We start from the raw sequence: 126,523 nt of genomic DNA, 5'->3' as shown, positions 1-126,523 counted from the left end.
CTTGTGTGAGAGTATGTGGTTTTTCTCCACTGGAAACAGACGTGAGAGAACAGGTGATGTTTGTCCACTACAAGAGGAACCCCACCTCTTACGCAGGGGGGCGGTTTGGTCAACTGATAAACACCCTAGTGCGGACTCTGAGGGGAGATATATACCGTATATATATATACCGTATATATATGAGCCCCAAACAAGAGGCTGGGCTTTTGAGGTCTTGGCATCATTTCCTTTTGTTTGGCTGTTTATCGTTCTCCTTTGAGACTCTCCTAGAGAGAACCATTCCATCAAATGCTGCATTTGTTCTGTTGAATTGATAGTTTGCTGTGTAATGGGTTTGCTGGAATCCTGCCTACTATGCCAGGGACTCCAGGGAACTGAGTCTAAAAAGGTCTACTTCTCCTGTTCCCATTAACCTGCTTTCTCTCCTATCCAGAGTAGGTGGGTTGGAAGGGAGGTGTAAGCGTTAAAGAACCCCAAATAGCCGGGTGGTGGTGGCGCACGCCTTTAATCCCAGCACTTGGGAGGCAGAGGCAGGCGGATCGCTGTGAGTTTGAGGCCAGCCTGGTCTACAAAGTGAGTCCAGGACAGCCAAGGCTACACAGAGAGATCCCGTCTAAGGATGGACATGAACTTCTAGTCCTTGTGCCTTAGCCTTCTAACTTCTAAGTGTTGGGATGATAAGTGTGTAACACAGTGTCTGGTGTGTGTGTGTGTGTGTATTTTTTTCTTGGTTTTTGGTTTTGTTTTTGAGACACCGTCTTATATAACCAGGCTTTCTGTAGCTCAGGGTGGCTGGTTTACCCTCCCAAGTGCTGCTGGCATCACAGGCTGCACCATATGCAGTGCAGATAATAGATTCCCTTCTAAAATCCAATGAATATTTAATGAGTAACCACTGTTTGCCAGGCACTGGCCTAGAAGATGATCACTTCGTGTGTGGAATAAAACACACCAAAGCACAGCCCAAAACACTTACAGAAGGGACGCGGGGACACGAGGTGAGAACCCAGCCCCTTTGACTGGGTACTGAAGTTGGAAGAATGAATCACAGATATAATCTGGACTCTCGAAGACAATTAGTAGCGTTTCTTGCATGTGCTCAGTCAACCGTATCCATTTACCAGCATCTGCTTCAATGTCGTCTGCTTCCAGCCTTCCAAGAGTGCTGTCCATATTCGCCTCTGAGGCCAGTTCCTTCACTCACACTGATGCGTTGTCTTTCTTTTGCCTTAAAAACAGACAAATGCATATAGTTGGACCCACCTGAGAGGCTGGGGTGAGAGATGGCTTTTTCCTACAGGTTTGATACTAGCCTGGGCAACACAGCAAGGCAGCTCCACCTCAGCATAACAGAGCAAAAACAAAACCACATATCTGGAGGCTGGAGGCTGTCATCTTAATACTCTGGAGGTTTATGTAGGAGGGTGCAATTCAAAGCTACTGGGTATAGAGCATAGATAGATGATACAGAGATAGATAGACAGACAGACAGACATGATAGACAGACAGACAGACAGATGATAGATAGACAGAAAAATAGATAGATAGGTAGATAGATGTTACATAGTAGATAGACAGATAGATAGATGAATATTTTAAAAACTACCCAGCACTTGAGAGGCAGAGGTGGATCGCTGTGAGTTCGAGTCCAGCCTGGTCTACAAAGTGAGCCCAGGACAGCCAAGGCTATGCAGAGAAACCCTGTCTCCAAAACCAAAAACAAACAAACAAACAAAAAAAAAAAACCCTCAAAAACAAAAAGACAAAAAAACAAAAAACAAAAATCCCAACTCTACCCTGAGATACAATCTAAGCTCTGCTGTCTGATTTTTGGGTTTTGTTTTGTTTTGGAGACAGGGTTTCTCTGTGTAGCCTCAGCTGTCCTGGAGTTGCCTCACAGAGACCTGCCTGCCTCTGCCTCCCAAGTGCTGGGATTAAAGGTGTATGCCACCACGACTCAATGTGATTCTGATTTTTATTTTCTCTCTTTCTTTTGGAGACAGGGACTTCCTGTGAAGGACCTATTGTCTCAAAGTTAGGGCAATCTCCGTGCTGCAGCTCCCACCCCAGTACTGGGACTGTGGGTATTTGCTGCTGCTACAATCCAATTTATTCTAAAAAATTTTTATGCTTTTTAGCAAACTTTTTCAACAAATGCAGAATATTATTTATGGATGTTTAGCATGAAGACCATACTATGTGCAAATTCACTCAAATAGAGAGCTTGTCTTTAAATCCAAAAATTGGTCCTGTTTCTTCAGAATGCTGCGTCACCAATGGTTAGAAAAACATCTGGGATGTTATTTGCACAAATGCTTTCAATTTCTCCAGTATAATGAATACCACACTTACTTTTTTCCCCCTTCTTTTTGAAAGAAGACATCAACCGTTAACATTTTCCAATATTTCTCTGGGCCTTTTTTCTTTCTGTCTTTTTTTGAGACAGGGTTTCTATGTGTAACCTTGGCTGTCCTGGACTTGTAGACCAGACTGACTTCGAACTCACAGAGATCGGCCTGCTTCTGCCTCCCTGAGTGATAGGGCTTAAGATGTGTGCGACCACACCATGCCCAGCTTCTCTTGGTCCTCTTATGGAAGCAAGGTTTTCATAATAAAACCTCTACTAAGAGCAGAGCCAGGCATGGTGGCGCACGCCTTTAATCCCAGCGCTTGGGAGGCAGAGGCAGGCAGATCGCTGTGAGTTCAAGGCCAGCCCGGTCTACAAAGCAAGTCCAGGACAGTCAAGGCTACACAGAGAAATCCTGTCTTAAAAAAAAACCAAAAAACAAAACAACAACAATAACAACAACCCCCCCCCCCCCCCCCCCCAAAAAAAAAGCCAGGCGTGGTGGTGGTGGCACACGCCTTTAATCCCAGCACTCGGGAGGCAGAGGCAGGTGGATCACTGTGAGTTCAAGGCCAGCTTGGTCTACAAAGCAAGTTTAGGACAGCCAAGGCTACACTGAGAAACCCTGTCCAAAAAAAAAAAAAAAAAAAAAGCAGCACATGTGTTCAGAATATCACAAATACATTTGAGTCAATTAAATTAATTGGCTTGTCAAAGAAGTAGGCTGTTAATTTCATGTGCGTGTGTGAGGGGTTACTTATGTTCTCATACCAAAGCACGGCTGTGGAGGTCACAGGACAATTTTGGGGAGTCAGATCTTGCTGCCCACCTCGCTGACACTGACTCCCTTATTTCTATTGTTGCTGCTGCACCGTCCAGGGGAGCCGGACTTCATTCTCCATGTCCGATTTCTCCACAGGAGTAACGGAACTACGGATGCTTGCCGCCAAATCCAGATGTTTGCATGGGTTCAGGGAGCTTCTGTATGGGAGTATTTTACCTACTGTCAGGGTTTCTATTGCTGTGAAGAGAAGAGATGCCATGGCCGCAGCAACTCTTACAAAGGCAAACATTTAACTGGGGCTGGCTTACAGTTTCAGAGCTTTAGTCCATTATCATCATGGCGAGAAGCACAGTGGCCTGCAGGCAGACATGGTGCGGGAGAGGTACCTGAGAGGGTTCTGCATCTCCATCTGCAGGTAGCAGGATGAGAGAGTGAGTCAGTGGGTCTGGCTTGAGCATCTGAAACTTCAAAGCTCAACCCCCATTACACACTTCTTCCAACAAGGCCACACCTCCCTATGAGGGTATAGGGCCATGTTCTTTTCTTTCTTTCTTTCTTTTTTTAAATTTAATTTACTTTTATTTTTAAAGATTTATTTACAGTGCCCTACCTGCATGTACACCTACAGGCCAGAAGAGGGCATCAGATCACATTATAGATGGTTGTGAGCCACCATGTGGTTGCTGGGAATCCAACTGAGGACCTCTGGAAGAGTAGCCAGTGCTCTTCACCTCTGAGCCATCCTTCCAGCCCCCTTTCTTTCTTTCTTTCTTTCTTTCTTTCTTTCTTTCTTTCTTTCTTTCTTTCTTTCTTCCTTTCTTTCTTCCTTTCTATCTATCCCCCACCCCAGACAGGGTTTCTCTGTGTAACAGCCCTGGCTGTCCTGAACTCTCTTTGTAGACCAGGCTGTCCTCAAACTCACAGAGATCCACCTGCCTCTGTCTCTAGAGTGCTGGGATTAAAGGTGTGTGCCACTCCACTCCCACTCCCACACCCTGTGGTGCCATTTTCATTCAAAACACTCTACTCAAGAGCCATCTCACTGACCCTGATGATGTCTTTGTTTTGTTTTGTTTGACCTTTGAGGCAGGGTCTCATCTGGCCTCCACCTACTGTGTAGCTGAGGCTGACCTTGAATTCCTGATCCTCCTGCCTGCTTCCCCACCCTCTCCCCAGTTCTGAGAACAAAGGTAAGAGGAACCATGCTTCCATAAAGAAGTGGTTTTTTTCCTTTTCTGGGATGTGATGTTCATGTGGGCGTGCACCCACACATGTGTCCAGAGCCTGATGTCGTCCTTTGATAGCTCTACACTTTTGTTTTTGCTTTTTTTTTTTTTTTTTTTTCAAGACAGGGTTTCTCTGCATCGCCTTGGCTGTCTTGTACTTGCTTTTGTAGACCAGGCTGGCCTTGAACTCACATTGATCCACCTGCCTCTGCCTCTGCCTCCTGAGTGCTGGGATTAAAGGTGGACTCCAGCACTTTTATAGACCAAGGGATAGACCAAGGTAGCCTGAAACAAGATCTATAGACCAGCCTGGCCTGGAAGTCTCTGAAATCCTCCTGCCTCTGCCTCCCTAGCGCTTGGATTAAAAAGGTGTGTCCCTCCAGCAGACACTGTTTCTAATTTGTTGTTGTTTCTGTTGTGGGTTTTGTTTTTGTTTTTTGAGATAGGGTTTCTCTGTATAATAATAGGCCTGGCTGTCCTGGAACTGTCTTTGTAGACAGTTTTTGAAACAGGATCTCGTAATTCATCAAACTGTCTAGCCAATGCGCTATCATGTATCCACCTGCGTTGCCCCTCCTCCTACTGCTGCCCCACCCCTTAGTGTCCTTCCCTAGTGCTGCTCACAGACAGGATCTGCTCTGCCTTCCCTTTACAGGGGTGCTGGGCACCGAACTCAGGTCCTCAGGCTTGTGCAGCTGGCACTTTACTGACTCATCCCCGTGCCCTCCCCGCCAAGTGGTCCTTTCAAAACAAAAGCAACCCAACACGTGGGAAGCAGAGGCAGGTGGAGGAGGTCTGAGTTCAAGGCTAAGCCTTGCCTGTATAGCAAGATCCAGGACAGCCAGGGCTACATAATGGGACCCTGTCTCCAAACAAACAACAACATTTGAACAAAAACCAAACTAAAGAAAGTGTGCACCCTAGTTGAAGAGGTGCCAGAGCACACCCTGAGGACTGAGCGTTCCTCCCAGCCTGGCTTCTGTGCCGGTCCAGGTGCTTTTCTGAAGCTGAAGGTACTGCCTATATCACAGGCTCTGCCATCTTCTGTTCCAAGCTCCTCTGTAGGACTTTTGTAAAGAATATACATACAAACATATATACAAACATACATATCTTTTTTGGTTGGTGCAAGGGGAGCTGGGTATTGTTAGAATTCTGCTCCAGTCTGCCTACCCATAATGTCATTGTCTACCTGCCGGGGGTCGTGGCCCTGCCCAGGACTATATAAAAGGACAGTCTTACCTCACCCCTCTCTCTTACTCCCTTACCTATGTTCTCTCTTCCTCTGTCTTTGTCTCTCTCTCTCTTGGGGTACCCCTCCCCCCTTCCTTCTCTCCCCATGCTCATTTAATAAATCTCATATCTTCAAATATCTGGCATCTGGTATCTTCTTATCATTTTCTTATATATATTAAACATAAAAGGTATGGTGGGGGGTTGGAGAGATGGCTCAGTGGTTAAGAGCACTGACTGCTTCTCCAGAGGTCCAGGCTTCCATTCCCAGCAATCACATGGTGGCTCACACCCATCTATAATGTTATCTGACACCCTCTTCCAGCCCGCAGGTGTGTATGTAGGCAGAGCACTGTATACATAATAAACAAATAAATAAATAAATATTTCCCTCCCCGCCCCCTGAGACAGGGTTTCTCTGTGTAGCCCTGGCTGTCCTGGACTTGCTTTATAGACCAGGCTGGCCTCGAACTCACAGAGATCCACCTGCCTCTGCCTAGCAAGTGCTGGGATTGAAAGTGTGGGCCACCATGCCCAGCAAATAAATAAATCTTAAATAAATAAATAAAGGATGGTGGTATGTGCCTTTAATCCCAATGATCTGGAAGTAGAGGCAGACAGATATGCGTGAGTTCAAGGCCACCATTTTCTAAAAAGGGAGTTGAAGGCCAGGCCTAAATAGTGGAAACCCTATTTCAAACAAACCAAGCCAAATGTCACCAGATTTCTTTTACATATGTTTCTGTGTGTATGTTTTGGCACATACACGCAGGTGTCCTTGGGAGCCTGAAGAGGGTAGGGGATTCCCTAAAGCTGGAGTTACAGAGAGTTTTAAGCAGCCTCACCATGGTGCCAGGTCCTCGGACTTCCCCAATGGACTGATCAAATGACTTTTCCTCTTCAGTTCGTCCCAGTGAAGTCTCCACCTCACCAAATGTCATGCCTGGCAAAGCCTTCACCTTCCCTTTGCTAAACACCTTGCTTGTTTCCAGATAGCAATCTCTCTGTGCCATTCCACCGCTGATGCATCTCCATGCTCTCCTTCATCTTACTCGCTGGACCCTTCTCTCACTGATTGCTCTCCCCTCCTACCTCCCCGAGCCAGCTGTGCTAATCCCCATCCTCCATACTTTCCAGAAGGAGCTGCCCTAGGCTGCCTTGACTCTTCTTCCTTCTCTCTGTGCCTGTGTTGAGCAGCTCATGCAGCTCCCAGGCTTAAGCAATACCTCTTCACGGAGAACTCATCCACCCAGACACACACACTCACAAAATACACCCAAGCCTAAGGATGTTAGCTGTGGAGGCGAGGGTGGGAGTGTGTGGCTGTGACTACCACAGCCAGCAGAGTAACAATCCCTGGGAGGCAAGAAGGTTGTTTGCTTCAACTCAAGGAAGTAGCCGGTGTTGGGTCAAACCTCAGGAGTCTGACCCTGAGTAGTTTATTTTAGGCATTGCACAATTTGGTGGAAATTTTTCTGATAAATTAACTCAATAAAACTTAAGACCAGACTATATCGAAAGTCTTTGTAAAGTACACGTGACATCTTCATCTTCCATAAAGATGGGTTCTATAGGGCTGGGGAGATGGCTCAGTGATTAAGAGCACCGCCAGCTCTTTCCAGAGGTCCTGAGTTCAATTCCCAGCAACCACATGGTGGCTCACAACCATCTATAATATGATCTGATGCCCTCTTCTGCAGATAAAGCACCCATATGCAAAAATAAATCTTTTTTTTTTTTTTTTTTTTTTTAAGAGATGGGTTCTATAGATTTACTACAGGTGACACCTTCCATAAAGATGGGTTCACTAGATTGACAAGCTTGAGATCAGGGTCTGAGGAAGAGCCTGTGTAGTCTCGGCCACAGCAATAGTGCAAAGGTCACCAGCTATTAACTATATCCGCTCCTGGCCTTCTGGACAGATTATATGCGTCCCTCCCCCTTGAAGGAACAACCCTGTGAGTTTTAACATTTCTGGTTCCCCTAGTGTTTGTTTGTGAGCACAAGAACCTCCATGCCTTCCAGTTAGAGTTGGCAAAGGATAACTATGAAAGTAGTCCTAGAGCCGGGCGTGGTGGCGCACACCTTTAATCACAGCACTCAGGAGGCAGAGGTAGGTGGATCGCTGTGAGTTCGAGGCTGGCCTGGTCTACAAAGTGAGTCCAGGATGGCCAAGGCTACACAGAGAAACCCTGTCTCGAAAAACAAAACAAAACGAAAGAAAGAAAGAAAGTAGTCCTAAAGAAGGGTGTGATCAGGGCCAGGTGTGGTGGTGCAGGCAAATCTCTGTGAGTAGCTACATAGAGACACCTGCAGGCTTTGAGCTTTTTCAAACCTACTTTATTTGGGGTTCTTTATTGCTTATATCTCCCTTCCAACCCATTTACCCTAGATAGGAGAGGAAAGAGGTTAATGGAAAGAGGAGAAGCAGACATTTTTAGACTTAGTTCCTTGGAGGAATTCCACTGGCGTAGTAGGCAGGATTTCAGCTGACCAGTTAAACAGCAAATCAGCAATTCAGCAAAGGTGACTGCAGCTGCAGCCACTGGAACCCAGGGCAGACCCTCACACAAGTGTGTTTCATATCCCGCAGTTATTATCAAAACAAAAACATGTTTACATCCACTACAGAAACCCTGTCCTGAAAAAAAACAAAAAACAAAAAAGGGAGGGGGAGGGCTCTGGAGAGATGGCTCAGCGGTCAAGAGCGCCGCCAGCTCTTCCAGAGGACCTGAGATCAATTCCCAGCACCCATACGGCAGCTCACAACTGTCTGTAAATCCAGCTCCAAGTGTTCTGGCACCCTCATACAGGCATGCAGACAGGCAAAACACTAATGCATATTAAATATTAAAAAGGGGTGGGGCGTGATCCAAGCCATGCCCTGAGACCCTGAACTTTGTATTCAGGAATTCAGGATGATCTCTGTGGGTTGGAGGACAACCTAGTCTACTTAGTGAGTTCCAGGACAGTCCAGGGTATGTAGAGAGACCCTGTCTCATAAAGCCAGGCAAAAAAGGTGGTCTCAAAAGATAGCACATGGGGGCAGCCATGGCATTTCAGTTTGAGAGTTGCTTCAGGAAAGACGAAATTAACACCCCTCAGAATGTGTCCCTACCATTCAGTGGAGCACGATTTTGTGCATAAATGACAAACTTAAACAACATATCTGATACATATGTAAAAGGGACAGAAATACATGTGTGGAACTTGCTTCAAAGCTTGGTGTGGCTGTGCATACTGTAATCCTGACCCTTGGGAGGTAAAGCCAGGAGGCTCAGTTCAAGGTCATCCTTCACCACAGGACACATTTGAGGCTCCCAGGTGGTAGGATCCAACAGCTTCACGTCAGAAATTAAAAAAAAAAAAAAAATCCATCATAACCTGCATGCTCTTCCTTGCTTGCTTATTGGAGGATGGATTTGTGCACTGTTGCAGTCAGGACGTGGGCACTGTCATTTCTATGAAGAATCTCTTTTTTTTTTTTTTTTTTTTTTTTGGTTTTTCGAGACAGGGTTTCTCTGTGTAGCCTTGGCCATCCTGGACTCACTTTGTAGACCAGGCTGGCCTCGAACTCACAGCGACCCGCCTGCCTCTGCCTCCCGAGTGCTGGGATTAAAGGCGTGCGCCACCACGCCCGGCTTGAAGAATCTCTTATAGCAGCGTTGTACAAAGAACACTCCCCAATTATCTCTGATTGGTCAATAAGCTGAACAGCCAATGACTGGGCAGAGGAGACAGTAGGCAGGACTTCCGTTCCCAGTGTAGGGGGAGCCCCAGGTAGGGATCAAACAGGGAGAAGGAGCTCACCACTACGAGGACAGAGAGTTACAGCAGAAGGCCAAGACAAGACTGAGGTGGCAAGGAAAAGGGCTTGTGGCGGGTCGGAAGCCACACTAGCAGAGGTGGGATAGAATAGATGAGCATCTGTCCACTTACAGAGCCTAAAGCTTGTTGAATAAATCTAACAGGTCTCTGTGTTGTTATTTGGGGGCTAGGGCGGGTAGCAGGAAAAGCCCTTACTAAAACAATTCAACGCTTGCTTTTTTTCAGTCACATTATTTCTGTGGCTGGGCGGATGCCTTTAATCCCAGCACTCAGGAGGCAGAGGCAGGTGGATCGCTGTGAGTTCGAGGCCAGCCTGGTCTACAAAGTGAGTCCAGGACAGCCAAGGCTACACAGAGAAACCCTGTCTCAAAAAACAAAACCAAAACCAAACCAAACCAAAACAAACAAAAACACTATTTCTGTGTGCTGCTTGTGTTCCTACTTGAAGGTTCTGTCTTTGGAAATGCTTCGGTAGAGATCTCATGACTGCTCCCTTGGCTCCTGCATAAACATCTCCTTATTAATAAGGTTTACCTTATTACAGGGTACACTTTGCCTCTTTTTTAAAAAAAGATTTATTTATCTTATTTATTGCATATGAGTGCTTTATCTGCGGAAGAGGGTATTAGATTACATTATAGATGGTTGTGAGCCACCATGTGGTTGCTGGAAATTGAACTCAGGACCTCTGGAAGAGCAGGCGGTGCTCTTAACTACTGAGCCATCTCTCCAACCCTAAACTTTGCCTCTTATCTCTCTGTGTTCTTCACTCAAGCACTTACTTTTGTTTAAAGACTGTTTACTTATTTATTTATTTACTATGTATACAGTGCTCTGCCTGCACGCCAGAGGAGGGCACCGGATTTCCTTATAGATGCTTGTGAGCCACCATATGATTGTTGGGAATTGAACTCAGGACCTAGGGAAGAGCAGACAGTGCTCTTAACCTCTGAGCCATTTCTCCAGCCTCAGCACTTTTTTTTCCCCCTTAGGGAAAGATACAGGGAGTTGGACCCAGAGCAGTGAGCGCTGCACTCTTCCACTGAGCTACTCCCCCTAGCCCACCTCTGGTGTTTCATTTCCTTGTTCTGTTGGTTTGTGGTCTCCGCCCACTCCCTACTAGTAAGAAAGAGATCCTTGTTGTAGTTTTATGCAGTGGTGTATGTATTCAAAGCACCAAAATGGCCAGGCATGATGGATGCATAAAAACTATAAACAATTCCTTGGTTTTTAGAGGAATGGGAGAAGGCTTGGGGTTTAAGAACATGGGTTGCCACTCGGGAGGCAGAGGCAGGTGGATCGCTGTGAGTTCGAGGCCAGCCTGTTCAACAAAGGGAGTCCAGGACAGCCATGGCTACACAGAAGAATCCTGTCCCGAAAAACCAACAAACAACCAACCAAACGAGCATGGGTTCTTTTCCAGAGGACTTAGGCTTGAGCCCCATGGTGGCTAACAGGAACCTTCTACCTCTAGTTCCAGGGCATCTGATACCAATCTTCTGTTCTCCATGAGCACGAGGCACACAAGCAGTACACACACATACATGCAGACAAAACCCAGGGCACACATAAAATAACATTTAGCAATGTGGAAGCTAAGGAATTTGGCTCTGGGGATGACCATTTGCACTCAGACAGGACAAACCAATGTTGATTCTCCTGAATTATCTTTTATTTATAGATGTATTCCTATTATACTGCTGACTATTAAAGATTTATTCCTTAACTTTAGGACTTCTGAAGTCCAGGAAAACATTTCACAACTAACTTGGTTTTGCCTCAAAGGGGAAAAGCTATTACAGCAGGTAGTAGTGCCTACTGCTGCCAGAAATCCTCGGAAGGACTCCTTTATAACCAAATCTCTAAAGAGTCATTGATCTTGATTAGGAAAAGGTTATGACTGGTATAGTTTTAAATTCCCACTTCTGGCTGATTTGGCCTGAAAAGTTGTTTTTTCCTAAGAAAAATGAGAAACTTAAGTGTTTCTAAAGTTCAAAAGCACACAATATTTCACCAAATGGAACTAAGAATCCAAACGTATAAGCTAAAGGAAACAGCATTTCTGCTCGGTAGGGCTGTCTTAAGACCCTGGGCAGAAGCTGGGTGTGGTGGCGCACACCTATAATTTCAACACTTGGGAGGCAGAGGCAGCCTGATCGATGGAAGTTCGAGGCCAGCCTGGTCTACAGGACAGCTAAGGCTACACAGAGAAACCCTGTCTCGAAAAACCAACCAACCAACCAAACAAAAAAACCTTGGCAAAAGTGGGGGCCTGGTGGCTGGTGGCACCTGCCTGTAATCCCAGCACTCAAGGAGGCAGAGGTGGGTGGATCTTCTTGAGTTCTAGGCCAACCTGGTCTACAAAATTGTGTCCAGGGCAGCTACGGCTTTTCTCGGAAACAAAAACAACAACAGAAAAAAACACCTGGGTACAAGGGGTGCAGAGATGGCTCAGTGATTAAGAGCTCTTTCTACTCTTGCTCAAGACAGTGGTTTGAAACTGCCAACTCCATCCTGCAAGGACACTTGCACATCAATTTAAAAACCGATAGAACAACAAAACCTTGGGCATTTTCTAGAGACCTACGTTTTGAGTTCAAGTTTATCTTCAGCTACAAAGCTGAGTTGTGGGCCAGCCTGGGCTACATGAGTCTGGCTCAAAACAACAAAAAGTTAGATAGACTTCATAATACTCAGACCCTCTTCATCTGTACAAGGAAGTGCTGCGCCCTCATCCTCTGAATGTCAACCCATCAATTAGTATATTTTGTTTACCATAATATTCTAACTTCCCAGTACAAGATTTTAATGATTTCCCAGGGCTTGTTACACAGAGAAACACTGTCTCGAAAAACAAATATTTTAATGATTTTATTTGATTACAGGCAAAAAGAAAACAGTGACAAGTTTGTTTCAGATTTATCTAATCGTAAAGATACAGTATACAATTTTATAACTCTACCCAGTCCACCTACTCATAAAACAAAATTAGAACTCTAAAAGCCTCTCCTGTATTTCTCTCATCTGGAAGTCATCAAAATCCTCATGAGGCCCCTCAACAATGTTTTTGACCTTTTTATCCTGTCATCATAAGCTTTACCCGACTATTACAGAAAACATAGGCAATCGCCATAATTGTAGTGAGAAAAAAAAAAAAAAAAAGATGCCTACTGTAGCCTAGATGTAGCAAATAGATGAGTCAGAAAGGCTGGTTCCTTTACGGTACCAGGCTGTTGTGAAGAAAAAACCACGTAAACCATTAAAAGAAAAAGTTGCACAAAAAGCTGTGAGACAAATTTAGCAGCACGCGTATTTCAAACTTCCTGGCTTTATTAAACAGCGCCACACTGTACACACTAAGGTTCACATTTAAATATTCCCTAAGAATCCAGACAATTGCCTTTTCAGAACGTGAAAGGCTGATGCCAGGCACGTATTTTACTGTCCGTTTTAAAATAAACTCATAAGGCTTTTGAAAATAAGTTAAGTGGAAGTTGATGTTGACAGATAGAAGGAAGGCATCACAATATATTTATTGTTCAAGCTTCTGGGTCAGAGAGAATGGGCCCGGAAAGCCTTGTGCAGGAGGGCCAGCCAATGGAAGCCAAGCTCTCAAAGCTCCTCCACCGCGTGGGCTGCACGAACCCCGCCTCCCGGTGCCTGGTTACTTTGAGTTTCAGCACCTTTGTTAGTTTCCCTACTGTGCAGAAAGCACTCGCGGCTCGGGACCGCACTACACTGGGTTTGCATAGATTCAGGATGCCGAGCGAGGCCCGCCCATAGCCCCTTTCCCACAGCGGAGGCCCAAGGCTCCCCACGCAGGACGTCATCCTCGCACAGGCACACACCCCACTTCCAATGGGCTCTGGGATCCTGCACGCCTCGAAGCTGCTGCGTCTCACTGTTCACACGCCGCGTGAAGGCGGCGGTCGAGCTCTAGGGTCCTCGCGACTCCAGGCGAAGAACAAAGGGGGCCGGGGCCGCGCACGCCGCCAGCCACGCCCCGTCGCGAGCCGCGGGGCCGCGCACAGCGCCCCTCCCCCGCGGGGCCCGGGCCGCGTGAAATGGCGGCCGGGCTACAAAATGGCAGCCGGGTGGGCACCGGAGTGGAGGCCCGAGATACCGCGTCAGATCCGAACGCGGGGATTCCTTCCCACGGAGGGAAGGAACGGGCAGCCACCGTTCCTTCCCACGGCGTCCACGCGCATCGGAGCCGCAAGGGAAAGCACTCGCGCGCACATCACGTCCCCGTTAGCTTCGGGGCACTCGAGTGGAGACTGACATGTCAAAAGCCGTGATTTGTCCACGGGGTTCGGGGTGTCCACCGCCACGCTGAGCCCTATCGTACTGAGCCCCGCGCCCGGCGGCTCCGCCATTCCGCGTTCCCTAGCATTCCCCATGTCCCTTCCATCAGTCCTGCTGTCCCCATGCTTTCCTCCTTGGGTGGGCGTGTGCCGGCGACCTTGGGCTCTGCCTAGGCCGGTGGCTGTGTACTTTGGATTTGTCGCCGTCTTCTCCCAAGAAAGCTCGCTCTTCCCATCCCCCAGGTGCCCCTTGGTATCCGTCTCTCCAGAAACTTCTCAGGGTAACTCAGCCAAAAGCCACAAGCTTCGCGGCCTTCCCCATCCTGACACCCGCCCCCCAAAACCAACCCGCAGCGCATGCGCCCGGAGTCGGGCAGAGACCGTGGGGCGCGCCCGTGAGACTGTGAGAGTGACACGTGCGCGCGCGGGCCTTGCGTGGGCGGTTCTCTCTCACAATGGGCAGGTTCCTCCCCCCCCCACCAACGTTTCCCTCCGCGAGTCGCGCAAGCGCATTCGGGCAGCCTCGTGTTCCTTTGAGAGATGGGGTGCGGGGGGGTGGAGGGGGGAAAATGGGAGGCCTTTCCGCGCGCGTGCGCAGCTCGGCCGTGTGCGGTTTTCCAATGCGCTGCTGGCGGCCTCTTTGATGAGAAGAGCATTTGAGGACCTCCCTTGTCCTCCTTTTCTCAATTCCCAGTCTTGGGGACGGTCTCCTCCGAGGGGTTACCGATCGCCTACTGGAGGAAGGCTAAACAAAGCCGACCGACCCTCTTCCGCGCCATGTTTGATAGGTTTCCAACTGGACTCGGTGACCCTGGTGGCCGGTGGCTTGCGTGATCGGGCTTTGCCGGGCGCTGCTGGTTGTCGCCGCTCGCGAAGCCCAGGCGAAGGTGCCCTTGTCGGCCTTGTGTGTAGGCGGAGGTCGCTGGCCGCTCGGGTTCCGTCTGCAGTGGGTTCTCGCCGCGGTAACCATAGTGACCGCATTGGCACTTCTTTTTAAGCTGTCAGGGCTGTGGGTTCGTATGGGGGCGGGGGAAGATTAGGAAACCCAAAACCCCACTTGTCATGGAATCCACGTGCATCCAGCCCCGAGTTGGAAGAGCAGCTGGAGAAATTGCCCCTCCGGATTATTGGCCTGGGACGGAGTGTGAACAGGGGAGAGTTCGTGAAGAAAGCACTCAGGCTGTGACAGCTCCACATCGGGGAGTACCCAGCCTGCCTTTGGACATGGGGCTCCCCCGGGTGTAGGGTGGAGGTGGCGAAGCGGCCTGCAGGTGTGTGAGCGCTGTTGACCTCAGTGAGGTCAGTTGACTTGGTTCTGGGCGGAGCCGGATCTGCCTTCCCGGTGGGAACCATGAGCTGGTGACTTGTTCCTGCAAGAACCAGTGAGGAAAAAGCCAGGCTAGAGGAGGCAGAATTCTAGCAAAGCTGTAATACTCGAGTGGCAAAGAACTCCCGGTCATACGTTCTGTAAATTCGGAGAATTTTCTGTGAACAGAAATTATGTTAATTAATAGGGTCTTTCACACCACCCTTGCCCCAGTAGGGAAAATAAACCAAATACTGAATTTTTCTAAATGTTGTAAAACCTTATTTTGTCTTATTTTTTCGAGACAGAGTTTCACTGTGTAGCCTTGGCTGTCCTAGACTCACTCTGTAAACCAGGCTGGCCTCGAATTCACGAGAGCTCTACCTGTGTCTGCCTCCGGAGTGCTGGGACTAAAGGCATGTACCACCACGCCCTGCATGTTTTCTTTTTAAAAAGTATTTTGAAAACAAACAAAAAGCGTTTTGAAATTCATCTAGGCTCTTCAAAGAAAGTTGTCTTGAGGCATTCTCCTTTTTAAGTCAAAGTATTTTCCAAATGTAAGTTAGGTGGCTCCTAGAAATTTTGAGGCATGAAAAAAAAATCTGAATATTTTTTATCAAAATACAGAGGTTTGGCGGGGCAGTGGTGGCGCACTCCTTTAATCCCAGCACTCAGGAGCCAGAGGCAGGCGGATCTCTGTGAGTTCCAGGCCAGCCTGGTCTACACAGGGAGTCCAGGGCAGCCAGGGCTACACAGAAAAACTCTTATCTCGAAAAGCAAATAAAATGCAGATATTTGGATGCGGAGAGATACCTTAGTGGGTATGAGTGTCTTGCTTTGCAAGCAAGAGCACCCTGTTAAAAGAAGACACAAAGGGTTGTACATACTTGAATGCAACCGGAATACATTGCACATGCTTCCCACCCCGCCCCCTGAGATTGTGTTTTATAGAACCCTTGCTGGCCTTCAACTTGTTATGTACTGAGAGGCTGATGTTAAATAGTGTTAAATAGCAAATGTTGGATTCAAGTGGCAGCAGTTCAAAGTTTTTTTAAAAAATATATTTATTTTAAAATTATTTAATTGGTGTTTTGACTGTATGTATGTCTGTATGTGGGTGTCATGTCTGCTAGAACAGGAGTTACAGATACTTGTGAGCTGCCATGTGGGTGCTGGGAATTGAACCTGGGTCCTCTGGAAGAGCAACCCCCCCCTACCACTTCCTCACCCGTGCCCTCTCCCTTTTTCAAGGTAAATTCTTACTCTGTATGTAGCCCCAGTCTGGCCTGAAACTCCTGATCCCTTGCTTAGTGGTGGGGATTACAACATGAGCCACTATCCCCAGTTTAAAAACACACTTCGGTGGGGCAGTGGTGTTGCATACCTTCTAATCCAGCACTCTGGAGGGAGAGGTAGGCTTATCTCTGAATTTGAGGCCAACCTAGTCTACAGATCAAATGCCAGGATAGCCAGAGCAACATAGAGAAACCCTGTTTGGAAAAAACCAAAATACACATACTTAGAGTAAATATATGAATCCTTGTTTGCTTGCACCCTTCAAACAACTAGAACCAGTTTTTGTTTTTGTTTTTCCGAGATACGGTTTCTTTGTGTAGCCTTGGCTATGCTGGACTCGATTTGTAGACCAGGCCAGCCTCAAACTCACAGAGATCTGCCTTCCTCTGCCTCTACTAGCGCTGGGATCACAGGCATAGGCTACCATTCCTGGCTTTATAACCAGCTTTCTAAAAAAGGAACAATAAGGCTGAAAAACTTTAAAACTGGGGGCAAGTGCAGTGGTGCACAGCTGTAATCCCAGCACTTGGGCCAGAGGTGTTCTGTGAGTTCAAGGCCAGCCTGGCCTTCATAGCAAGCCCTAGACAGCCAAGGCTATACAGAGAAACCCTGTTTTGAAAGAAAAAAAAAAAAAAACAGAAAAAAAAAAACCCCAAAAACTGTGGGAACTTCAACATATATTGTATAAGCACCTAGCCATATTTTATTGGGTATTTGATTTCTAATATTCCATCAAGTACACTTGGTTAATCTCTGAATTAGTCATAAGGCTAGATCTGCATTACTTATATTCTGCTTGCTTCCTGACAGTTTAAAAAGTACAATTTCAAAAAAAATAAAAGTTAGAATGTCTCATATCTAGTGTACTTGGATACTGTGTATCATTTATGGCAAAGAGTTTCCTTATAGTTTGTTTTTGGTTTTTTTGTTTGTTTGTTTGTTTGTTTTGTTGGCTTTTCCAGACAGGGTTGCTTGGTATAGCCCTGGATGTCCTTGAACTCACTGTGTAGACCAAGCTGGCCTTAAACTCAGAGATCTGCCTGCCTTGGCCTCCTGAGTGCATGCCCCACCACTGTCTGGCTTCCTTAATGTGTTTTATTATGTTTATGTGTAGATGAAGACTACACTTGTTTTTTGTTTTATTAATGTTTTCCCCCGGGACAGGGTTTCTCTGTGTAGCCCTTGGCTGTCCTGGATTTGCTTTGTAGACCAGACTGGCCTGGAACTCACAGAAATCCACCTGCCTCTGCCTCCTGAGTGCTGGAATTAAAGGCGTGCGCCACCACACCTGGCTCTAACATTTTTTATACGATGGCTTTGAGAAGAAATGCATATATTGTAAGATCATGTCAAAAAAAAAAAAAAAAAAAAAAAAAGAAAAGAAATTGTCATCCTGAAAAAAGCTTAATCGTAATAGCTTGGGATTCAATTTGTAACTATATTTGGTGACTGTTCTGTCCTTCTGCATAATATGTTAATTTATCCATTCTAGTGATGAGGTTAATGTTCAAAGCCTGAGCTTGAGGCTCAGAAGCTTTCCCCAGCTCAGCTTCCACTACGCATGACTGAACGCTGTGAGCATGTCTAGCATGCTAAATACAGCAGCTTTTCACAGTGTGAAAACAGGAGTTGATTAAAAGCAAATCTATTTTAACTCCCCTTAGCAAATGGCTCTACTTTAATGTCACCTTTCTGAATTCTCTTTAATATTCAAATGAGATACACTTCATCTTTTTCCACAATTAAATCACAACCTACATTACTGTGGTTTGCAGTGATAGGGATGGGTCTGGTGTGTCATAGAGACAGGCTCTACCGTGAAGGTGGAGTCAGGACCTGGAAACCTTCTTTATTCTTCTACCACAAGCATCAAGTACTGAGATTCTTGTTTTTCTTTTGTTTTGGTTTATTTGGTTTTTTTGAGACAGGGCTTCTCTGTGTAGCCTTGGCTGTCCTGGACTCCTTTTGTAGACCAGGCTGGCCTCGAACTCACAACAATCCGCCTGCCTCTGCCTCCCAAGTGCTGAGATTAAAGGCGTGCACCACCACGCCCAGCGCTATTTCATTATTTTTTGAGACAGGGTTTTACTATCTTACCTTGGCTGTTGTTGAACTCTGTGTAGCCTGGCTTCCAGCTCACAGCAGTCTACCTGCCTCTGCCTCCCGAGTGCTTGATTAAAGGGGCATGCATACCACCATAATTGAACATTACTAAGAATTTTTTAAAGTTTTATTTTATAATTTTTAAAATATATTTTTTGAGACAGGGTCTCTCTATGTAGCCCTAGTTATTAGTGGAACTCATTATACAGACCAGGCTGCCCTTGAATTTACAGAGCTGCATCTGCCTCTGCCTCCTGAGTGCTCGGATTGAAGGTGTGCACCACCATGCCCATGTCTAGTTCTTCCTAATTATGTCTGCGTGTGTTTCTTGTGTGGATTTGTGCAGGAGAGTGCAGATGCCCTTAGAGGCAGAGGCCTGGGATACTTGGGGAGTCAGAGTCCCAGGTGCTGAGAATCCAACTCAGAGTTCTGAAAGAACAGTAATCACCCTTTACTGCTGAGTCATCTCTCTAGCCTTGACCTAGGATTATTTTTAAAACATCAGAAAATTAGAGTAGATTGTCTTCTCTTTGGTACCTCTTTGTTTTGTTCTTTCTGTCTATGGAAACTTACAAAGGTACAAGTTCATGAAGAAATACTGCTTAAGTATTTTGTAACAAAGATGGAAACAGCAAACAGTGTCACCAGTGTTTCCTGATGTGTTGCCAGCAAAAAGTGCAAAGAACTGAGAACAGAGAAGAAACAGTAAGCTTGGGCTACACAAAACTTACTTGCTTGTCCCTCCCATTGTTATCAACAGCTTTTACACTAGATAAGGCCAGGAATCAGGAAAAAAGCAAGCCAGGCATGACCGAATCCACATAGCTTCGTGTTTTGTTCCTCCATTTATTTTTGGAGGGTGTGTATGTGTCACTTGCAGTCATGTGGAGTCAGAGGACAAGGGGATTGGTTCTCTCCTTCCCCCATGTGAGGTTTGGGGCCTGGTGATAAGCCACCTCTACCTGCTGAGTTTTTTGGGTTTTTTTAGATTAATTTATTCAGATTACATCTCAATTGTTATCCCATCCCTTGTATCCTCCCGCTTTCACCCTATTCCCCTCCCCTCCTGCTGAATTATTTTAATGGATCCCTCTGCTCAAATTTTTTCCTGTTTTTTTTTTTTTTTGTTGTTGTTGTTGTAGTTTGTTTTTGTTAATTTTTTGTTTTTTTGGTTTTTTTTTTGAGACAGGGTGGTACTACATAGCTCTGATTGTCCTGGAATTCACAAAGATAGTCCTGGCTCTGCCTCTCGAGGGCTGGGATTAAAGGCCTGTGCCACCACTACTGGGGAAACAGTACCACTATAATAAACCCTCCAGCTAATCTAGGAGAAAGACATTTAGTAAATATCTAGTTTTAGGGGGGGGAGGCTGAGGCAAGAAGATTGCCTGGGCTATATAGTAAGATCCTGTTTCAAAAGAATAAGAATAAGAAAAAGAAAAGAGAGGTGGGCGTAGTGGTGCACCCTTTAATCCCAGCACTTGGAGGCAGAGGCAGCCGGATCTCTGTGAGTGTGGGGCCAGCCTGGTCTCAATGCTTGAGAACGTTGTCTGTCTTGCAAAGGATTATGGGTTTGGCTGCTATTACCCACACGGTGGCTCATAACCATCCCTAACTCCACTCCCGTTTCAGTGGTTTGGCTGCTATTACCCACACGGTGGCTCATAAACCATCCCTAACTCCACTCCCCGTTTCAGTGGTTCCCTCTTCTGAACTTCATAGGCACCAGACACATAGTCAAATAAACCTCCCCCCCCCACATATACACACACAAACACACACATACATATATGTATGTATGCATGTATATATTGACCTCTTTATATCTTTTTTGTTTGTTTTTTTTGAGACAGGGTTTCTTTGTAGCCCTGGCTGTCTTGGAACTTGCTCTGTTCATCAAGCTGTCCTTAAACATTATATATATATATATACATATATATATATATGTATGTATGTGTATATATATATATATATACATATATATATATATATACGCCTCCCTGAGTGCTGTTATTATAGGCATGCTCCACCACACCAGGTTCCTTTTTTTTTCCTTACTTTTCTTTTTTTTCCAAGATAGCGTTTCTCCGTTCAGCCAAGGCTGTCCTGGACTCATTTTGTAGACCCGGATGGCCTCAAACTCACAGAGATCTGCCTACCTTTGGTGTACACCACCAATCATGGGTGGGGGGGAGTTTTTATACTCTTGTTGAGACAGGCTCTCATGTATCTCGGGCTGGCCTGGAACTCCCCGTGTAGCAGAGGCTAACCTTCACTTCTGATTTTTCTGCCTCCTCTTCTTTAGTACTCCAGTGGAGACTGAGAGTGGACAAACACCATAGGTCTAGTTTATAGTGGGGATCAAATCCTACCAAGCACCCTAAGTACTCTAATCCACTGAGCTCTGTGTACCAGCCTTCTGTTTTAGTTTTAAGACAGGAACACTTTGCAGCTTAGGCTGGCTTTGAATTCATGATCTTGTCCTCACCTCTAAAGTGTCAGCATCACAGATGTGTACTTGCACACCTGGCTCACATCTGTACTTTAGGATGTTGGTATTTGTTTAAGCTTTGTGACTATCCTAAGATTATTTCAGGTGATCAAATCCGCTGATGTCAAGTATATTAAGTCGAGTATAGAATGCGTGTTAAACCAATACAGGGAAGGTTAATGTGTCTTGGATTCAGCCATCAAGAAACTTAGGCTATGTGGCCGACTAATAGAACAAATAGAAAGGAAAACAACCTAGCACATTATCCTTTATGGAACAAAAGATACAAATATGTGCAAGTGACCTCAGATATTATTGCTGTTTATGATTTTTCTAATTCAAAATACTGCCTGTTCAGTTGGTGCAGCAGTATGGTGACAAAGCTCTGTAGTCTCAATACTGGGAGGTGGCGCACAGAATTAAAAGTCCTAAGATTATTTCAGGTGAGCTATGTGAGACCTTTTTTTTCAAAACACAAACGACCGATCTAAAAGACTAAACAAACAAAAACAAAGCAAAACAACACTAAGAGGTGGGAACTCAGTGTTACAGAGCCCTTGTTAGATGTGGGCCAGGTCCTTGGTTAGAACCCTAGTCTGTATCCTGTGCACTTTGTAGTACTTACGAGCACTATGAGATAAAAATGTTTAGGCTGTACCTAAAGCAGAGTTTATTTTTGTGTATGAAAAATAAGTGTTAGTTGCTGACGGTTTTAATGATCTAGATTATTTTTTTTTCTGTGACTCTACACTTGCCTTTTGAGGTTTTAGCTTTCTGCAAGCCGGCTTTATACAAAAGGTCAATTGCAACTTTCAAAAGTCTGGAGGTGTAATCCTCCCTGCTTAAAAAACAAGCTATGCCAAACCCTGCGAGGGGAACAGTATGAAACGCCTGTATCATTTCAGCTGATTCTCGTGTACCGTAACGATGAGCAAAGACATCTTGCAAAAGGTTTCGCAAGCGCCTATATAAAAAGTTACTTAATGTTACAAGCCCATTAATGATTCTTGGGAGGGATGGGTTTCTGCAATGCTGGTCCCTTGCCTGGGCGGTGAAAAGGGCGGCCGGGATCTGACCACTTTCCCAAGCAGGCGGGGATCTAGGCGTCCGGAAACGGTCAGGGGCGGGCCGTAGGGCGGACAGGCATGGGGACTTTGGCCTTTAGAAACCGCTTGGCCTCGAAACTACCGGGTTCTCTTGTGTTTCCCCCTACAGCAACGCCTCACCACGGGGAGGGGAAGCAGCCCCAACCTCCCCGGACTCCTCGGGCGGCCAGCCTCCTGCTCCGCGTCGCCCATGCGCACTAAGCTGACTGCGCGGGCGCCGCTTCCCGGCTCCGCATTCCTCCCCCTTCGGGGCTCCGCGCGCCTGCGCGCCAGCTGGGAGGAACTCGGCGTCGGGGCGGGAGGACGCGCGCGCGCCCGCGGCCAGGGGGCGGCGGCCAGGAGGCGGGAGGCGGGCCGCGCGCGCCGGTGGGAAGCGCCCGGCAGCCACAGCGCCAGCTCCGTCGTAGTCGCGGCTGCCCGGGTCTCGCTCGCCCCTCCTCCCGCTCCCCCGCCCGCCGCCGCCCGCGCGCATGCGCCGCCGGAGCGCGAGGGTCGGCTTCGGGTGTGTGGTGGCGGCAGAGCGGAGCTGCGAGGCCCGAGAGTCAGAACCTGGGGGAGAGGGATGGTCTCTGCACCGGAGGGAGCCGGAGGAGCCGCCGCCGCTGCCGACGCCACCGCCGCAGCCGCCGCCGCCGCCGCCGCCGCCCCGTCGCCCGCCTCCCTGCGCTGACGGCCGCGTACGAAGCCGGCGAGGGGGAGCCAGCCACCGCGGTCGCCGGCACACCGCCCAGCATGGTCCGGGAAACCAGGCACCTCTGGGTGGGAAACTTACCGGAGAACGTGCGGGAAGAGAAGATCATCGAACATTTCAAACGGTGAGTGACACGAGGCCCGGGGCCGCGCTGGCACCCCGGCCGCCTCTCCGGCCCGTTGTTGCCCACCGGCGGAGCGGCGACGCGCGGCTGGCTCCGGTGCTCTGGGCGGGCGGCTGCTGTGCGGCCACCGAGGGACTCGGATGGGCGAGTGCCGCCGAGCTTCGTCTTTGCGTGCCGCCTCGCAGCCCAGTGCGGCCGGCCGGAGCCCCGAGCCGCCCGCAGAGCCTGGGTTGTGCGGACGCCGCAGCCGCGCCAGGCAACGTGCGGCACCGGGAGGTGGCAGGCGCCTGGAGCAGGGACTGCTCTCCGAAGATCCGTGCAGCCGCAGATGCTCCTGCTGTCTGCGCGCCTGGGTGGAGCGGGCTGCCTCAGGCTCGGCGGCGGCTACCTGGACTGCCGGTGTCCTAGGGCTTGCAGGGAAGCAACGCGGACGCCAAGGTGCCGCGGATGCATTCCCGCGCCGCGCCGGTGACAGAGCGGTTTGTTTTTTTTTTTTTTAAACAGTAGCTCCTCCACCCCCCGAATTCGTTAATGAAGTAGCCAAAAAGTGCAACTATTTTGCGATTATGTGTTACTTTTCGGTTCCTCTAAATACTTTTTGCTTGTGAAAGATAAAAATAAATGTTGCTTTTCATACGCGCTTGTAGCATTTAGCGCTTATTTGCTTCCAGAAACGCGTGTCCCGTAACTGGTAGAGGCCTCAGCATGCAATCCCACTTTTAGTGAAGATTTATTCATACTTTCACACATTGAGAAAGAACATAGCAAATCTGCGAGCGCCTATGGAAATTAGTTTCTCCTGATGTCCAGTACCCTGGAAGGTTCCAGTTTGGCCATACTTGAATTCCCACTATCCAGTGGGTGAGGGGAATGAAATTAGGGGAACGACCGCATTAGAGAGTCATCCTGGAAAAATGGGTTGTGTTGTCCGACTTGGTGCCTCCTTGGTGAGGTCTGGGTAGCGTGAGCACCTTTCTTTCTCTCTGATGGAGGGCCATTGATTCTGTTGGCCGTTGCTGTTACCGGGGTATTAAATCTTCGCCTCTGGGGCGCGCGTGTGCGCGTGCCCGCGTGTGAAAAGGAGCTGGGCATAGTGAAGCCATTCATAACCTGCCAGGATGTCCTCCGCGGGCCTGGGGGAGGTGCGCGCTGCCCGGGACTCCTCCGGGTGTTTACTACATACTAGGTTGTGCTTGAGACACGGGAGAGGGGGGAGGTCCGGAGACGCAGTTGGCCCCGGTGCCCCGGGATGAAGGGGGGACTGCAGCAGTTGGAGCACGAACAGATGGAAACTTTGTCTGCTGGTGCTGCTCCACCCCTCAGGGTCCCTAACCTCTAGGAGCATAACCTCAGTGTTGGGGAGGAAGCACTTAGCAGGTTTTTGGAGTGGGAACCCTCGGCGATGTATTATTCCCTTTTAATCACCTGGTGGATCTTCCGTGGGTCTCTTCATGGGAAATTGATAAGCACCGACGTGCAAACACGTGCATTGCCGCATTCGCTCTGCTTCTGTGTTAAGATGGTCCGACTTGACATTTCACATTCTGCAGATTTCAGAGACACTGATTCAGACCTGGAGTTTGACACCCCCCACCCCACCTCACCCCCGGTGCAAGATGAGGGAGGAGGAGAGCAGCGAGCAAGTGGGCCGGGGCAGTGCTGGGAGGCTTGGAAGCGTGGTGCCGCGGTCCGGCTGGTGTGAATGACTCTCTAAGATGGCGGCCAGGACCCACTTTATGTGGGAATCGGCGGAGCCGCTCAGAATGCAGGGGAGGGAGGGAGGAGGCGCGCTGGAGGGGTGTCTGGAGAGCCGGGGGAGCGCGGCGCTAGCAGAAGGCTCGCTGGCGCGTTGCTGACTGACCCTGCATTTACAGCAGGCTTTTACCTGTTGTAGAGCAAAAAAGCAGATGCTCTTGGTAAAAAGCAGGTTATTTGAAACCTCTGCAGACTCTTGTCCCCGCAACCCCTCTGTAGTAAAGGTGACAGTTCTCACTTCCAAACGAATGGATTTTATTTGGGCAGTACACCTTTAATGGGCGCAGAGCATGAGGAGGTAACAGAGTAATCTCCCCTTCAACCCTTGACCCTGGAATTCCCAGTTCTCATGCCCCCGCCCCCACCCCATCACCAAACAGGTACTCTCTGTTTCTGGTCCTATCTTTCTGCCTACAAGAAATGTTCTTGCCGACCCCAGCTGCGGAGCTAAGTTGACCACCCTTTATCCAGATAGTGGAATGTGTTTTGTTAAAATATGTGGTCACTACTGGGAAGGGAAACAGAATTTGAACCACGTAAAGGAAAAGGATGAAAAGGCACTACAATTGTAAGAAAACTTAGTGGCATTCAACCTCTGGGCCTTGTAGACCCCAGAATGAGAAAAACTGCGTGATGCCTGTATTAAACCGAACCTGAGTGCCTGTTTCTACCCTTTTCCCTAGTTGATTACAACATGAACTAATAACAGTTTTACAGGATTAAGAGGTGTACACTGGGAATACATTACATAAAACGCTTCAGAGATGAATGTTCTTTTAACAGTGGTTAGGCATTTGCGGTAGATATCTGGATTAAAAGGACAACAAAAACCATGGAGGCTAAATCAGACAGCGATTGAGGCAGAAATAAAGGTCTCCCCAGGTTGTATTTTGATCAGCGCTTTCAGTGTACAGTAGATGGAGGGAAGGCCCAACCCCTAGAACAGAATTGTTTTTAAAAATTGTCTTTCCCTTCTTGCATACAATAAATCTATTGTGCTCATTCCCTTTACAGCTTTCCATACGCTGAATTAGGAAAATTAAAAGACTTGTTTCTGAATAGGGCTTTAGTTAAGAAAGATTCATTACAGGGCCACAATGGAGGAAGCCCTTTCCTTTGTACATTAGCTGAGTTGAAGGGCTGGAGGGAGGACTCGCACAATTGGCTGCTGACTTGTACAGAGAGGTGTGTGTGTGTGCAAAGGCGGCTCCTTGAATTAGAATGAACAAATGAATAGAATCCCTTAAAGACCTAAACATTCTTTTTGCCTTATTTTCAGGTTTAAGTAAATCACATATTAGGTTTTTCCTGTCCACCCACCACTGTTATAGACAGAGTGGATATTATGTAGTAGTTGACTAGTGTGGTTCTTTAAAAATTTTGTCAAAGAAAAAAAATCTTTTGTCAAAGGATGAAACTGATTTAAAAAATTTTTTTCCCCTGAGACAGGGTTTCTTTGAAAAAAAAAATTTTTTTTAAATTTTGAAATATTTTAGCACAGTGGTTTTCCTGTTAAAAGCCATTACATATATCCAGATATCCATTTGGCCCCCAAATCAAATAATACCAGAGCTTCTTCATTCTTACTTTTAACCGAGGATATTTTTAGATGCTGTCATTGCTCTACCCTTTTTTACAGGATCCTGGATGGTTTCTATGACGTTACCTCTAGTTTTGAATATTGTGATTTTGAGTCTCTTCACGATAGACTTTTTTTTGTGTGTATTTTTAAATGTCAGGAAAATTCCATTATCTTGAAATAGCACTAAAATTAATATAGAATACTTAAAATGTATTTTATTTTTTGAAAAATGTGTGTGGCGGTTGGAGGATGACACAGGGCTCCTTTCAAGCAGGACCACTGGCGTTTGTCTTGGAGAGGGAACCTTTCCCAGCCGCCTTTGTTTCAGCAGGCTCCTGGTTGCTCCGAGATTCTGTTTAGTATGCTTATGAAGAGGGTTCAGGCTTGGTTTAGGAGATATTTTTAGCTCTGTTAACACTGAAGCTTTGGAAATTTTTATGTAGAATGCTATAAAGATAGTGGTGATAGCAACAAAGCTTTTCTAAGTTGCTTCCAACTCTCACTTTCCCTTTGGTTTGAAGTGTTACATTCTACTAATTTCTGGTTTAGTTTTTAATTTTTTAATTTTAAGGTTTTGAGTCTTATACCAGGCTGTTGGAATAGTCACTATTTGACTGTATATTCCAGGTGGGTTTTCTCTCTCAGACCCATTACACTTTAGAAAGTATTTCATTTATATCATGAAAACTCGAATATCCAGTTGGAGATAAAAAGTTTCTTTTCAGCCGGGCGTGGTGGCGCACACCTTTAATCCCAGCACTCGGGAGGCAGAGGCAGGCGGATCGCTGTGAGTTCGAGGCCAGCCTGGTCTACAAAGTGAGTCCAGGAAAAAAAAAAAGTGAGTCCAGGACAGCCAAGGCTACACAGAGGAACCCTGTCTCGAAAAAAGTTTCTTTTCTATTGTTTCTACTCACCCTTTTATTTCAGCTGAGGATGGAACCCAGAGTCTCATATATGGCAACTTCCTGCTGTTGGATCTTTGGGTTTAACCTCTAGCCCCCAGCAAGGACCGTGGCAAAGCTCACTAGCATTGATGGTTTGAGCTGAGGCTAGCCATTCCAGAGTTCAGAATAAACTATGAAACTGGTATAGTAATGGAACTTGAACAACTTGACTTGGCTATTGAATGGTTTTTATTTGACTTCTTTTTTTTTTTTTTTTTTTTTTTTTGGTGCAGGGGTGTTTTGGCTTGCTGTATGTCTGCATCATGTGTGTGTCTGGTGTTTGTGGAGGCCAGGATTGGGTGTGGCTCCCCTGGGGCTGGAGCTCCACACTCTGCCACCGCAGCAAGGGCCGCTTGCCAGCTTGTCCCCCTAGCTTGCTGGCTCTCTCCACCCCCAGCCTATCATTTTTTTTTTTTTTTTTTTTTGAGTGATACATAGCTGGCTTTCAGTGTGTGGAAATAGGCTTTGCATATTTCAGATTGTTCTCCCACATGTGTCCCTGTCCACTAAGTTAAAAATGAGACTGTCAGGGCTGGGTGTGGTGCTGAGTTCCTTTAGTCCCAGATACCTGCAGAGGCAGGCAGATCTCTGTAAGTTCCCGGCTGGCTAGCACCACATAGGACACTCTGCCTTTAAAAAAAGAGGCTGTACGTGGTATCTTAATGTACAGTAAAATGACTAATTCACTTAAGTGCATTTTTTTTCTTTTCTCTTTTTCCTCCACACCGCCCCCCCCCCCACCCCCCAGGGTTTCTCTGTGTAATAGCTCTGGCTGCCTGGACTCAACTTTGTAGACCTCATGAAGATCTGCCTGTCTCTGCCTCCCTAGTTCTGCACCTGTGCACCACCAGGCCTGGCAGATCTCTTCAGACCCTCACCCCCCACTCCCCACCCCCCACATAAAGACTGGATTTTTTTGTGTAGCCCTGGCTGTCCTGGAACTATAGACCAGGCTGGCTTCCAACTTAGAGAGATCTACCACCGCCTGGCTTGATTTTTTTTTTTTTTTTGAGACATGGTCTCCAAGGGTACATTCCTTGCCTGGCCCTGGGTAGACCTTGAAGGCTGAGAGCTTCTCCTCTTGCCTCTGCCTCACAAGTGCTGGGATTAAGCTACCATGCTGGGTTGCTTTTTGTTTTGAAGACAGGCTCTCCCTAATCTCAATCTAGCCTTGGATTTGCTAGTTTGAGGATGGCCTCCTTGAATTTTGATCTTTCAGCTCCTAGCTTCTAAGTGCTGGGATTGTAGCATGACCTATGAGGCTTGTTCTCTGTGGTGCCGGTAGGCAAGTATTTGGATTCAGTTATTTGATTTTAAGTATAGAGACTTTAAGCATATTTGTTTCTGAGACAGTCTGAGGATGCAGAACCCTCTTTCCCACCTCCATCCTGAGTGTCAGGATCACAGGTTTATGCTTCTATACTGAGCTTGTGTGTTTTCATATTTCAGGAAGTTCAAGCATCCTGAGAGGCCTGCCTGCCTCACTGTAGTCTTGTTGGCTTTGGTTCTGCCAGAACTAGGGAGGCAGAGACAGGTGGATCTCTGTGAGTTTGAGGCCAGTATAGTCTACACAGTGAGTTCCAGGAACTTTATGTAGTTCCAGGTCTATGTAGAGAGACCCTGACACAAAGCAAAACAGAAAGTTTGCCTAGCTAGGTTGGTGTATGTGGTGTGGTCTCCCTCTGGCATCTGACCAGTATTTTGTGAGAGAGACTCTGGTATTGGCCTGGGAGTCTCTTTATCAGTCTCCACTCAGCAGCCTTGCCTTCTATGCCACTGTGATTGCCTTCCTTACAAGGCTGAGGCAGGAGGATAAATTTGATCCCAGAGTGAACTCTAAAGAGAACCACCCCCTCTTCTGGGGGGTGATGAGCTGCTGTACCTCTATTATTCTAATATGTGTTTCAGGCATGGCAAAGGCCTGTTTTTATAGTACTTTCTACCGCTCAGTCCTGGAAGAAGTGTTTCTTGCTATTGGTGTAGTTCTGTAGAAGTCAAAAACTTTCAGCCTTTTTTTTTTTTTTTTTTTTTTTTTCTTCAAGACAGGGTTTCTCTGTGCAGCCTTGGCTGTCCAGCACTCACTTTGTAGACTAGGCTGGCTTTGAACTCAAAGAGATCCTCCTGCCTCTGCCTCCTGAGTGCTGGGATTAAAGGCATACACCTGGCTCAGTTTCATTTTTAATTATTTATTATGTGTGTCTCTGTGGGTATGTGCTAGTGACTGATGGTACCTGTGGAGGCCAAAGGCATCAGATTCTCTGGAGAGAGTTATGCCATGGGGAGCTGGGAATTGAACTTGGGTCTTCTAGAATTATATATGCTGTTATTTATTTATTTTTTCTTTTTCTTTAAGGCAGGGTTTCTTTGTGTAACAGCCCTGGCTGTGCTGGACTCACTTTGTAGACCAGGCTGGCCTCAAACTCACTGTTAATTGTTGAATAGTCTTTTTAGCTCCAGAAATGAAAAGCTTACATGCTGAGATCTGTGGTTTTTGTTTTTGTTTTGTTTTGTTTTCAGGGCCGAGCAGTGTGTCATTTGTACATACATGTATAATCCTGAACATCCTGCTGTGTATTTGTGCATATGTGTATGCACAACAGATGTGTGAAGGTCAGAGGACAGCTTGCAGGTTTTTTCCTTTTACCATAGGAATTGAACTCTGGTTGTCAGGCTTGGTAGCAGACACCTTTACTCAATGACTCGCACAACTGTGTGTGTGCCATATAATTTAAAACTTAGTTCACATATGTTCCGTTAATCAGAATTTTCACTTTTTATTAATTATTACTATTATGATTTTGTGGGTGTATGGTGTGTCTGAGTGCAGGCCTGAGCATGTTTGGTGTGTGTGTGTGTGTGTGTGTGTGTGTGTGTGTGTGTGTGTGTGGTATTTAGGTCAGAGAGCAACATTTGGGGGTTGGTTTTCTTGTTCTACTGTGAGATCCACGGATCAAATTCAAATCACCAGGCCCCCGCAGCAAGCCCTTTTACCCACTAATCTGTCTCAAGGAATGATGATTTTTTTAAAAAAGATATATTTATTTCTTTTTTATACTGTGTTCTGCCTGCATGTACATCTGCAAGCCAGAAGAGGGCACCAGATCTCATTATAGATGGTTGTGAGCCACCATGTGGGTGCTGGAAATTGAACTCAGGGCCTTTGGAAGAGCGTCCAGTGCTCTTAACCTATAAGCCATCTCTCCAGGCCCAAGAGAAGTTTTTTAGCCTCCCCCTTTCTATTTATAAATGTCTTCTGAAACTATGAGAAACCTGACTCCCTTATAAGTTTGCTCAGGAGTTGCTGTCCTTTGTAACTAATCTCCCAGTTACTCTGCTTCCCGCTCCTGCCACTTCTGAGGATGTGACGACCCCTGGTGGCTTTTAGCAATTCCTTGGAATCCAGCTTCGTGAGGCTAGGAAGGAAATAAAGCCAGCATTGGAAGTGGCTTTGCTGGTTTTACCCTGTTCCTCTCTGTCAGAGATGTTGCCTCTGGTGCATTTACAGCAGACACACTGCCACCTCACAGTCACTGTCCTGGGTTGGAGCCTTAACAGTGCATCGGTCTGAGGTGGTTTTTTTCTCCTGTTGGTCAAATAATTCATTTCTCAACTTCCTTAAATCATGTTGAGAACAAGTTTTGAGGTCCGTTATGATGACTTAGCCTTACACTGAATAATGCAAGAGCAACCTGAGGTGTGGATTTGGGAAAGCAGCTTCCTGAACATTACCCTCCAGCCTATATACAGCCCTGAACTTCAGAGGGCCCCTAGTACAACCTGAGCCTGTCCTCCCTTGTCCCCCTTTTCAGTGGGTCTCATTCTGTAGCCAACAGTGGCTTAGAACTTGGTATGTAGTTGAACATGAACTTTCTTTTCTTTATAAGCCACCCTCCTACCCTCAACCCCCCCCCCCTTGGAGACAGGGTCTCACTGTGTAGACCAGCCTGACCTAGAACTCACAGAGATCCACGTGGCCTGCATCTTAGGATTAAAGGCCCAAACCACTTAACAAGAAAGCGATGCCATTTTTAAAAGAAGTTTCAAATTCTGTGTAAGTTTTGCCTGCATGTTTGTACATGTACTGTGTGCATGCCTGGTGCCCACAAAGGCCAGAAGAGGGCACTAGATCCCTGGAACTGGAGTTACAGGTGGTTGTGAACCACCATATGAGTGATGGGAACAGAAGTCAGGTCCTGTGGAAAGCATCAGGTCTTCTAATCACTGAGTTCCAATGGACTCATTCTTAACTTGGAGCAGTTTTTCTGTCTCAGCCTCCCTGAGTGCTGCTGTGATTACAGGTGCGAGCCACCATGCCTGGGTGGGGGCTGCTTCTCCCCTCCTCCCTTAATATTGGTACACCTGTTCCCTGGCTGTCACCACCATTGCTGCCACCACCATCACCACCACCATCAGTGTATATGTGTCAAAGAGGTCAGAAAGGGTGTCAGAACCCTAGAGTCGGAGTTACCGGCAGTTGTAAGCTGCCTGATGTCTGATGTGAGTGCTCTGCAAGTCTACTCTGCAAGAACAGTATGTGTGCTCTTGTGGGTTTTTTGTTTTGTTTTGTTTTTTAGATTTATGTATTTATTACTATGTATACAGTGCTCTGCCTGTATGTACACCTGCAGGCCAGAAGAGGGCATCCAATTACATTATAGATGGTTGTGAGCCACCATGTGGTTGCTGGGAATTGAACTCAGGACCCCTGGAAGAACAGTCAATGCTCTTAACCTTTGAGCCATCCCTCCAGCCCACTCTCTGGTTTCGATTTGCTTGTTGGTTTGTTTAGGTTCCTCCCCCCGCCCCAGGGTTTCTCTGTGTAGCCCTGGCTGTCCTGGACTCACTTTGTAGATCAGGTTGGCCTTGAACTTACAGAGACCCACCTGCCTCTGCTTCCCGAGTGCTGGAATAAAGGGGTGCGCCACTGTGCTCATCTTTGCTTTTGTTTTGAGGCAGGATGACAGTGCAGCTCTGGCTGGCCTGGAACCTGCTCTTAATGAAGAAGTCATCACTCCAGCCCTATGTAACTGCTGTTTTGAAACAGATCTCAGATGTCTCATTTTATTCATTAGTATTTCAGTATTTCAAAATGTAAGACTATTTAAAGACACCACAGTACTATTATCATTATAATTACACTGAAATGACTAATTCTTCCTTGTTTTCAAACACCAGTTCAAAAGCTATAATGCCTAAAGTATCTTTATTCTTGAAAAAAAGAAAGAAAGAAAGGAAGGAAGAAAGAGCGAGCCACTGTTAGTACAGGTGCCTGCAGAGGCCAGAAGAGGGCATCGGATCCACAGGATCTGGAGTGACAGGTAGCAGTTTTAAGTTCCCTGATGTGGGTGCTGAGAACTGAACAGTGTTTTTCCCTGAGAATTATCTCACCAGCCCCAAGTGAAGATTTTTTTCTTCTCATGTTGGTGATCCAACCCAGAGCTTCATATATAGGCAGGTGCTCCATCGCTGAGCTATATTCCCCAGCCTTTGTACATCTTATGTGGATTGATTTATTTAGTCTTTCCTGCATGTATGTATGTATGTATGTATGTATGTATGTATGTATGATGTTTGATGTATGTATTTGTTCTTTGGGCGTGGCCAGGTTGTCACTTTAACTGTAGATGTAAGCGTTTCGCATTACAATCAATCTTTCCTGCTTATCCCAAGGTTGTACTACAGCTCAGTGGTTTTTGTTTGCTTTGGCAGAGAGATAACATACACCGACAAGTAGTTGTGAATCCTGTTCCCTCCTTTCCTTTCCTATCGCTCCAAAGGACAGGCATAGCTCAGGCCTTTAGCTTTTTTCATAGTGAGTCCAGGAGCCGAGTGTGTAATCCCAGCACCCAGAGACAGCAGGAGGCAGGAAGGCATGCTCAAGATGAGCTTGATGTCCCTCCGACTCTGGGGAAGTATAGCCAGGTGTCTACCTCCCCAGCCCCAAGACGGAAGGAGGAGAGCTTTCTGGGGGACGGTTGTGCTGCATTTAGGGATTTTGGGTTTGAGATGGGGTTTTTCTGTGTAGCTCTGGCTGACCTGGAACTCTAGACCAGGTTGGCCTTGAATTTAGAGATCTGCCTGCCTCTGCCTCCTGAGTGTAGGGATTAAAAAGGCGTACACCACCACTTTCCAGCTGATTTTTGTTTTTAACCATCTTCTTTTTTTTTTTTTTTTTTTTTTTTTTTTTTTTTTTTCATGTCAGGGCTTCTCTGTGTAGCTTTGGCTGTCCTGGATTCTCTTTGTAGCATTTTAAACCATCTTTAGTAATTAAATTTATAAATCAATTTCATATATAAATTAATTGCACATTAGATTTCTTAACATCCCCACGAAACAAAGGTAGCAGGTTTGGGCCATTATCATAACAGATACCACCATAGTCAGGTATGCTAGAAACAGAAAATACCTTTCAAGTGTGCTCGGCTTCAGAAAGCATGGCAATTGACCTATACTGAGGCAATGTAGAAGCTTGCACCTTTCTTTTTTCTAATTTCTAGTGTTTTGTTTTTTAATGTGTATGAGTGTTCTGTCTGCATGTATGTATGTATGTAGCTGGTGCCTGTGGAGGTCGGGACAGGGCACCATGCTCCCTGAGACTGGAGTAACAGATGGGTGGGAAGCCACTGTGTGAGTGCTGGAAACCAAAGCCTGGTTTTCTGCAAGAGTAACAAGTGCTCTGAGCCATTGCGCCTCACAGTCTTGTTTGCAAAGGAGCAGTAAAGCCTACAGTGACTGGTGAGCTCACACTGGCACGCCAAGCACTCAGGACGCTGAGGTAGGAGGCCCCTAGTTTGAAGCCAGTTGGGCTACTTTGGAAGACCTTACCTCAAACAAACAACAACAATAGCAAACAATAGTAACTAAATAAAAAAAAACAAAACATTTCTGTGTTGACAGACAAGAGGATCCCTGCCTACCCCGTTTGAGGGGCTTAAGCTCTGTATAGCCAAGGACAGAATGGCTGGCCTCCTGCACATACCTTTTAGGCTGGGATCATAGGTATGCGTCATACTTGGCATTTTGTTTTAAGATATATCTTACTGTAGTATTGCTCAACCTCAAATGTTGACCCTGCTACCTTAGCTTCTGGAGTGCTAGGATTAGATGGTGAGCTACTGTGCCTGCCTGGGTTGTGTTTTTTAAACCTTGTATGTGTGTGTATGCTGAGATTTGAACCCAGGACCAGTGCATGCCGGGCGAGCACTCTGACACTGAGTTAATACTCCCAGCTCCTCAGATGAGATCTTCTAGCTGCAGGCAAAGCAGGATTAGACGGAAACCTTGATGGTGCTATTTTCATTAGTGGGGTGTAGTTCTGTTGTCTTGTTTCAGGAGTGACTCAGGAGGACTGTTGTGTGATGTGGGAGGACTATGCAAATGAAGTATGTGACAATTCATTGTTGTTGCCTATAAGGCCAGTTTCAAAACCTGGAGTTAAAATTACTTGTGTATTTCTGTTGGTAATCCAGCTATTGAGGGAAGTGTTGAGAGAAATCGTTATGTTTCAATGTACTGATGCTTCGTAACTTTGGGTACCAGGGACTGAACCCAGGGCCTCACACATCCCACCGCCGCCAGCTTTCCACCACTGAGGAGCTTCTCTGGCTGCCTTAGCTGACCATGGTTACTGTGGCGCTGGGGCAGACTCACCTTCAACTTTGCCTCTTGTTGCTCTAGAAATTGTGGAGTGAATTTCTTGTGGAATTGAGGATTGCTTTTAGCCTAACGTCTATTAGGAAAATGCAGTTGTAAATTCCACGAAATGTTTGTTCCCAACATGTATCAAATCCCTAGAACATTAACTTTTAAAAAATAATTTGAAAGCCAGGTGTTGTGGCGCACACCTTTAGTCTCAGCACTTGGGAGGCAGAGGCAGGTGGATTGCTGTGAGTTCGAGGCCAGCCTGGTCTAAAAAGTGAGTCCGGGACAGCCAAGGCTACTCAGAGAAACCCTGCCTCAAAAAAAACCAAAAAAAAAGAAAAAAATTTTTTTCTTTTCAAAAATTAATTATGTGTATGTGTAGGTATGCATACGTGAGTGAGCACAGGTGCCTGGGGAGGCCAGCAGTGTCAAGGTCAGATCCCTCTCAACTCGGGACTGTTGGGAGGAGCCAGAAGAAAATATCAGATGTCCTGGAACTGGATTACAGATGACTGAGAGGTGCTGTGTGGGCACTAGGAACCTAACCTAGGTCCTCCGTAAGAACAGCCTGTGTGCTCTCACCTGCTGAACCATCTCTCCACCCCCTAAAGATGTTATTTTAAGTTATGTGTATGCATTTGTGGGTATGCGTGGGTATGCAGTGCATGTGCAGGTACCCATGAAGGCCAGAAGAGGGCGTCAAAGTCCCTAAAACTGCAATTATAGGTAGGGTTGAGGCGTCTGGCACAGTGTCTGTCCTCTGCAAGAGCACTGCATGCATGATTCTGACCACTGAGCCATCTCTGCAGCCCCCAGAACATCACCTTTAAAGCCATGTAGCTAGCACTCCACATGGTCCCAGTCTCTTCTCATAGTCTCAGGCTTTTCTTCTACTGTGTTACTGAGTTCTCAAATATATAATCTGAGGCCATTCATATCTGAAATTACATTCTTCAGGGAATTTCTAAGAACTGTTAATGTTTACTATAGACAGTTAAGAATGTTGAAAGACTAACCTTAATGAAACCTGATAATATTTTTGGGTAGTTTTCATTCTGTCCTGGACACTTAGATGATTAGTTAGCCCTCTGGATCCAGCCAGCTATGGGTAGAAAGTGGTATGTGTTAAAAACAAACACAGGAACAGGGGCTGGAGAGATGGCTCAGCGGTTAAGAATGCTGGCTGCTCTTCCAGAGGTCCTGAGTTCAATTCCCAGCAACTACATGGTGGCTCACAAATATCTACAATGTGATCTGATGCCCTCTTCTGGCCTGCAGGTGTACATGCAGGCAGGGCACTGTATACATAATAAATAAATGTTTTAAAAAACACAAACAAACAAGTAAACAACAAAACAAAACCCTCTGGGAGCTGTAGAGAGGACTCAGCAGGTAAGAACACTTATTCTTTTGTTGTTGTTGTTGTTTTTTCGAGACAGGGCTTCTCTGTGTAGCCTTGGCTGTCCTGGACTTGCTTTGTAGACTAGGCTGGCCTTGAATTCACAGTGATCTGCCTGCCTCTGCCTCCCGAGTGCAAGAGCATTTATTCTTGATGATGCCCTGAGTTCAACTCCCAGCACCCACAACCATCAATAACTCCAGTTTTAGTGCCTCTTCTAACCTCTGAAGCACCAGGCATTCACACAGGGGGCACACACATATATGTAGGCAAAATATTTACATGGAAAATAACATAAGGAAATATAAAAGCCCAACATTGCTGACAGGTGGTGGCACACGCCTTTAATCCCAGAACTTGGGAGGAGAGGCAATCAGTCTCCAAGTTCCAGGCCAACCTGGTCTATAGAGTGAATTCCAGGACAACCAGGGCTACATAGAGAAATCCTGTCTGGAACCCCCCCCCCCCCCAAAAAAAAAAAAGAAAGAAAGAAAAATAAAATCTTTGGCTGGGTGAGGTGTCACCGGCCTTAAATTGAAGTATCCAAGATACAGAGGAGAGCTTGAGTCTTTAGAAAAGGCCCACAATATAATTCAGATTCCTCCCCTTTCCTCTCCTCCCCTCCCCTCCAACAGGCTCACCTGGAGCTTAGGCTGGCCTCAAACTTGGCTGTATAGCTAAGGGTAGTCTTGAACTCCTGGGCTTTCTGCCTTCATCTCCTTAGTGTTGAGATTATAGAGTCAAGACTATAGGTATGTGGCACCCCACAGGAAATATATTTTGTCAAAGCATTTTATCTATTTAATAAAGAGAATTTAGCCATGCATGAAGACATGTGCCTTTAGTTCCTGCACTTGGGAAGCAGAGGCAGGCAGATCTCTGAGTTCAAGGCTAAGCCTGGTCTACATAGCAAATTCCAGGCCAGCCAGGGCTACTTAGTGAGTACCTCCCCCCTTCCCTTTTTTTTTTTTTTTTTTTTTTTTTTTGGTTTTTTCGAGACAGGGTTTCTCTATGTAGCCTTGGCCATCCTGGACTCACTTTGTAGACCAGGCTGCCCTCGAACTCACAGCGATCCGCCTGCCTCTGCCTCCCGAGTGCTGGGATTAAAGGCGTGCGCCACCACACCCGGCTCCCCTTTTTTCTTTTTAAAAGACTTATTTATACAGTGTTTTGCCTGTGCATACACCTGCAGGCCAAAAGAGGACACCAGACCTCAGTATAGATGGTTATGAGCCACCATGTGGTTGCTGGGAATTGAACTCAGGACCTTTGGAAGAGCAGCCAGTGGTTTTAACCTCTGAGCCATCTCTCCAGCGACCCCTATCCCCTTTAAAGTTACATTTTATGGGTTTTGTTTGTTTGTTTCGTTTTTTGAGATAGGGTTTCTTTGTGTAGCTTTGGCTGTCCTGGACTCACTTTGTAGACCAGGCTGGCCTCAAACTCAAAATGATCCACCTGCCTCTCACATGCTGGGATTAAAGGAGTACGCCACTAAGCCTGGCTAGTGTTTGATTTTTGTTTGTTTGCTTCCTTTTTGGATTAATAGACTCAAGTCTCTTGTCATATATATTAAAAAAGTATTTTGTTTATATGGGAAGAACCATTTAAACTTCTCCCTAAGTCAAAGAAAAACCTTTCCATCAGCCAATTTACTGGTTTTCTTTTTCTTTTTCTTTTCTTTTCCTTCTTTCTTTCTTTCTTTCTTTCTTTTTTAAAGATAGAGTTTCTTTTTGTAACAGTCCTGGCTGCCCTAGACTTGCCTTGTGGACCAGGCTGGCCTTGAACTCACTGAGATCCACTTGCCTGTGCCTCCCAAGTGCAGGGACTAAAGGTGTGAGCCACCATGCCTGCCTTGTTTTTCTATTTCATGTGCATGCACGTCTGTCCGTCCGTTTGTCCATTTGTCTGTCTTTTGAGTGTGTGCTTGTGCAGCACGACAGAGGGTAGCCTTTTTGAGTTGGTTTTCTCACTCTGTCTCCTGGTTCTTGGGGTTAGATCATCAGACTCAGTCAGCTTTACCTGCTGAGCCATCTCACTGGCCTCATCAATCAGTTGTAACAAATGATTTGTTTATCTGTACAAGAGTTTTCTAATAAGGCACACTTGGGTACTGGGTTTCCTTTTTAAGCAGTAGCTTAAGTCATCCTAGGACTGGAAGAGATCTGCTTTCTGGTCATGTTAGCCTTTTCAGGAGAAGTGTGAAATTATGACTGCATTGTCAGCAGATTCAGCAGATTTTCTCTCTCTCTCTCTCTTTTTTTTTTTTTGGTTTTTTGAGACAGGGTTTCTCTGTGTAGCCTTGGCCATCCTGGACTCACTTTGTAGACCAGGCTGGCCTTGAACTCACAGCGATCCGCCTGCCTCTGCCTCCCGACCTCCCGAGTGCTGGGATTAAAGGCGTGCGCCACCATGCCCGGCTCTGTCAGCAGATTCTTACTGTGTTTGAAAGCGCTTGTACCTGCTTTTCTTCTTATTTATTTATTTATTGATTGATTGTTATTATGAGTGCTTTATCTACAGAAGAGGGCATCATTATAGATGGTTGTGAGCCACCATGTGGTTGCTGGGAATTGAACTCAGGACCTCTGGAAGAGCAAGTGGTGCTCTTTAACCACTGAGCCATCTCTCCAGCCTGTGCCTGCATTTCTAATATGCCCTGTTAAAAACACATGCAAGGCTGGGGAGGTAGCTCAGTTGGTAAAGTGTTTGCTTTAGCACATAAGGTCCTGGGTTCAATCCCTACCACTGCACAAACATTCGTGGTGGTGATGTTTGGCTGTGAGTCCAGCACTCAGGCACTGCAGAAGTAGGAGCACCAAATGCCCAAGGTCATTCGTTGTTTGGTGGGTTTGAGGCTAATCTAGAATTCATACCCCCCACTCCTCCCTGCAAAGCAAACAAAATAGAAAGCACATGAAATAGAGCTATTGGGCTGCTGAGATGGCAGAGTGGGTAAGTGCATTTCAAGCCTGACAGTCTGAGTTTGATCCTCAGAACCCGCATAGTGGAAGGAGGAAAACCAATTGAGAAAGTTGTCCTCTGACCATCACCTGCCCATTGTAGCATGTATATGCCTACACAAATACATAAAATAAATAAATAAAAATGCCTCAGGATGAAATATACAGACTACTGGGCTGGAGAGATGGCCCAGTGGTTAAGAGCACTGTCTATTCTTCCAAAGGTCCTGAGTTCAGTTCCCAGCACCCACATGGTAGGGCTCACAACCGACTATAATGAGATCTGGTGCCCTCTTCCGACGGGCAGGCACACATGCAGGCAAACACTGTATACATAATGAAATGAATCTTTAGAAAAAAAGAAAGAAAAAAATATACAGACTATCCATGAATTCTAGAACTTGCCATGTAGCCAGGCCTGGTCCCCAGTCTCAAATCTTCCCGCCCGTGTTTCCTGAGTGTTGAGACTATAATTATGTGCCACCACACCCCACTTTAGTATTTTAAAACCACTTTGATTTTATTTTAGGCTTAATAATCTTTCTTATGATGTAAAGATTACTGAAGTTTTAAGGTTGTTTTGGTTTTTGGTAAATATTTATTTATTTATTTAAGTATGAGCTCTCTATCTGCATGTCCATCTGCAGGCCAGAAGAGGGCATTAGATCCCATTATAGATGGTTGTGAGCCACCATGTGGTTTCTGGGAATTGAACCCAGGACCTCTGGAAGAGCAGACAATGAGTGCTCTTAACTGCTGAGCCATCTCTCTAGCCCCTTGAGGTTGTTTTAAACTGAATGCTCTTGCAAAGTTAAGGATAGTTTCAGTAGATACAAATGAGAGTAATAAAAACAATGATGTGCAAATATTTGTTTCAGAGTCTGTAAAATGTAAGTGCAATTGAACTATAAAAATTTGTGTGCTATTTTGTGTGTGCTTTAAATGAGAGCTCCTTATATAGCCATTTTGGGGACCAGGGAGATAACTCAGTTTATAAAGTTCAAATATGAAGACCTATGCTCAGTCTCCAGCATTTTCACAAAACCTAGTCACCCCTGTAACTTCATTGCTGGGGCCTCATCTAGCCTGATCAAGTTCAGGAGATAGATACTCAGCATCAGAATTTGAGGAGGTGGAGCACACACCTGACATGGACTGCTGTTTCTCCACACAGCGTATAGAAACAGGCACCCCCAACAAAAAGCCATATTGTAGGCCATGTCCTATACATATATAATGGAAATTATCTTAGAAGGAAACATTTTGGAAAATCATTGATAGGCATAAATAACTTTACTTCTTTTTTCTCCCCCCCCCCCCCCCCAGATATGGCCGCGTGGAAAGTGTCAAGATTCTCCCCAAGCGGGGGTCTGAAGGAGGAGTGGCTGCCTTTGTGGATTTTGTGGACATCAAAAGTGCACAGAAAGCTCACAACTCCGTTAACAAAATGGGAGACAGAGACCTACGCACGGATTATAATGAACCAGGCACTATTCCAAGTGCTGCTCGGGGATTGGATGATACAGTTTCCATAGCATCTCGTAGTAGAGAGGTTTCTGGGTTCAGAGGAAGTGGTGGAGGGCCTGCTTATGGCCCCCCGCCATCACTTCATGCACGAGAAGGACGCTATGAGCGGAGACTTGATGGGTAAGTTCCAAGGTTTCGGTAGGCAGGTATTTTGTATTTGATGTGGTGAGAAACAGAAACTCGTATTTAGGGGCCCCAGATGGATTTAAAATTTTGGGCATTCTCAATGTTTCCTATTTTGGGTTGGAAACGGAAGTGATTTCTGTCCCAGTGGCTGGTACCTCACGGAATCGTAGAGGATATTTCCTGTAGCAGATTGGATATCCCTCGAGATGACGTGGTGGAAGAGTTCCTGTAGAGCATCTGTTTGGAGTTACCTGGCTTCTAGAAGGAAATGTTCCTCCTTTTGGATATCATCAAGGCCTTCCTTGGATATATCCTTATTACCAGATGGAGCTATTTGGCTGCCGGCTTTGTCTTCGGGCTATTTGGAATACCTCTGGAGTATCAGAGCCTACAGGTCTTTTAGAAGCTCGGTGTTCAGTATGTAAAGCCTACAAACGAATTGGATTGTCACACAATGTCTGGCAGATCACTGATTCAACCCTTTGGATACTACAAACAATACTTGAGCGTGGAAATGTGTACATGGGTGAGGAAGAACAAAGGCCACGCGTGATGGTTCCATTTTGGATCTACTCAATTTCTGTGGAATTACACTTGATGGAATTGGGGAAGCTGAGGCGGTGAACACTCACAAATGCTGGAATATAGCTGCTTCCTTAAGTGCTGGGATGCGTGGGGTGCTGTGGTCTCAAGACTCCGATAGCGAGGGGAGAGGATCTCTGCCTTCTGTGCTAAGCAGGCCAGCTCCCTGCTGAAGGAGCTGTAGCCCTGACCACAGCACAGTCAGCGGATACAGCAGTCAGATGGACTGGGCTGGATGGCTACAAACGGGAACAGTTGTCAGCAGCTTTGTTCCTCATTTGTTGGAATTGTAGAGACATTTTCCTCGCTGCCAGTTGCCTGACTCCTATTTAGGGATGCAGATTTTTATGAATGTGGATCAATTTATAATTGTCTACTATCTCAAGAAAGAAGTCTGGGGGTTTGAGAGTTACAGTTTGTCTGGGACTTCTTGCTGCCTGTGGAATTATTTGTCTGGTCACTAAGATTTTTTTTCTTGTGGTTCATCTAAATATCATTTGACACCCTTGCCCACTAAGAAGGTGGATTACCCCTGTAAGAGGGGCCAAAATTGGGGAAGTTATGTTCTCAATTCTCTCCCTAGATTTAATTGGGATTATAGGTCGTGTTTCCACAGTTGGAAAAGGTTGGTATGTCCTGACCTGTGTATATTAGCCCCTCTGCTAACCCATCATACTTTTCTCTCCCCACTAACTCTAGACGCATTAGTACTAATAGATGACTCCAAGACTAGCAGTTAGATTCTGCCCTCTCGTGCCTGCCTCTGTGTCTCCCTAATGGATCAGAACTGCACACACTTATGAAACACCAGCGGTAGCAGTCTAGAGCTGTGCCTATTGCTTCTGTTGCACCATTAATCATTGCTTCACCAATTAACACTTGGTAGTGTGCAGAAATGACCTATTATGATGTTTTCTTTGTAAATCTCAAAGGAACCTTCTTGTTAGACATTATAATAGTCAAATTTTGGAATTGTAGTTAATGAAAAAGGAAAATAATGTCATCAAATACACTTAAGACAAATTCCCCCCCCCCCCCCCCCAATAATACACCCGTTACCAGCTTAGTTTAAGATGGCAGCAAAATAAGCAGAAGTTGTCTATTAGAGTCTGAGGAGATGGCTCAATTGATCAGATGCTTTCCGTGCAACCACAGGGTCCCAAGTTCAGATCCTAGCACTAGTGAGAATCTGGTGCAGTGATTTGCAGCTGCCACCCCCACTGGGGAGCTGGAGATGGTGCACCTCTGGAACTCATTGGCCAGTCTGTGGCTCAGTTGGTTAGTTGCCAAAAACAGGCTCCAAGTTAGGTGTGGTGACCTTTAATCCTAGCACTGGAGGCAAAGACAGGTGAATGTCTTAAGTTCGAGCCCAGCCTGGTCTACCCAAGTAAGTCCCAGATCAGCTAAGGAAGATGCCCAGCGTGTCCTCCAAGTGGTCTTGGATGTGTGCAAGCGCACATGCATGCACAGACATGTGCACTTGCACACACAGCCCAGGTTAGTAGGGTTGGTACTAAGGGAGATGGTGGGTGAAGATGAATACTGATGGAGATACTGGAAATTTAGGAACGTATTGAGAACATGGTGTCAGTTGTCACATAACTTTGACTCTAATCTTGTTGGAGAAATTATAATTCTTTATCTTTTGTGATTCTTTATTGCTTTTGTTAGAAGATTATTGGTGAAGGGTGAGGTTGCAGAGGGGCTCCCGTGGTCTATGCCCTGCAGAAGTAGAGAATATAGAATTTCTTAGAAGAGTAGAAAAGTTCCTTCTTTTCTTTTTGGTTTTTTGTTTTTGAGGCAAGGTCTTACTGGCCTCACACTCACAGAGACTCACTTGTCTTTGCCGCCATAAAACATGTGGGCTACCGTGCCTGGCGTCTGAAGCCACCATGTGACTGCACGTGTGCTGTCCTATATGAAGTACTTTATGTATTCTTGAGCTGGTGAAGATTCACATTCTAACTAAAGATGTTACGGGGACTGAGGGTGTGGCTCAGTGGTAGAACACTTGCCCCCACATGTGCAAGGTTCTGGATTGGATCTCGTACTGCAAATCAAAGCCAGTGATGCTGAGTTAGGTCATTGCTAATAGCTGCTCAGAGTAGTAGCTTGCGTTGCCAGCATTCCCACTTTCATCTCAGACACCATGGATGCAGGCAGTCAGAGCCAAGAGAACCTATTTCCTCCAGTCATGGAGCACACATATTAAGAAAATGAGTTATGGAATAGGTGTTTAAACATTATGTAGCAGTGGCTGGGAGCATGAGGAGATAAAACAACTTTCATTCTAAGGTAAAGTTGTGTAGTCTTTGTTAAGCAACAGTCCACTATTTTGATATTCTAATTTTTAAAAAGATTTATTATTTATACAGTAGTTTGCCCGCATGTGCATCTGCCCTCCACAAGAAGGCACTGGATCTCATTGCAGATGGTTGTGAGCCACCATGTGGTTGCTGGGAATTGAGCTTGGGACGTTTGGAAGACCAGACGGTGCTTTTAACCTCTGAGCCATCTCTCCAGCCCTCTTAATTCTTCTTAATATTCCACTTTCATTTTTAAATATAAATATTTACTATAAAGAGAAACCCTGTCTCTCAAAAAAAAAAACAAAAAAAAGAATATAAATATTTGGGCAATTTATATAACTTAGTGATTTATGTAGAGTTCCCAAGTCAAAAATTAATAAGAGGCCTGATAGTGGTGGCATATGCCTTATAGTCCCCTAGGGAGACTGAAGCAGGAGGATTGAATGCTACAAGTCTAGCCTGAGCTACATAAAAGGCCCTGTCTCCAAGGGAAGAAAAGGTCAGGAGTAAGAAAACCTTGCATTTGAATTGTTTTGATTTGTTTGGCAATCCTCCTGCTGAAGAACATGAGCCGTCCCAGGCTTCAGTGTCTTCTCAGTGCAGTATGCAGAAGTGTCCTAAAATAACTGTAAATAATCAAAAGTCTAATATATTTAACTCAGAGGAAACTGTTAAAAAAAAAAAACAACAACAAACTTTAACATCAAATTGGACTTAGTAGGAGCACGCCCTTAATCGCAGTGCTTGGAAGCAGAGGCAAGCAGATCTCTGAGTTTGAGGCCAACCTTGTCAGTCAGGGTTCCATACTGAGATCCTGTCTTAAAAACAAACCCAAGATAAACAAATACATCAACAAATTTTCACATTAAAACTGGGCTATCAACTGGGTACTGTGCATGTGGCTTATGCCTGTAATCCTGCCACTTAAGATCAGACATTTAAGGTCATCCTTATCTATATAGACATAGAGAGTTTGAGCTTAGCCTAAGCTATATGAGACTGTCTTTAAAACAAAAAACAGAAAAAAAGTGGGTGTTCACATACCACACACACCCTTTAATACAAGTTGGAAAATTCCCCAATAAAGACATATATCAGTAAACAGTAAAGATGCTTATTAGTGAGGTTTTGGAGTCCAGTAAAGAGTTGAGCATGTCAGTGTTGGCTTACTAAGGTTTGTGCTGTTTAGGAAGTGATGAGGCGCAGAGACAGCTCTGGAGTGAAAGTTTGCATGACTTGGATTCAGTGTTGCTGCTCCCTTCTGATTGACTGTTTTCCCCTCCTAAACGCAGGGCTTCAGATAACAGGGAGCGTGCTTACGAACACAGTGCCTATGGACACCATGACCGGGGGACAGGAGCGTTTGATCGGACAAGACATTACGATCAGGATTACTATAGAGACCCTCGAGAGCGGACTTTACAACATGGACTCTATTACACTTCTCGGAGTCGAAGTCCAAACCGCTTTGATGCTCATGACCCCCGATACGAAGCTAGGGCTCGGGAGCAGTTTACACTGCCCAGTGTGGTACACAGGGATATCTACAGGGACGACATCACCCGGGAGGTACGAGGCAGGAGGCCAGAGCGCAGTTACCAGCACAGCAGGAGCCGCTCACCACACTCGTCCCAGTCTAGAAACCAGTCTCCGCAGAGGCTGGCTAGCCAAGCGACCAGGCCCGCCCGGTCCCCCAGTGGCAGCGGCTCTAGGAGTAGATCCTCCAGTAGCGACTCCATCAGCAGCAGCACCAGCACCAGCACCGACAGGTAGGTTCACAGCCGACAGGTTCTCACATGCTCAGTGGGCAGCGGTGATGAGATGACCAGAGCACTTCATTTGTAAAGAAAGCGATCTTGGATTTTATGTTGAATGAGTAACACCCAGACATCAAATTAACCAGAATCTAACTGATGGTTTGCCTGTGCTGTTTAATGCTAAAATTAAGTTTTTAAAAAGGAAGAAATAATGATGGAAGTCGGGTGAGGCAGACTTTGTGTCGTCGAACACTGAAGTTTCATTTTAATTCCTTTCTTTTTTTGGGGGGGGGGGTTGGTTTTTGGTTTTTGCAGACCAGGCTGGCCTCAAACTCACATCGATCCGCCTGCCTCTGCCTCCCGAGTGCTGGGATTACAGGTGTGCACCAACACACCTGGCCTTTCATTGTAATTCCTTAAGCATGTGGAATCAACTTTTCCATGGACCGTAACATTTCTAAAAGCCATAAATAAACTTTAAGTCTATTTTAACACCACAGTGTGCTTTACCAATTCACTGAGCTTACGGTGTCGTTCTCTAAGGCTTTGATAACTCAGTTATAGTGTCTTTTTGGATGCTAAGGAGTTTATGTTAAAGATAGCAATGATAAATTGGAGATCGTTTTAAGAAGGAGACTTAGACCTTAGACTGTAGAGTGGGTTTGGAGAGTACAGACTTCAGGAGATGGCACATTCCTTAGTGGCACTGGACAGTTTGGTTGTGCCTCAGCTTTCTCATCGTTTATATGACCCTCCTCTAGAAGTAGGTATGGTGGCCCTTGCCTGTGACGCCTGCCACACGAGGCTAAGGCAAGAGAGTCCGTACCCGCCTCCAGACTAAGACCCTGCTCTAACCTGCCACTCCCCATAGCTAAAGAACCCCAGATTCCCAGAATACAAACAATACTCTTATTTATTGTGACTATTAAAATGAAATGGCTTATAATGTGCTTACTGCAACCTGAGACTCCAACCCCCTTTCCTGGCTGGCGGCTGCTCCTTCTTTGCTGTTGCTCGGACTGGTAAGCCGGGCGCCCTGTGTTTAAGTTCAGGTGTGTGTATTATGAATTTAGAGCACATAGCTTCTTTGACCTGATTAATAAGTCCAGATTTTTCTTTCAGTATTACATGCTTACATTTAAAAGAAGCAAATGGTCATGTGATTGCCTGTTTGTTTCTTTTTTGCTTTTGTTTTTGTGTTTTGGTTTTTTGGTTTGTTTTCAAGACAGGGTTTCTCTGTGTAACCATGGCTGTCCTGGACTTGAACTCACAGCAGTTCATCTGCCTCTGCCTCCGAGTGCTGGGATTAAAGGCGTGCACTACCACCGCCTGGCGTAAATTGCCTGTTTCAAAATAATAAAGTGGAAACGTTTAGCCTCATCTTCCTAATCTAGCTGTGATCTACTTATTTGGAAATTGCCACAATGAACTGCTTCTTACTTTAGGAAACCAGAGACTTCAGGTTGGCTTCTTGTCTGTATGAGGTCAGGCCCTGTGGGTGGCTTTACCCTGAGGGCCATGGCTACACCGTCTGGCTGAGGTGTGAAGCCGGCAGTGCACTCTGAATTGATGTGTATATGTTCATGGAGCTAACCTTGGTTCACAGCCTTTCAGATTTGTCTTCTGACGGGATGTACCTGGAAAGGACCGGAGGACTAAGTCTCAGGGAGGAAGGGGGTGACAGGAAGATTCTGGAGATGGTGACCCTGCTTAAGTTTACCTGGTGACATCGAGGACAGGAGCTGGAGGCTCGGAAGGCCACGTCCAGCAGCTGAGCAGTTTGATTCGCCTTGCATAGATGATGCTTTATATGTTTACAATTTAGAACTTTCAGGCTCATTTGTGCTCCTTGCAGCGTGCTTGGCTCTGGCTTGCACTGGTGAGGCACGCCTCAGCAAGAAGCAGGGGATTCGAGTCTGCTGTCTGAGGACAGCACCCCATGGGCTTGGGGAGGGTCTTGTCCTGTCCCCCAACCCAGTGTATGCCAGGCTGTCCTCAAACCTAGTATGTACTGGATGATGGCCTCCCTCCTGGTCCTACCTCTCGGTGTCGGGAGTGCACGGGTGTGATACCATGCCCTGTTTTACGGGGTGCTTTGGGTTGAACTTGGGCTCTCTGCTTGCAAGGCAAGCTGGCTATCAGCTGAGCTGTGTCTTCAGTCTCATTCTGCTTGTTAAAGTGTTTTGTTTTCCCCCTTTGAAGAGGTTCTAATACATTTTTTGGCTTATTGGTTTCCTTTTATGCTTAGTAATATATATAGAAACACATACGCGTGTGCGCACATGCGTGCACGCGCGCGCACACACACACACACCACCTTCTTTTTTCTGAGCAGAGAGAACTCAGATTGTGTTCACAATTCCTTATTTATTTATTTATTTATTTATTTGGTTTTCTTTTTTCTTTTCTTTTTGGGGGTGGGTTTCACGACATGGTTTCTCTGTGTAGCCTTAGCTGTTCTGATCTCCCTTTGTAGACCAAGCTGGCCTCAAACTCACAGTGATCCTCCTCAATGCTGGGGATTACACAGGTCTGTGTCACTGCTCCCAGCTCCCACAATTCCCGTGATTGAGGGAAAGCAAGAGTGTTCCAAACAAGGCACACCCAGCAGCAGCATTTCCTGGACGTGGCATATTTCAGCCCTCTATATGCTGCTTTCAGTTCTTTACCTGAGCCTCATGTGTTAGCTTATTGTTTCCTTCTACTGTTAGCAGAATGGCCACTGCTGTGTTATGGCAGCTTGGTGCTGTGTGTAGAACAGAAAGAAAATTACTTGACTCTTGAGATCTAAGAGGCAGCGTGGCTGGCTATGGAGGCAGCGTGGCTGGCTGTGGAGGGCATCAGAACTTAAGAAGAAAGTCCTTTACTTTAGAAGAGGGACAGAGAGGCAGAGGCATGTTTGGAGACCAGCAGATCTCTTTTTTTTCCCTTTTTGGGTTTTCAAGACAGGGTTTCTCTGTGTAACAGCCGTGACTGTCCTAGAACTTACTATGTAGACTGGGCTGGCTTTGAACTCGTAGAGATCCACCTGAGTGTTGGGATTAAAGATGTGCACCACCATGCCTGGCTAAGACAAGCAGATAATTTAAATATGGTTAAACACGTTAATAATTCAGGATTTTATTCCTTTAAAATTTTATTTATTTATTTTAAAGATTTATTTATTATTATGTATACAGTATGCATCAGATCACATTATAGATGGTTGTGAGCCACCATGTGGTTGCTGGGAATTGAACTCAGGACCTCTGGAAGCGCAGTCAGTGCTCTTAACCACTGAGCCATCTCTCCAGCCCAAAAATTTTATTTATTTATTTAGTAAGATTTACTTATTTTTGGTGTTCTAGTGCTTTGCCGCATGGCTGGCTATATGTATACCCCATGTGCTTGTTTTCCTCAGAGATCAGAAGATGGTGTTGGATATTCTGGAACTAGAGTTATAGACAGTATGAGCCACTGGGTTGGTGCTCAGAACTGAACTCAGGTGCTCGGAACTATAGAGCCGTCTCTCCAGCTCCCAGGATTTTGCTCTTTATGCAGAGATAAGTACTTAAAGAATTTAGAAACGAGGTAGCTAGTGAGATGTGTACTTTGGAAAGGTAGCTGCTGGATTCGCTTACTTAGAGTTCTTGCCTAGCGTGTACAAGAAGGCTTTGTACTGCAGCACACACAGCAAGGAACAAGAAAAGCCCCCAAGACCCCAAACCCATAGATCTTTACCACCCTGCTCTCCAGAAAAAAACAACCCGTCAGCCAACATATCAACCCAACCAAAACCTCGGAAAGGCACCTGCACGCTCAAACTAGAACAGCTGATGGTTGGGTCCTTGGGGAAGGGAAACAGGCCGAGAGAAAGTGCAGGTTAGGACTTAGGTGAACTTAGCTTGTGCGGCTCATGGAGAGGAGACCGGACCAGTGACCAGTGGTACACCCCCAGGCTCCCCACCAAGTCAGGACCAGGGGGCACTCACTTTTCAGGGAACTTCTCCAGAATCAGCTGGCAACTCAGGTGGATTCTTAGTTAACGGGAAGGGGAAAGCAGAAGCAGTGGAGGTGGATGGGGGCTTTGGTCGTGTGATCATGAGTGAATTAGGTGCTGTGCTACTGAGGGGTTTCTTAGTCTTTCCTCTATAATTAATAACACGGAAAGAGTCATATTTTGAAATGTTATACACATTTAGACTATTTAATTTCTTTTTGGGAAGAAGTAGCTCCTTTAAATAAGGCGTGGCACACGCATTTATCCTTTTTTGACAGTAGGGTCAGAAGTTCAAGGTCGTCCTCAACTACATAATGCATTTTGAGGCCAGTTTGGGATCCATGAAACCTGTCTGTAGAACAAACCAAAGACTCATGTGTTCCTTTAATCCAAGCAAAGGGGGAGGCAGGCAGATCTGTGTGAGTTCAAGGCCAGCCTGGTCTGCAGACTTGAGTTCCACGCCAGCAAGGCTACATAGGAGACTCTATCTCAAAAACACCTTCCAAAAAACGCAAAACCCAAACCACAGATGACAAAAACACTAAAACAATGAGATCCATCTGCCTCTATTGGAACTAAGGTGTGTGTCGCTCCTGCCCAGCCAGAATATGTTTGTTTGTTTTAGACTTGGTACGAAGTCTTTCTTGCTCATGGCTACTTCAGGGGGATGAAGCAAGAGGAGTGGGCGGCATTATTTCAAGACCAGCCCGGGCTTCATAGACTTGTAGCAGAACACTTTTAGGTGCATTACATTTCTTGGTGGTTGAAGCAGAACATTTATTGTGTGACTGATACTGGAAATTCTCACAATAAACTGGCTACACAGAGAAACCAAACCACACCAAACCAAAAAAGACACTTAAAATGCTAATAAGATGTAATCCCAGTACTTTGGAGGCTGAAGCAGCTTAAATTCAAGGCCAGCCTGGCCTATGTAGTCTCAAAAAAACAAAAGAAATGTCCCTGTTAGTGAGCTCTTGTTTACCTCTGAAGATCAAGCCTGCATGGCTTTGTGAGCATCTGCACGCTCTGTGCAGGTCGTGAGTAGCTTTTGCAGAAGACGTTTTAATCTTACAAGCTCTGGCAGTTCACTGAAGTTGTGAAAGACGTTTTCCCTCCAGTTCAAATAGAAACACTTGAAGTTGCTGCCACTTGCAGGGTTTGAAAGAGCGCGTGAGGGAACCCTGGGGTTGGTAACGTGGTCTGTGTCGGCTGACACCTTTGTTTTGCTTTTTTAAGTATACTTTTTAAAATGTTAATTAGGAGAATGAATGCTTTGTAAAATCTTACTGTGCGTGCATGCATGTGCCAGGTACATCCCTGCCTCAGTGAGCATGTTTGCCCTGCCCTCCATCTTGTTTTGAGGCAAGGTCTTTTGTTCCCTGTTGCTTCTGCCTAGCAGGCAGGCGAGCCTCATAGCTCGCTGGGTTTCTCCTGTCCCAGCTCACACTCTCTTGTGATGCAGGCCTAACTCTAAGATGGAAGCTACAGCTCGCAGGCTTGCTCAGCAAGCCCTTGACTGTCAGCACACCAACCCTTGTTCTGTTTTTTTGTTTTTTTGTTGTGAGAGGATTTTGCGGTGCCCCTACCTCCTGTGTGTGGTGAGTGAGGGTGCATGCCACCATACTGGGCTTGTTGAGATGTTTTTAAGTTAGAGTAATGTGTCATAGACTTTTCATAGGGCATGTACCATTATAGTTTATATGAATACTCATTTTAGTGCCTGCTTATGCAGTTTGCTATGATAATATGTAATTTAGTAGAAAGTACCACATGTGGGAACAGCTTTCATATAAAGTAAAAGTGTCTTGCTGCGCACTGGAGGCAGAGGCAGGCCAGCCTGGTCTACATGGTGAAACCTTGTATCCAAAACCAAAACAACAAAAATAAAAAATCAGATTAAGATGAATTGCTTAGATTGGAAGGTTATTTTTTAGTTTTATTTTTAATTTGAGTGGTATAGAGAAAGATGCCTGTGTTAAGAGACCATTAAAACAGACTCCTGTAAGTTTAAAAAGAAATATATAGATGTGAATTTGTGAAAGCCAGCAATTAGGTTTATATTGCTTTTTTGAGATAAAAAAGAAATATTCTTTGGGGGCATCCAGAAAGGTTTGGAGTAAAGGATTTGACTTAGAGCACCCAGTGTCCAAAATGAAAGCCATAGGGGGTTTTGAGATGGAGATGCTGGGTGTGGAACCCAGGCCCTGGCGCATGCTCTCCCAGTACGGCCCACCCTAACCAGTACAGCCTCTCAGGGACGATGGTTCCTGTTTTGTCTTGTGGCCCTTGTTTTCACCTAAAGTGCAACTGTTTTGCATTCTTGTGTAAGCCGAAGTAAGGTGCTGCATCGCCTTACCTGTGCTGCTTGAGCTTATCCAAGGATTCAAAAGATAGTGCAAGAGAAACATCTGCTAATGGCAAAACTGCAGTCTTTATTGTGGGCCAGTCCTGCTAGCTAGTAGATGAAGTCTCTAGTTTGTAATTTCCTACTGTTTGTGATGGAATCCAGTAAAAGCCAGCTGATGGTTAATGGCGTTTACCCACTAGTTACTCAGCCTCCTTGAAGTATGGTATCCAGATTTTTCTCAGCTATCCTCAGAAATGGTAGTCAGTGGCCAGACCTATAGCACAGCAATCCCTCGTGTCCTAAAACGCCTCCCAAACCATAAACATAATCTTCCCTGAGCACGTGTTTGCGCATTCTGCTTCATGTATTTAGGGCTGTTTAAGGTGGAATGTATTTTAGTAGCCGTTCTGGTGAGAAAGAGAACACTGCGGGATTTCTGCATTCCCCTTGGTGGCAGCCTGCAGAGGTCACTGCAGAGCCCTGTTTTGCAAGTGTTCCTTTTTTGGCTGCTGCTTGCTTTGCTTTGTCCAGTGTCACACAACCTTGCGTCTTAAGGCTGTGAGCACTGCTGGGCTGGAGGGGGTGGGGCGGGGCGGGGCAGGCTTTAAGTGTGGAATTGGAAAAGTGGCTGCTTACTGATGGTTCTGGTGGGCCTGCACAGGTCTGATTGTGGGGATGTGGGAGCAGGTCCGTTTCCTGGCTGGTTTCCCAGAAACACTGTCAAGCCTAGAATTTTAATAACGCTGAAAGCATGTACGCGCGTAGTGTGTGTGTGTGTGTGTATATGTGTGTGTGTGTGTGTGTGTGTAGTTTCTGGTAGTGTGTGTGTTTATGTTTGTGTGTGTGTGTAGTTTCTGGTGGTGCCAAGGCCAGAAGACTAGGTGTTCGGTTTGGGGATCAGGTGCTAGGCTAACCCAGGTTTCTTCAGCCATTGGCGAAAAGGACCCCCAGTTTGTGGCTGAATTTTGTTTGGGAAAGCTATGAACTGTGTGTTGTTTCTTTAAACCAGCCTGAACTGGAATTATCCGGTTTGAGTTGGCTGTTTGCCACCTCCTGGAGGCTTCCTTGTTTTGCCAGCGTTTGCCTTGTTTGTGGCCTGTTGCTGGGCGCAGGGGGCGGAGGCTGCTGCCTTAGGCTGACCTGGTGGTTGTGGCTGTGCTCTCCGGGCAGGGCCTGGGCAAGGCATGGCAGTGCTCAATCCTCTTGCCCCTTCACTCCAGCTACTGTCCTGAGCCCCAGTTACTGAGATGTGTCACTGTTGTCTGTCTGTCTCCACCTCACCTCCCCCTTCCCGTCCCCACCGAGCTGGTGACTGGCGCCCCTGGCTTTCTTCTATTTTCCTTGGATTGTGCTGGGGTTGGTTTTGGTTAGGTTGAAAGAGATTAAAACAAGTTAGGGTTTAACTTTGATGTAAATGTTTTTGTTGTTTGTATTTTTTGAGACAGGACTTACTGTGTACCCCTGGCTGTTCTGGTTTACTCTGTAGACCAGGCTGACCTTCGAACTCAGAGATCCACCTGCCTCTGCCTCTGAGTGCTGGCATGAAACTGTTCCATGCCCAGCTTGTTCTACCTTCTTCTTTTACTTTATTTAAAAAAAAAAAAAAAATATATATATATATATATATATATATATAATATATATATATATTTGTACAGTATTCTGCCCACATGTGTGCCTGCAGGCCAGAAGAGGGCACCAGATCTCATCGTAGATGGTTGTGAGCCACCATGTGGTTGCTGGGAATTGAACTCAGGACCTTTGGAAGAGCAGAAGCTGCTCTTAACCTGAGCCATCTCTCCAGCCCCTTGTTCTACTTTTGGGTTTTTTTGTGTTTTGTTTTTTTCAGGTTCAGCTTTTTATTGAGCAGGTTAACAAGAGGCTTAGTCAAAAAGACCAAAGCCCATGTCATCATCAGACTCCTCAGATTCTTCCTTCTTTGCTTCCACTTTCTTCTCCTCAGCTGGGGCAGCGGCGGCGGCAGGCGCAGGACCTCCTGCTGGTGCAGCTCCCGCGGCTGGAGCAGGCCCACCAGCCCCTACATTGCAGATGAGGCTCCCAGTGTTGACATTGGCCAAGGCCTTTGCGAACAGGCCAGGCCAGAAAGGTTCAACGCTGACACTGGCTGCTTTAATGAGGGCATTGATCTTATCCTCCGTGACCATCACCTCGTCGTCGTGAAGAACGAGGGCGGAGTAGATGCAGGCGAGCTCGGAGAGGGAGGCCATGTTGTGAACTGCCCGCACGGTGCTAGTCGCCGGATGAAGTGAGGGCCTCACCCCAACGCGGCCTTAGCTTCCTCGGAAGAACCGAGCACCTTGGCGGCAGCTGAGGAAAAAGCTCTACTTTTGATACAGGGTCTCAAGTAGCTCAAGCTGGCTTCCACTTTCTGGAAGATTTCCTAGAAATTCTGACCTCTGTCCCTATCCCGCCTCCTGTGTGCTGGACTATAGGTGTGAAAAGACTGGCTCTCACCTTTTTATTTATTCCTTGACATCTTTTTCTTTTTAAAAAATTATTTATTGCTGGGCATGGTGGCGCACGCCTTTAATCCCAGTACTTGGGAGGCAGAGGCAGGTGGATCACTGTGAGTTTGAAGCTAGCCTGGTCTACAAAGTGAGTCCAGGACAGCCAAGGCTACACAGAGAAACCCTGTCTCAGAACCTCCCCCACCCCCCAAAATTATTTATTTATTTTTATCTTATGTGCATTGGTGTTTTGCCTGCATGTATGTCCCCATGTGAGGGTGTCAGATCTTGGAGTTACAAATAGTTGTGAGCTGCCATGTGGCTGCTGGGGATTGAACCTGGGTCCTCTAGAAAAGGAGTCAGTGCTTTTTTTTTTAAAGATTTATTTATTTATTATTATGTAAACAGTGCTCTGCCTGCATGCATACCTGCACACCAGAAGAGGGCATCAGATCACATTATAGATGGTTGTGAGGCACCATGTGGTTGCTGGGAATTGAACTCAGGACCTCTGGAAGAGCAGTCAGTGTTCTTAACCTCTGAGCCACCTCTTCAGCTTCTATTTTGTTCTTTTTACTGATGGGGATGGAAACTAAGAATTAATACTTGCTGAACAGGATTCAACCACCAAACTGTATCCTTAGTCCCCCCACCCCCTTTTTTGTGACAGAATTTCACTCTCATCTTAGACCTGTCTGAGTGTGTGTGTGTGTGTGTGTGTGTGTATTTGTGTTTGTGTTCCTGTTTACTTGGAGGCTAGAAGAGGTCATCAGACTCCTTGGAGCAGGAGTTAGGTAGGGTTGTTTGCAGGATTCCTGGCTTACACTAGTCCGGAAGTCCTCAAGCAAGGGCTGCTTACCACTAAGGAGCTCTCCAGGCTCCTTCCTGGCTTCACCTCTGGGCCACACACCTGGCTAACCTCACTGTCAATATGGAAAAGAAGGTTAATGAAGGTTAATGTTAAAGCAGTGACTAATGTCTTCAGCAAAGGCTCTTACTATGTGCCTGCGCACATACAGTGGACTTGACTGTGCCGCTCCATAACATGATTCAGAGTATCAGAACTGAGAGGTCCATGGTGTGTCCTTATTTTCAGCAAGGATGCTGCTTTTGAATGTGCTGTGTCACAGTGCTTGCAGCCATTTTGCAGGATTGCTTTGTGTCTTTGGGTGAAAATTCTGAAGAAATGGTTTCTGAAGGCTGAAGTTTCTTACAATTTGTAGACACTTAAAAATAAACCAGTGCTCTCAAGTTGTAGAAAGCCAAGCTGTCTCTGGATAAAATGCTTTTCAAACCGCTTGGGCTTGAGACTGCCTCAAAAGACTGTTCAAAAGTAGGCACTAACAAGCTTCTCTCTTGTTCTGGATAGGAGGGAGAGTCAGCACCAAAGTCACATTGGAAAAGAAACAAACCCTCAAAGTATATTGACTTAGGCATTGGTATAGGTCGCATCAGTTATAGCCAGTTGAGATTTTATTTTGAATTAAAACCCACACATTTTGCTGGACACAGTGGTAGCCAGCCTCTGGGATCATTGCACTCAAGGGCCTAAGGGAGGAGATCTCATTCAAGGCCAGCCTAAGCTGCAGGATGAGATCCTGGATATTTAAAAAAAAAAAAAAAAATGGGTTGTGGCAACTAGCACCTAACAGGCAGGGGCAGGTGCATCTCTGTGAGTTGTATGAGGCCAGTCAGGATTACATAGTAAGGTTTGGTGATTTGAATGAGAATGGTCCCCACCGTGGTCCTCATGTGTTTAAAATGCTTAGTCTCCAGTTAGTGGAACTGTTTGGGGAGGAGAAGGAGGCGTGGCCTTGCTGGAGGAGGCATCCTACTGGGCGTGGGCTTTGCAGTTTCAAAATCCCACAGCGGGCCTCCTTCATCTCTCGGCTACTGCTTCACTGGCATACACGCGGGCTGCCACACTTCCCACCACGTTGTGGACTAACCTTCTGAAACTGTAAGCAAGCCCTAAGTCAGTGCTTCCTTTTATAAGTTGCCTTGGTTATGCTGTTTCATTGCAGCAATAGAACAAGAAATAAGACAGACCTTGTTGCAAAGCAAAGCAAAAAGACAAGCTCTCAAAACAACCCCTAAAACAAAGCCCTCCCCGTGTTCTCTCTGATCTGTGGGCTGTCTTGGTTCATGCCTTTCTAAGTATTTTAGTTGGTCTTACATATTTCACAGTTAAGTGAGCAAGCAAATCCCACAGTGACATTATTGACTTTCTCATCGCTCTCCTGGCTGCCAAGTCCAAAGGAAACTCCCAATTCCCCAAACTCCAAAAGGCAGTCTAAACTCCAAGAACGAGCTCAGCCTGGGCTACAGGAGGAGTTCTGGTCAGCATCCCTCGAGAGCCCGGGAAGCTGCCAAGAAGCACCAAAAAACAGTCTCTGGCCAAGAGACATAAGAGTCCCCCGTTAACATACACCTGTGTCACCTGTCAGCATCTCAGGGTCCAGGCTGGCCTCCAGGCTCCCACCGTCCCTGTTCACAAGTACGTCCTACATTTCACAGCTCCCATGGCCATCTCCCCCCAGCCATCCTCAGCCCCGCTAGTCTCTTTCTGTTCTCCACCTGCTGCTCTTCTCCCTTTTCTGACAGACGCTGTGATCAGTCTTCCCTTTTCTCATTCTGCTCTGGACTCTTCCAGATGCCCCTGGCTTCTCTCTCTTTCATCTCTACTATAAAAACCCTAAGCATGCCGTGGAGCAGTCCTGTCGGCAGTTTCTTTACTGCTCTCCTCGGGTGCACAGACTGCGGCACCCTTCGCATGCTGTAATGCTGTGCTGTGAGGAAGGCTTTCTTGGTTCTTCAGGCGGACTTGCTTTGACGATGGAGAGAGCAGTTGTGCTTGATGCGTTTGTAACATTTTTAAAAATCCTTTCTTGAGGCAGAGTCTTGCTGTGTAGCTCAGGCTGTTCTCAAACAGTGCTCTTGCCTTAGCCTTCTGAAAGCCTGAATCCATAGTGGACTTTATTTGGTTCTTTTGCTTTAAAGGTTACCTGAGATGGAGGTTTTCTGAAAAAGCATGTATGTGTGCACAGAAATGCACGAGCACTCGCGTACACACACGCGCACACATGCGCGCGCACAAGTGCCCACAGGGTATTGGGAGGGAACCTGAGGCCTCATGCAGGCCGGGCAGGTGCTGTGCCATGCTCTGTGCCTCTAACCTGCTTTCTGACTCTCAAAAGGGATTGCTAGCCTGTGGCAACTACTTGGGCTCATCCTCTTTGGAACTTAAACTGAAAGTATTCCAGGCCAAGGTTGTTTGTCTCCCAAAAGTAAGACTGCAAAAATAGTTTCTTACTTTACCCACTGCATTTTGTACTGTGAGGCACAATCTGATCATGTTAGGACAAAAAACAAACACCCCTTCTACCCCCACCCTTACCCCCCACTCCTCCCACCAAACAGTAGTAGTATTCGGTCGTAGAGGTTTTGATAGTTTAACCATTTGTAAAAAAAGCCCTGAAAGGTGGAGACTGAAGGATCCTTGGGCTTGTGGTCAGCCAGCTTAGTTGAGGTAAACTCTGGATCCAGTGAGAGACCCTGCCTTACAAAGTAGGTAGAGGGACTAGGGAGATGGCTCAGGGGTTAAGGGCATTGACTGCTCTTCTAGGGGACCTGGGCTCAGTTTCTAGCACCCATGTGGTGGCTTAAACCGTCTGTATCTTCAGCTCCAGTGGGTTCAACATCAACTCTGGCTTCCTTAGGCAGGCACCAGGCACAGGTGCAGGCAGAATATCTATACACATTAAATAAATAAATCAACTTTTAAAAAAGGGCAGAGAGTTGTAGAGGAATGTTAATTCAGAACATGGCTGCTCTGGCAAAAGATCACCTTCTAGGTCTGTGTGATCCGGCTGGAATACAAACATGCCTTTAATCCAGAAGACAGGCAATAAAATCTGAGTTCAAGGCCAGCCTCATATAGAACAAGTTTTAGGCAAAGAAAAAATTAGGGACAGGTGTGGTGGTACATGCCTTTAATCCCAAACAACAAAGGTAAAGTTAGTTTGTAGAAGGGGAAACACCCATGCTCACACAAATGAAACAAACCATCCACCCACCCGCCCACCCATCCATCTATCCATCCATCATTTTTTGAGACAGGGTTTTTCTATGTAGCCCTGGCTCTCTTGGAACTCAGTCTTTAGAGTAGGCTGGTATTGAATTTACAGAGATCCACCTGTCTGCTTTCTGAGTGCTGGGATTAAAGGTATGTGCCACCAATACTCCATTTGTGCTTTTTCATCCATCTTATTTCGTTTAGCATAATTTCAAGATTCACTTACCTTGTTTTCTCTCTCTCTCTCTCTCTCTCTCTCTCTCTCTCTCTCTCTCTCTCTCTCTCTCTCTCTCTCTCCTCTCTCTCCTCTCTCTCTCCTCTTCTCTCTCTCTCGCCTCCTCTCTTCTCTCTCTCTGCCTGATGGGGAGGGCTGATAGTTCTAGCAGTTTGGGAGGCTAAGACAGAATATCCAGTGTTCTGCCTATGTATATAGGAAGTTCAAGGCCAGCCTGGGCAGTTTAATTACACTCCAGCTCAAAAAGGTGCACGTGGGGGGCTGGGATGACGGCTTAGTGGTAGAATGTTGCCCTAGCGCGCAGCAGCCCTGAGCTCAGTGTCGGAGCTTGGACTTAGAGAACATCTCATCTCATCCTTTTGTCTTGTATTGACAGAGGTTAAAATTAGGTTCTTAACTAGTTCAGGCAAGTGCTCTGTTGCTGAGCTGCACTGAACTCAGCTTCTTGTGCTAAGATTATGCTTGGCTGCTTATTACCCAGCACTTGGTGATGAACCATTGCTATATTTTACGTAACTTCCAAAGATAATCATACGCTTTAAAAACCAGCTGCAACTGTCACTGTGTTCTGAAGAGTGAAGTCATGGGTAAACTCTGAGTGCTCAGTATAAACTCAGTTTTAAATAGCATTTTTTGCTAACGTCAGACACTTTATTATTAATATTATTTGAATCTATTTATTTTTGTTTTTTGGTTTTTCGAGACAGGGTTTCTCTGTATAGCCCTGGCTGTCCTGGTACTCACTTCGGAGACCAGGCTGGCCTCAAACTCACAGCAGTCTGATCCGCCTGCCTCTGCCTTCCTAGTGCTCGGGATTGGGTGTGGCGCGCACACCTATAATCATAATCAATCCCAGCACTCCTGAGGCAGAGGCAGGTGGATCACTGTGAGTTCGAGGACAGCCTGGTCTACAAATCCAGTTCCAGGACAGTCAGGGCCACACAGAGAAACCCTGTCCACAGTCTCTGAGCTGGGAGCTGGGGATGCAGTTCAGGGTCCAGTACTCCCCCCAAGCTGTGTGTCCCCCTGCAGCCCCCCCCCCCCGAGTTAAAAGCACAAAAGCCTTCACTCTAGGGTGAATTGTTAGTTACTGTTGTCTCTGTCAGCAGGAATTATTGCAGGGTAAGTGTTAGGTTTTTTTTTTTTTTTTTTTTTTTTTTTTTTTTTTGCTTGACAGACAGTTTTGCTCTTCTGATAGTTTTTCCTCCAGCTTAATCACTGTTCCTTTTCAGATAGCTGCTGTACCTGCTTCCTGATAAAAACGCAGTTCTTGTCTTCTGGTGTGTCCCTTTCTCCTCAGTAAGGTCTTCATTTTTCATTCCGGTCACGCAGGCCTCCTCGCTGCTCTGGTTTTCCTTGCTCTGCGGAGTCAGGTGACTCAGGGAACTGATCATTCTAAAGAAAGTTTAACCAGAAGACAGTTGTGAGGCCCCTTAAGACTATGGCTAAAAAGTAGTAGGAGCTACTTACATTCTTAAGAAACAAAAAGGCCTGGTGGTGGCGCACGCCTTTAATCCCAGCCCTTGGGAGGCAGAGGCAGGCGGATCGCCGTGAGTTCGAGGCCAGCCTGGTCTACAAAGCGAGTCCAGGACAGCCAAGGCTACACAGAGAAACCCTGTCTCAAAAAAACAAACCAAACCAAAAGAAACAAAGGGAACTCTTGCTGTATAGGTTGCCTGGGACGGTAAGAGAACACTCTCCATTTCAGACACCCAAAGTGCCCCGCCCCTTCTTTGGCAGTAGGTATTCCACGTTAACTCTGTAGCTGTCACGCTGCTGTTTCCAGAGTCTTCCTACCTTTCCAAACTGAAATACTTAAAGGTTTTTTGGATTCATTTATTTTATTTTACATGTATGGTTCTTTTGTCAGTGTGTGCCTGCACACCAGACGTGCCTAGTACTCAGGGAGGTCAGAAGTGGGCATCGGATCCTCTGGAACCGAACTTAGAGGTGATTGAACCCAGGTCCTCTTCAAGAACACTCTTAACTGCTGAGCCCCCTCTCCAGTGTCCAAACTGACACTTAAAGGTAGCATCTATTGAAAACAGCTTCTGGGCTGGGGCAGTGACTCAGTCAGCTTGATGCCAGCATGAGGCCCTCAGTTTTGATCCCCAGCACCCATGTAAAAGGCGGGCCAGGGTGCGTGTGGAAGCAGGATCCCTAGGGCTTGCTGGCCAGCCACTGTAGCAGAACCAGCAAGCTCCTGGCTGCAGCAAAAGCCCTGTCTCAAAAAATAAGGTGGGAAACAATTGAGGAAAGCAGATGTGGGTACATGTGAATGTGTGTGTTCACACACTGGATCCCCCACTTGTCCTTCCCCCAGCTGCTGGAACCAGCTATTCTGTTATCTGCCTACAACTTTGACTACTCTCAGTGTCTAAAATCATAAATGTGCTTTTGTGTCTGACTTCTTTCACTTAGCACAGTGTCTCCTAGGTTCTTCATATCATAGTGTGTGTCAGGCCTAATCCACTTCCTCATTTAGGCTGCACAGCAGTGGTAGGGCTGTGCATGCCCTACTACACACTACAGTTTGTGAACCCATTTATCTGTCTTGCACTTGCTTTTGAGCTCCCACTTCTTTATTGCAGATGTGTTGAGCGTGGGTGCACAGATGCCCAGGAGGAGTCTCTCTATTCCAGGTTTTTGGGGTACATGCACACAGTGGAAACATTGGATTATGCAATGTTGAGTTTGGGGGGAACTGCCATACACTTTGTCCCAGTGACTGCGCTGTTCCACCTGCCCAACACCTGCACAGAAGGCTCCAAATTCTTTATATTCTGATTGTTTGTGGATATAGAGTAATGTAACCCAAGCTGGCCTTGAGCTTTCCAATTTCTTGTCTCAGCCTTCCAAGTGGTACTAGTTCTCCACCCAGGTCCTCTGATCCTTCTCAAGTCTCCCAAGTGCCAGCAGGACAGCCCCCATCAACACACTCACTCATTACTGTGCCACCACATTCATTTATTCATTTATTTCTGAGACAGGGTTTCTCTGTGTAGTCCTGGCTGTCCTAGACTCCCTTTGTGGACCAGTCTGGCCTCAAACTCACAGAGATCTGCTTGCCATAGCCTTTGCCTCCCAGGGTGCTGGGATTACAGGTATGCAACACTGTGCCTAACTGGTACTACTGCTTTTGATTTGCGTCTTGATGGAATCAATGCTGTTGAGCAGTTTTTCCTGTACTTAGTTTTCATTAGTTCAAGTCCTTCCTACATTTAAGGATTCCTTCCTTTAGTTGTTTGAGTTGTATTTTTTTTTCTTCCTCCTCCTCCTCCTCCTCCTTTTTTGAGACAGGGCTCCTCTGTGTAGCCTAGGCTGTCCTGGATTTGCTTTGTAGAACAGGCTGGTTTCGGATTCACAGTGATCCTCCCTGAGTGCTGGGATTATAGGCATGCACAACTGTGCTGGCTCCCAAATTGAAATATCTCGTTCAGGGGCTGTATTAGTCAGCATTTTCTAGAGTGACAGAACACACAGAATGAATCTCTCTCTATAGAAAGAGGATTTATTAGAATGATTTTATAGGCTGCAGTTCAGCTAATCCAACAACAGCCAGTGGTGAAGTTCAAAAATCCAGAAGTTGCTCAGTCCTCGAGGCTAGATGTCTCAGCCGGTCTTCAGTAGATGCCGGAACCCTGAAGAAGCAGGCTCTAATGCCAGTGGAAGGAAGGGACTTGCTAGCGAGGCGAGAGCAAGCAGACAAAGGCAACAACTTCCTCCTTCCACGTCCATACGCCTAGATAGTAGGTCTCCAGCAGAATCTGTGGCCTGGGCTAAAGGCTTCTTGCTTCACTATCTGGATTAAACATGAGTCTTTCTACTGAGGACTAAGCAAAAATCCCTCACAGGTGTGCCCTCTGATTTTGGACTTTGGTTAAATGCAGATGTAGTCAAATGATAACCAGCAGCAGACGTCACTGGGCTGAGAAGAAGACGGTTGAGCAACAGGAGAATTGGCTGTTCCTGCAAAGGACTCAAATCCTGTTCCTAGCACACTCATCGCACAGTGCACAGTTCCCTGTAGCTTTGAGAGATCTGTCACTCTTTTCTGGCCCTCTCAGGCACCTGCACACATGTAGCATAGATGTGCTGGTGCAACATACACTAAATAGAAATAAGAATAATCTTCAAAATGTCCGTTATAGGTCTGGAGAGATAGCTCAGTGGTTAAAAGCACTGGCTGCTTGCTATTCCAGAGGACCTGGGTTCAGTTCCCAGCATCCAACTCCAGTTCCGGGGAGTTACACCCTCACACCCAATAGCCTCACACAGACATGCATTCTGGCAAAATACCAATGCACATAAAATAAATAAATCATAGTTTAAAAAAAAGAAAGAGCTGGAGAGATGGCTTAGAGGTTAAGAACACCATCTGCTCTTCCAAAGGTCCTGAGTTCAATTCCCAGCAACCACATGGTGGCTCACAACCATCTATAATGAGATCTGGTGCCTTCTTCTGGTGTGTAGGTGTACATGCAAACGGAACACTGTATAAAAAATAATAAAGAAATAAATCTTTAAAAAATAATTAAAAAATAAAAAAAGAAAGAAAGAAAAGGAAAAGAACTCTTACCTGGGCACACTGTTAGTCCCAGCGCTCGGGGAGGCAGAGGCAGAAGCATTGCTGTGAGTTTGAGGCCAGCCTGGTCTACAAAGTGAATCCAGGATAGAGAAACCCTGTCCCTGTCTTCAAAAACCAAAAAAGCCAAAACAAAAACAAAAACAAAAAAAACCCCAAAAACCACCTGTCACTTCCCACAGAGAAGCCAAGCTAACAAGACAAAAACAAGACAGTGTACTTCATTATTAGACACTCAAGATTCTAGAAACCAAAACGATCTGAAAGAGCACGTTAGACACTACACTTTGAAACGGTTAATGCATCCCTAATTTGAAATCCAAACTTGGAATGTCCAAAAACCTGAAACCAGATGACATCACATGTAGAAAACTTTTGTGTTATGAAGCGTTGTTTCATGCATGAAATTTGAGACAGGGTTTCTCTCTGTAGTTCTGCCTGTCCTGGAACTTGCTCTGTAGACCAGGCTGACCTGAATTCACAGAGTGCTGGGGTTAAAGGTGTGTGCCGCCACTGCTCGCTATGCGTGAAATACTGTACGCTGTTATCTTGAGGCTGTGTGGAGTGTGGCTTGAAAGATGACTGTTCTGTGTTTGACATCTCTATGAACTCAGCAAGAGGTTAAGTGGTCTGTCTAGGGAATACACAGAGTTTCTGTACTGACATTAAGACCCTTATTTGTGACTCCAGAACCAAATCTCACTGTTCTGTTACAATTATTACTGTTGGTATTCTAAAGGAATCACTTGCGGCAATGTGTTTCTTTTCTTTTCTTTTTTTTTTTTTTTTCCCTCTCTCTTTTTTTTTTTTTTTTTTTTCCTCCTTTTTTTTCGAGACAGGGTTTCTTTGTGTAGCCTTTTTGCCCTGGACTCACTTTGTAGATCAGGCTGGCCTTGAACTCACATCGATCTGCCTGCCTCCTACAGGCATGTACCACCATGCCTGGCTTGTTTGCTTTTCTGAAGTAAAGCCTTAGTGCCGCAGCCTCTAGGGTGTAGGGTTCTAGATGCAGTGCACCTGCCTGCCGCTCTCTCACGGGACTAGGGGGAAATTGAGGTCAGTTGTAAACATTGCAGTTGCCTTTGGTGCCCCGTGTTGGTGAAAGAATGCTACTTTTCTTTCCAGCCTCATACCAGTGTGAACTGCCTTCTCCTCTCTGAGGGCTGAGTGTGAAACACACACAGCGTGGACCCCAGAAACCTCAGCCTCAGAGCAGCCCTGTTAGCTGATCGTCGCTATTCTGTGTAGTATCTGTTTGTCTTTACACTAATGTCTGTTGGTCTTGTGTTTTGGTTGTTGTTTTTGCTGTTCTGCAGTACTGACTCCAGCAGCACCTCCAGTGACGACTCTCCAGCCCGCTCAGTTCAGTCTGCTGCAGTCCCCGCGCCCACTTCCCAGCTGCTTTCGTCTCTTGAAAAAGATGAGCCCCGGAAAAGTTTTGGGATCAAAGTTCAGAATCTTCCAGTCCGCTCTACAGGTAAAGTTTTCTGTGAATGCTGTCCACAGAGACTGTGGCTCCTTAGAACTTGATGCCATGCAGGTGACTGCTGTAACGGGGTGTGGCTTATTTCCTAACCCTTGAGGAAAGACAGGGAAGGCAAGGCCCTTCTCTGCAGAGGAGGAGGAAAGGAGCAGAGAAGTCAGGCCTTGAGGAAGTAGGCAGGTCAGCATGGCGTGGTTCATAAACAGCTGCACGGTTGGGACACGGTGAGGAAAGAGGCTCATGGAGAGCAAGCTTAGGATGCGTTCTAAAAAGATGGAGCTCAGAGAAGCAGGCGCGCCACCCATGGAAGCTGCAGAGCGGCAGGCTCTGCCGTCTAGTTTGCATCCCAGTGTGTCAAACAGCATCTTGCATATGGGCAATGTTTACACATTCACATGTCCATAAATCACAGATACAGACAAAACATGTTGGTTTTGCATAGGTATTTTCCTAGATTAAGTATTCTGGTTTGGGAGAATTAGTCTGGTGTGGGGTTGTAGATAACATGAGAAAAATTTGCTTGTTTTTGTTTGGCTATATAGATACAAGCCTTAAAGATGGCCTTTTCCATGAATTTAAGAAGTTTGGCAAGGTGACTTCAGTGCAGATCCATGGGGCCTCCGAGGAGAGGTACGGCCTGGTGTTCTTTCGGCAGCAAGAGGACCAAGAAAAAGCACTGACCGCATCAAAGGGAAAGCTTTTCTTTGGCATGCAGATCGAGGTGACTGCATGGATAGGGCCAGGTAAGACCAGGGATCGCGGGTCAGTTAGAAATCTCACCACTCGGTTCAGTCCAGCCTGTGAGGGGTAAGTCAGCGAGGGCACAGTTCTGGTTTCATTTGTTAAGGCGCAGTGTCTTAGCCGAGTTCTTCAGTCCCCTTAGTGAAGCACAGCGAGTTGGTTCGAGTGGGAGTGCTGGGTGCTCTGCTTCTGTAGTGGAGGTCCCGCACCTTGTAGAGCCTAGAGTGCAGCTTCAGGCCATCTGTGCAGTCAGCCTTCCTAAAGGATGGAATTGATTGAGGTCCAAGAATGGCAACTGAATTACTCCGCATTAGGAGCAAACTCCATGTTATTATCATTGGAGGGTCTCATTTGTATGTTGCTCAGCATAAATTACATCTGCTATGCTAGGTGACTGTTGCAGAACTTGGATTGTCTTGTTACTGGGTTTTAGGATCAGAGCTGGGCCCTGGCAGGCTTAAGTTAGGCTCAGCCACCCGCCCTCTGACGTTTACTTAGTGTGATAGAGAACACGCAGGCTCAGAGCTTCAGAGCACTCACTGCTCTTGCAGACGCCCCGGGTTTGGTTCTCAGTACCCACATTAGCCAGCTTACAACCGCCTGCAACTCCAGTTATAGGGGCTCCGACACCCTTTTGTGTCCTTGGGGTGCTCTCAGACATACGGCACGCATCCTCACACACACACAAATAGCAAAAACATTACAAAGAAACGAAAAGCAGAGAGGGGGCGGTATACGTACTCAGCAGCTGTATTGAGAAGAGGACATCTGCCACTGCAGCTCTCTCCAGGGCCACGTGAAGATCAGAGTTGAAATAGAGGGCCCCCTTCCCCCCCCCACCCCAACCCCCCCCAAAAAAAAACTAAAAGGAATCAACTTTGTTGGCTTGAGCCCTGCTACAAGACCCACTGGCTGTAAGGCTGGAGGTCAGTTGTATGTATGGCTTGGGTCAGTGTTGTCTCTTTCAGAAGTTGTGCAGTGCTTGTTTTAAAGTGATTCAGAATTTGAACATACACTTGGAAAGCCTCAGTTTAAATAGACTGTGTGCAATTTAATAGAAATAATCAACAGTGAGTTTATGAATCTGATTCTAAGACTTTGAATAGAATCTATAACTCATGTACATGGTAAATCCTAGACTATTCATCTGATTGGATTAAAAAGGAACATACACTGTCCCCATGAATATATAAATGGTGTGTGTGTGTATTAGATTAAAATAACATTAGCAAAGTGGGTATTGTCAGGTATACATGATTTTATAATGGAATTCAGGGCATACTGTTACTGTAAGCATCACTGATGGTGGTAACTTAAGTGGGAAAGGGTTTACTTTGGCTCACTTCTGGTGTCCAGTCCGTCTTGGGTAAGGAGGAGGCAGTTGGGAGCATGAGGTGGCTGGTCCTGTGCACCAGCACCTGAATGGATGGTACCACATAGGTTTAGGGCAACCTTCCCACCTCCATTAACCTGCTCCAGAAAGTCCTCACTGATATCCAAATTTGTTTCCAGCACGGCCCAGTTCTGTCGCATTGACAGTCAGGATTGTACATCATACCAGAATCCAGAGGAAGTCTTTTTCCAGTGAATGCTTTCTCTCTATCAGCCGGTTTGAAATGAGCTGCCCCAAATTATACTGAACTAAGAAAAGCTCCTGAGTTCTTTTTCTTTTGTTTAATTTATTTATTATGTATACAGTGCTGTGCCTGCCCGCCAGAAGAAGGCATTAGATCACATTATAGATGGTTGTGAGCCACCATGTGGTTGCTGGGAATTGAACTCAGGACCTCTGGAAGAATAGCCAGTGCTCTTAACCTCTGAGCCATCTCTCCAGCCCCTGATTTGTTTTCTCGAGACAGTCCCATTCTGCAGCACCGGCTAGTCTAGAACTCACTGTGTAGTTCAGGGTTACCTTGAACTCATGGCAGCTTTCATGCCTCAGTCCCTGCGGTGCTGGGTTAGGAGTGTGCATCACCACAGATGGCAGGGCTTCTTGTTGAGTTGCTTTGGGGTGAGTAAGGACCACCTGAGAAATAAGCAGTGTGTACCTAACCTATTGGGTCTTAAACATCAGTCAGTTGTTAAGTAGTGCAGATCTAATTCAGGGACATTCATAGGTGATAGCACTCTGATCTTTAAGCATGTAAGGATAGATCAAGATGTTTATTATATATGGCCTTTTAACCTTACTGTGTAGCACTCAGGAACAGTTGGGTTGTTATTCATTCTTTTAAGACCGAGTCTTCTTAGGTAAACGAGGCCAACCTTAAATTCAGCATCCATTGCCTACACATCCTAATGCGTGCCACCAGGCTCAGTTCTTTATTTGTTAATTTTGTGTAAGGGAGGGTTTCATAGAGCCCAGGCTAGCCTTGAACTTGCTAGGTAGCAAAGGCTAGCCTTAGACTCCTGTTCTTCTGCCTCCACCTGCTGGGGCTATAAGAATGCCTGCTGCCTCCCCAGCCCCCATGCCTGGCTTCATTGCGTGCGTGTGCCTGTCTGTCTCCTTGTGTTAGGATTGGGCCCAGGGCTTTGTGCGTGGTACACAGTGCTCTACTTCTGAGCTCAGCCCATCTACCTATCTTGTTGATGGGTTTGTTTTACATTTTTATAAGTAGAGAACATGCAGTGCTGAGCTATAATTACCATGAAAACCTTGACTGTCTGTGTCTCAGAATTAATAAGTGGAGCAAAGGGCTGTGATTAAATTAGAAGTTAAGCCAAGGCTTTCATTATAAAACATAGAAACCTTTCGAATGTCACTGGGAACTACAAAACACCAAGCAAGGAAAAGAGCTCACAAATGTCACTTTCCATACAATTATTTTTATACTTGAAAGTCTTTAAATTAATTATTTTAGTATTGTACCTGTATGCATGTTGTGTCTACATATGTGTGTGTGCACTGTGTGTGCCTGGGATCCATGGAAGGAAGCTAGAAGGTATTGCATCCCTTGTAACTGGATGGTTTGTGTGCTGCCATGGATGCTGGGAATTGAACCTGGGTCCTCTGCAAGAGCAGCCAGTGCTTAACTGCAGAGCCATCCCTCCATCCTCTAGAAGTCTTGAGTCAGACATTTAAATTGCTATATAATGTAGTAAACATGAAATGTTGAATCTTGAAAGCAAGTGAAACTAGTTAATGAAGTGGAGCTGCTTTCTGCTGAGCTGCACTTTCACTGTAGACTGTACAGCATGTGTGCTTTTTTGTTTTTGTTTTGAGATGGGGTTGTCTTGTGCGGCCCACCGTTGCCTGGTACTCCTTGTATGACACAGGCTGCCTTTGAACTCTCAACTCTCCTGCTTCTCCCTTCTAAGTGCTAGGATTACAGTTATGTGTCACCATGCCTAGCCAGATTATAGTTTCATACTCTGTGTTAAGGCCAGAGGGTAAGAGGCACTTGTGTAGAGATCCGAGTTTATTCCGGGAGCCCGTGTAGAGGTGAATGGAGAGAACCTACTCACAGAGCGTCCCTTGACCTCCGTTCATACATGCCCACACTATAAGTGCAGCACCAGTGCTGATGGGCCACAGCTTTAATCCAAGCACTCAGAAGGCAGAGGCAGGTTGACATCAGTGAGTTCAAGGCCAGCCTGGTCTACATACAACCCCAGAGTAGCTCTGAGTTGAAGGCCATTTAGGACTGCTGGTGAAAGCCTGTCTCAGACCAACCAACCAGCCCTCGCAAAAAAGATCTTGTTAAGTAAGTGTGTGTGTGTGTGTGTGTGTGTGTGTGTGTGTTTTCAGTTTTTGGTGTTCCCTTGTTTGTCTGAGACAGTGTCTATGGTGTCGCAAGGCTGGTCTTGAAACCACAGTCCTGCCATCACTGTTCCCTGAGTGCTGAGATTACAGACCTGTCCACCAAGCCTAGAAACCAGACAGTTTGTTAAGATTCCCAAATAAGTAAATTCTGTATTAGAGAATGTGTTAAAGTGCCCTGTCCTGCTCTGCTCCATCCACAGAAACAGAGAGTGAAAATGAGTTCCGGCCCTTGGATGAGAGGATAGATGAGTTCCATCCCAAAGCAACAAGGACTCTCTTTATTGGCAACCTCGAGAAAACAACTACTTACCACGACCTTCGAAACATCTTTCAGCGCTTTGGAGAAATTGTGGTATGTCGATTTAGTGATAAAATGCTGTGGATCTTTGTGGGATGTAGGCACAGGGCATAGAGGGCATGAGGATATGTGACATTGTGAAATCCCCCCTTTGCTCCATTCAGTTTCAAAGTTCAAGCTTACGTTGAGCTGATAGCCTTTCTCTGACCTCCTAAGTATTGGGATTCTAGGTGTGAAACCTGGTTTCCCCATCTTCCCATTAGAAGTTTTTTTGAGACTCTTAAAAAGAGAGAGGGAGTATGTATGTGCATGTTTTGCCGCATGTCTGTCTGCATCATGTGCATGCCAGGTGTCTGTGGAGGTCAGAGGAGAGCGCTAAGCTCCCTGGAGACTGGGAGCTGCTGTAAACACACTAGAAACTGATCTCAGGTTCTCTACAAGAGCAGCCAGATCTCAAATGCAAGTCCTCGCTCCAGCCCCCTTTTTAAAGAATTTAGGCCGGGTGTGGTGGCGCACTCCTTTAATCCCAGCACTTGGGAGGCAGAGGCTGGTGGATTACTGTGAGTTCGAGGCCAGCCTGGTCTACAAAGTGAGTCCAGGACAGCCAAGGCTACCCAGAGAGACCCTGTCTCGAAAAGCATAAACAAAAACAAAACAAAAAAAGAATTTGCAACAGTGTCTGGCTATGTAACGAGCCTGGTAGATCTCTGTAAGTTCTAGGCCAGCCTGGTCTACATAGTGAGCTCCAGGCCAGTTGGGCCAAATGGATTTTTGAGTTGTATGCTTTGCATTTTGCTGTGACGTATAGTTATGTGGATATCCATGCGGGTGCTGATGCCACTGAGGCCAGAGGTGTCAGGGATCCCTGGAGCTGGAGTTAAAGGCTGTCAGGAACTGCCAAGAGTGAGTGCTGGGAGCTGAGCTTGCAAGTGGAGCAAGTGCCTGCTGAGCCATCTGTTCACCTAAAGACTGGTTGGTGTTTTGTTTTGTTTTTTGAGACAGGGTTTCTCTGTGTAGCCTTGGCTGTCCTAGAGTCACTTTGTAGACCAGGCTGGCCTCGAACTCACAGCTATCCACCTACCTCTGCCTCTGGAGTGCTGGGATTAAAGGTGTGTGCCACCATGCCCAGCAAGAAATAAATACTTTTATAATTTCAGTGGGTTGTTTAAATTGCTGTGGTGTTTTTGTTTCTGTTTGTTGTATTCAAGAATGGAGGCTGGAGAGACAGATCAGTGCTCCAGAGCATTGGCTGCTCCTGCAGAAGACCCAGCTCTCATTTCCTGTACCTACCTGATAGCGCACAGACATCCATAATTACAGTTCCCAAGGATCCAGTGCCCTCTTTTGGCATCTGTAGGCACTGCACACATGTGCACAGACATGCATACAGGCCAAACACCCATAATACATAAAATAAAAATTAATAAACCCTAGAGAGAGTAAGAGGTGAGTCCTCTGTATCCTACTCTGCCATTGAATGTTGTATGTGGCCGAAGGTGACCTTGAACTTCCAATAGCTCCTGCTTCCAGAGTGCTGGGAATGACAGGCATGTGCTGCTAAACCTTGTCTTCTTTCTTTTGTTGTTGTTGTTGTTGTTGCTTTGAGACAGGGTTTCTCTGTGTAGCCCAGGCCATCCTGGAACATGCTCTGTAGACCAGGCTGGCCTCAAGCTCAGAGATCCACTCCTGCCTCCCGAGTGCTGAGATTAAAGGCTGTGCCACCGCTCCCTGGCATCCACTTTGGTTTCTTAGGCATTAAAGAACAAGCCTGGGTTTGACTCTACTTAAAAAGACTTGACAGTGCTGGCTGTCATTTCACTAAGTAGGCAACCTTCTCTTTGATTTCTCCTCACTGTGGATTTTAACTTTTGAGCGGCAACACAATTGCCCTTTTGTAGGCGCCACACATGGCATGGCTTCCATGGTGTGTGGTTGTTAGGCCAGCAGTTTACAGTGTGTTCAGATATACGATCCAACTAAGAAGTGACTGACAGGAACCCACCCGGCCTGTAGAAAAAAGCTCTGTATGTGGACTTGGCTTCTTCTGACTTATTTTCTTGTTGCCATACTGCTGAGTGACCCTGGTTGGCTTTTTTAGGACATTGATATTAAGAAAGTGAACGGAGTCCCTCAGTACGCGTTCCTGCAGTACTGTGACATTGCCAGTGTGTGTAAGGCCATCAAGAAGATGGACGGAGAGTACCTTGGAAATAACCGCCTTAAGGTAGGTGACTTGCACGAATCCTTATGCTGGTGCAGGGTGATTTGCTTTAGGATTTGGAGGCTTTATTATTTTAGGGCTACAAAAGGACAGTTACTTAATGCCAGAGGCAGGCTTCCTTGTGTCCTTGTCCACTCAGGGCCAGGCAGCACTGTCCTATTCTAATTTTTGATTGTTCGTTAAATATATGCTAACCACTTACACATTGATCCGAGCAGTCGAGAGTATAGCCCAGTAGCAGGTGACACACCTTTGCTTCAGTAACCTCCTGAGTTTGAGCACACATGCGCACACGCACACACACGTTGATTCAGCATTTCTATAGAAGGGTAGTTTTCGAAAATTTTGTAGTTGAATAGTAATCGTCATCTGTGGTGATAGAATTTTCCCTTTTAATTTCAGCTGGGTTTTGGGAAGAGCATGCCTACAAACTGTGTGTGGTTAGATGGGCTTTCTGCCAACGTGTCCGACCAGTATTTAACACGACACTTCTGCCGATACGGGCCCGTGGTAAAGGTAGGCCCTTGCTTTTGATTCCGCTTTCTTAGGATTCTGTGGTTCAGTCTCACTTTCTGTTTGCTGTCTTTTCCTTTTCTTTAATATTTTACATCTTTGAATGCTCTTCACTGGGTCTGCTGAGATGCCCACTGTTTAACAGTGCTTGCTTCTTTTTTTGGAGGATGCAAGTTCAGTTCCCGGCACTCACTCTGGGTGGCCCAAACCCTGCCTGAGTCTCTAGCTCCAGGGATCCAACACTCTTTTGGGCTCTGCAGGCACCAACACATATGTGCACATACATGTAGAGATACATGCATAAGGGTTTGGTTTTTTTATTGTTGTTGTTTTTGTTTGTTTGTTTGTTTGTTTGTTTTTAATTAAATTCAGATTTCTGGTCTGGTCACCAGCACTGCAAAGTCACCAACAGTAAAGCCGGTTTTTTCCCCCCAAATCAGACAAGATAGATTCTGGGGAAATTTGAAACTCCTTCTATATAGCTGAATGAAATAGGATTAAAAAATATTTTGCTTACTTATGACATATACTGATATTTGTTACACATTTTCAAAAAGTGAAAGTCTTATAAAAATAGTTGTCAGCTTGGCATGGTGACACACTTTAATCCCAGCACTTGGGGAGGCAAGCAGATCTGTGAGTTCAAGGCCAGCTTGATCTACAAAGAGAGTCCAGGGCAACCGAGGCTACACAGAGAAACCCTGTCTCAGAAAGCAAAACAAAAGAACAAAAAATGTTATTTGTCTTTATACTAGTAAGCTTTCGAATTAAATAGCTATATGTTGTTAACCAGTATATACTGAATAGAAATGGTCACATTAAATACTTTAATATTTAGAAAAAATTAAGAAAACAATATCTAAATGGCTTCCATACTTAATTTGTTAATTCAACTTTCATTTATACTTTTAAAACTTTATGTTCTGTTAGTATAAAATTTTTTATTTTTTTAAAAAGATTTATTTATTCTATTTACTGTATATGAGTGCTTTACCTAAGGAAGAGGGCATCAGATAACAGTATAGGTGGTTGTGAGCCACCACGTGGTTGCTGGGAATTGAACTCAGGACCTCTGGACGAACAAGCAGCGCCTTTAACTACTGAGTCATCTCTCCAGCCCTTATTTTGGGTTTTTGAAACAGGGTTTCTCTGTGTAGTTCTGGTTGTCCTGGAACTAGCTCTGTAGACTAGGCTGGCCTTGAATTCAGAGATCTGCCTCCTCTGCCTCCTGAGTGCTGGGTTTAAAGGTGTGTGCCACCAGTGTCCAGCTGGTATAAAAGTTTTTAAAAATACATTCCAGTTTAAATTTAAAGTCCCTCCTAAAGTTATTGTTTCAAATAGCTGTGAAAGCTGTTTGTGTGATGTTGTGATAACTGTCCCATAGATGTACTTAGCCAAAATAAGGTAATTAAAAAATTTGTAGTATACTGGCAAGATGATTTTTTTTTAATATTTATTTTATTAATATGTGTTTTTTTTCATACACATTTGTCTCTACCACATGTGTGCCTAGTGCCTAAGGAAGTGGTGAGCTTCCATGTCAAACTCGGGTCCTTTGCACAAACAAAAGTGCTCTTAACACTGAGCCAGCTCTCCAGCCCCACAAGATGGTTTCTTTAGAAACAATAAGTAGGGTTGTTTCTTAAAGATTTTTATAATTTCCACTCATGAAAATGAGATAGTCTTGGGCCAGCAAGATGGTTCAGCAGGTAAAGGAGTTTAGCAAACAGTCTAGTAACCTGAATTTGATTCACAAAACCCACATAAAGGTAGAATGAGAGCTAGAGAGATGATTCAGAGCTATAAGAGCACCGGCTACTCTTCAGAAGTCCTAAGTTCAATTCCCAGCAACCACATGGTGGCGCACAACCATCTACAATGAGATCTGGCCTACAGGTGTACATGCAGACAGAGCACTCAGGTGTGCGCGTGCGCGTACGTGTTAGAAGGAGAGAACCGACTCTATAAAGTTGTTCTTTAATGTATGCATGTGGTTTGTGCTGTTCCTGCCCACACACATACAATATGCATGTAATATACAGTATTAATAAAAGGAAAGTGGAGTCTGGAGTTAGAGAGTTGGCCGAGGGGATAACATTTCTTGCCATGCAAGTATGAATACCTGAGTTCAAACCTCTCGAATCCACATAAAAGCCAGAAATAGCATTAATATCGTAACCCCACACTCCTACAGGAAGACAGGAAGTGAAGGCAGGAGAGTCCTGAGAAACCCATAGGGCCTGGTTTGTACTTTGTGGCAGAAAAACAATAGTCCATCTCAAACCAGTTGGAAGGGAAGGGCTGGCCCCTGAATTTGTCCTTTGATCTCAACACACACTCTGGGGTACACACAGGCCAGTCTAGTTACCAGACATGGTGGCTCATGGCTGTAATCTCAGCAATAGGCAGGCTTAGGCAGGACGATGCCAAAAGCTCAAGTCTGCCCTGGGCTGCACCATAAGACTTCGTCTGAAATAGCAACAGCCCAGGCTGGGGTCAGGAGAGGGGAGAAGAATTTACATCCGAGCCAGATGTAATCTAGTTCCTGCGCTTACTCACTTGTTCTGCTGCTGGGGACTGAGCACTGGGTCTTGTGTGTACTAGGCAAATTCTCTGTCATTGAGTTGTAGCCATAGGTTTGATTTGTGCTTGAGTGTTATGAATTTAACATGTTCATACAGCAAAATTTCCATCTAATATTTGCTAAATAGCACGTCCACAAACTTCAGGAAAAGGAGCCCTGGCCCAACTCCATCATCCTATCATTATTTTGAGCCTATGGTCTCCTTACAGTAAAGTCAGTATGAAAAACAGTAAAATATAGAAAAATACAGGTGTAATGTACGTAAGCCTCAATACCATGATTTTAGTGTCTCTCCACATAGAACTTAGTGTGCTTATTAAGATATGCCTTGGTCGGGCATGGTGTCACATGCCTTTAATCCCAGGACTGGGGAGGCAGAGGCAGGCAGATTTCTGAGTTTGAGGCCAGCCTGGTCTACAAAGCAAGTCCAGGACAGCCAAGGCTACACAGAGAAACAACAACAAAGACATGCCTCTTCTGGAAAAGCCTGAATTTTTCTGGAATAATCCAAATACAAATACTTTTTCAGTAGCATCCTTGTGCCTTAGGATTTTGTTGGGACTGACACACACAGCAGTAGATAAAGCCCTTAATTGGTTGTTGTTTTATTTTTTTGCAGGTGGTGTTTGACCGCTTAAAAGGCATGGCTCTGGTTCTCTACAATGAGATTGAGTATGCACAAGCAGCTGTCAAGGAGACCAAGGGCAGGAAAATTGGTGGCAATAAAATTAAGGTGTGCACAGTGACTAACAAGAGCCAAGGGCTGCACGTGGCATGTACCTTTAATCCCAGACGGTTCACATAGTATTATGTTCCCTCAAGATCAAAGGCAACAAAACAAAAAACCAGAAGCCAAGCAAAAGTCTGATCAGATCTCTCTCCATAGCTACATATGTAGGTTGCCAGCACAGAAAGTGGTTTAGAGAGCATGATTGGATTTGACTGCAAGTTTTAGGGGAAATAATAGGATTTTTATGCTTGCTGTTTGTGGACACAGGTCTTAAATGCCCTTAGCCATAGATCCTTCCTTAACAGTTCTTTCCAGAGCACTTCTCCTTTTCCTGTGCTCCTGATGGATAGGCTCATACCTGTATCCTTGGTGCAGAGCCCTCCTTTCCTACATTACAGTGTCTATGTGCCAGTGGCACATTTAGTTAGTCAGCTTCCAATGGGAAGCTACCTGTCGTGGTGGTGGTGGTGTGTGGGCACGTCACATGCACGCATGTGTGTGTTTTCCTGGTATTGCTTGTTTAAAAACTGGATATTCATTGGTGTTTGGCATAATTATGTACTTAAGAACTGATGACTAGATTAAAGTATAATTATGTTTTGACAGTAGGACACAAACCAGGCAGCCCTGTCCTGTTGTAATGGCTGTCCCAACAAACTTATATGCACCATAGAGTGCCCATCTGTAAATGGCTTGTTGTTGACCCAACCATTTACAAACTCAGAACCCTGGTAGAAATTTGTTTCCATTTTATTTTATTTTTTTTCTCCCTTTTTTGGTTCTTTGTTCGGTTGTCAAGGGGAAAAGTGTTGTGTGCGTGCACGTGTGTGTATAGGGGCAGGGGGTCTTATTGTGTGGCTGATCCCAAGCCTGTGATTGTGACGGGTCCCTGTTCAGCCTATCCTCAGTTTGGGAACTGTACCTCACCAGCCCTCTCACTTCTGATTGGGTTCTGGGTCCTTAAATTGTATCTGTCAATACTTGTATAGAATTTAAGAGTTTTATGTTTAAAAAAATTCTTTTGTCTTAAACTTCAAAATTGGCCAGGCATTGAAGAGCACACATTTTATTTTTATTTTATTTCTTCTTTTCTTATGCGATGCATCCTGGCCACAGCTTCCTCTCTCTATACTCCTCCCAGTGTCCCTCCCCCAGACTCATTCCTTCCTTCCCTCCTTCTCCAGTGATTTCACCAAAAATAACATAAGCCGCCATAAGACCAGGTACAGACCCTCACATCAAGGCTGGGTGAGGCAACCCAGTAGGAGGAAAGGGGTCCCAGGAGCAGGCAAAAGAATCAGAGACACTTCCATTCCCACCATTAGGTGCCCCCCCCCCCCAAAAAAAACACTAAGCCAACAACCATAATGTTCCGAGTACCTAGTGCAGAACCATGCAGGCTGTGGGTCTCTGCGTCTGTTCCCGTCAGCTCTGGTGATGACTGACTAGGCATATATGAGCAGAGCAGACTATCATTAACAGTCATTTCATTGATGGGGGGAGAGCAGTCATGTTTGCTTATACCCTAGGTCTCTAGTCATCCAGGCAGTGTCAGGCCTGGGCTCCCTCTTGTGTAATGGGCCTCAAATTAGACCAGGTAGTAATTGGTCACTTGCTGTACACCTTTAATCCCCTAGCACTGGCACAGAGGCAGGTGGATCTCTGAGTTCGAGGCTAGCCTGGTATACAAAATAAGTTCAGGATAGCCAGGGCTACACAGAGAAGCCCTGTCTTGAAAAAACTTTACAAAATTGAAATCTGAACTTCTCTTTCTTTATAAAAACTACTTTTATAATACTATTTATGTTTGCTCTAAATATGTTCATCCTATAGTAATGGGTCTTATTCCGAAATTTTTATTTTTTTTAAGGTGGACTTCGCAAATCGGGAAAGCCAGCTTGCGTTTTATCACTGCATGGAGAAGTCTGGTCAAGACATCAGAGACTTCTATGAAATGCTAACAGAGAGAAGGTAGGTGTTTCTCTGTTTATGCTGCACCTACCAGTTTTGGAGAAGAACCTCAGGACTGTGTGCTTGGTAGGCCGAGGTATGGGCAGCAGATCTGCCAGTATAACTATAGTTCTATTTATATGGCCTTCCAGTTTATTTTTCTCTTTTGCACTTTTCTATTCGCCGCAAACACAGTGTTTAACCTGTCATATAGAAAACAGATTTGCTTTTACAAATCGAGTTTTCATGTAGTTGAAGGTGGGAGGTTCAGTTATCTTGTCTCAGTCTTCACTGAGCACTCTTATAGGGCAAAGAGCTGTAAAGTGTTTGACTCTTAGGTAGAGCAAGCCAGATAATTTATAAACCGGTCATTTTGGCAGTGCAGAAGGCCAGCCATTTTTTTATGACATTATGGTAATGTCATGTTCAATTTTTTTCTTCTCTTTGATTATACAACCTATTAAAATATTCTCACGTGATCACTAGGTTCCACACATAGTGGACTGTGTTTGAAAATGGATGAAGGAGGCTGGGTGTGGTGGCGCACACCTTTAATCCCAGCACTTGGGAAGCAGAGGCAGGTGGATCTCTTGTGAGTTCGAGGCCAGCCTGGTCTACAGAGTGAGTCCAGGACAGCCAAGGCTACACAGAGAAACCTTGTCTCGAAAAACTAAAAAAAAAAGAAAAAGAAAAAGAAAAGAAAGAAAATGGATCAAGTGTCTCCTGTCTCCTGCTGCAGCTCCCACAGGCCCCATTTTGTTGTGTTGAAGTAGTCAGCAGTACCTCTGGCAGGCATTTCCTAGTTGCTTATTCTGCTAAGTCACTGAACTCTTGCGCTTTTAAGTGAAACCTGACTCCACTGCTCCACTCCAAACGTCAGAAAGCTAAGGCTTTGATAGTTTCTCATCAATAGATTAGAATCCAAATTGCAAAACCCTGAAAATGTAGAACTCTTCAGCTAGAGAGCCAGTGTAAGGGGCCGTTCTCCACCATCAGAGAAAGAGCACGCATGGGTGAGTGTGTGTGTGCACATACGACATATGTGTGCAAGCATGTCACTTTGGACAGAATGTTCTCAGTCCCAGTTCCCAGAGTAGCAGTTTGAAACTGATCGGTTGTAGGTTTTTTTTTTTTAAGATTTATTTATTTTATTTATTGCATATGGGTGCTTTATCTGCAGAAGAAGGCATCAGATCTCATTATAGATGGTTGTGAGCCACCATGTGGTTGCTGGGAACTGAACTCAGGACCTCTGGAAGAGCAGCCAGTGCTCTTAACTGCTGAGCCATCTCTCCAGCCCCGATTGGTTGTAGTTTTATTGTCTGTTTGAGACAGGGACTTCATAGCCTAGGCTGGCCCAAGGCTTGTTTCATAGCTAAGAATGACCTTGAACTTGGTGGCGTTCTGTCTCCACCCGTGAGAGCTGGCGTTGCAGATGTATGCTGCTTCGCTTGACTTAGTGGTACTGGGAGTCGAATGCAGGCGTACGCTTGGGGGCAAGCACTGTGCCAGCTGAGCTCTCACCCGAGCTTGCTGTCATTATATTAGCTCTGAAAGAGACTGTACCCGAGAGCGAGGGGACGGTGTGTGTTGGAGGCTCCATCTTCTCTGCTTATATTCAATAGTTCTGAAAAGCAGTGTCTCATGAGGCTTGGGTGATGTGGTGTAGGAGTTACTTGAGTGGATTACCACTAAGATTCACTAATTTTAGCAATGATCTGTTTCTGGCTTTGTTCTTCAGTTCATTTCCATGGTTATTTATCTCCATCTAATAGTGTGTTCTCCTGTAGTAGGAAGCAGATGGGGGGAGCTTTCAGATGTTCTGTGTGTCTAATGCATTCCTCAGAGGGTGTCATCCCTCTGAGCAAGCGATTCCAGGTCAGAAAGATGCTTGACTGATGATTCATCTCAGGATCATCATCATCATCATCATCATCAACACACACACACACACACACACACACACACACACACACCAATTTCATAGAGCTTGTCCATGTACAAAGCTCTGTGCCATTTGGTCTTCACGTCCTCCCCTGGGTGGCAGCCCTCTGTTTCTTTTCATGGCGGTAACTGAAGGTTGGACAGTTTTTTGTGATCTGTTTGTTTCCCTGCTGCTGGGCACTGAACTCAAGATTGTACATTAGTAGGCAAGTGCACTACCACTGAGATAAATCTATATCCCTCTATCAGGTAACTTTGTTTCTGATGTCACGGGATTGCTTATGGTGGGGGGGAAAGCCAGGACTCCTCCCTGTCAGTGCATTTGCTTTACACTGCCCCAGAGTGATTTCAGGATGCATTTACAAGGTCAAATGGGTTTTCCTATTTAGCTTCAACAGAGTTTTCTCTAACCCCGACTGCTGACAGTTGTTGTTTGAGATGCAAGGCATCGCCTTTACAGTAGGATGAACTCCCTGCACTCTGTGGACAAGGCAAGCAGTCTTAAATTCTTCTGTGAGGGATGCATCTACTCTGCTGACTGCATTCCAGTGTTCTCTTGTTCTGTTCCCTGCCGAAACTAGTGCGCGTGTGCACGCGTGCGCCACACACGAGAACATGAGTATCAAGGTCAGCCACAGCTTTTGTTCTTTAGGAGCTGTCCACTGTGAGTCCTTTTTATTAAAAACAAAAACAAAAACAAAAACAAAAAAAACAAGGACTCACTGTTGTCTGGAGCGCTATCCCGTCTCCATGTTTCCATTCTGTTCTGTTGTGTTAGGCCAAGGATCACACACAGGGCATTGTGTAAGCCATGGGATTTTGCTATTGAGCTCTACCCTGGCCCCAGTTTACTTTAAAAAAAAAAAAAGTCTTGATACTGTGGGTTGTTTTTGTTTTTTTAAGGTTGCCATATGGTTTTTGTTTTTTTGTTTTTGTTTTTTTTTAACTTTATTTAGTTACTCACTTTACTTGTGGGTTTTTGTTATTGTTGTTTTTGTTTTGTTTTGTTTAATTATTTTTATGTAGATGAGTGCCCTATCTGCATGTACGACTGCAGGCCAGAAGAGGGCATCAGATCCCAGTATAGATGGTTGTGAGCCACCATGTGGTTGCTGGGAATTGAACTCAGGGCCTTTGGAAGAGCAGCCAGTGCTCTTAACCTCTGAGCCACCTGTGCAGCCCTAGAATGTATTCTTAACATGTGCAGGACCCTAGTTCTCTCTAGAACTGTGAAAAGCGTGAACTACAACAACTTTAAGCCCCTGTTAATCAGTACTAATCATTCCAGGTAGGCGTCTTACTGTCTTTATATTATACAGGACATGTTTACTTTCACAGAGAAAAATACTTCCTTGTCTTGTGTATTAAATCTCTCTCTCACACATATTTTTTTCGTGACAGGGTTTCTCTGTGTAATAGCCCTGGCTGGAACTCTCTTTAGAGACTAGACTGGCTTTGAACTCACAGAGAAGCCTTTGTGTCTCAAGTGCTGGGATTAAGGGTGTGCACTACCACACCCAGCTCCCTTTAGGAAGACAACACTCTTAGCCGCTGAGCCTTCCCTCCAGTCACTAATTCTTTTTTAAGAATTTGTCTTATTTTTATGTGTACTGTGCATGTCTGCTACCCACCGAGGTCACAGTAGAGGACTACACCCCTGGAGTGGGAATTAGAGGTGGCTGGGAGCCGCCCATGGGTACTAGGCACAGACCTGGCTGGGCTCTGCGGGACTGCCTGCTTTAGCTGCTGAGGCATCTCCCTGGCCCGCAGCTAGTGCTGTTCAGCTCACTGAGACTGTTTTTACAGGGCAGGGGACGTGGCCCAACGGTTAAAACACTGGCGGTGTAAGAGTGAGGCCTAGCATTTGTATAAGTGCCTGGTGGCTGGGGTAGCCTGCCTGGAATTCTAGTGTAGGAAGACAGATGGGAACGCCAGAGCTAGCCATATCAGCGAATTCTGGGTTTGACTGAGAGCTCTTGCCTACCTCAGTGACGATGTGGGCGACCTTAGAGGATGATTCCCAACAGCATCCTCAGGCCTCCACCACTTGCACACAACGTGCACACGCGCGCGCGCACACACACACACACACACACACACACACACACACACACACACACACGGAGAGGGAAAATTTTTAATGTGCGTGAGTTCAAGGCCAGCCTGGTCTACAGAGCAAGTTCCAGGATAGCCAGAGCTACACAGAGAACCCCTGTCTCGGGGGTGGGGGAATCACCAGCAGCAGCAGCAACAAAACATACATTTATTTTCTTTTTGTTTTTTGGAGACAGGATCTCCGCTGGCCTGCAGTTTGCTTTGTAGACCAGGCTCCAACACCAAGAGATCGGCCTGCCTCTGCCTCCCAAATGCTGGGATGAAAGGTGTACGCCACCACACCCAAATTAAACATTTTTAAAAGATTTCCTTATTTTCCTATTATGTGTGTGAGTGCTTTGCCTTCATGAATGTTCGTGTACTAAGTGCGTATGGTACCCGAGGAGGTCAAAAGAGGCTATCAATTCCTCTTGGAACTGGAGTTATAGAAGGTTGTGAGCTACCATGTGAGTTTTAGGAACTAAAACTGGCTCTTTTGCAAGAATAATAAGTATATTATCTTGTAAGCTACCTCTCCAGCCCTGAGACTAAAAATTGAAAATAAATTTTCTTTAATTGATACAATTGGGGCTGGATAGATGGCTCAGAGGTTAAGAGCACTGCCTGCTCTTCCAAAGGTCCTGAGTTCAATTCCCAGCAACCACATGGTGGCTCACAACCATCTATAATGAGATCTGGTGCCCTCTCCTGGCCTGCAGGTGTACATGTAGACAAAATACTGTATACATAATAATTAAATCTTTTTTAAAAATTGATACAATTACACATATTTACTGGGTACAGTGTGATGCTCTAACTGTACAGCACAGTGCAATCAAGGTCTCCTTCAATGTTGTTCTTTATTAGTGATTATTGAGTTTATGTTAGAACAGTGTGACATGGTTGCCTCGCCTTTAATCCTAGCACTCTAAGAAGCAGACGCAGGAGATTTCAGTGAGTTGGACGCAGGCCTGGTCTAAATAGTGAGTTCCAGGCCAGACGTCCAGAGAGAAACTCTGGCATTTAACGTTTGAGTTTTATTTAGGCTGCCAGCTTTTACATCGTAGCACTTCATTTGGCTTGAGTGCTGCTGCTAAACACCTGCAGCTGGACAAGTGACTAAAAGATTCAGACATGTTATGTAAGATGGTGTCACTGCACCACAGGCTGCAGAGCTTGTGTAGTTAGAGCAAGTCTTAAGTGTCTTCCTGCCTCTGCCCCTTGAGTTCTGGGGTTACGGAGGCGGGACTGCGAGGCATGGGAGGACAGAAGAGCTAACATAATCTTTCTGATGTTTGGCAGAGAGGAACGAAGAGGATCCTATGAGTACAGCCAGGATCGGACGTACTACGAGAGTGTTCGCACCCCAGGCACCTACCCTGAGGACTCCAGGAGGGACTATCCGGCTCGAGGGAGAGAGTTTTACTCCGAGTGGGAAACATACCAAGGAGAGTATTATGAGTCCCGGTACTATGACGACCCTCGGGAGTACAGAGAGTACAGGAGTGATCCTTACGACCAAGACATTCGGGAATACAGCTACAGGCAGAGAGAACGGGAGCGAGAACGGGAGCGATTTGAGTCAGACCGGGACCACGAGAGGAGGCCCATTGAGCGAAGTCAGAGTCCCCTGCACTTGCGTCGTCCACAGAGTCCTGGGGTGTCGCCTACACATCCGGAGAGATTGCCAAGTGACTCTGAGAGGAGGCTGTACCGCCGGTCCTCAGAGCGGAGTGGGAGCTGTAGCTCAGTGTCCCCGCCACGGTATGACAAACTGGAAAAAGCTCGGCTAGAACGCTATACAAAAAATGAAAAGACAGATAAAGAGCGAACTTTTGATCCTGAGAGGATAGAGAGGGAGAGACGAATAATTCGGAAGGAAAAGTTAGAAAAGGACAAGCCGGACAGGCAGAAACGAAAAGGCAAAGCTCATTCCCCCAGTTCTCAGTCTTCCGAGACGGAGCCTGAGAACGACCGAGAGCAGAGCCCTGAGAAGACCCGGCCTCCGGCCAGAGCGAGCAGAGACAGGGCCGACAGGGAAGGGCCAGCCAGGAACCGCCTGGAGCTCATGCCTTGTGTGGTTCTAACGCGAGTAAAAGAGAAGGAAGGGAAAGTCATTGACCACCCCGCCACGGACAAGCTCAAAGCCAGGCTCGATCACGACACCATTAAGTCTTCAGCCCCGGATCAGAAATCCCAGGCCGCTCAGGGGGAGCCTGCCAAGTCAGACTCGTCAAAGGTGGCGTGTGCTCGAGGGGAGGTGCTGAGGGACAAGGCCCTCGCAGGCCACGCACAGATGGCAGATAAGGAGGTCAGGCCTAAGCTCAGGAAGCACCTCAAGCCTGAGCAGACGCCCGAGCTCAGCGCGCTGGACCTGGAGAAGCTGGAAGCAAGGAAAAGGCGCTTTGCTGATTCCAACTTAAAAGCAGAAACGCAAAAACCAGAAGTCAAGAAAAGCAGCCCCGAAACGGAGGACACTCGAGTGCTTTTAAAGAAGCAGCCTGACATGGCGAGAGATGGTGTGTTGCTGAGGGAAGGAGAGTTGGAAAGAAAGCCTGTGCGAAAAGAAATCCTTAAAAGGGAATCAAAAAAAACAAAGCTGGACAGACTTAATTCAGCTCCTAGCCCCAAAGACTGCCAGGAGCCTGCTGCTGTCTCTGCAGGGCCTGGCTCTCGGCCCAGCTCAGATGGACACGCAGGCCTGGGAGAACCAACACACGGATCTGCGGAGAATCAAGAAACTCCACCCAAAAAAGCTGTCCCCTCCAAGCCTCAGCCCAGACAGCTTCAGCTCCTAGATAGTCAAGGGCCCGAGAAGGAGGACATCAGGAAAAACCACTGCCGTCTCCGTGATGAGCCAGCGGAGCATAAAGCAAGCCAGGAGAAGCCGCACGCAGGACATGCTGAGGAGAAGCTTGGCATTGACATCGATCACACACAGAGTTACCGGAAACAGATGGAGCAGAGTCGCAGAAAACAGCAGCTGGAGATGGAGATAGCGAAGTCTGAGAAGCTTGGCAGTCCTAAAAAAGATGCAGATGAGTACGAAAGACGAAGCCTTGTTCATGAGGTGGGCAAGCCCCCTCAGGATGTCACTGATGACTCGCCTCCCAGCAAAAAGAAAAGGCTGGATCACGTTGATTTTGATATCTGCACCAAGAGAGAGAGAAATTACAGAAGTTCACGCCAAATCAGTGAGGATTCTGAAAGGGCCAGCTGTTCCCCCAGTGTCCGCCACGGGTCCCTCCATGAAGATGATGACCCCCTGGGCTCCCCCAGGTTACTGTCAGTAAAGGGGTCTCCTAAAGTGGATGAAAAAGGTCTCCCCTATACTAATGTAACCGTGAGAGAAGACCCCTTAAAGTTTAACCCTTACGATTCTGGCAAGAGAGAACAGGTGGCTGACATGGCCAAAATAAAGCTGTCTGTCCTGAATTCTGAAGGTGAGCCAAGTCGTTGGGACCCTCAGATGAAACAGGACCCCAGCAGGTTTGATGTCAGTTTTCCTAACAGCATAATTAAGAGAGACAGTCTACGAAAGAGGTCGGTACGGGATCTGGAGCCTGGTGAGGTGCCCTCTGACTCTGACGAGGATGCTGAGCACAGATCCCAGTCACCCAGAGCCTCCGCCCTCTATGACAGCCCTCGCCTGTCTTTTTTATTAAGGGACAGAGATGACAAACTACGTGAGCGAGATGAAAGACTCTCCAGTTCTTTAGAAAGAAACAAGTTTTATTCTTTTGCGTTGGATAAGACAATCACACCAGACACAAAAGCTTTGCTTGAAAGAGCAAAATCTCTTTCTTCATCCCGTGAAGAAAATTGGTCTTTTCTTGACTGGGACTCCCGGTTTGCTAATTTTCGAAACAACAAAGATAAAGAAAAGGTCGACTCTGCCCCAAGACCCATTCCATCCTGGTACATGAAAAAGAAGAAAATCAGGACCGACTCCGAGGGGAAGACAGACGATAAGAAGGAAGACCCCAGGGAGGAAGAGCAGGAGAGGCCAGAGCTCTTCGCCTCTCGTTTTTTACACAGCTCCATCTTTGAACAGGACTCCAAGCGGCTGCAGCATCTTGAGAGGAAAGGCGAGGAGTCTGACCTCCCTCCAGGGAGGCTGTACAGCAGACAGCTGTCTGAGGGTGCAAGCAGCACAAGTGACTCGGTCCAGGAGCCAGTGGTCCTGTTCCACAGCAGATTCATGGAGCTCACTCGGATGCAGCAGAAGGAGAAGGAGAAGGACCAGAAGCCCAAAGAGGCTGAGAGACAGGAGGACCCAGAGCATCATCCCAAGACCCCAGAACCTGCCGCCGCTGAGACTAAAGAGCTGGAGCCCAAAGCCCCTGTCTCAGTTGGGCCTCCTGTCGTCAGTGCTGTGACACCAGAACCAGCATCAGCTGCACCAGAGAAGGCTGAGAAGACGGAGGCAGCTTCACTGGCAGGAGAGAAGCCCGTGGAGCCCGCCCCTGTCTTAGAAGAAACAAAGTTTGTGTCTGAGCCAGCTTCTGTCCCCGTGGAACAGCCCAAGCAGGTGGACATCCCCCCAGGAGAGGACACCAATGAAGGTGCCACGGTGGCACCTTTGGCTTCTCAAGAAAGCTCAGCTACTGACGCTGCTCCTTGTGTGGATGCCGAGCCTCTGACTCCAGGGGTTGCAGTTTCCCAGGTAGAAAGCCCTGTAGACCCAAAACCCAGCAGTCCCCAGCCACTCCTAAAACCAACTCAGACATCTGAGGAAACTGAAGAGACGAAAGTGGAGAAGCCAGAATCAGCTCCGAGCATTGAACCTGATGCCACTCAGAGAGCTGGAATCACGCCTGAAGTTCAGCCCCCGGCTTCTGAAGACGTAGAGGCCAATCCTCCAGTCACAGCAAGAGAGAAGAAGACAAACAAAAGCAAGCGCTCCAAGACACCAGTCCAGGCAGCTGCTGCAAGCGTCGTGGAGAAGCCTGTCACCAGGAAGAGCGAGAGGATAGACCGGGAGAAGCTGAAGCGGTCCGGCTCCCCTCGCGGGGAAGCACAGAAGCTGTTGGAACTGAAGATGGAGGCAGAGAAGATTACAAGGACTGCATCTAAAGGCTCGGCGGCAGAGCCTCAGCACCCTGAGCCTAGTCTGCCCCTCAGCCGAACCAGGCGCCGGAATGTCAGGAGTGTTTATGCCACCATGGGGGACCACGAAGGCCGCTCTCCAGCTAAAGAGCCTGCTGAGCAGCCCAGAGTGACCAGGAAGAGATTGGAACGGGAGCTGCAGGAGGCCGTGGTAGCTCCCCCCACCCCTCGGAGGGGAAGGCCTCCTAAAACACGCCGGCGTGCTGAGGAAGATGATGAGCAGGAGACGAAAGAGCCAGCTGAGGGGTGGAGGTCTCCAAGGTCTCAGAAACCAGCAACTGCCAGCGGGCCACAAGGGAAAAGGGGGAGAAACGAGCAGAAAGCTGAGGCTGCTGCTGAGGCCAGTGCCCAGGTGAACACAAGAGAAAGTAAGGCCAGGGGTGACAAAGAAGCAGGAGGTGAGCTCAAACGGGACAGAAAAGATGCCAACACAGACAAGAATGTGACTGACACCCTCCCAGCTGAAGTAGCAGAGAAAAAACCACCTCCTGAGAAAACCTGCAAATCAAAGAGAGGTCGTGCTCGCAGTACCAGGTCAGCAATGGACAGAGCTGCACATCTGAAAAGCCTGGAAATGGCCACCAGGGCAGCAGGGCAGGCAGTGGACAAGGAGGCTGGGCCTGTGGCAGTCTCTCCAGAGAAAAATGAGAGCCCCCAGAAGGAAAGTGGCTCCTCATCTCAGCTGAAAAGTGACCTAGTTGATCCTGACAAGGAAGCAGAGAAGGAAGGTCTGTCTGCTGCCACGGTGTCCCCACAAGCCACACAGCTAGCCAAGCAGACGGAGCTGGAGCAGGCTGTGGAGAACATCGGGAAGCTCGCCGAGCTCCCTGCTGGGGCAGCTAACAAGGGAGCAGCCCCAGGGGCATCTGAAGGCCCCGTCGCCGCTGCAGAGGACGGCCCCAAGCCTGCACACCAGGCGTGCGAAACGGAACTGGCTGCGGCTATTGGCTCCATCATCAGCGACAGTTCCGGAGAGCCTGAGAACTTCTCCGCTTTGCCCTCTTTCCCCCCAGGATCTCAGACACATCTGCAGGAAGCAGTGGAGCCGGGGCCCCATGAGGATGTGTCTGAAACCTTGGAGACAGGGCCTGCTGCAGAGTCTTCTGCCCCACAAGTCGGTGCCTCGGACCCATCAGCAGGCTCTGCAGATGCCAAGGAAGCCAAGGGGAACAGCAATGACTCTGTACAGGAAGCCAAGGGGTCTAAAGTGGAAGTCACTCCTCCCCGGAAAGACAAGGGGCGTCCAAAGACAACACGATCACGCCGGAAAAGGAATACAAACAAGAAAGTGGTCCCAGCCACAGAGACCCGTGCCTCTGAGGCTGAGCAGCCTCAAAGTGAGAGCCCTGCTGCCAACGAGGCGACAGCAGCACCCCCAGAAGCTCCCCCAGAAGAAAAGCTGAGTGAGAAGCCTTGTTCCCCTCCTTCTGGGGAGTGCACTTCTGATCCAAGCAAGAGTCCACCTGCTGAGAGTCTGCCCCAGGAAAGCAGTGTTGAAGAAAAGACTCCATGCAAAGCCCCTGCACCCCCTGACCTGCCCCCCCTTTCCCAGCCAGCGCTGCTGGATGAAGAACCCCAAGCTAGGTTCAAGGTGCATTCAATCATCGAAAGTGATCCAGTGACCCCACCCAGTGACTCAAGCATACCTCCACCCACAATTCCTTTAGTGACTATAGCAAAGCTCCCACCCCCTGTCATTCCTGGGGGAGTCCCACATCAGAGTCCCCCTCCTAAGGTGACAGAGTGGATTACAAGACAGGAGGAGCCTCGGGCTCAGTCCACCCCATCTCCAGCTCTTCCCCCAGACACAAAGGCCTCTGATGTGGATACCAGCTCCAGTACACTGAGGAAAATCCTCATGGACCCCAAATATGTATCGGCCACAGGTGTCACTTCCACAAGTGTCACTACAGCCATCGCAGAGCCCGTGAGTGCCGCTCCTTGTCTACATGAGGCGCCAGCCCCTCCATGTGAACCCAAACACCATCCTCCTTTAGAAGAAAAGTCAGTGGCTGCAGTGTCAAGTGCCTCTGACACTCAAGCCTCAGAGGTGCCAGGAGCTGCTGACAAAGAGAAGGTGGCTCCAGTTATTGCCCCTAAAATCACATCTGTTATTAACCGGATGCCCGTCAGCATTGACCTGGAGAACTCACAGAAGATAACGTTGGCGAAGCCAGCTCCTCAGACCCTGACTGGCCTGGTGAGTGCCCTGACTGGCCTGGTGAATGTCTCTCTGGTCCCAGTGAATGCCTTAAAGGGTCCTGTGAAGGGCTCAGTGGCCACCCTGAAAGGTCTAGTGAGCACCCCTGGTGGGCCTGTGAATCTCCTAAAGGGGCCCGTGAATGTCCTCACTGGGCCTGTCAACGTTCTGACCACTCCAGTGAGTGCCACAGTGGGCACAGTGAACGCTGCTCCGGGCGCCGTGAATGCTGCTGCTGGTGCAGTGACTGCTGTGTGTGGTGCGACTGCCACAACAGGCACGGCGGCCATGACAGGTGCGGTGACTGCGCCAGCAGCCAAAGGCAAGCACAGGTCGAGCAGCAATGAAAACAGTCGCTTCCACCCGGGGTCCATGTCAGTGATTGATGACCGCCCAGCAGACACGGGCTCTGGGGCGGGGCTGCGTGTGAACACTTCAGAAGGGGTCGTGCTTCTGAGCTACTCGGGCCAGAAGACGGAAGGCCCACAGCGGATCAGTGCCAAGATCAGCCAGATCCCTCCGGCCAGTGCTATGGACATTGAGTTTCAGCAGTCAGTGTCAAAGTCCCAGGTGAAAGCCGACTCTGTCACACCCTCCCAGTCTGCACCCAAAGGCCCTCAGACTCCTTCAGCCTTTGCAAATGTGGCCGCCCATTCTACCCTGGTCCTGACTGCCCAGACATACAATGCCTCTCCTGTCATCTCCTCGGTGAAGACAGACCGTCCATCCTTGGAGAAGCCCGAGCCCATTCACCTCTCAGTGTCCACGCCTGTCACCCAAGGTGGCACAGTGAAAGTTCTCACCCAGGGCATCAATACACCCCCCGTGCTGGTTCACAACCAGCTTGTCCTCACCCCAAGCATAGTGACCACTAACAAGAAACTTGCTGACCCAGTGACTCTGAAAATAGAGACCAAGGTCCTACAGCCAGCTAACCTGGGGCCCACCCTCACTCCCCACCACCCTCCCGCCCTGCCCAGCAAACTGCCTACGGAAGTGAACCATGTTCCTTCCGGACCCAGCACCCCGGCAGATCGAACCATCTCCCACTTGGCAGCCACAAAACCAGATACACATTCTCCTCGACCTAGTGGGCCTGCCACAGGCCCGTTCCCAAGGGCGTGCCATCCCAGCAGCACCACATCCACAGCGCTCTCCACCAATGCCACCGTCATGCTGGCTGCGGGCATTCCGGTGCCACAGTTCATCTCCAGCATACACCCAGAGCAGTCTGTCATCATGCCGCCGCACAGCATCACTCAGACCGTGTCCCTTGGCCACCTGTCACAAGGCGAGGTGAGAATGAATACGCCCACCTTGCCCAGCATCACCTACAGCATCCGGCCAGAGACGCTGCACTCTCCTCGGGCCCCTCTGCAGCCCCAGCAGATAGAGGCGAGGGCCCCCCAGCGTGTGAGCACCCCGCAGCCAGCCACAGCTGGAGTACCTGCTCTGGCCGCACAGCACCCTCCTGAGGAAGAAGTTCACTATCACCTCCCTGTGGCTCGAGCTGCAGCCCCCGTGCAGTCGGAAGTGCTGGTCATGCAGTCTGAGTACCGGCTGCACCCATACACTGTGCCCCGGGACGTGAGGATCATGGTGCATCCGCATGTGACTGCTGTCAGTGAACAGCCCAGGGCCACAGAAGGGGTAGTGAAGGTGCCGCCAGCCAACAAGGCTCCCCAGCCGTTGGTGAAAGAGGCTGTTAAGACTTCAGATGCCAAAGCAATCCCAGCCCCAGCCCCCGGCCCTGTCCCTACTCCCGCCTCGACCCCTCACGGTGAAGCCCGCATTCTCACAGTCACCCCTAGCAGCCAGCTTCAGGGTCTGCCTCTCTCTCCACCTGTGGTCGTAACCCACGGGGTGCAGATTGTGCACTCCAGCGGTGAGCTGTTCCAAGAATATAGGTATGGCGACATCCGCACCTACCATGCCCCAGCTCAGCTCACACATACTCAGTTTCCTGTCGCCTCCTCCATCAGCCTACCCTCCAGGACCAAGACTTCCGCCCAGGTGAGGAAGCCAGGTCTCTTCCCTACCTTCGGGGCACACACTTGGGGGCTGTGTGGTTACAAAGACAGGCTGCCTGTCAGATGGTTTGGTGGGTAAACACGTATGCTTCCGTTTGGGTCTAGCAACCCTCATCCAAGTGGGAGGGAAGGTCTCCAGCGTCTTCCTTTGACCTCTGACCTCCACATGGACACAACAAGAGTCATACCTGTGTGTGTCCTCCAGCACGTACACGAACATTCACATAGTAATAAGAAATATAAAAAACTGACCTACAGCAAGGATTGTGAGCAAGGTACAGACAGACTAGACAGGAGATGTAAAGGGGTTTGTAAACTCGCAGTGAGGAGTGGGTCAAATTGTACTACTGTTTGGGGAGATGCTTTAGTCAAAGGCTCCTGCCCTGCAGGGTGCCAAGGGTGATGCCAGGTAGCCTCTTCTCGGAGACAAGCTCTACTGCCTGACTCCATGAGACATGGTGCCTCCCTCTGGGGCCATTGAGCTCTTGTTTGGGAGCAGGGGCTTTTGTGTAACCAATTCTGACTGACCCTTTATCTTCCTTCCCAACTCCAGGGCCCCCCTGAAGGTGAGCCCTTGCAGACCACGCAGCCTGCACAGTCTGCCCCGTCTACGCAGTCCACACAGCCTGCACCACCTGCCCCACCCTGCCAGCCCTCCCAACTCAGCCAGCCTGCCCAGCCACCGAGTAGCAAGATTCCTCAGGTCTCCCAAGAGGCAAAGGGGACGCAGACAGGAGGGGTAGAGCAGACCCGTCTCTCAGCTGTCCCCACAAACAGGCCACCTGAGCCCCATGCTCAGGTTCAGAGGGCACCAGTGGAAACAGGCCAGTCGGCCCACCCTTCCCCTGTGTCAGTGTCCATGAAACCAGACCTCCCAACCCCTCTTCCCTCTCAGGCTGCCCCAAAGCAGCCACTGTTTGTCCCTGCAACCTCAGGCACAAGCTCCCCACCTGGACTGGCTCTGCCTCTTGCTGAAGCCCAGCCTGCCCCCAAACAAGACTCTTCTACACACGTCACTCCACAGAGGCCTGTGGATATGGTCCAGCTTCTGAAGGTGAGATGGGCGCAAGCTGTGCTCTAAGTGTGCTCAGATCTCCCTACTACAGAGCAGCAAGTCGCTGCCAGCGCCATGCTGGACAAACCATGACCCTGTTTTATTTCTTGGTAAGCAGAAGTATCCCATCGTGTGGCAGGGCTTGCTGGCCCTTAAGAACGACACGGCCGCTGTGCAGCTCCACTTTGTCTCCGGCAACAACGTCCTGGCCCATCGATCCCTGCCTCTCTCTGAAGGTGGTCCCCCACTGAGGATCGCCCAGAGGATGCGGCTAGAGGCGTCGCAGCTGGAAGGGGTTGCCAGAAGAATGACAGTAAGACTCGGGGGCCGGAGGGAAGAACAGGTGGCTGTACGCACATGTGCACACTTGTATGTGTATACACACACACACACACACACAGTTTAACACTGCCATCTTAGAGCATGTTGGGTAGTCAGGAGGTCTCTAACCACTCACCTTTGCTCCAGGTGGAAACAGACTACTGCCTTCTGCTGGCTCTGCCCTGTGGTCGTGACCAGGAGGACGTGGTGAGCCAGACCGAGTCCCTCAAGGCTGCCTTTATCACCTACCTGCAGGCCAAGCAAGCAGCAGGGATTATCAACGTTCCCAACCCTGGCTCCAATCAGGTTGGTCCATTATCCCATCCCTACCCCTTATTTGTACTCTCAGGTAGGACCAGTTTAGGGCAGGTCAGGAAAGCTGGCACGCTTGGTGGCAGGGATATATTTACTACCAACCGGAGTACCCCAGGAGTTCCCAGAGGAGGTGGGCACCCAGGCAACACGGGTGGCTGCCAGCAGGTACCCATCCTGGAAAGAGTGGTTAGAGAACAGCTTGACATAGAGGCTAATGGCATGGCACCATGCCCTGGTACCTTGGCCTGATTGGGCCTGCCAGGTATCGTGGCAGGGTCCTGGGAGACAGCGGGTTCCACTTTCTCTCTCACTCCTCCAGCCCGCCTATGTGCTGCAGATCTTCCCTCCCTGTGAGTTCTCTGAGAGTCACCTCTCCCGCCTCGCCCCGGACCTCCTTGCCAGCATCTCCAACATCTCTCCCCACCTCATGATTGTCATTGCCTCTGTGTGAGGCTCTGAATGGTCGCCACCTCAGGCCATGTTCCTGAGGCTCTGCTGCAAAAACAAAACAAAACAAACAAACAAACAAAAAAAACGAACACAGGACAGAACCGTGGACAACCCAGCCGGGCAGAGGGGAAGCTGCTGAGGAGCAGACTGCCAGGCGCCACCAACTGCCCTCGCCCCCGCGCCCACTCAACTCTACAGATGGACCTCCACTGGGGGTGGTGCTGCTTGTATGTTTACATGAAATTCTCGCCCAGGACAGACCACCGACCCATGGACTCAACAAAAACATTAGGGGCTGGGTTTCTCTCCTCATGGAGAAAAGGTACAGGGCCGTGGGATTCTTCTGTTTTTGTTAAACAGAATAAAACAGCCTTTGCACTAAATTAGTGACTCGCACAGTGGAACACAGGCTGTAATGCTCTGGACATGTGTGCGTGAGCATGCTGTGGACACTCACGCAGGACTTGGGACTTGTGCTGAAGCTTTGGGGTCAAGGAACATTTCATTGGGTTTTTTTGCCCCATCTCCTCCTGCTCATCAGACATGTCATCTTTAATTCTCCTGCCACCACCACCACCTTCGACTCATCGGATGTACAGTTTACAGTTGAGTAAAAGCAAATAGAAGGATTTCCTTTCTTGGTCGGATGTGCAGAACTTGGGATGTGTGTATATATAAATATATAATATATATAAATATATATAATACTGACTTAAATCAAATTTCCCTGACATACATTTTTTTTAATCTGTGCCAAAAATGTGTTTTCAAAGAAAATCTTATTTTCATACTCAGACTTTGTACCGTCACTCATTTGTATAAGTGCGCTTCGTTACAGCACGGGTCCTGTTCCCGCAACATGGAAGTGTCACATAGTGTACAAAAGACCTGGCCACTCCTCTTCCGTGACCTGGACCGCTCCCTGACTTCCTAACACTTATTAATTTATGAAACTGTTTTCGCAGCGCAGTTTTGTTCTGTGTGTCCATTGGATTACAAACTTTATTAAAAAATACAAAACACCTCAAGTGTGAGTGTGGTTGTCGCTCGAGTAAGAACCAGAGTTCTTGACTTGCTAGACAGTACGTCCCACCTCCCATCTGTGAACAGGGGCCTTTTTCACTGCCTCGTCTTCCCCAGAGCATTCTGGGGTGTTTTGATCTTAAGTGCTGGGCCTCTGTCCTGTGTTGTAGGTCACTGGGAAGGCACTTCACTTTGTTAACAACGAAACCCTTTCCACTCCCCACTTACAGGCTCCTGCTCTGGGCTCGTGCTGGGCACCCTTCCTTCTCCCCTCTCTCGGCATTGTTGTTCACGGCAGTGGCTAGCAGCCCAGTCTTCCTGGGGCTGTTAATTTTGTACCCACTTCAAGACAATTGAAAAGATCTGGGTGAAGGATGTGGGGCCTACAAAGGCCTGTTCAGCTCAATAGGGAAAGCTCTGGTGCCATCATCAAAGCTTCTGACTGGTCCCTTGTGTCTCTCCTTACCAGCCTGGTGGTAGACTGCAGCCAGTCAGTGTAGCCACAGCATGTACTAGTTGACTGTACCTGCATGGCTGCTCTGGCTGGAGGGCCTAGGCTGCCTAGGTCTCTGCAGCTTTGCACCCTGGTACAGGCCACCTGGATGGCCTGCATCTCAGCCATGGGGTGCTGCCTACACCCTAAGTAACTTGAAGACACAGTATGGAACGTCATTTTCCATAGGGACAGCAGGACATCCCATGGAGCCTGGTCCCTGAGTACTGTTAAACTTCCTGAAGAAGCAGCTATGACGGTGGCACAGGAACCACAGGCAACATTAGAAAATAATCAAATTTATTCTCTCTAGGGAATGGGGCAGGAGCACCTTGGGTCCTAGGGTGCCATCCATCCTTAAATAGACAGTCAGAGGGCCAGGGCCACCTGCTCACTCTGCAGATGGTAGGCAATCGGGGGCCGTGGGTGGAGTTTCAGCCAGTGTGGGCTGGCCCTCAGTCCCATCCCTAGGACGGAAGACCAGCTCGCCGGCTTGCAGCATCTGCCCAGCTGGCCACGTGCTGCCTGGCCCATACTGCTGGTAGAAGTCCGCATCCGTCTGGAACATGACCAGTGCCTGGGCTGTGTGGATCCGAACGTGCTGGGCCAGGCTGTTGGCATCCAGGAACTTGTCCCCACAGGAATCACAAGCGTAGAGGATGTGGGTGTTGGGGTCTGTGGAGGTGGAGGCTGTGGTCAGGATGGGAAGGACCTTGGGTCCACTGGCGCTCAGGCCCCAGGCTGCCCCTCTCACCTTCTTCCTGCACCTGCTTGACTGCTTTGCTGATCTCAGCCTTCAGGACTTCTGTCTCGTCAGCTGTCACTGCGGCCCCCACTGGTACCACTGTGGGCAGAGTCAGCAGGGCCTGAGGCAGAAGCCACAGGGACCTACCCCATTGTTAACACCGAGGCAAGCTGCCCACAGCTAACCCTCTGCTGCCCCCAGTCTGCACCTGTGAGCTGAGTGACAGCTGTTGCGGCCAGTGCCTCGGTGGCCAGTGTGACCATGTCGTCCACGGTGACCACGCTGACCTCGCCACCCTCCTCCGGCTCCAGGATCTTGATGCCCGCCTTGCCCTGATGCACGGTCTTTACGTGAGAACGCAGGTTGTCTACGCGGTTGAAACCACGACCACACTTGTCACACAGGTAAGGCTTCTCTCCTGGTGGGGAGGCGAGTTACCATCCTGCCACCTGCAGGCCTCCTGGTACCCAGCAGCCCCATCTTTCCTAGCAAGAAGTTCTCTGAGGCAGCTGCCAGTGCTGACAGGTGCCTCAGGTGCACCCTCCTTCTGGAAGCTCTAAGGCAGGCGGAGTCCACATTTGAACTTCAAGGCTACCTGTAAGCAAGCGTGGCTCTGGGCTCCCTACCTCCCCTCTACCCATGTCCTGCAAAGTGGGCTGGGAAGGGCCACACGGGTGGGCTGCACGTGCTCACCAGTGTGGATGATGATGTGCTTGGACAGGTCCCCCACATTCACGAAGGCCTTGCTACACACACTGCACTTGTGTGGTCGGATGTTGTCATGGTGACGAATGTGATTGGCCAACTGGCTGGACTGGACAAATCTACAGGGCCATAAATAAAGGACTCATGTTGGCCCATAGACGGGGGGGGGGGGGGGGGGGGGGGGGGGCCTGGGGTCCCCACCACTCTGGACACAGCTTGGGATGTGGCCTCATGCTCCCTGGGGTGGGGACAGGCCACTACCTCTTGCCACAGCGCTCACAGACGTAGGGCTTCTCCCCTGTGTGCTGGCGCACATGGGCGATGAGGGAGCTGGCTTGGGTGAAGGCCTTGCCGCATATCACACACTGGCACGGCTTCTCACCTGGGGCAGAGGCACATGGCACTAGCACCCACTCAGCTCCCTGTGCCCCTTCCACAGCCCACACAGGGCCTCCTCACCCACCCGTGTGGATCCGTACGTGCCGTTGCAGTGCGCCCGGGTCAGCAAACTGCCGTTGACAGTGGGTGCACACGTAGGGCTTCTCCCCACTGTGTATCCGCAGGTGTCGCTTGAGGTTCCCTTTGGAGAGGAAGGGCGAGACTGGTGTGCTGCACTGTAAGGGGCCGAGGGGCAAGGGTTGGGGAGCCAAGGGTGCTCTGGGCCTACCTGAGGTGGTGAATTGCTTCCCGCACTCCCGGCACTTGAGAGGGCCGTCGGCAATGTGGATCTTCAAGTGGGCCTTCAGGTTCCCCACCTGCACCCAGACAGGGGCTCAGGAGGGTCCCTTGGAGCCTGGCTTTTCCCCAACCACTTAAGCCAGGAAATAGCAGGGACTTTCTGGTTTCTTAAAGGGCCAGAGCTCCATTCCTGCTCGAGGCCCAGGGTCCTAACAGTAGAAGGAAAACCAACCACAGCCCATTCTAAGTCAGCCCTTCAGGTACCATCCTAGGAGAGTCCCTGTCCATAGACAGTGCTAACCCTGGGAGCTACCAGAAGGAGCCCCTACAGTGCTAGCTCAAGGAGGAGCACACCTGGTTGAACTTCTTGTCGCAGTGCGGGCACTTGTGCTCCTTGTCAGTGTCGTGAGTCTCCAGATGGCGCATCTTGGAGGTGGGGTCGGAGAAGGAGCGGCCACAGTAGTCGCACTGGTAGGGTTTCTGGCCACTGTGCACCAGCTGGTGGCGCTTGAGGTTGCCTGAAGTGGTGAAGAGCTTGCCACAATCCCCGCAGCGGTAGCGCGCCTCCCCAGAGTGCCTCTTCTTGTGCAGGTTCAGCAGGCTGATGAGCCTGTAGCTCTTGCCGCACTCCTCACACCCATATGGTTTCAACGGGCTGTGGGTCAGAAGGCACTAGGTAATAGGAAAGGGTGCTTGCAGGGTCCCAAAGAGGCGCCCAGTCTGGGGAGGCAGGGTGGGTACCTGTGTGTCTTCTCATGAGCCTTGCACGCTGCGGGGTCCGAAAAAGCCTTGCTGCACTCCCGGCATGAGAAAGGTTTCTCGCCAGTGTGGATGCGGATGTGCCGTTTGAAGTTCCCTGTGTGCGTGAACTCCTTCCCGCAGTCCTGCAGGCGCAGCAGGAAGGAGTGCGTAAGGGGCTGCAGAGACTCTGAAGGCACGGGGCTGGCACCGCCCACGGCCCCGCACCTCACACTTGTGGATGATGGAGCCATAAGCCTTGGACTCGGTGCGATCCCCATAGGTGCCTGAGCGCAGGTTCTGGCCTTCCATGCTAAGCTCCTGCCCTGAGTCTGTGCCTGCAGACTCTTCATTCTCCTCAGGCGGCTCCCCGTTCTCCAGATGCATCCCCTCTTCCTTGACTGTGGCAGGCCCTGGTCCCTCTTCCTCTGGTTCCTCTTCTCCTTTGCTGGCTGGTTCCACTTCCACTTCTGCACAGGAAAGAGCAGGTACTGAGGGACTTGGCTGCGATCAGAGAACTTCTGGGTGTGGCCCAATTCCCTCCCCGCTTCACAAACGCTTTTCTTTAGGTGCCAGTGACTCCAGGATCTGTAACCTAGGTGTATGCTACTTAGAAGGTGTGAAGCCTCAGGCAGATGCGTGGGCACTTTCAGCCGACAAGTTCTTGGAAGGTTATGGGCAGCACAGCACAGCTTGTCATGCCCTGGGCTGAGCCGAGGCACTAGGGTGTCAGGGGCTTCCAGACTAACTAAAACATGGAGGGGAGGTGCAGCCAAGACAGCTCAGGAATCAAGACACAAAAGATCAAGTGAGTGATGGGTCCAGGCAGGACAGGCTAGAGTTAGAAGCGGTGGTCCAAGAGGGTGGTGGGAGACGAGCCCAAAGAGGGTGCGTGGCAAGGCTGGCCCTGGTAGGGCGGAGGGGCACCTTGCTCTGAGCTCTCTGACAGGGCCTCAGCTTCTGCAGCAGCCATGCCGCTTGTGGGGTCCGGCTTGAGCTCCACAGGTGGAGGCTCCCGGGGAGCATCAGCCTTCTCCGTCTGCTCTGCACCTAAGGAGCGACAGGAGGCTGGATTGGGACTCTGTCCAGAGGCCAAACAGGTCTCTCCCGTGGCCAGAACAGATCCTTCAGAACCAACTAGTCGAGCCAGACAGGAGGCAGGAAAGTACAGGATCACATGCCGCTGACCTCCCGGTCACAACGCCTTTACTGCTACGGAGCTCGGGCTGCTGGCAGGTGATGGGCAGGACCAACTTCCTGCTGGCCATCGCCTCCCTCCAGGTAGGCAGCCCATGAGACCCAGTGAGCACTCACCACTGGATGCACTCTCTGCCTGGCCACCCCGCTCCTCTTTGAGCTCTCTGCCTGGGCCAGTGCGTGAACTGCTTCTTGCTTGGTCCAGCCTGCTCATCATGGTAGCTGCAGCCTTCTCTTTGGCTCTCTTGTCTCCTCCTGGAGACAGAACAGGACAGACTTGTCATTTTCCATCAAGTGTCAACTGCCCGGAGGGATGAGGTGGGTCCTCTGAGTCCCGCTGGGGCCTCCTAGGTACTTCACTAGTTTGCTCAGGGAACACCTTACCCCAGGACACTGGTTTTGCCACCACTGCAGCTGCGACAGCACAAGTGATGTGATCTTACATGGGCAGCAGACACTGAGTGTTTGTCAGTGCTCAGCCAAGGACATGGCCCATGACAGTCTGCAGGCTTCTGAGGACACCCTGAGAGCTCGAGAGCTTCCAGGAGGGCAGCGATGGGACTCTCAGGCAGGAGCTCTGCTCCTGGGCACCTAGTGGCCCAGGTGTGGCCCTGCCAGAGGGTAAGAAGGGGCAGGCATCGGGACCCTTTGAGGAGTGCTAGCCAACCCTTACCAGCACCCCACAGTAAACGTAACGAGGAATCTGAGACCCACTGAGGTGGCCCAGAATGAGGGGCAGGGCAGGGACTCCATAAGAAGCCACTTTTCAAGAGCAGCCTGCCAATGACCTTACCTTCCACAGCTGAGGCCTCTGTATTTTCCCCAGTGGTACTGGTCGGCTCAGCAAGTGACCTGAGTGTGTGGCAGGCTGTGATAATATCCTGCATCTGGAGGAAGCTGGCCACGGCTAGCACATCATCTACGTTCTCAGGGCTAAGGTTCAGCTTAGCAGTGTACATGAATTCCAGCACCTGCCCCAGGCCTGTCAAGGACAGGACAGCCATCACAGACCCACTTCAGGGCCTACTAGTGGTGGAATCAAATTCTGCAAAGGTGAGTTGTAAGCCTCTACCACCTATCTGCTGGGCTGGGGACAGCTTCTAAAAAGATACACAAGGGGGCATGACACCCCTCCTTTCTGACAGCATGGTCTTCAAGACCTCAAAACTCTGCCAGGCATGATATCGCATGCCTTTAATCCTAGCACTCGTGAGGCAGAGGGTCGCTATGAGTTCAAGGCCAGCCTGGTCTGCAAAGGGAGTCCAGGGCTGTTATACAGAGAAACCCTGTCTCAAAACACCAAAAAATAAAAAATAAAAAAGACTTCATCATCTGCTTTACCTAACCTTCAGTCATCTGACCATTGTGTGCCTGTTTCCACATCCCTAAAATGGGAGAATGCCTTGTCCTAACCATCTCAAGAACAGATCAGCAGGCTCTGGGTGGGAATACAGACCTGGGACTGGTCCACCCTTCCTCAATTCCAGGCCCACCCCATGCCTGTGCCCCAACTAACCTGTCATCATCAATCTTGACACAGCCTGGCTGTTGGCTCCAGGACTCATCTGGCCCCAGAGAGGTAGCAGGAAAATCTAGGGCCATCTTCCCTCTGTCCCTGCTAACAAGGCTGGCCCTACTCTCTCCTGCCCTGAGCCTACTGTGAGCCTGTGCTCCTGCTCACTCCATACCTAGTCAGGAGGCTTTGAAAGCTGAGAGAAACTTGGTACCTACAGGGTCAGAGCTCAAACTCAGGTGGGACCTGGCCTACTGCCACTGCCCTAGAAGGGCCTTGTATGATGAAGCCCAGGCCCCGGCGGGGTACCTGCCGCATTACTGATGTCCAGGTGCACCACGTCCTTCTGGTCTACAAAGAGCATCTTGAAGTACTCGCTGCAAGCTGCCAGCACCGCCTTGTGAGCCTTGAAGTCAACACCGTCCACAACAAAGGTGCAGTCACACAGAAGGCCCAGCTGCCGCTGCTGGTTCAGCTGCTCCAAGACACGCTGGCTGTGCTGAGGGAAATCCATGGCTGCAGAAAGCCAGAACCTTCTGTGAGCACCAAGGAAGGACACCAGCCCAACTCACTGCCCACTGCCAAGCCCTGGGTAAGAGTCACCAGGGGGACAGGACAATTTAAACAGAGAGGCTTTCCCAGCACAAAAGGGTGGTAGATGGAATCCCCAGATGGCTCCAGACACTTGCTGCAAGCCAAGGCAGCCAGTCGCTCCCAAAACTTACTCAACAGGGCAAGGTCGCCAAACTAGACACTATCATGACAGCCCCGTATCTTGCCCCCACAGCAGAATACACACTAGATGATGAGCTACTGAGTCAAAACAGCAAACAAACGAATGCAAAATGACCGCTGTCTTTGTCTCACAAAACTGTTTAACATATTTTACAAAAATAACATACATACTATTAGAATAAAATGCAAATGGTCCGCTTTGGGGCTCTAAGTCCATCATCAGCTGGAGAGCTCCCTCTCCCACGGCTCCCATGGCTCCCAGGGGCTCTGGCAAGCTCCCTGTCCACACAGGGCTGGGCTCTCTAGGTTGGGGATCTTACTGTCGCTGCTCCCTTGCTTAGTCCCCTCCCTCTCAGGCTTAAGTCATCTTACATAAAGCAGGTTGAATGTGCTGCCGCCAGCAGCCTCTGAGAGTACTGACTCTCCCGGGAAGGCTAAGCGACTCCAATCCTGGTCCAGGAGCTGCTGGGCCAGCTTCTGTGTTAAGGGTGTCACTTAGTGCCTGGAAATCCCTCAGCTGTCCCTAGGGAGTGAGTGCCCTCAGAGCTGGTGCCGGCTTGTGCTCAGTTAGGAACTACACAGACAGAGATAAACACGCAAAGCAGCCCCTGCCAGCCCAGCCCCATGCAGAACCTTCAAGAGCAGCACTCACTAGGGAAACAGGGGGCTTTTCTTTATAGAGAAGACTTGTGCCCTGATGTAGCAGCACTGGCTGCCCATGATGGCTCCTTCCTGGGCTGTCACTAGCCTACAGCCCGGAGCCGCAGTGATGCTGTGGAGCTGGCCATCTGAGAAGAACCAACAGAAGTCATGCCCCTTCACACCAGCACAGGCACATTTACCACCCTTCGGTTTCTGGAAACTTCTAAGCGTGTGCCAGCAATCTCAGCACTTAGGAAGCTGGTGCAGGAGGATGACAAGTTCCAAGCTAGCCCAAGTCACTGTCTCAAACAGGAAGAGAACATGGAGCTATGTACTTGCTGAACTAAGGAGAAACATCTGAGGAGGAACATGGCGGCATATCAGGCCCTAAATGCAAGTTCAAACTGGAGACTGGGCTCTCTCTGTTCCCCAGGCCCACGCAGGGCACTGCTTTTGGGCCTGGCAGTGCCAACATCTGCAGCTAGAAGACAGCCTGCAACAATAGGTAGGCACAGGACACCCACAGCAAAGTCACTGCAGACCAGGGCACCTCATAATGACACTTCTCTAAGCCACTGGTTCTCAACTTTTCTTTCTTTCTTTCTTTCTTTTTTTGTTTTTCTCTTTTTAATTTTTTTAAGGTTTTGAGACAGGGTCTCTCTGTGTAGCCCTGGCTGTCCTGGACTCACTTTGTAGACCAGGCTGGCCTCAAACTCACAGAGATCTGCCTGCTTCTCCCTCCCAGCACTCGGGAGGCAAAGGCAGGCAGATCTCTGTGAGTTCGAGGCCAGCCTAGTCTACAAAGTGAGTCCAGGACAGCCAGGGCTATTACAGAGAGAAATCCTGTCTAGAAAACAAAAACAAACAAACAAACAAAACCAGTTCCTCGTGTTGTGATGACCCCCAACTATTGAATTATTTTCATTGCTACTTTTTTATAACTATAATTTTGCTATGGTTATGAATCCTAAGATAGCCCAGCACAGTAGTGCACGCCTGTAATCCCAGCACTCAGGAGACAGAGGCAGCCAGGTCTCTGTGGGTTCGAAGCCAGCCTGGTCTATAAAGCAAGTCCAGAAAAGACAAGGCTACACAGAGAAACCTTGTCTCTGTCACACACACACAGACACACACACACACACACACACACACACACACACAAAACCCAAAAATCAAAACAAACAAGCAAAAAAAAAAAAAAAAAAAAAAAAACCAACCAAAATCCTAATGTAAATATCTGTGTTTTCCGATGGTCTTAGGCAATTCCTGTTAAACAATCATTTGGCCTTAGAGGAGTCACGACTGCGACCCACAGGTTGAGAACCACTGCTCTAAGTTCTTTAACTCAGCCGGGCGTGGTGGCGCACGCCTTTAATCCCAGCACTCGGGAGGCAGAGGCAGGCGGATCACTGTGAGTTCGAGGCCAGCCTGGTCTACAAAGTGAGTCCAGGATGGCCAAGGCTACACAGAGAAACCCTGCCTCGAAAAAACCAAAAAAAAAAAAAAAAAAAAAAAAAAAAAAAATAAGTTCTTTAACTCCAGAAAGAGCAAACCTGGTGAGCCGAAGGAAAGTCTCGGTGTTGCTGTTCAGAGCACACGACACTGAGGAAAACCCCTGTCCAGGCCTGGGGCTAAGTGCCCTTTCTGGGGTGCCCAGGAGCTGAAGGGCACACACACCAACGCCCATAGCAAGAGGTGTAGACAGACAGCCCACACCAGACTGAGCCTAGAGCTAGCCATCTTGTGAGGTGGAAAAGCTGTGGGCAGACATGTCCTAGTCAACACCTCCACAGCCAGAGAGCCACAGCCAGAGAGCCACCCTGAGTGCAGAAAAGGAGCCAACAGTCCGTGTTTGCTTTGCTAAACTAGGAGTGACCAGTGCAGACATGGAACTTGCCAGGCTTATGGCGTCCTGGCATCCTTCCTTTGTCTAGGAAGGTCATCTAGTTCCTGGTCCATCACAACCCTTCATTGTTTCACTGTGCTCTGCAGCCCTCGCTTTGTAGCAGACCACCCCAAGTCAGTGAGTGGAACCCCGAGAGGCATCTGCTGCTTAGAACTCTGTCAGCTGCATGTGGGGCTGGCCCTCCTAGGCCTCCATGGGACTCCATCTGTGGGTAACTGGAGTTGGTTTGGATTTTTTGTTGTTGGTGGTGGTGGTGGCTGTTTGTTTGTTTGTTTGTTTGTTTGTTTTTCAAGACAGTTTCTCTGTGTAGCCTTGGCTGTCCTGGACTCACTTTGTAGACCAGGCTGGCCTCAAACTCACAGCAATCCACCTGCCTCTGCCTCCTGAGTGCCACCATGCACATCTTGGTTTTGTTTTTTGAGATAGGGTCTCACTGTGTAGCCCTGGCTAGCTTAGAACTCAGAGTTCTACTTGCCTTTGCCTCCCAATTGCTATATTAAAGGTGTGCACCATCACACCCAACAAATTCAAGGTGGTTTTTTTTTTTTTTTTTGGTTTTTCGAGACAGGGTTTCTCTGTGTAGCCTTGGCCATTCTGGACTCACTTTGTAGACCAGGCTGGCCTCGAACTCACAGTGATCCACCTACCTCTGCCTCCCGAGTGCTGGGATTAAAGGCGTGCGCCACCACGCCCGGCTAAATTCAAGGTTTTTAATAAAACAAACAAACAAAAAAAGCACAGGTGCCAGTCACAGCAGAAGGCCCATGGCAAAAACCTATCACACACAGTCTCTTAAGGCCCTAGGGGAGTGGCAGGATGGTGAGCTTCGGTGGAGATAATTGCCTGGCAAAGGCACATACGGATGGGACCCAGGGGTCCTGGCAGCTACACATCTCCTCAGTCCAAACCATTCTGGATCTGAGATTCACTCTGTTCAACTCAACAAGCTCCCTCAGCAGTGAAGAACACATCTGTAGAGTTGTTTCAGCCTGCTGGCGTCACAGAGCCAAGAACTCACAGCCTGCTCACTGCAAGCTAAACAACACAGCCTTCCTGGGTGCTGACTTCTCTGGTGCTGCTTCAGAGATGCAAGGACTAGGGAGGATTCTGCAGACCTGAATCTAGGGTGTACCTCTGGCTGCCAGGGGGGCCGGAGTGTCCAGGGGTGCAGGGGGTCACACATTCTTTACAGTGTTAGTTACAGCAACTCAAATACACCAGAGTCACATACCCTTAGCGCCCAGCGGCCATCTGTTAGCAGGAAGCAGAGAGACTTATTCTAAGTTACTCTTTTTTTAGGCTCAAAACCCTGTAACACACAGTCTCTACACCCTCTTACTTATGCACTCTGGATGTGACTAGCCCCATCATAACCCATTACCCCTTCTTAACTATAATCTGGAAACTTCCTGTAACATAACTCAAGGAGTGGCAGTGAGCAAACGGAGGGCATGCTGAGCAAAGCACCACTGGGCCTGCCTTCTCTGCTGACAGGCACTTTACACCAAGTGGCTGCACTGGTGACCCTGAGGTACACTGGCATGAGGCCAACTGCCTGCCGGAAGCACCAGGGTGCCTGAGCTGCAGAGCTCCCTCCCAAAGCCAAATGGCCCTGTGCAACACTGAAACATGATCTGCGTTACTGGCAGGCACTGACTAGAGTGAGGGGTGGCCACATCAGAGGACAGAGAACAACCCCCCTCAAGCACACAGAGCTTCGCTGGCTCCCCAGACAGGCTGGCCAGCTCCGGCTTCCACACAAGGAGGTCACAAGTGCCACTCACCTTTCCTGATCATCCAGAAGGACAAGTGGCGCAACATGCCAAGGAAAGAGGAGTTCACAGAGGCACCTCTGGGAGGTGGAGAGCCATGCACCCAGCCCCATTACCAACCTGTCTCCTCAAGTCTCATCTGGCGAGGAACAACCATCAGCAGACCTGCCCTGCTAGCTTGTCCAGCAAATGCTCACCGTGCAGCCAGACTGTGTTTCTTCCACTCAGAGTTTTCTCTCACTATATAGATGTGGACAGATGGATGGACTGACATGGACACACACACACACACACACACACACACACACACACACACACACACACACACACACACACACACACACACACACTCATCCCAGGGCCTTACACTCACTTGGTGACTAACTGCTCTACCACTCAGCTGTGTCCCCAGCTCTCCTGCTCTTAAACATCCAGATCTGCTTGGATCCACTTCATCCTCTATAGACTGCTGCCCCGACTGAGGATCTCTACATGTCTACCCATCCTGAGCCCATAGTGTTTTCTGTAATATGTATTCTAAAAAGCAATTGTCTTTCTTTTGTATTTGAGCCAACACAGACTGGCCTTGAACTCTCGACCCTCCTCCCCCACCTTCTGAGTGCTGGGATTGAAAGTGTGCTCGTCAGGGCAGGCTTTCTGTTGGGTTCTCACTCATCCTCTGCTACCCATCATGCCAGGCTGTAACATGAAGGCTGGACCGGGTGCTGGAACCTTTTGTTCATGTTGGTTTCTTTTTTTTGGTTTTTCGAGACAGGGTTTCTCTGTGTAGCCTTGGCTGTCCTGAACTCACTTTGTAAGCCAGGCTGGCCTCGAACTCACAGCGATCCACCTGCCTCTGCCTCCCGAGTGCTGGGATTAAAGGCGTGCGCCACCACACCCAGCTCCTCATGTTGGTTTCTTGAGACACGGTCATATGAGTTCAGGTTTAGAGCCAAGGATGACCTTGACCTCCTAGTCTTCCCACCTCCCAGGTGGAGAAGCTAGCATGTTGGTATTGTATGTCCATCCTCGAGAACTACAAGAAACACGCCTGTTTATAACCTGCCCGGCCTGCGGTACTCTGTTATGGCAACACAGAACACACTAAGACCAAGACAGGCATTTGAGAAACAATTCCAGAGCCTGGATGGGCGACGGTCAGCAGGAAGGAAGGTGCAGTGACCTTAACACCTGTGTTTCCGACACCTGGTGAGCCAACACCAGCCTAGGCACAGAGAAGCCAGCAGCAGTGTCCTGCCCCGGCGGTACTCACCCGAGGCCAAGCACTACAGCACTGAGCCTCCAAGGAAGAGGCTCCCCACTGATAGCACACACAGCACGGGTACTGAGTGCTGTGGACAGTCGTATGCAACTATCTGAGAGTCAAGAAAGCGAATGAGAAAGGTATCTCTAAGGAAGAATTTAAGCAAAGACCTAGAAGAAGAGCGAGAGGGAGCTGTGCCAATGTAAACCCAGGAACCAGGAACCATTACTGAGCCACAAGCAGTGTCCTTTCTTTCAAAGGGACCTGTGTGAAAGGGGGCGGAACAGGTGGCTGGCAGGAGAGGCTGGGTCATCCAGGATCTCAGGATAAGCTAGACTTTAGAATCAAATCCTCCCTCCTTCCCCCCTCCCTCATCTCTTCCCTCCCTAGGTCTGGGCTCAAATCTGTTATGTACCTATGGATGAAGCTGCTGCCTCCACCTCCCAACTGCTGGGAGTACAGGTGTGGGCCACCACACAAGATTTACATGGCAACGGAACCCAGGGTTCATATATGGTAGGCAAGCACTTTACTCATTAAGTTACACCCAAACTTCTTTTAAACACGCTTTTTAAAAAATGCCTTGAGAGAATTGAAAACAGAATGACAATACTCTGAAAAGGCCACTTAGGAAAGCAGGTATGGAGCAGGAGGGTCAGGCAGCCCCTGCGAAGAAGGCCACCGACTCTGGCCTCACAAGCTGGCGGCAGAGCTCCACATATGAGCATATGTTGGGAGCCGGGTGTGATAACACACCTCTTTAATCCCAGCACTCTGGAGGCAGAGGCAGGAGGATCTCTGTGAGTTCTCTAAAGCCAGCCTGGTCTACAGAGTGAGTTCCAGGACAGCCAAGGCTACACAGAGAAACCCTGTCTTTAAAAACCAAAACAAAGGAGCCGAGCATAGGGGCACATGTCTGCAATCCCAGCACTTGGGAGACGGAGGCAGCCAGATCTCTTGTGAGTTCGAGGGTACCCAGGTCTACAAAATGAGTCCAGCCTGGTCTATAGCCAGGGCTACATAGAGAGACCCTGTCTTGATTTTAAAAAAAAGAAAAACCAAAACCAAAACATAACAGCAGTAATTGTTGGAGCTGACATAATTAGCTGTTGAAACAGAAGTGGTGGGTGAGGGGGAGACGGGGTTGGGGAAAGCAGTGGATGCTATAAAAGTTCGGCCATGAGAAGCTGGCCCGGTGGTACCATGGCCTGAGAAGAGGAGAAACAAGAGCCCATGGAAATCAAAAACTCTTTCTAGACCAACTGTAGTCAAGAAGACAGTAATAAAGGATGAGACAGTAGATTTTAAAAAAAGAAAGAAACAGGGCCAGCATGATGGCTCAGTGGCTGAGGGTACTTGTGGCCAAGGCTGAGGACCTGAGGTCCATGCCCGAAACCTTTCCTAGTAGGACAGAACCGACTCCTGCCAGTTAGCCTCTGACCTCCACATGCACATCGTAGCACATGCACTCACATAAACACATAAATGTAATTTTTTTAAAAGTAAAGAACAAGGAAGAGGGCTGGAGAGATGGCTCAGTGATTAAGAGCACTGCCTGCTCTTCCAAAGGACCCAGGTTCAATTCCCAGCAACCACATGGCAGCTCACAACTGTCTGTAACTTCAAGATCTGATACTCTCACACCAATGGACATAAATTAAAATTAAACAAAATATTTTTTAAAGAAAGAATGAGGAAGAGTAGCAGGAAATAAACCTGCAGGGACAGACTGGGGCTGTGACAGCCACAGCAGGGGTAGCTTAGCCTCCGCAGTGCAAAGAACAGCCAGCAGCAACCAGTGCTTGCTTTGCATATACAAAGCTATGGGTTCAATCCCCAGCAACGGACGAACTGTGGTACATACCAAAAATCCTGAGCTATACAGAGTTTGAGGCAAGCCTGGGCTACATGAGGCCCTGCCTCATAAATAAATAAAGCTGACAAAAATTAAGATGTTCTCAAGCGGACTGTTGGAACCTGAAAACCTGTTAATATCCCCCTGCTGACATTGGGAGGGTTTAGTCTCTGGGCCTCCCACAGAATACCACAGAACTTCTCCCTTGAGGGGTGCAAGGCCCTCAGTGACATTCAGCACAGTGCTGAGCACTTTGATGCTGAGTCACAATGTGGCTGACTCATGCTCTGGAGAGACACCCACACCCTGCAGGGCATGTGGGGGAAGAAAATGGTAAAGGGGTGCCTCTCAAAAGGGGCGCACAGGGACAACTGTAACCTGAAACCTTTCTGCTTTACCACTCAGAAACAGTATCTATTAAAAGTAACAGAGGAAGGAGTAAACTGCATTGGGAGGGAGGATGTTTACTCAGGATCAGAGACCGTTTCCACCATAAAGCCTGGCTGTGGTGGAATATACCAGTAATCCCAGCACCAGGAGGCAGAGGCAGGAGGATTGCTGCTAATTTAAGGGCAGCTTGAGCTATCTTGTGAGACTTTGTCTCAAAATAACAACAAGACCTGGTGACTAAACTTCTCAACAGAAAAAACTGTTTCATAAGAGAAATGGAAAATTACAGTATTTTTCACAAAGAATGTCACTCAGAAAGATTCTGGGAGCAGAAATCCCTGACGGGATCCCCCTAGAGTAGCGGCACCCTCAGATTCAGGCACAGATGACCCTGACACTGTGAAGAGCTGCCTGCCATTGCTGGGTCACAGCTCCTAAGCCCAGTGACAGCCTAGGGCTTGAAATTAAGCAGAGCTGGTCCTTGGACCTCCATCCTTTTCTGTAAACTGCAGAGAACAATGGAGGCTTTTACTTCTTAAAGCTGCTGTTGGGCACCGTCACCCTGATACAGAAAAACATGCTGGAACAGTGACAGAGCCAGGAGACTAGGGAGGAGCCCACTGCCCAGGGGGTCACTTTCCTCTACCGGATGGCAACCCAAGGCGCCAGTGATTGAGACAACAGCCGTGCCACCTCCTTTGTACAAAACACATGACTTGCACGAGCAAAGAGACTTCATTGAGAAAAGACATAGTATTGACCATCACACAGAGAGAGGAGACTAATTGTTGCCTATGGTCTATGATTTCATTTTCCTTTATAGCTGAATGGTATCCCATCTCTCTCTCTCTCTCTCTCTCTCTCTCTCTCTCTCTCTCTCTCTCTCTCTCTTTCACACACACACACTCTCTCTCTCTCTCTCACACACACACACACACTCTCTCTCTCTCTCACACACACACACACACTCTCTCTCTCTCTCTCTCTCTCTCTCACACACACACACACACTCTCTCTCTCTCTCTCTCTCTCTCTCACACACACACACACACACTCTCTCTCTCTCTCTCTCTCTCTCTCACACACACACATACACACGCGCGCTCTTGCAAACACTATTGCCACTGTTGCTGCCCAGGCAAACTAGATGACATGATGTTGCTGATGAAGATACCACATACTCTGGCTGCAGGACAGGTGAAATCAAGCTGGACTTGAGACAAAAGCCTCCTCCCTGCTGGCTAGCCTTCACGGTGCCAGAAGATGCTCCACAGAGCGCTGGGGGAGAACTGTTAGCAACAGCCTGCTCAGCATGTCCCTATGAGGCACGCCACTCCCTGACTGGTGTAACAGTGGGGAGTCTGTTATGGGGTAACGAAAAGCTTCCTGGATGACTTCAGACACTTCACAGAAGGGAACTCAAGGCTGGGACTGTAGAGCTGGTCCAAAGCTCGTGGCTGCAGAGGTCAGACCTCACAGGGGAGCCACTGCTGCTTTGCCAACTGCACGTGACAGGCCCATCAATGTCCTCCTAAGTACTTCTGTTCCTGCTCACAGGCCATTGCTGCCCTCAGAGAATTTTCTTTTGGGAGCGGGAAGCAGCATCTACTGAGGCTTATGTTTTGTCCAAGTGAGGAAGGTCAGTCAGCCATAAATGGGGTACTTATATTCCCCTTCCAAGCCTCAGGGGACATCATAACAGCGGGAGCAGAGAGATGTAAAAGCCTAAGGAAGGGTGAGTGCCATGGACCACGACATGACCCTAGCATCCTGCACCCACAGCAGCCGCCATCACCTGCACAAGACTGGACCCATCAACATCCTGAGATGGAGCCAGGAGGGGCTCATGAGGTACCATGCCTCTCTGAGGATCATAAGGAGCTAAGAGCTCCTAGAGGAAGGATAAAGTGTCCATCCGCCAGAAAATAACTCCTCAGCCACATGCCTCTAGGCAACCTCTCAAATACAGAAACCAGGAGAGGATCCGGCAGTGGTGGTCCACACCTTAATCCCAGTGCTCTGGCAGCCAGCCTGGTCTACAGAGTGAGTTCTAGGACAGCCAGGGCTACACAGAGAAACCCTGTCTCAAAAAACCAAAATAAAAATTTTCCACCACTGGGTTCCAGGGTCAAAATCAGGTTGTCCGGCTTGCTGACACCCTCTACCCCACCCCCCACCCGTTTTTAAAATTTGAGACTGGATGTCATGCTGCCCTTGAACTCAATATATAACCAAGGATAATTATGCACTCCTGATCCTCCTGTTTCCACCCTGAAATGCTGCATGCCCAGTTCATGCAGAACTGGAGATCAAACCTGGGCCTCTGTGAATGCCGAGCAGGCATTGAGCCACCTGAGCCACAGCCCACCCATGCCTTAACAGATACCAAGAGTGACCACCAAGCTACAGTGACTCAACTTAGTGTGGCATAAAGACACAGGGCTAAGTCCACATATCCGAAGACACAAAAATGACAAGCTTACTGGTGACGCTGCACGTAAAAGGAGTATCAGGAGGGCTGGAGAGATGGCTCAGTGGTTGAGAGTACTGTCTGCTTTTCCAGAGGTCCTGAGTTCAATTCCCAGCAACCACATAGTGGCTCACAACCATCTATAATGTGATCTGATGCCCTCTTCTGGCATACAGGTGTACATGCAAATACAGCACTCATATACAATAAATAATTAAATCTTTTTTTTAAAAAAAAGGAGTATCAGGTTTGATAAGTTACACCAGGACAATGTGGTATGCATACTAAAAAAAGCAGTGTTCGAGTCTCAGAAAAGAAAGCAATAAGATTGGATTAAAGGTAAAGTGGGTTGTTTGGAAGATATTATTAAATATATGGAAGCATAACCCAGCAAACAGGGAAATAGCTTTAAAAATCAAAATAAAGAGGAAATAACCCCATCCCCACCCAGACAAGGTCTCACTAAACACCTCAGGGAGGTCTGAACTCACGTTACAGCCCCAGCTGGCTTCAAATGCCTGACCCTTCTGCCTCAGCATCCCATAGCTCTCAGTGCTGAGACTACAGACAGGCCCCACACCCATTAGGAAGTTTTGGTTTTTTGAGACAGGGTTTCTCTGTGTAGCTTTGGCTGTCCTGCACTTACTTTGTAGACCACGCTGGCCTTGAACTCACAGCGATCCGCCTGCCTCTGCCTCCCAAATGCTGGGATTACAGGTGTGCACCACCACACCCAGCAAGAAGCTCTTTCTTTTTTGGGGGGGGGGGTGGTTTCGAGACAGGGTTTCTCTGTGTAGCCTTGGCCATCCTGGACTCATTTTGTAGACCAGGCTGGCCTCGAACTCACAGCGATCCGCCTGCCTCTGCCTCCCAAGTGCTGGGATTAAAGGCATGTGCCACCACGCCTGGCTAAGAAGCTCTTTCAACTAAGCAAAAAGTGCAACTCACAGAAGAAAAGACTAATGAATTACAGAGAAATGGAGAACTTTTTTTACAGCTGAGGACTCGGCTCAGTGGTTGGAGGCTCCTGCGGAGGACCTGAGTCTGGTTCCCCAGCACCCACATGGTGGTTTACAACCACTTCCAACACCAGTGCCTGGGATCTGGTGGCCTCTTCTGACTTCTGTGGGCCACCGGGCAAGCATGTGGTACAGATAGATATGCATGCTGGCAAAACACCCATGCATAAAATTTTTTAAAAATCTAAAGAAAGGAAGAATTTCTTTTTTTAATCACACAGGTGGAGGGCATCCCAGTGTAAAAAGACAAGCCAAAATCACAGGGGCACAGTTCCATGCCTAAATAGCAAAGGATTAGTGTCCAAAATAAACAAAACAGATGGGTGCTATGGCTCTAGAGTCCACAGAAGATATCAAGAAACAAACTGGGCTGAAGACGGCTCAGCCTGGTGACCCGGGTTCACTCTTTGGAACCCATAGAAAGATCAAAGGAGAGAACCCTCCATAATGCTGTCCTCTGACTTTCACACGTGCTCTGTGGCAGGCATGTGTCCACACTCATATACACATGCGCTCATGTAACAGTGACGGTTACAAACCTTTTAAAAAGACAATCAAATAGAAAATGACCAACAATATGAACAGATGTTTCAGAAAAGCTGGAAGAAGAGTGAATCTCAAGTGTAAGGCTCTTGCCTCACTAAGAATCAGGAAAATGCACATCAAAACATTTAATAATAGAAAGGCAAGGGGCAAGTACCATTGTGGGAGGTGGGGGAGGTAGGGGAGATACAGACAGTGGAGCAACAACGTCAGCAACAATGACTATGGCCATCCCTAGCACTAGGAAGGCAGAAGCAGGAAGATTACCATGCATTTGAGGCCAGCCTGAGCTACGGTCTAGGGCAAACCTAGGCTACTGATCAAGACTCTGGCTTTAAAACATTATTTTAAAACTATGATTGAAGAAAACATATAATACTGAGGGTTTTGTTCGTTTGTTTTTGTTTTAAAGATTTATTATTTATACAGTGTTCTGCCTGCATGTAATGCCTGCAGGCCAGAAGAGGGCACAAGTCTCATTGTAGATGGTTGTGAGACACCATGTGGTTGCTGGGAATTGAACTCAGGACCTTTCAAAGAGCAGGCAGTGCCCTTAACCTCTGAGCCATCTCTCCAGCCCCGCTGCTGAGCTTTTAATTGCATAAAATTAGCCATTGTGGTTCCCTCTCCAGTGCTCCAGCCCTAAAAAACGAAGACTCTGTCCTGAATCACGAAGGGCAGCTAACTGACTGGGAGAGGCTCTGTGAGGCCCCCAAGCCCGGCTGGGATGGAGGAGTGCTTCCTCTCCGAGCTCTGGTTTCTGAGCTGGCTGGCATGGGAACCTGCAGCAGGGACTTCCATTAGGGATGGGAGAGTGGCTGTGAGCGTGGATGGGGCACAGCTGGGTGGGAACCAAGTCCACTGCCAGATGAGACCAGAAGCCGTGTGATATGGCTGTGAGGCACCGGCCTCCCTCCTGGCCTGCACCTGCCTCAGCTCCTCCTTTCTGTTTGTTTAGGGCTGTGTTTTGTTTTGAGACAAGGTCTCACTATGTATCCCTGGCTGTCCTGGAATTCGCTATGAAAACCAGCCTGAAAACCTCAAACTCACAAGAGATCAGACTGCTCTGCCCCCCAAACTTCTGAGTTAGAAGCTTGTGCCACCAGAAATCACAGAAACTCCAACCAGCTGAGGGGAGCTTAATTGCAGATGGAGGAATTAGGCAGAGAACCCTCTCCTTAAGAAACCCCTCACCGAGCCGGGCGTGGTGACGCACGCCTTTAATCCCAGCACTCGGGAGGCAGAGGCAGGCGGATGTCTGTGTGTTCAAGACCAGCATGGTCTACAAAGTGAGTCCAGGACAGCCAAGGCTACACAGAGAAACCTTGTCCCAAAAATCAGAGAGAGACAGAGAGACCCCTCTCCAGACTTCCATGGGTACGTTCTCCAAGGTCCAGAGACTACCAACTTTAATGAGGAAGCTGGTAACTCCTGGGAAAAACAGACAAACAGCACAGTCCTAACTCTCCAGGTGCCACTCAACTAATGCCTGCCTAGGAAAAGGAAGGACAGCAGCCACACTTCCTGCTGTCTGGGCTTTCCTCCCAAAGTCCTGGCTGGCTCTGGGGCTCTGAGTCATCCTGCACCTTGCGGCGGGAGGCAGAAGATACCTGGTAAGTACTCATAGCACCCTATAGATCCCATACAACTCTCAAAACACCCCCCACACTCGAAGCTTCTTAGCCCTATTTTATAGATGGGAAAACTGAGTCTTGACTATGACACAACTGGCCCTTGGACAGAGGCCAAGACAGGGCAGCACAGTCACAGGTCAGAGTTCTCACAGTCCCTGTCTATGAAGGGGTATTTACTGTCACTTCTGTCTAAACTGTCCCCGCCTTAGCCCAGGCCTCTGACATCAGACAGGTGGTCCCCTGTGCATCCCCACACTCGTGGCCAGACCTTCAGAACACCTTGTACACCGTACGTGACTAGAAGTGCCCTGCTTTTTGGAATCCAATCATGCTGAGGGCTGGGCAGTGTCTGATACACACTGGGTACAGAGCACACTTCACTGGTGGACAAGCCTGGGCACTGGGCCCAAGCACCACAAATCTACCCCATGCACAGTGGCCCGGGAACACCCCCAGCGCCACTCTCACGGCTTCACTGGACTCTCCCATGGGCCTGGCCGGGCCCACCACATAAGACCCTGTCACCCGGGACCACAGCAGGCTCTCACAGCTGGTTTTCCTCCAGCACCGCATTCTTATGACTCATTCTTTGCCTCCAGATTCGAGAGATGCCTGATGTTTAGCCGCCATGCTATAAAAATGTACCATTTTAAACATCAGAACCTAGCTGGGCAGTGGTGGCGCACGCCTTTAGTCCTAGCACTTGGGGAGACGGAACCAGATGGATTGATATGAGTTTGAGGGCAGCCTGGTCTACAAAGCGAGTCCAGAACAGCCAAGGCTACACAGAGAAACCCTGTCTTGAAAAATCAAAATAAATAAATAAATAATGTAAAAGCCCATCAGAACCTTAAAGGTGAGCCTGAGTTCCCTGCTCTCTCTCCCATTTTGAGAGATAAAGTACACAGACGATGGCAGGACCTCAAGGAGCCGGGTTGGGCCATTAGAGGATGCCTGAGCTTAAGCAAAAACCACATGGTCAAAGAAATCCTCTTCCGGATTCAAATCACGGGACAGTGGCCTGCTCAACCAGCTCTAGAACGGGTACTTCTAGACTGTTTTTTTTTTTTTAATATAGAATTTAATTTAATTTTATGTATATTGGCATTTTGCCTGCATTTTATGTCTGTGTGAGGGTGTCAGATCTTGGAGTTACAGACAGTTGTGAGCTGCCATGTGGGTGCTGGGGATTGAATCCGGATCCTCTGGAAGATCAGTCAGTGCCCTTATCTGCTGAGCCATCTCTAGCCTGTATTTCTAGACAGTTAAGGGGTAAAGAAAAAATGATTCTATTTAGCTACTATATTTGGGGCTGCTTTGTTGGAATATTTTTTCTTCTTTTTTTAGTTTTTCAAGACAGGGCTTCTCTGTGTTATCTTGGATGTCCTGGACTCACTTTGTAGACCAGGCTGGCCTCGAACTCACAGTGATCCGCCTGCCTTGGCCTCCTGAGTGCTTGGATTACAGGTATGCCCCACCACACTGTGCACTGGAATATTTTAATTGATTTTTAAGCACTGGAGACTTGAACTCAGGGCTTCAACAGTCTAGGCTAACACTATACCACTGAGCCATTCCTTCTGCCCCATAGGAAATTTTTCTATTTCACCTACTTAAAGTAGGATAAAAGCTGGGTGTGGTGACACACACCTTTAATCCCAGCACCTGGGAGGCATTAGTGGATCTCTGTGAGGGTGACGCCAGGCAGCACTACATAACAAGGTCCAGGATACCAGGAGTAGAGACATGCTGTCTCAAAAAAAAAAAAAAAAAAAAAAAAAAAAAAAGACGAAGAAAAGAAGCATGCCCGGTAATTAATACACTTTCATTTTTGCTGGCAAAAATAAATAAGTAGACCAGCCATGACAGCTCATGGCTAGAACCCTAGAACTTGGGAAACAGAGGCGGGAGGAGCACGTTAAGTTCTAAGCCAGCCTCGGTGACAAAACAAGTACCATTGAGACTCTATTCAAAGAACAAAAATTCACCATAAAAGTATAACAAGGATTTTTGTTTTCACTAGTTTTTTTTTGAGACAAGGGTCTTACTCTGCAGCCCTAGCTGGCCTCAAACGCAGAGATCCACCTGCCTCTGAATGTCCAAGTGCTGGGACCAGAGGTGTGCACCACCACCCCTGCCTGACTTTATTATTAATTTTAAAGGGGAAAAAAAAAAATCCTGAAAAGATGCTCTGAATCATGCTGAGTGTTGATAAGGACTAAAACCAAGTCACCTCCTGGCAGCTTCCGCCCTCAGTGTTGCAGACATACCTCAGCTCTCCCAAAGGCCAGGGGCTCTCTTCTCAGACAGTGTGCCTGTAGGAACTGCAGCTCGGCTCCCTCCTCCAGCTCATCACCTGAGTCAAAGACACCCGATAGAAGCTCCAGTAAGACTGGGAAGGGAGCCCACTCTCTCTCTAGGGTCAGCTACTCCTCCCATCCATCAGGCAAATGCAGAGCTTAGTACAGAACCCGGCAAAAGGTAAGCCCTCAGCGAACAGTAAAGTGGATTATCACTGGCCGGCCTGCAGTAGAACAGACTGTGTGCTGGCCCCAAGACACAAGATGGATGATCAGGCCCACAGGCTCCCCACTCAGGAACTCCTTCCTGAGACAGACCCGGTGCCGGTGATCTTGCCCAGGTTCCTTCCCTTTCAGATGTCCACGACACTGGTTCTCACCTCGTGCGTACCCTCACCTAGGTGACCTCCGGGGGATGGCAGCCATCACAGCACCAGGAAACTTCACTTCACCGTTTTTTGCTGGGGTTTTGTTTTTAGGAGACAGGGTCTCACTCTATAGCTCAGGCCATAGAGTCAATACTGAACTACCTACAATTCTGGCCTGGCCTCCCTGGTGTTGGGATTCTAAGCATACACCACCACCCCAGAAGTCACTTGACTGTTTCTAAAGCATGTTATTTCCAACTCATTAAAAACTTAATCTTGGATAGCCGGGCGTGGTGGCGCACGCCTTTAATCCCAGCACTCGGGAGGCAGAGGCAGGTGGATCGCTGTGAGTTCGAGGCCAGACTAGTCTACAAAGGGAGTCCAGGACAGCCAAGGCTACACAGAGAAACCCTGTCTCGAAAAAGAAAAAAAAAACCAAAAAACAAAAAACAAAAAAATTTAATCTTAGCTGGGTGGGGTGGCACACACCTTTAATCCCAGTACTCAGGAGGCAGAGGCAAGCGGGATCGATGTGAGTTGGAGGCCAGCCTGCTCTACAAAGCAAGTTCAGGATAGTCAAGACTACACAGAGAAACCCTATCTCAAAAACCAAAAACCAAACAAAACAAAAAAAACCTTAATCTTCTGGCTGGGCGTGGTGACACATGCCTTTAATCCCAGCACTTGGGAGGCAGAGGCAGGAGCAGGGGCAAGACTGTGAGTTTGAGGCCAGCCTGGTCTACAAAGTGAGTCAAGGACAGCCAAGGCTACAGAGAAACCCTGTCTTGAAAAACCAACAAAACAAAGCAAACCAAAACCTTAATTTTCAAACTGGGCACGACAGCAAACGCCTTTAATCCTAGCAGAGGCAGGAGGATCTCTGTGAGTTTGAGGCCAGACTGGTCTACAAAGAGAGTCTAGGACTCCGTATAACCGAGAAACCCTATCTTGAAAAAAAAAAACTAAACCAAACCAAAACAAAACAAAAAACAACCTTAATCTTCCCTGCAGAGGTTGGTAGAGAACACCTTTAATCCCAGCACTTAGGAGACAGAGGCAGGTGGATCTCTGAGTTCCAGGCCAGCCTGGTCTACAAATCAAGTTCCAAGACGGCCAGGGCTCCAGAGAGAAACCCTGTCTCAAAAGAACAAAAGCAAAAACAAACAAGCCCACTAAATCTCTCCTCTTCTTCAGTGAGTTCCTAGTCCTCCTTCCTGCCACACTGAACAATACCAACATCCACCCGTCAGAGACTGGGGACAGTGCCAAGGACTTGTCTTAGCAGGTAGAAGTGCTTGGCTCCCTATACAAGCCTGACAAGCTGAGTTTGAGTCCCCAGAACCCACAATGCAGTGGGGCACACCTGTAATCTCAGCTATCCCAGGGAGAGGTGCCAGGCAGATGGGAGAATCAGGTAGATGCAGGTAGCTGGCCTGTAATACACTACTCAGCAGAAAACAAGAGACCCTGACTCAACAAAGTGGAAGAACCACATCAAATTGTCCGCTGACTTACACACACACACACACACACACACACACACACACACACACAGACTTTTAAAAGGAAATGGGACATCCTAATGACTCTATGCCTTCTTGCCAAAGTTATTACCAAGTTTTATCAATTCTATCCTCCAAAATGATCTCTGTTCACTCTCTGTATCTAAATTTACTCACTGCCACATTTACACCTGTATCATTTCTCTTTTGCTTTTTTGCTTTCTCCATATAGCCCTGGCTGTCCTGGAACTAACTCCATAGACCAGCCTAGTCTGGAGCTCACAGAGATCCGCCTGCCTCTGCCTCCCTAGTGCTAGGATTAAAAGTGTGCGCCGCCACCACGCCTGGCACAAACTTGATTCTTAAATAAATGCCTTCCCATTAGCCTAAAAGTTAAAAGTGTTGAACTAGGTTTGCATTGCCCCCAAAGGCTCAGGCTGAGCCTGCCTCCGTGGCCTTACTTCCTACCTCTCATGGAGGAAGAGGGGCTGCAACTTCTCACAGACTACACCCTCAACTTAAGGATAGTCCGCCCTTCCCTCCTACCTTTCTGAGACACTGGGACCCCTTAGATTCACCTAGGCTGTGAAAGGCTCCCTTCCTGCAGCGCAGTGATCTCCAAAAAGCCGTTTCTCCAACGTGGTGATGACACAAGTAACGGCTAGGGACTTTCCCCTGCGTTCACGCTCTAGTTAACTGTAAGCATGCTAGGCCCCGGACATCTAATATTTCATGGAACCCATCACACAATCTTGGAAGACCCCTGTTAAGGATGGGGAAACTGAGGTAGAGAGCGTCTCCTCTTGGAGCTGGAAACCCTGGTCCCAAGCCGGGACCCAAGTCCACCGGCATCTCTTGCTCTGCCTTCCGATCTGTCAGAGGCAGAGAGAACGAGAGAAGTGGGATGGACGGAAGAGTGAATGAATGAACGGTCTATCACGGGGGGAGCAGTGTCCACTCCTATTCCGCAATCTAGGTCACCCCAGCCAGCCCCGCACTTCGCCCCCGCGCGGCCGCTGCACGCCCACCCGCCGCGGCCGGCGCGCGCGGGGTCAAGGGGCGGTGACAGCCCGGCGGCGGGGGCGGAGATGCCACCAGCCGCGGTGTCACCCAGCCCCGGAGGCGACTCGCGCCGCCTTGGCCACCCGAGTGCGTAGCCACCCCTCCTGGGCCACTCCCGCCGCTCCCGGCCCCGCGGCGCCCTCCGCCCGGCCTCCCCTCCCCCACACAACCGTCCCAGCGTCCCACGACACCGGCCCCCGCTGTCTCTGTCCTGCCTCCCGGGACTCCCCGGTCTCCGGCGCTGGCCCAGCCTCACCTGCCATGTCCCGAACCGCACGACTGATGGAGGTGCATCACGGCCGCGAGAAGGCCGGGAACAGCGCTTCACAACAGACAAAGGGCGCCGCCATGTTAGAGCCGGGCGGAACCGACCTCGCCGGCTTCCCGGCTGTAACTTCCGTCGCTTGCGCAGCGCTCGCGCTAGGTGCGCGACCGCCGAGGGGCGCATGCGCCTAGCTAGCCGAAAGTTCGTTAGTCTACTTCTGGACTTGTAACCGAGTTAACTCTTTTTTTTTTTTTTTTTTTTTTTTAATGTATATAGTATGCATCCGATCACATTATGGAACCGAGTTAACTCTTGGTTTTCCGCTCCAGCTAGATCTGCAGCGGCCCTTACTGTGTACCATTCCTTACACCGTGTTATTTCTCCTCGTTTTTGAAGGAGTGAAAACTTCAAATGCAAAAAGGATTAAGCAAATCGCCCGTAGTCGCACCTGGAGCCTAGGTCAAAAGGCTGGATATACTTGCCTAAATCAGTACTGACAAAGTCTCCCTAAATTCTGTAGTTCTCAAAAATAAGATACACCTGAGTTATAGGAAGCCCAGTTTATTGGTTGGTCAGCAGCCCAAGTAAAACCACCTGAGACTTGAGTTGGTCTCTGAAGCATGGGGAACAGAACCCTCAACCTATGAGACCTGCCATCAACTCCGGAACTTCTTCTTTTTTTTTTTTTTTTTTTTTTTTTTCGAGATAGGGTTTCTCTGTGTAGCCTTGGCCATCCTGGACTCACTTTGTAGACCAGGCTGGCCTCGAACTCATAGCGATCCTCCTGCCTGCCTCCCGTGTGCTGGGATTAAAGGCGTGCGCCACCACCGCCTGGCAACTCCGGAACTTCTAAACTGAACTAAATGGGACAGCCAGGTATTGTCAACTGACCACTCCTTGGGTTGAGGAGTCTGTGAGAAGGGTATGACGGGACTGTAGGCTGGGTGTGGTGGCTCATGCCATTAACCCCAGCACTCAGGAGACAGAGGCATGTGGATCTCTGTAAATTTAAGGCCAGTCTGGTCTACAAAAAGTGAGTCCAGGACAGCCAGGCCTACACAAACAAACAAAAAAGACTAGTTAGAGTAATGTGCGGTGTATTTTGGGGTTTTCCCATGTTCTGTGCAAAGCCAATAGTGGCAGGCAGAGTCCTCACCTCCTGTCTTTCTGGTTTCCTGTACCACCCCACCTTTCTTTCTCATCAGGAAGAGTTTTTCAAATTGCAGGACTCAGAATAAGGTGGGGCTGCTCCATGGGATCCAGATAACTGACTCTCAAAGGCCACAGCCCTAACCAAACATGCAAAGCCTTCTAAGCGGGCAAGAACCAAGGCAGGAGGCCTGAAAGTTGGTGGAGATGTCTTCAGTGGGACCTTCCTTCTGCTACTTAAACATGGCCACTCCCCACTTACAGAAGAACTTCACCTCCCTCTAAAGAACTGAAGTGGAAGGCTTTTTTCATGCCCTAGGCTGTTTTCTAGCAGGTGACTTGGAGATCGTAGCTTATGTCTACCAGAGCTGTCCACATTTTCACAAGGAGCCACGTAAAAGAAATATATTAGCTGGGCAATGATGCCACATGCCCTTGATCCCAGGACTCAGGAAGCAGAGGCAGGCGGATCTCTGTGAGTTCGAAGCCAGCCTGGTCTACAAAGAGTCCAGGACAGTCAAGGCTACACAGAGAAACTCTTTTTTTTTTTGTTTGTTTGTTTGTTTGTTTTGTTTTGTTTTGTTTTGTTTTTCAAGACAGAGAAACTCTTGTCTCAGGGGAAAAAAAAAAACGTAAAAAACAAAACAAAAAACACCTGTTCACTTGGGAGGAAGAGGCAGGCAGATCTGTGTGAGTTCAAGGCCAGCCTGGTCTAAAAATCAAATCCAGGTCAGCCAAGACTACACGGAGAAATCCTGTCTCAATAAATAAATAAATAAATATAAAAAAGAAGGAGCCGGGCGTGGTGGCAAGTGCTTTTAATCCCAGCACTCAGGAGGCAGAGGCAGGCGGATCACTTTGAGTTGGAGGCCAGCCTGGTCTACAAAGTGAGCCCAGTACAGCCAGGCCTGTTACACAGAGAAACCCTGTCTCAAAACCCCCAAAACAAGAGATAGGGTTTTTCCTGTGTAGCCCTGGCTGTCCTGGAACTCACTCTGTAGACCAGGATGGCCTTAAACTCACCGAGATCTGTCTGCCTCTGCCTCCAGAGTGCTGGGATGCGCCACTGTGCCCGTATGGCCTTTACCAGCTATTCCTCTTTCCTGAAAACATTGTTCTGCCCACTACTCAGCGCCATCTACCTCAGCCCTAGGGATAAGCTTCCTAGCTACTAGGGACCCTATGGTATTTAATAGAACACGTGGCTCCTGCATGCACAGGATGCGAAGGTCAGCCAACATGAGAAACTGTGAATGGAAACTCCTGAAAGGAGTCTGTATACAGAGACCTGTGGGTTAGAATCTCAATACTGCGGAAAGGCTGGAATGTCCTGAATCCAGTGGTTAGTTACCTGATCACTGGGCTAAACTCCCGCCCTCTGAAAGAGCCATTCTTTGCCTTTCCCTGTGTCGGAACTAACATCTTTTGGCAATAGACAAAAACAGACAACTAATTCCCACTAATCCAAAACTAAGATGGCCTCAGATTAGTGAGTCCAGGACAGGGCTCTGTTACACAGAGAAACCCTGTCTCAGAAACAAACAAACACAATAACAACAACAAAAGCTACAAAAATGGAGCCAGGCGTGGTGGTGCATGCCTTTAATCCCAGCACTCGGGAGGCAGAGACAGGCAGATCGATGTGAGTTCGAGGCCAGCCTGGTCTACAAAGTGAGTCCAGGATAGCCAAGGCTACACAGAGAAACCCTGTCTCGAAACCCCCCCCCAAAAAAAGCTACAAAAATGGACGGGCGTGGTGGCGCGTGTCTTTAATCCCAGCACTCTGGAGGCAGAGGCAAGTGGATCGTCATGAGTTCAAGGACAGCCTGGTCTACAAAGGGAGTCCAGGACAGTCAAGGCTACACAGACAGACCTTGTCTTGAAAAACCAAAAAATAAAAAAAATAAAAAAAAAAAGAAAAATTTTAAAAAGTTACAAAAACTTCATAAAACTGCTTCCATGCTGAAACATGGAATTTAATGTAGCCTAAACCTGTGTTCCTGAGCCATGGTTACTCAAAATGGCTCCAGAATAAGCTCTTTTATTTCCTTTAGGTTGAAAGCTGTGGTTTTTAGGCTTGACATACAACTGTACACAGCCAGCCATGGTGGCTCATGTCTGTCATTGCATTATGGAAGGCTGACTGATGATCAGAAGAACAACCAGCAGCATATTGAAATCTTGTCTCTTCCCCATCCCCACCAGCCCCCCCAAAAAAGCTGAAGCAGCCAGGTAATGCCGGAAATGGGGAGACTGAGGCTTGATCCAGCCGCTCCTGAGAGCTATCCCAGGTCAGGAAGCAGCTGGATTTGGAAAAGACAATGTCAACTACTTAGTAGGAAGCCTCTCCCAACACCCAACAACCTGTGGATGTAACCTCAAAGAAGTTCCCCCCACCCCCCTACCCCCGCCACAGGCTTCCTGGTGGCCCTGAAAGGTTTGTCCCCAGCTTTTATACATTCTTGAAGCTGTATCCAAGGACATTCTGAGACAGGCCCCCAGGCAGCACGGGTTCCTCCAGGACCCCGCCCCCCAGGGCTAGAGAGCTAGCCTCAAGAATTGTAGCAATGTTAGGAGCCCCTCACCCCCTCCCCGGGATGTGGCACAGGGCATCTCAGTGCTGAGGGGGAGTGGGTAGGTGAGGTGGAGGTGGGGCTGATGGCTTAGGGTGACGGCTGCTACCCGATGAGTTTCACATAGTCCTGTATCAACCAGCAAACCAGAGTACAACCAGCAAACTATGAGCTGGGTAGCAATTGAGACCAGGTAGAGAAGAGACTATAACCGGAGATGTTACTTTTTGTTGCTTAACTTATTGCGTGTGTGTGCACGTGCATGTGTGACGTCAGAGAAGTACTTTACAGTTTGCCCTTTGGGTTTTTTTGTTTGTTTGTTGGCAGGGGGAGTTGGAGACAGGGTCTCTCTGTGTAGCCCTGGCTGTCCTGGAACTTGCTCTGGTAGTGTAACCTGTCTTTTTTTTTTATTTATTTTTTTTTTTTTTAGGTTTTTCAAGATAGGGTTTCTTTGTGTAACAGCCCCAGCTGTCCTAGACTCGCTTTATAGGCCAGGCTGGCCTTGAACTCACAGAGATCAACCTTCCTCTTCCTCCTGAGTCCTAGCATTAAACGCATGCAGCACCACGCCTGGCTACAGCCTATCTTTTACTACTTTGTGGGTTCTTCCCTTTATCACACCCTCCCCCTGTTTCACGCTCTATTACTAGATAGAAGAGAAAGAAGGATAAAGTGGAGAGTGGAGAGATAGAGATCCTTGGACTCTAATTTCTTGTTTCTTCTTTGAGCACAGCTACTGAAACTGCAACCCAACCTCCTTAAAGGCCAACAGCCACCCACCCACCCTGCTGCTCCGGGCCCTAGCATTTATAAACCCTCTGAAAAATTCTGAGAATTCCAAATGTCACACAATCGAAGACAGTATCTGCAGCTGGCAAAACCACACCTCTGCTAGAGCATGAGGCAAATCATAGTCAGCTGCTGCAAAGCAGCCTTATATCCTCACGCATGGGATTAAAATGAAAACATATTCTTATAATATTTTTGTGGGTTTTTTTGTTTAGTTTTGCTTTTTGCTGTTGTTGTTGCATTTTGGTCTTGGGGGGGGGTTTGTTGTTGTTGTTGTACTGTTTTGGTTTTTGAGACAAGGTTTCTCTGTGTAGACCAGGCTGACCTCAAAGTCACAGAGATCCATCTGCCTCTACCTCAGGAATTCTGGGATTACAGTCGTGTACCTCTGTAGCTCACTACTAGTTCACTTTTAAAATTAAATATGTTTTAGCTTTTCGCCGGGCGTGGTGGCACACACCTTTAATCCCAGCACTCGGGAGGCAGAGGCAGGCGGATCGCTGTGAGTTTGAGGCCAGCCTGGTCTACAGAGCAAGTCTAGGACAGCCAAGGCTACACAGAGAAACCCTGTCTTGAAAAACCAAAAAAAGAAAAAATAAAGTTTTAGCTTTATTTATTTTATATCAGAATGTTTTGTCTGCATCTGTGTATGTTCTCCATGTGTGTGCTTGGTGTCCACAGAAGTCAGAAGACGGCATCACATTCCTTGGACTGATTTTTTAGATGGTTGTGAGCCACCATGTGGGTGCTGGGAACTGAACACCGGTCCTCAATCTCTCCACCCACTCTCCACCATACTTTTTGAGACACGGTCTCACACTGAACCCAGATCTCAGTGATTTGGCTAGGCCAACCATCAAGCACTCTGGGCATCTCTGCCTGTCTCCACCTCTCCTGGCACTGGGAGTTTCCCCAGCCCTAGCCCTGCACTGTTACATAAGAATACTCCCCGGGCAGTTAGTTTCCCAAGCAAGATAAGGAGACACACCCACTGGCTAGGCTTGCGGGGAGGAGTAGAGAAAGGCAGAAGCCAAGGTTTAAACATAGGACTTGGGCCAGAGAGATTACTGCACGGGTAAAGCCACTTGCTACAAAGACTAATGACTTGAGTGCTCTCTCCATGGTGGAAAAAGAGACTAGACCCCATAAGTTGTCCTCTCACCTCCACGTGAGACCACGGCACATGTGTGTGGGCATAGCGTACACATACACACACACACAATAAATACACAAATTGACTTGGCTGTGCTAGCCCAAGCTTCTGAGGCCACCCCAAGTGTCAAGACCCAAGCAGAGGCATATATCACTCCGCCCATGAAGATGTTTGTTATGTCCCGTGGGAAAACACATGCTGCACGGGACTCTCAGGACATTTCTCTTGCTTGTAGGCCGCCCCCCTGCACCCCCTCCCCCGCCCTCGCTGTGGACACGGATTTCTTGCCCCTCCACAGAGGATTTGTGGCTCCAGCTTCCCTCCCTGCTTGCCTACCCTGTCCTCAGAATGATCCCAAAGCCAAGAGGAGATGCTTGAAGGCTGGAGCTACTGAAGGGAATTCAGCATGGGAGACAGTCAAGGACTCGCTCAAGCGGAGCGGTGGTGGCGCACGCCTTTAATTCCAGCACTCGGGAGGCAGAGGCAGCCAGATCGCTGCGAGTTTGAGGCCAGCCTGGTTCACAAAGCGAGTCCAGGATAGCCAGGGCAACACAGAGAAGCCCTGTCTCAAAAAACCAAACCAAACCAACCAAAGAAACGAAAACAAAAACATTAGATTGCATCCCTAAAGCCAGCCACCAAGGTCTACTTTCTCCTTCTGACCTGACTACAAAGGTCTAGCAATCAAGGTATTGAAGTCCAGCCATCAAAGCCCCCTTTGGCTGGCCTAATTAGCATGCCTATTTACAATTAAACACCTCACCCTAAGGCGAGCTTTCACCTTTTACCTTTACAAAGGGCCATTTCCTTGTTCCTGTCCCTTTCTCCCTCAGCCTCTATCTCCCGCCTTAGGCCTTTTCTCTTATTTCCTGCCCTCTCTGTCCCTCTGCGGGAACAAATAAATCTCCTTTGTGCTGAGAACTTGGTCTTGGGGGTACTTTCCCTGTGGCTGAGCAGATCTGTGAAAATGTAGAAATGTCTTTCGCTCACATAGCAGGGCTTGGGGAAGGGCTCGCTGTACAGGTAACATGTAGGATCTGAAAACCAGCAAGGGCCAACCCTGGGGAAGCCTCCCTTCCTTACAGAACCCTGCCTACCCTCACCCCCACCCCCACAGAAAGCTCATT

General features: G+C 48.0%; 3 protein-coding genes across 5 annotated transcripts; 1 reads left to right on the top strand and 2 right to left on the bottom strand.

Moving 5' to 3' along the window:
* Positions 1–22,666: 22,666 nt before the first annotated feature.
* Spen (spen family transcriptional repressor) lies at positions 22,667–92,981 on the top strand. 2 transcript variants are annotated; one of them, XM_051172004.1, is made up of 15 exons: positions 22,667–22,839; positions 40,447–40,767; positions 44,957–45,433; positions 64,430–64,590; positions 65,139–65,339; positions 69,301–69,452; positions 71,497–71,622; positions 72,022–72,135; positions 75,336–75,449; positions 77,317–77,417; positions 82,737–90,756; positions 91,327–91,827; positions 91,946–92,140; positions 92,296–92,454; positions 92,783–92,981. In XM_051172004.1, the coding sequence occupies exons 1-15, from the start codon at positions 22,757–22,759 to the stop codon at positions 92,912–92,914; spliced, it is 10,857 nt and encodes a 3,618-aa protein (XP_051027961.1). In that variant the 5' UTR covers positions 22,667–22,756; the 3' UTR covers positions 92,915–92,981. The 2 variants fall into 2 exon arrangements, with proteins under 2 accessions (XP_051027961.1, XP_051027962.1); XM_051172005.1 differs by lacking the exon at positions 75,336–75,449.
* LOC127211899 (60S acidic ribosomal protein P1-like) lies at positions 53,574–54,072 on the bottom strand. Its single transcript, XM_051172007.1, has one exon. It carries the CDS (start codon positions 53,976–53,978, stop codon positions 53,634–53,636), a length of 345 nt encoding a protein of 114 aa, XP_051027964.1. The 5' UTR covers positions 53,979–54,072; the 3' UTR covers positions 53,574–53,633.
* A 1,811-nt stretch (positions 92,982–94,792) lies between the features above and the next one.
* Zbtb17 (zinc finger and BTB domain containing 17) lies at positions 94,793–119,876 on the bottom strand. Of its 2 annotated transcripts, XM_051171239.1 has the most exons (16): positions 119,724–119,876; positions 116,506–116,591; positions 100,315–100,521; positions 99,286–99,474; positions 98,610–98,747; positions 98,223–98,345; positions 97,524–97,765; positions 97,299–97,441; positions 96,912–97,212; positions 96,547–96,634; positions 96,343–96,459; positions 96,141–96,261; positions 95,868–95,998; positions 95,383–95,592; positions 95,184–95,273; positions 94,793–95,104 (listed from the first exon to the last, which is right to left on the bottom strand). In XM_051171239.1, the coding sequence occupies exons 3-16, from the start codon at positions 100,517–100,519 to the stop codon at positions 94,821–94,823; spliced, it is 2,382 nt and encodes a 793-aa protein (XP_051027196.1). In that variant the 5' UTR covers positions 100,520–100,521; positions 116,506–116,591; positions 119,724–119,876; the 3' UTR covers positions 94,793–94,820. The 2 variants fall into 2 exon arrangements, with proteins under 2 accessions (XP_051027196.1, XP_051027197.1); XM_051171240.1 differs by lacking the exon at positions 99,286–99,474.
* Between the last annotated feature and the right edge of the window lie 6,647 nt (positions 119,877–126,523).

Source organism: Acomys russatus, chromosome 29 (assembly GCF_903995435.1).
Source record: "Acomys russatus chromosome 29, mAcoRus1.1, whole genome shotgun sequence".
Taxonomy (NCBI): domain Eukaryota; kingdom Metazoa; phylum Chordata; class Mammalia; order Rodentia; family Muridae; genus Acomys; species Acomys russatus.
The sequence above is the reverse complement of the archived record's forward strand: the minus strand, read 5'-3'. Positions and strand labels throughout refer to the sequence as shown.

Coding starts and splice junctions, on each gene's coding strand:
- Zbtb17 (XM_051171239.1), bottom strand. CDS start 100,519: ATGGATTTCCCTCAGCACAGCCAGCGTGTCTTGGAGCAGCTGAACCAG. Junction 99,475..100,314: donor GGACATCAGTAATGCGGCAG/GTACCCCGCCGG, acceptor TGTCCTTGACAG/GCCTGGGGCAGGTGCTGGAA. Junction 97,442..97,523: donor CCATCATCCACAAGTGTGAG/GTGCGGGGCCGT, acceptor CTGCGCCTGCAG/GACTGCGGGAAGGAGTTCAC.
- LOC127211899 (XM_051172007.1), bottom strand. CDS start 53,978: ATGGCCTCCCTCTCCGAGCTCGCCTGCATCTACTCCGCCCTCGTTCTT.
- Spen (XM_051172004.1), top strand. CDS start 22,757: ATGGTCCGGGAAACCAGGCACCTCTGGGTGGGAAACTTACCGGAGAAC. Junction 77,418..82,736: donor GAAATGCTAACAGAGAGAAG/GTAGGTGTTTCT, acceptor GATGTTTGGCAG/AGAGGAACGAAGAGGATCCT. Junction 92,455..92,782: donor CCAACCCTGGCTCCAATCAG/GTTGGTCCATTA, acceptor TCACTCCTCCAG/CCCGCCTATGTGCTGCAGAT.